Source organism: Dama dama, chromosome X (assembly GCF_033118175.1).
Source record: "Dama dama isolate Ldn47 chromosome X, ASM3311817v1, whole genome shotgun sequence".
In the NCBI taxonomy this organism is placed as follows: Eukaryota; Metazoa; Chordata; class Mammalia; order Artiodactyla; family Cervidae; genus Dama; species Dama dama.
The window spans coordinates 62,944,210-63,088,388 of record NC_083714.1 but is presented as its reverse complement, the minus strand read 5'-3'; the positions used below and the strand labels follow the sequence as shown (position 1 = coordinate 63,088,388).

The 144,179-nt window shown below is 36.8% G+C and overlaps 1 protein-coding gene across 1 annotated transcript; it reads left to right on the top strand.

Annotated features, from left to right (window-relative positions):
- The first annotated feature begins 39,919 nt into the window (after positions 1-39,919).
- On the top strand, positions 39,920-139,597 carry LOC133052694 (dynein light chain 1, cytoplasmic-like). The gene is made up of 2 exons (XM_061137587.1): positions 39,920-39,963; positions 139,192-139,597. Exons 1-2 carry the CDS (start codon positions 39,920-39,922, stop codon positions 139,595-139,597), a joined length of 450 nt encoding a protein of 149 aa, XP_060993570.1.
- The last annotated feature ends 4,582 nt before the right edge of the window (positions 139,598-144,179 follow it).

Sequence of the window (144,179 nt, the reverse complement as noted above, 5' to 3'; positions counted from 1 at the left end):
ATTTTTGTTTTTATTTTCCTTACTCTAGGAGGTGGGTCAAATAAGACCTTGCTGTGATTTATGTCAAAGAGTGTTCTTCCTATATTTTACTCTAAGAGTTTTATAGTGTCTTAGCCATGGCAAACAGAGAAGAAAAAGAAATCAAAGTAATAGAAATTGGAAAGGAAGTAAAACTGGCACTATTTGCAGATGACAAGGTAATATACATCACATTTTGTTTATCAAATGTTAATCAACATTTGAGTTGTTTGCAAATTTTAGCTGTTGTGAATAATGCTACTTTGAACATTCATGTATAAATAGCTGTTCCAGTCCTTGATTTCAATTATTTTTGTATATACCCATAAGCAGAATTGCTTTATCTTACCATAATTTTATTTTTAATTTTTTGAGTAACCACCACACTATACTAAGACTTCCAAAACTATGTTGAATAACAGTGGTGAAAGTGGATATGCTTGTCTTGCTCCTAATCTTAGAGGGAATGCTTTCAGTTTTTCACCATTGAGAATGATGTTTGCTGTGGGTTTATCCCATTTTACATTTCAATGGGAAACATGTTTCTAAAAACAGGACTAAACAGGACTTATCCTGTTAATAATAAAAAGAAATCTGGAGTTTGGTAAAGGTTATCAGGCTGTCTCAGTCATGTAAAATAGATGAAAAAGGATCAAAGGCAAAATTCTATTTTCCTACTTATTTCTTACCAATCTCAGTATATACAGCATATTTTTCACTCAAGTGGCCATTCAGCCTTCTATAATGTCTATTAGTTATCATTCAATTTCCTGAATGGTAGAATCATCAAGCAGTATGTGATTATAGATGAGTGCAATAGCCCTACAACCAGAACAAATGCTTGGGGAAATTGTAAGGTGTCGGGGCCTCATTCTCTCTCCTTAAGCATGAAGTACACACACATACACACACACACACACATACACATGCATACACACACACATGTTATCCAATACCATCATGTTTTCTTTCCATTGCCTACCCTAGACCTTCTCTGAAGAAGTAGTCCACCTATTCTTGTCCACGTTATTGTTCAGGATTGCAGCCAAGTAGCTGCAGTTACCTTAACTTCTCAATTAAATTTCTTGAGGACTAAGATTCTATCTTTTCTTTTTTAATTTGTCTTTCATCCCCACAGCAGCAAGCCATGTACTTTCCATATAGAAGACATTCCAACATTGTGTTAATTGATAAAATAAGAAGAAAGTTAATGTCTTATAATAGATTACTTTATCCATATAACATTTTCATTTGAAATGCTTCTTCAACACTTAAGCCAAAAGAATTGCTAAAGAAAGAAATCACATCATATATCTTGATAATGGGAACTATTTAGGCAGAGGAGTTTTTAATATCTGTAAATCACATCTGGCATACAGTTACCTTTATACTGGGTGAGTATTGCTAGCAATAAGAAATGATAAGTAAGTGAAGACAGGAACCTGAGGCACCATGTTTATGACTGAACCAGGTTGAATTAGACAGCAAGACCCAAGAGTGGATGAAGCAGGTCTTCAAAACAGAGTGATCTATTTAGGATTTTTTCTCATGTTTTGCAAAATGTCTGTACATAACAAGAGACAAACTCAGCTTGGTGATAGAAGAAAACAAACTATGTAGGAAATCATCACCATTTCATATGTAATCTTTCACTAAATCAATTTCCATTTTGGCAAGCACAACCCTGTGTTTGACAGTCAATAACGCACCTAAAATGAATCATTTAAGTAAGAACGGCATGGCCGTTGACACTTGTTCTTCTCTCAGTAGATTACTAAGAAATAATAAATTTATAAGACTGAAAGTTTATCTATTTTATTAAATACAATCAAATGAAAATACCATGGGTCTAGTGTCAAAAGGGCATTCTTGGATTACATTTTCAGTTCCCTGTATTTAACCAACTGGAATTTCCCCCCAGTTTTATGAATTTTAACCTTTTTTTTTAAGAAATATTTCCCTGAGAAATACATAATTCTTCATAAACCTGCAATCTAATTTTGTAATTCTCAAGACAAATAGGGAACTTTTAGTACAACGTACTTAATAAAGATCCAGATTTATATTAAATAATTTATATTAAGGATAATAGAATGGAGACATGCATGAAAACTGAAGAGATTGAAAGATTTTTTTTTCTTTTTAAATCTATTTTTATTGGAGTATAGTTGCCGTACAATGTTGTATTAGTTTCTACTGTACAGCAAAATGAATCAGCCATATATATCTACATCCTCTCCCTTTGGACTTCCTTCCCATGCATTAAGTAGAGTTTCCTGTGCTGTACAGTATATTCTCATTAGTTATCTATTTTATGCGTGCATGTGTGATAAGTCACTTCAATCATGTCTGACTCTGCGACCCTATGGACTGACTGTAGCCTGCCAGGCTCCTCTGTCGACAGAATTCTCCAGGCAAGAATAGTGGAGTGGGTTGTCATACTCTTCTCCAAGAGATCTTGCCAATTCAGGGATTAAATCCACATATTTTATGTCTCCGGCATTGGCAGGCAGGTTCTTTACTACTAGCGCCACCTGGGAAGCTCCTTATCTATTGTATACATAGTATCAATAGTGTATATGTGTCAATCCCAATTTGCCAATTCCTCCCACCTCCCTTTTCTTCTTGGTATCCATATATTTGTTCCCTATGTCTGTGTCTCCATTTCTGCTTTGCAAGTAGGATCATCTATATCATTTTCCTAGATTTTACCTATGTGTGTTAAAATACTATATTTGTTTTCTTCTTTCTTACTTCACTCTGCATGACATTCTCTGGGTCCATCCATGTCTCTAAAAATGACCCAATTTGTTACTTTTTTATGGTTGAGTAATATTGCATTGTGTATATATACCACATCTTCTTTATCCATTCCTCTGGCAAAGAACATTTAAGTTGCTTCTATGTGCTGGCTACTGTAAATAGCAATGAACATTTGGGTGCATTTATCTTTTGTAATTACGGTTTTCTGTGGGTATATGCCCAGGAGTGGGATTGCTGAGTTATATGGGAGTTCTATTTTTAGTTTTTTAAGGAACCTTCATGTTGTTTTCCATAGGGCCTTTACCAATTTTCACTCCCAGCAACAGTGTAGAAGGATTCCCTTTCCTCCACACCTCTCCAGGGTTTATTGCTTGTAGATTTTTTGACGGTGACCATTCTGATAGATGTGAGGTGATACATCATTTTAGTTTTGATTTTCATTTCTCTAATAATTAGTGATGTTGAGAATCTTTTCATATGCTTTTTGACCATCTGTAGATCTGATAGACACAGTGACTGATGAACTATGAATGGAGGTTTGTGACACTGTACAGGAGACAGGGATCAAGACCATCCCCAAGAGGAAGAAATGCCAAAAAGCAAAATGGCTATCTGAGGAGGCCTTACAAATAGCTGTGAAAACAAGGGAAGTGAAAAGAAAAGGAGAAACGGAAAGCTATACCCAGCTGAATGCAGACTTCCAAAGAATAGCAAGGAGAGATAAGAAAGCCTTCCTCAGCAATCAGTGCAAAGAAATAGAGGAAAACAATAGAAGAGGAAAGACTAGAGATCTCTTCAAGAAAACTAGAGATACCAAGGAACCATTTCATGCAAAGATGGGCTCAATAAAGGACAGAAATGGTATGGACCAAACAGAAGCAGAAGATATTAAGAAGAGGTGGCAAGAATACACAGAAGAACTATACAAAAGATATCTTCATGACCCAGATAATCATGATGGTGAGATCACTCACCTAGAGCCAGACATCCTGCAATGTGAAGTCAAGTGGGTCTTAGGAAGCATCACTAAGAACAAAGCTTGTGGAGGTGATAGAATTCCAGTTGATCTATTTCAAATCCTAAAAGATGATGCTGTGAAAGTGCTGCACTCAAAATGTCAGCAAATTAGGCAAGCTCAGCAGTGGCCACAGGACTGGAAAAGGTCAGTTTTGTTTCCAAACCCAAGGAAAGGCAAGGCCAAAGAATGCTCAAACTACTGCACAATTCTACTCATCTCACATGCTAGTAAATTAATGCTCAAAATTCTCCAAGCCAGGCTTCATCAATACGTGAACTGTGAACTTTCAGATGTTCAAGCTGCTTTTAGTAAAGGCAGAGGAACCAGAGATCAAATTGCCAACATCCTCTAGATCATTGAAAAAGCAAGAGAGTTCCAGAAAAACATATATTTCTGCTTTATTGACTTAGCCAAAGCCTTTGACTGTGTGGATCACAATAAACTATGGAAAATTCTGAAAAAGATAGGAATACCAGACCACCTGACCTGCCTCTTGAGAAATCTGTATGCAGGTCAGGAAGCAACAGTTAGAACTGGACATGAAACATCAGACTAGCTCCAAATAGGAAAAGGAGAACATCAAGGCTGTATATTGTCACCCTTCTTATTTAATTTATATGCAGAGTACATCATGAGAAATGCTGGGCTGGATGAAGCACAAGCTGGAATAAAGATTGTCAGGAGATCTTGCAAGAGGACAGTGAAAAAGCTGGCTTAAAGCTCAACATTCAGAAAACTAAGATCATGGCATCTGGTCCCATCACTTCATGGCAAATAGATGGGGAAACAGTGGAATCAGTGACTGACTTTACTTTGGAGGACTTCAAAATCACTGCAGATGGTGATTGAAGCCATGAAATTAAAACACTTACTCCTTGGAAGGAAAGTTATGACCAACCTAGATAGCATATTAAAAAGCAGAGACATTACTTTGTCCACAAAGGTTTGTCTAGTCAAGGCTATGGCTTTTCCAGTAGTCATGTATGGATGTGAGAGTTGAACTATAAAGAAAGCTGAGCGCCAAAGAATTAATGTTTTTGAACTGTGGTGTTGGAGAAGACTCGTGAGAGTCCTTTGACCTGCAAGGAGATCCAACCAGTCCATCCTAAAGGAGATCAGTCCTGGGTGTTCACTGGAAGGACTGATGCTGAAGCTGAAACTCCAATCCTTTGGCCACCTGATGCGAGGAGCTGACTCATTTGAAAAGACCCTGATGTTGGAAAAGATGGAAGGTAGGAGAAGAGGACGACAGAGGATGAGACTGTTAGACAGTATCACTGACTCAATGGGCATGAGTTTGTGTAAACTCTGGGAGTTGGTGATGGACAGGGAGGCCTGGCTTGCTGCGGTTCATGGGGTCCCAGTGAGTCAGACACGACTGAGTGACTGAACTGAAATGAACTGAACTGATGCCTTCTTTGGGGAAATGTCTGTCTATTTAGGTCTTCTGCCCAATTTTTGGTTGGGTTGTTTGTCATTTTGATATTGAATTGCATGAGCTGTTTGTATACTTTGGAGACTAGTCCTTTGTCAGTTGCTTCATTTGAAAATATTTTCTCCCATTCTTATGGTTGTCTTTTTGTGAAAGACACTTTTTAATTGAAGCAAAACTAATGACATATGATAAACTTCTTAGAAGTGATAACAGTTTTCCCCTCCTTTCTTCCAATTTCACAAAAACAGAAGAGGCCCAGAAAAAAAAAAATAAGCAGTTGTTTATCTTTGTCAATAAACAAAAGTTCAGCTACCAAGGACCACAGCAGCTAGCTTTCTCAAAAAACAAATAATAACTCAGACTTAGAAAGAACATATGTCTTGAATTCTTCAGGACTTTTTTTTTCATTTAAAGTAACCTAAGGAAGAAAATTCATCCAATGGGGAAAAAAAAAAAAAAAAACACAGGCTTTGGAACCAGATACATCTGGGTTTAAAATATGGCGCTACTAACTATTAATCATATGTACTTTGGAAAGTTCTAAAACCTCTAAAAACCCTCATTTTTATTATGTATAATGGGCATAATGATACTTTTCACATAGGCTACTGTGGGGATTATATGAAGTATTATTAGAAAAGCAGCTGTCATGTAATAGGCATACAATAAACAGCCACTATTATAATTTTTACCAAGCTATACCCTTCATTTTAGGTGTCAGAGATGTGGTAATTAACACAGGACATATCTCCAATTTACTAGTATTAAAAAAAAAGCATATTATACAACTTAGAGTAAACTGCTCACTGAACTTACAATTATAAATCAACATTGAACTGTTATGGACAGTATCAGTTGATTATTTACAAAGTCAGTTACTGGTATTGTTAAAGACACTGGTACATTTTCAGTTAGGATGACAATGCACATGACTCAAGAATCACTAATGTTTACTCAATAACATTAAGATAACATAAAAATTAAGAGAAAGTTAAAGAAAAAAACTAAGAAAATTTAATATTGATAACAAATGCCAAGTGTTGGAAAAATGATTCAGAGTGACAAGTCTTCTTAGATTAAACATTTTTCTTGTTGAAAATGCAATTTTTTTCATTAAGTATCAAATCCAGAAAGACAATTTAGTGAGTTTTCTGTTTTTAGGAAAAGACAACAAAACCCATCTCGTCAAATGTGTGTGCGGTAATCTTCATGAGTTTTTAATTTTTAGATAGAATGGGGATTATTTTGATATTGGCATTGTTAAAATTCTGTATTGCCTTTTTAAAACTCCAAAACCTGTACTTAATTGACATAACTCCTATGGAAAGTCCTATACAACTACTCACAGAAAAAATAAGGTGGTGGTTTATTGAGGCTACTGCTGATTTTGAACACTTTTACATTTATTCCCTGACTTTCAAAGAACCCAATGATGTAGACTCAAAAAATGGTTTCAAAAATAGGACAACAGTACATGTGGAATCAATAAAGCTGTGGGAAGCCCCAAGCTTTATTTTTTCAGAAGTAAATTGAAATAATCACATAAAGATACTGGTTTTCCTCAAAAAAAGTCTCCTTACTATAGCATATATATCTCCAGAGGAAAAAAAATGATTGTTAAAAATGTGATCACTGAGACATTTGCCTTAAAAATCAAAATATAAATGTCCAAAATATTATAATGCCAACAGAATTAAAACTCTCAGAGGCTGATTTCAAGGGCATTTTCATCATACTGCAGAGAATATCCACATATTCTAAATATCCACCATTCTTCAATGGAATTTGCATGATCCTGTTCCACTGTCAGCCTGATCTAACTTTGAGAAAACTTTGTGACACAATCAACAAACTAGGAACCAGTGCAGAAATTCAGAATGTCAAAGATGAACTGGGAAGTTTCCCTGAAATGGGACAAACTGATACAGCTTCTGTAATAGACAATTTAAAAATAACTAAAAGAAAATGGAAAATTCTTCAGTGGTATGGAAGAGCCAGAGATGAAAATAGATGAATATTCCTTTTATCTAACAATCATTGTACTACTAGATCTCTAGTACTACTACTTCAGAGAACTAAAGCAGAACACATGACAATGCTTAATTGATAGCCATAATGGCAGAACATTATACTAGAAAAGGCGTGGGTTTGAATTGAATAGGCATGAATTCAAATACCATATTTGCTGCTTTGTGATCATGGATATATCATGATATATCACTTACCCTCTCTGAGTTTATTCCACATCAGTAAGATAGAAAAAATAAGACAGAAATCAAAGGAGTGTTGTGAGTATTAAGTAAGAATGCAATTTGCCTGACTACATACCAGATATATTATTAAGTAATGGAACAGGGAAGAAACTCTAGGTCTGCCTAACCCCAAAATTTTCCTTTTCCACCCTTGTTATACTATCAGTTAGTCAAATGCATTATTTACATCAAAAGGAATTAAGTTTATATTATTATGAATGATATTTTTAGGTATTACTAACATTTCAAATTTTTAAGTATTTTGTAGCTATGTCATAGAAAAAGGCAAGGCAGTCAACTCTGAGCATCTGACAAGTAGGATTCTAGAACCTTAACAATGTTTATGTTGAATTTCCTCAAAACTTTGAGGTAAATAGGTGTTAATCTATTTTAATAGCTTAGAAAGCTAAGACTCAAATTAACTTGCCTAAATTCTTACAACCAGTAGGTGGTAGGTCTAGGATCTATCTTCAATCTGCTTCAAAAGTCTTGTGCCTCTGTTCAGTACTAACCATACTTCTTTGTCCATTCAAAATAAAATATAGTAAGATAATGTTTTCTTTAAATAAATAAAAACATTTTGTGTATTTTATAAATGAGTACACAAGCCTAAAAAATTAAAATGTATCTGAAAAGTATCTGAGAAATTGAGCCAGGTTGAAATTACAAAAGGTGATAAGATCTGAGTATAGATCTAGTCTTTGGATCAACTTGCTATATGACAGTTGTTTTCTTTTCAAAGTATATTCTTCCCATCTGCCCTCTCCTTTTCCTCCTAAGATTATAATCCAGAGAACTGATATTTATGATAACAATGTTTTGAAGGGTGAATGAAGTGTGTGTGTGTGTGTGTGTGTGCATATATATATATATTCATTTTTTTTAATTCTTAAGGCTTAAATTCAACATTTCACACTCCCTTTGGGTATCTACTCAAATCTTCCTTAATAACTCTGTATAAAATACTACCGCCAGTAACCACAGCAACATCAGTTTAGTTCAGTCATGCAGTTGTGTCTGACTTTCTGTGATTCCATGGACTGCAGCACGCCAGGTTTCCCTGTCCGTCAACAACCCCCGGAGCTTGCTCAAACTCATGTCCATCGAGTCGGTGATGCCATCTAACCATCTTATCCTCTGTTGTCTCCTTCTCCTCATGCCTTCAATCTGTCCCAGCATCAGGGTTTTTTCCATTGATTCAGTTCTTCACATCAGGTGACCAGAGTATTGGAGTTTCAGCTTCAGCATTAGTCCATCCAATGAATATTCAGGGTTTATTTCCTTTAGGATTGACTGGTGGGATCTCCTTGCAGTCCAAGAGACCCTCAAGAGTCTTCTCCAACACCACGGTTCAAAAGTATTGATTTTTTGGTGCCCAGCTATCTTTATAGTCCAACTCTCACATCCATACATGACTACTGGAAAAACCATAGCTTTGACTAGACAAACGTTTGTCGGCAAAGTAATGTCTCTGCTTTTTAATATACTGTCTAGGTTGGTCACAGCTTTTCTTCCAAGGAGCAAGCTCCTTTTAATTTCATGGCTGTGGTCACCATCTGCAGTGATTTTGGAGCCCCAAAAAAATAAAGTCTGTCAGAGTTTCCATTTTTTCCCCATCTATTTGCCATGAAGTGATGGGACTGGATGCCATGATCTTAGTACTTTGAATGTTGAGCTTTAAGCCAACTTTTTCACTCTCCTCTTTCACTTTCATCAAGAGGCTCTGTAGTATCATCTGCATATCTGAGGTTATTGATATTTTACCCAGAAATCTTGATTCCAGCTTGTGCTTCATCCAGCCTGGCATTTCGCATGAAGTACACTGCATATAAGTTAAATAAGCAGGGTGACAGTATACAGCCTTTACATACTCCTTTCCCAATTTGGAACCAGTTTCTTGTTCCATGTCCAGTTCTAACTGTTGTTTCTTGACCTGCATACAGATTTTCAAGAGGCAGATGAGGTAGTCTGGTATTCCAAACTCTTGAAGAATTTTCCACACTTTGTTGTGATCCACACAGTCAAAGGCTTTGACATAGTCAATAAAGCAGAAGTAGAAGAAGCTGTGGTACATATACACCATGGGATATTACTCAGCCATTAAAAATAATTCATTTGAACCAATCCTAATGAGATGGATGAAGCTGGAGCCCCTTATACAGAGTGAAGTAAGCCAGAAAGATAAAGAACATTACAGCATACTAACACATATATATGGAATTTAGAAAGGTGGTAACGATAACCCTATATGCAGAACAGAAAAAGAGACACTGAAATACAGAACAGACTTTTGAACTCTGTGGGAGAATGTGAGGGTGGGATATTTCAAAAGAACAGCATGTATACTATCTATGGTGAAACAGATCACCAGCCCAGGTGGGATGCATGAGACAAGTGCTCCAGCCTGGTGCACTGGGAGGACCCGGGGGAATCGGGTGGAGAGGGAGGTGGGAGCGGGGATCGGGATGGGGAATATGTGTAAATCCATGGCTGATTCATATCAATGTATGACAAAACCCACTGAAATGTTGTGAAGTGATTGGCCTCCAACTAATAAAAAAAAAAAAAAAAAACCTTTAAAGGCAAAGTTTTATAAAAATAATTTTGTTTAAAAAAAAAAAGCAGAAGTAGATGTTTTCTGGAACTCTCTTGCTTTTTTGATGATTCAACAGATGTTGGCAATTTAATCTCTGGTTTCTCTGCCTTTTCAAAATCCAGCTTGAAAATCTGGAAGTTCACAGTTCATGTACTGTTGAAGCCTCACTTGGAGAATTTTGAGCATTACTTTACTAGCATGTGAGATGAGTGCAATTGTGAGGTGGTTTGAACATTCTTTGGCTTGCTTTACTTTGGGATTGGAATCAAAACTGACCTTTTCCAGGCCTGTGGCCACTGCTGAGCTTGCCTAATTTGCTGACATTTTGAGTGCAGCACTTTCACAGCATCATCTTTTAGGCTTTGAAATAGCTCAACTGGAATTCCATCACCTTCACAAGCTTTGTTCTTAGTGATGCTTCCTAAGGCCCACTTGATTTCACATTGCAGGATGTCTGGCTCTATGTGAGTGATCACACCATCATGATTGTCTGGGTCATGAAGATTTTTTTTGTATAACTCTTCTGTGTTTTCTTGCCACCTCTTCTTATATCTTCTGCTTCTGTTTGGTCCATACCATTTCTGTCCTTTATTGAGCCCATCTTTGCATGAAACGTTCCCTTGGTGTCTCTAATTTTCTTTCCCATTCTATTTTTTTTTTCCTTTATTTCTTTGCATTCATCACTGAGAAAGGCTTTGTTATCTCTCCTTGCTATTCTTTGGAACTCAGCATTCAGATGGATATATCTTTTGTTTTCTCCTTTGTCTTTGTCACGGCTCCTCCTAAAACCTGTATCGAGCTTTAGTTTTCTCTATGGCACTTAAAACCTGGCAAAACATACATTAAATTATGTTTTTGTTTATTTACTGTCTCTCATTAGAATAAACCCTATGAAAGCATGCTCTGTACTAGTTTTCTTCACAGCTATACCCCCTGTGCCTAGAAGAGATGTAAACCATATATTTTATTAATTTGTTGAATGACTATAATAGGCAATCAGTACATATCATTTTCATTCTCTTTTTCTTTAATGGTGCATCAGAAATTGCATTAACGTTTAAGATCATTTGAAATTGACTGATCAAGGGATAATTCAGTTATCTTTGAACATTTGAATCACTAATCAGTTGTGAAATAACTGTTCCATTCATAAAATTCAATTTCATACTTCCATGCTTTTGCTCAAGATGTTTACAAATTCTACCCTGAATGATTTGATCATGCTGTGGATGAGTAATTTCTGTATAGTTCTCAATTTCTCCTTTTCTATATGAGAGTTTTTGTTGCAACTATTCTGTTTCTTCCCTACAATTGTATACTGGGTGGTGAGTGGGAGGGCCAGTATCTTGTCTCAGTTTATAGGTGACCAAATCACAATGAACTACTTCATAGGTGGTTCACCTACTTTATTTATACTTTATTGGTGGCCAGAATATAAAAACATATGTCACATCTCTTGAACTTTGAGATGTTCATAGTAACTAGATGGGACATTGGGTCTTCCCTCTTGGGATAGAATGAAATGCGTTCTATGTTTGGAAGGAAGGGTGAGCAATGTCATTTGGATAGTTGATGAAATACATTGCATCAGAGGCTACTACTTGTTTCTCTCTCCAGTGTCTGCTTTTATTCATAGTAGTAAACTTTTAGCTGAGCTAAATATTACACTTCCAACCTTCTTTATAGCTAAAATAGACATGAATCATAGTTATTTCCCATGCTACATAAGCAGAAAACCATGTGGCAGCTTCCAGGATTCTTTCTCCATTGACAATTTTGCCTTCTCTACTTGAAAGCCTCCTCTATCCTTGTGTCTAAAATACAGATGTCACAATATTGAAACCTATAGGTAAAAGCCACATACTCAATATGGCAGAGTGATAGATTGGAAGGAACTGGGGTCTCAAATGCATATCATGGACCAATGATGCCATGATAGTTTTGTGCTGTTTGTAACCTGAGCTTTTATGACAGAGCAATAACCTATCTCATAAAACCACTGTTATTTTGAGTTTTATGACCCTCGTAACTGAATCTAACCCTAACTGATAGATATTATGAATATTTAGTTATGGTTATTGCATTAGTTTGCTAGGGCTGCAATGACAAAATACTACAGACTTGATGGCTTAAACAACAGGAATTTGTTTTCTCACAGCTCTGCAATCTGAAAGTATAAAATCAAGGTGTCAGAAGGTTTGTTTGTTTGTTTGTTTGTTTGTTTGTTTGTTTTTTTTCTGAAGCCTCTCCTTAGCTTGAAGATGGTGGCCTTCTTGCTTGACTTTATAGGGTCATTTCTTTGTGCATCCACATCCTTGTTGTTCCTGTGTGTTCAAGTTTCCTCTTCCTTTAAGGACACCAGTAAGGTTGGATTAGGGTTCACTCTAATGGCATCATTTTAATGTAATCAATTTTTTGAAGATCCTACCTCCAAATACAGTCACATTCTGAAGTACTGGGGGGCTAGAACTTCACCATATGAAGTATGGGAAGACACTATAAATCCATAACAAGAACTTACTTGTTGGCAATATGATGAGCTCTGCAAAGGCAAGATCTACATCTTCCCTTTTATGTTGGCAAGTGGTTTTCACACTGCTCTACTGAGGAGAAGCAATCAGTGAATGACAACTGCTCTTGAAGATTGAATCCATTTTCCTGAATGTTTAGACTGAAGTGACTGGCAAATTAAGTTAAATAGCCACAATGATAAGTATAAAGATATCACCTTAAAATTTCATTCCTGAAACAGAATTGGGCAATTCAGAAAATCTAAACCAGGAAAAAAAAATAAGAGAAGGCAATGTTGAAAAAAGCCAAACCCTAGAAAGACAATTTGATAATTAAACATTTCCAGGGACTCAAAGTTTAGATTGTGTTACTAGAGATACTATGATGGAAATATTCAATATAAAGTATTGCTATCATAATAAAATTAGTTGAGTGCATCTCAGGTGTGCATCCTATGAAAGCATCCATCTCTGTCACAACCATTCCACATAAAACTACATAACCTACACCAGAAATCTTGTGAATTACAGCCACAGTGAATACTGTATCAGGGCTGGCTACCACCGTGTAAGAACTGATTGTTCTATTTTCAAAAAAATTTTTAAGCTGGTAATTAAATTGGTAGCTTTAAATTAGCTGGAATGGGTGTATTTCTACCACAGAAATCTGCAAGTGCTACAAGTCAGGGCTTTGGGGGATAGCAATGTTTAAAGATTTACTAGCACACAGTACTGGCCATAACCCAGATGAGCTTATTAAAAGCAAACCCTCACATGGCTAACAGTTGTAAAGTCTGTAGGAAAGAGGTAAATGGCAGTGGTAAGAAGAAAGATGATTCAGAAGAACGTGACTTCTGTATGTCTCACTCTCTCCCCTCCCATACTGTTTACAGCAAGCTGCCCTAGTTCAGCAGAGAGTGCTTAAGTTGATTTTCACTGAATCTTATTATACTGTTTTGAAACTGTTCTCCTTCAAATCTCTGTCACCAGATGTTCTATCTGATAGAATGACCCTGTTACTCTGAAAATATTCCTGGTCTATTTTCCTAGGTAGAAAAGTATACAATTGTTATGATTACTGTCAACTTTTATAGTATTATATGTCCGACTTTTATTGTTGAACAAGATAAAATATATTCTTAATTTTCTCATTAAACAGTTCTGTAACATGTTTATACTTGCAAAGTGTCCCCAAGCCACTATTTTGATTATATTTTATAAAAATTTGGAGGAAGAAATGTCATTATCTTGCTATTTCAGAAGATCAGCCTCCAGAAAGTCCAGTTTTCTCCAACTTATGCTCTAATCTTGAAGTTTATAGAGGATCATAGAATCTATAAATTGGACTGATTTTTCTAATTTTTAAAAAAATTTATATTAGAGTATGTTTGATTAACAGTGTTGTGTTAGTTTCAGGTATACAGCAAAATGATTCAGTTATATATGTATACATATATAGATTTTTAATTAAAAGATACTTGCTCTTCGAAAGGAATGCTATGACAAACCTAGATAGTGTCTTAGAAAGCAGAGACATCGCTTTCCTGGCAAAGGTCTGTATACTCAAAGCTATGATTTTTCTAGTAGTCATGTACAAATGTGAGAGCTGGACCACAATGAAGGCTAAACACCAAAGAATTGATGCTTTCGAATTGTGGTGCTGGAGAAGACTCTTGAGAATCCCATTAACTGACAGGAGATCAAACCAGTCAATCCTAAAGAAAATCAATCCTGAATATTCATTGTAAGCCCTGTTGCTGAAGCTGAAACTCCAATACTTTCGCCTCTTGAGGCAAAGAGTCGACTCTTTGGAAAAGATTGAAAGGAGAAGGGAGCAGCAGAGAATTAGATGGTTAGATAGCATCACTGACTCAATCGACATGAATCTGAGCAAACTCTGGGAGATAGTAAAGGATAGGAAAGCCTGGCATTCTGCAGCCCATGGGGTTGCAGAGTCGGACACGACTTTGTGACAAAACAACAACTGTATTCTTTTTCAAATTATTTTCCCATTTAGTATATTACAGAGTGTCGAGCAGAATTCCGTGCTGACGTACAATGGCTCCTTTTTCATTATCTATTTTAAATATAGCAGTGTGTACATGTCAGTCCTAAATTCCCAATCAATTCCTCCCCTCATCCTTCCCCCTGGTAGCATAATAAGTTCATTCTCTAAGTCTGTGAATCTGTTTCTGTTTTGAGAATAATTCATTTGCATCATTGTTTTTTTAGATTCTGTATGTAAGTGATATTATATGATATTTATATTTCTCTGTCTGACTTACTTCACTTAGTATCATAATCTCCAGTTTCATCCATGTTTCTGCAAATGGCATTATTTCATCCTTTTTGATGGTTAATATGGGCTTCCCTGGTAGCTCAGTCAGTGAAGAAACTGCCTGCAGTGCAGAAGACCAGGTTTCAATCCCTGGGTCAGGAAGATCCCATGGAGAAGGAAATGGCAACCCAGTCCAGTATTCTTGCCTGGAAAATCCTATAGACAGAGGAGCCTGGCATGCTACAGTCCATGGGATCACAAGAGTTGGACACGACTTAGTGATTAAACTACCGATGGCTAATATTCTATTGTATGAATGTACCACATCTTTATCCATTCATCTGTCAATGGACATTTAGGTCGCTTCCATGTCTTGGCTAGTGTACATAGCGTGGCAATGAATATTGGGGTGCACATACCATTCCAAACTGTTTATTTTTCTCTGGATATACATCCAGGAATTGGATTGCTGGATATGTGTCCACTCTATTTTTAGTTTTTTTAAGGACTATCTATACTGTTCTTCATAGTGGCTGTACCAATTTACATTCCCAACAACAGTGTAGGAGGGTTAAATTAGCCTTTGTAGACTATTAGTGTCCCTTTTATACTTCCTGTGTATCTCTCTGATGCAAGCTCCTATAAAGCAAGTTTTTATCCTCATTCTTACAAGCATGCACACATACACACACAGAGACTTTAAAGAGCTGAAGCTTGTTACTAGTCACACCAGCAGCACTTTCAGTGTACTAGTAACCTACTATGTCTTGAGGCACTCTTCAAGGTAATATCACAAGGTACTTTTTCCAGTGATCCAGTTATACCCATTTTTCAGAAGAAGAAACTGAAGCCCACAAAAGGTAAATAATTTACCAAAGTAAGTGGCAAAGCATAATTGGAAAATAATAAACAAATTAAATTTTAATTCTCTGAAATTAACTTTTATGGTTAACATAAAATGTAGCTACCCATGGAGCTGAATATACATGATCTCATTTAATACTCATATAGTCCATGAGACTATTACTATTCCCTTTTAAAAGTGGTGGAGACAAGATCCAAGAAATTAAGCCATTTACTTGCTGTTGCTGCTGCTGCTAAGTCGCTACAGTCATGTCTGACTCTGTGCGACCCCATAGACAGCAGCCCACCAGGCTCTTCTGTCCCTGGGATTCTCCAGGCAAGAACACTGGAGTGGGTTGCCATTGCCTTCTCCAAAGCCATTTACTTAAGGTTACACAATTAGTATGTAGCAGAGCTGGAATCAAGATTGCCGGGATAAATATCAATAACCTCAGATATGCAGATGATACCACCCTTATGGAAGAAAGTGAAGAGGAACTAAAAAGTCTCTTGATGAAAGTGAAAGAGGAGAATGAAAAAGCTGGATTAAAGCTCAACATTCAGAAAACTAAGATCATGGCATCTGGTCCCATCACTTGATGGCAAATAGATGGGGAAACAGTGGAATCAGTGGCTGAGTTTATTTTGAGGGGCTCCAAAATCACTGCAGATGGTGATTGCAGCCATGAAATTAAGAGACTTACTCCTTGGAAGGAAAGTTATGACCAACCTAGACAACATATTAAAAAGCAGAGGCATTACTTTGTCCACAAATGTCAGTCTAGTCAAGGCTATGGTTTTCCCAGTAGTCATGTATGGATGTGAGTGTTGGACTATAAAGAAAGCAGAGCACAGAAGAATTGATGCTTTTGAACTGTGATGTTGGAGAAGACTCTTGAGAGTCCTTTGACCTGCAAGGAGATCCAACCAATCCATCCTAAAGGAAATCAGTCCTGGGTGTTTGTTCTTTGGAAGGACTGATGCTGAAGCTGAAACGCCAATAATTTGGCCACCTGATACGAAGAGCTGACTCATTTGAAAAGACCCTGATGTTGGGAAAGATTGAAGGCAGGAGGAGAAGGGGACGACAGAGGATGAGATGGTTAGATGGTATCACCGACTCAATGGACATGAGTTTGAGCAAGCTCCAGGAGTTGGTGATGGACAGGGAGGCCTGGCTTGCTGCGGTTCATGGGGTCGCAAAGAGTCGAACTCGACTGAGCGACTGAACTGAACTGAACTGAACTGAGAGCTAGTTTGCAAACCAAGATCATCAGATTTTCAACTGGTGTCCTTCCCACTTTAACTCATAGAAACCAGGTAAACAACTAGCATTTTACCAGTGTCATTCCTCTCTACTACCCAGCTTATTTAATGACTCTATTTCTTTTCCCCTCCCCCTTTTTGCTTCACTCGTCCTTGCTCTGCTCCAGCATTAGGTATTCCTTTTGCTTTATTTCCATTAGCAGCATTTATTTACTGGTCACATATGGTACTTGGCTCCTCTGAAAATTACATATTAATGAACAAATTGAAAAATGGGCAACAAATGTTTCAGGGACTCAGAGGAATACTAAGAGTACATTATTAGAATTGGCACTCTGGAGAAAGAGATTCAGTCATTGTTTAGACAATAATAAGAAATGAATGAAATATCATCCTAATGAATAAGTTCAGTATTAAAATTACTGCACAGAGGAGATAGTTCTAACATACTTATGTCATGTTCAAAAATCTAGTAATCAACAAAACTGTACTGAATACCTACTATGGTGCTAAGTACACAGTTTATTATAAATAATTATAAAAATCTTCATTCATTCTGTGGAAATTAGGCTTCTACTATTCACCAAGCAAAGTTTCAGGTACTAGGAATATAAAAATGAACATGTCTGGCACAGGAGCTTATATTCTGGTGGGGGCAAAGGAAAGAACAAGTCAGGTAAACATAAATTAAAATTATTTAAAATTACAGTAAGTACTGAGAAATAAACAAACAGGCGTCCCATATAAAGAATGGCAGGAGGAATGGGACTCACTCTACTTAAAGAGTTAATGAAGAACTCTCTAAGGCATATTAAAGCACATATTTTATATTTAAGTGGCTTACATATTAATTGTTTGTAGAGCATACAATAAGAGAAAGAATGATATTTCCTTCAGAAGCTTAATGTAATGAAACCTGGAAATTATGTACAACAGACCACAAAAACAACCACATTTATCAAGAAGTAATAAACAGTGCATGTGTACATGCTAAGTTGCTTCAGTTGTGTCTGACTTTGTGACCCCATGAACTGTAGCCCAACAGGCTCCTCTGTCCATGGAATTCTCCAGGCAAGAATACTGGAGTGGATTGCTATTCCCTTCTCCAAGAGATCTTCCCAACCCAGGGATCAAACCTGCATCTCTTATGTCTCCTACATTGGCAGGTGGTTTCTTTACCACTCACACCACCTGGGAAGCTCATAATACAGTAATAATATTTAATAAGAATATATATGAAATCCATGGATATATGTGCATTTACACTACACACATATATTACTTTCTGAATAGAGAATAGCTAAGTCAACATGATCATTAATTAAGCCATGATGTCATATACTTTGGAAACATCACAATATCATAAATTTTGAGAAAACAATAATGCAATTATAATACAGTAGGCTTTTTTGTGGTGCTCATATGGAAACTGTGATTTTCAATTAATTTCAACAAAGTCCAGGTTAACACATTTTTCTTCTATATTACCCAGGAGCTACTCTCCAAATATAAGAAAATAGAAAGATGACTCTTATAAAATCCAACCAAATTTCAATTGATGTCTTTTAAGTGCTAAAACTTTATTTCTATAACTTTTTACCAAAAATATTGGAAAAGACAGAAATTATTCCTGCCTCTAAAAACAAAATTTTCTCAAATTGTGAGATGGTCATTTTCCAGCTGTTTGATTTTTAGAAGTGAAAATTGAACTATGAATTGCTCAGAGTACTCTTTTTTTTTTTTCCACTAGTGATATGTAGCTATGGGATTTACTATTAGAAATATCTTATTGGAATTGGGCTCAGAAAATAGTTTAAGTTAACCAGGAAACAGTATCAGGAAGGCTTTTTCCACTCTCCATTTTTCACCCATTTTGGTTGTTTCATAGAGATGTTTCAGTGAGAAGACTATGAAACAGTGCCTTCTTGGGCTGGGAGGCTAGGTCTGTCTTTAATGTTTCAAGGTTACTGTGCATGCGGGCTAAGTCGCTTCAGTCGTGTCTGACTCTTTGCAATCCTATGGACTGTAGCCCACCAGGCTCCTCTATCCATGGGATTCTCCAGACAATACTGGAGTGGTTTATTGTGCCCTCCTTCAGGGGATCTTCCCCACCCAGGGATCAAATTCATGTCTCTTAAAGTCTTCTGCATTTGCAGGTGAGTTCTTTACCACTAGCGCCACCTGGGAAGCCCAAGATTACTGTACCATACATATAAAAGCAGGAATGGAGTGATAATTGAACAACTAATAAGAACCATGATAAAATAATGTTTTAAAATAAAATATGCAATTAAAACTATTGACCCACAAAGAAGTGCAAAGAGACACAGGAAGTATGTATGCTCATTCCAGACAGTAACAAAACAATGCCATAAAAATTCCACAAAAATAATAATAAATGTGCCAGATAAAACAAAAAATAGATACCCACTAGGTATCTTAAGACCATAAATGCAGTCTGAGATCATTTTGTAATAAGACAGGAAAGTTCAGATATCTTTGGACATTTCTTACCCAAGGAATCCTCTACTGGTCTACTGGTTACTAATATATTTTTGTTGTGATGTCATTCACTACTGAATTATTCTACCTGAATTATACTCTTGATGATTATGGGACCAAATTGGTGGTTCATAGCCAAGGGTAAATATTCATAAGGAAACAGTACACAGCATTTCTTCTATGACCAATGAAGTGATATGATTTATTAAGGCCACTTAACAAGGGTAAAGTGTGGCAAAGATAAATGGAGAAGTAGTTGTCAGTGGTCCTCAAAATTTTGGCTAATGACAAAGAAGTGAATACATGTGCCCCATCTGCTCTCTGGGAAATGAACTCAGTCAGTTTTGTAAGTTCATTAGATCTCCATGCAGCCATTAGGCAATTTCAAAATATCAATTCCTGCATTTGAATATCCCCAGTAAGGGAAAAAAATATATGTATAAGGGTGAACATCAGGAATTCCCTGACTTAGCTGACGTTTTGCATGTTTCCTGGAAATGATGAGACTCAGAAGTCAATATTCTGAAGAAACTACTTAAACCACGTGTTTCTTTTTGTTGGTCCTTCAGCTAAAATTGGAAGGGTATGTGATAGGGCATGCCCAGGTATTTTCTGAAGGGAGTCTGAATCAAAACTAGGTAAAGACTATGTGGCCAGACAAGTGTTACTAGTGAAGCAAGCTTTTACTCCTGTTTTTGCATGGATAGCATCTGCTTTTGAAAGCATGACAAAGTGGACATCTCCTATTTACATGGTCTGTGAACAATGCTTTAACTTAAAGCTGTGTATGTCTTAACTATCGAAAGCTGCTTTTGCCATTGAGTAAAGTTCTTCAAGCTTGGTGGGCAACATTTTAAATAACACTAATAACATCAACATTAATAATAGTTATCTTTATTGAATACTGACTATGTATCTCTCATTGTGCTGAATGTTCTATGTATATTATTTCTTGAGTTAATCCATCAGAAGTTCTTAAACCAGTGCTACTCAAAATGAAGTCTTTGAACCAGTGCCAGTAAGTGAACTGTTTGTTATCAGTCCATGATGATATAAGCATAGAAACTGAGTTTAGAAACTTCTATAACCACAATGACATTGTCACAATATTGAAGAAAGTGCTTATCTCATTGAAGATAAGGGTATTGATAAACTTGGGGTTTTTGAACTCACATGGAGTTGCATTTGATGTAAGTTGTGTGGTAGTCATGCTCAGTAGGACCATGTGTGATAATTTAAGATCAGTTTATAAACTAAGACCCACATATGTATAAAATATGACATCCATTTCCTTCATCAAAAGATAATTTTACTATAATTTTGCAGGTTAAAATTTTAGAACTGGCTATGAATGAACACTTGAAGATAACCTATATGGGAAAATGATGTAAAAAAAGAGAGCAGATACATGTTTTAATATATGTATAATGGATTAGTTTTTCTATACACTTAAAACTATCACAATATTGTAAATCAACTAAACTCCAATAAAAGTGTTTTTTTTTTATTTGAAGTAACAGCATCATTTATTTCATTTGGAGTAAAAAGTAAAAATGAATAACTTGAGCTTTCTGAAATTTATCCCTTTCAACATGCTTATGTGAGATGCATTTCTCATTTTAAGTGTTATTGAAACAAAGTATAGAAAAATTTATACATATATCATTTCTTACAAGTAGCATTGTCAATCCAGTCTAGATTATGTAAATTAATTATCAAGAGGCATACTCATTTGTCTCATTAAAAACTTTACTTGTTGATATACGTGGTGTCTTCCAAAGTCTGCATACAGACATCAAATATGGGTAAGCCCTATTTCATTCATTTGACCATTAATTGTCTATACTTACTCTTTCATTGAATAACATAGTTTTATAATTATTTTTCTTATGATGTCTGTTATTATTTACTAGCATGTATTTCATGTTTGTTGAATCCAATAAAAATCTAAGTTTACAGTTTGTATTGAATTCATTTTTATTGTATTTTCTAAAAGTATTAGTCAATAATGAATTAAACTAATTTTTAAAATATCTGATCCTACATCAAAGAGAGTCTGACTAGTACTGTACTCCACTAAATCCAAAGCATAGTAGCAGATTCTCAGTAATAGGAAAAATGATGATGATGGTCATGACGTCATCTCTCATTTAACTAACAGTGAAAATGTAGTTATCATTATCCTCATATTCAGATAGGAAAACTCAGATTCTAGGAAGTTAAATAACTGGTTCAGTGTGACATTAGCTATTAACTGATAAAGCCAAAAATATGTCTGATTTTCAAAGCCTATTTTCTCAGTCACTATCACTATATTGCCTTCCCTTTATACACAGAGAGTAATGCCAAACTTACAGAAAATTTGTAATTATGGAAGTACAGGCCAAAGAAAAAAAGACTTTTTTTCTCCTAAACCACTGGAGAGTAAGTTGCCAACAAAATGCCCCAGCAACCATGAATATTTCATTGTGTATTTTCTAGTATATAAGACATTTTCCCGCATAACCACAATACAGCCATCAAAATCAGAAAATTTACACTGCTGCATCACTATCATCTATTTTTCAGACCACCAGACAAGTCTCCACAAGTGCCCCAACAATATTTTTTGTAAAAAAAAGAATCAAATTCACAACTGTACACTGCATTTGATTGTCATAACACTTTAATTTCCTTCACCAGCAGTTCCTCAAACTTTCTTTGGTTTTGACTTTTATAGTTTTAAAGATTATAGGCCAGTCATTTTGTAGGTTATACCTCAATTTGTTTTTTTCTGATGTGGTCTAATGAAAAATTCAGGTTATGCATCTTTGACAGGACTATCGCAGAAGTGAAGCTGTATTCTTCTCATTGCATCTTATCAGGTGGTACACAATTTCAATCTGTGTCATTACAGATGGTGTTCACATTGACCGTTCAATTAGGGTGGTGCCTACGGGGCTTCTCTGCTGCAAAGTTACCTTTTATTATCTTCTGTAATTAATAATTATTTTGTGGAGAGACACTTGGAATATATGTAAATATCAGGGTCTTCATCATACTTTCAATGTATTTATTTCATCAATATTTATTAGTATAGATTAATGGTTTCTTAGTTTATTCAATGGATTATAATCCATTATTATCATTATTTATTCTTTTTTTTTAATTCAGAACTGATTTCCTTTATTTTTTTTTCCAGTGGGTTTTGTCATACATTGATATGAATCATCTATAGATTTACACGTATTCCCCATCCCAATACCCCCTCCCACCTCCCTCTCCACCCGATTCCTCTGGGTCTTCCCAGTGCACCAGGCCAGAGCACTTGTCTCATGCATCCCACCTGGGCTGGTGATCTGTTTCACCATAGATAATATACATGCTGTTCTTTCAAAACATCCCACCCTCACCTTCTCCGACAGAGTTCAAAAGTCTGTTCTGTACTACTGTGTCTCTTTTTCTGGCTTGCATATAGGGTTATCATTACCATCTTTCTAAATTCCATATATATGTGTTAGTATGCTGTAATGTTCTTTATCTTTCTGGCTTACTTCACTCTGTATAATGGGCTCCAGCTTCATCCATCTCATTAGGACTGGTTCAAATGAATTCTTTTTAATGGCTGAGTAATATTCCATGGTGTATATGTACCACAGCTTCCTTATCCATTCATCTGCTGATGGGCATCTAGGTTGCTTCCATGTCCTGGCTATTATAAACAGTGCTGCGATGAACATTGGGGTGCACGTGTCTCTTTCAGATCTGGTTTCCTCAATGTGTATGCCCAGAAGTGGGATTGCTGGGTCAAATGGCAGTTCCATTTCCAGTTTTTTAAGAAATCTCCACACTGTTTTCCATAGTGGCTGTACTAGTTTGCATTCCCACCAACAGTGTAAGAGGGTTCCCTTTTCTCCACACCCTCTCCAGCATTTATTGCTTGTAGACTTTTGGATAGCAGCCATCCTGACTGGCATGTAATGGTACCTCATTGTGGTTTTGATTTGCATTTCTCTGATAATGAGTGATGTTGAGCATCTTTTCATGTGTTTGTTAGCCATCTGTATGTCTTCATTGGAGAAATGTCTGTTTAGTTCTTTGGCCCAGTTTTTGATTGGGTCATTTATATTTCTGGAATTGAACTTCAGGAGTTGCTTGTATATTTTTGAGATTAATCCTTTGTCTGTTTCTTCATTTGCTATTATTTTCTCCCAATCTGAGGGCTGTCTTTTCACCTTAATTATAGTTTCCTTTGTAGTGCAAAAGCTTTTAAGTTTCATTAGGTCCCATTTGTTTAGTTTTGCTTTTATTTCCAATATTCTGGGAGGTGGGTCATAGACAATCTTGCTGTGATTTATGTCGGAGAGTGTTTTGCCTATATTCTCCTCTAGGAGTTTTATAGTTTCTGGTCTTACATTTAGATCTTTAATCCATTTTGAGTTTATTTTTGTGTATGGTGTTAGAAAGTGTTCTAGTTTCATTCTTTTACAAGTGGTTGACCAGTTTCCACAACACCACTTGTTAAAGAGGTTGTCTTTTTTCTATTGTATATCCTTGCCTCCTTTGTCAAAGATAAGGTGTCCATAGGTTCGTGGATTTATCTCTGGGCTTTCTATTCTGTTCCATTGATCTATATTTCTGTCTTTGTGCCAGTACCATACTGTCTTGATGACTGTGGCTTTGTAGTAGAGTCTGAAGTCAGGCAGGTTGATTCCTCCAGTTCCATTCTTCTTTCTCAAGATTACTTTGGCTATTCGAGGTTTTTTATATTTCCATACAAATTGTGAAATTATTTGTTCTAGTTCTATGAAAACTACCGTTGATAGCTTGATAGGGATTGCATTGAATCTATAGATTGCTTTGGGTAGAATAGCCATTTTGACAGTATTGATTCTTCCAATCCATGAGCATGGTATGTTTCTCCATCTGTTTGTGTCCTCTTTGATTTCTTTCATCAGTGTTTTATAGTTTTCTATGTATAGGTCTTTTGTTTCTTTAGGTAGATATACTCCTAAGTATTTTATTCTTTTTGTTGCAATGGTGAATGGTATTGTTTCCTTAATTTCTCTTTCTGTTTTTTCATTGTTAGTGTATAGGAATGCAAGGGATTTCTGTGTGTTAATTTTATATCCTGCAACTTTTCTATATTCATTGATTAGCTCTAGTAATTTTCTGGAAGAGTCTTTAGGTTTTCTATGTAGAGGATCATGTCATCTGCAAACAGTGAGAGTTTCACTTCTTCTTTTCCTATCTGGATTCCTTTTACTTCTTTGTCTGCTCTGATTGCTGTGGCCAATACTTCCAACCCTATGTTGAATAGTAGTGGTTAGAGTGGGCACCCTTGTCTTGTTCCTGATTTCAGGGGAAATGCTTTCAATTTTTCACCAATGAGGGTGATGCTTGCTGTGGGTTTGTCATATATAGCTTTTATAATGTTGAGGTATGTTCCTTCTATTCCTGCTTTCTGGAGAGTTTTAATCATAAATGGGTGTTGAATTTTGTAAAAGGCTTTCTCTCCATCTATTGAGATAATCATATGGTTTTTATCTTTCAATTTGTTAATGTGGTGTATTACATTGATTGATTTGTGGATATTAAAGAATGCTTGCATTTCTAAGATAAAGCCCACTTGGTCATGGTGTATGATTTTTTAAATATGTTGTTGGATTCTGTTTGCTAGAATTTTGTTAAGGATTTTTGCATCTATGTTCATCAGTGATATTGGCCTGTAGTTTTCTTTTTTTGTGGCATCTTTGTCTGGTTTTGGAATTAGGGTGATGGTGGCCTCATAGAATGAGTTTGGAAGTTTACCTTCATCTGCAATTTTCTGGAAGAGTTTGAGTAAGATAGGTGTTAGCTCTTCTCTAAATTTTTGGTAGAATTCAGCTGTGAAGCCGTCTGGTCCTGGGCTTTGGTTTGCTGGAAGATTTTTGATGACAGTTTCGATTTCCTTGCTTGTGATGGGTCTGTTAAGATCTTCTATTTCTTCCTGGTTCAGTTTTGGGAAGTTATACTTTTCTAAGAATTTGTCCATTTCATCCAAGTTGTCCATTTTATTGGCATAGAGCTGCTGGTAGTAGTCTCTTATAATCCTTTGTATTTCAGTGTTGTCTGTTATGATCTCTCCATTTTCATTTCTAATTTTGTTACTTTGGTTCTTCTCCCTTTGTTTCTTAATGAGTCTTGCTAATGGTTTGTCAATTTTGTTTATTTTTTCAAAAAACCAGCTTTTAGCTTTGTTGATTTTTGCTATGGTCTCTTTAGTTTCTTTTGCATTTATTTCTGCCCTAATTTTTGAGATTTCTTTCCTTCTGCTAACTCTGGGGTTCTTCATTTCTTCCTTCTCTTATTGCTTTAAGTGTAGAGTTAGGTTATTTATTTGGCTTTTTTCTTGTTTTTTAATGTAAGCCTGCAATGCTATGAACCTTCCCCTTAGCACTGCTTTTACAGTGTCCCATAGGTTTGGGGTTGTTGTGTTTGCATTTTCATTCATTTCTATGCATATTTTGATTTCTTTTTTGATTTCTTCTATGATTTGTTGGTTATTCAGAAGCGTGTTATTTAGCCTCCATATGTTTGAATTTTTAACAATTTTTTCCTGTAATTGAGATCTAATCTTACTGCACTGTGGTCAGAGAAGATGACTGGAAGGATTTCAATATTTTTGAATTTTCCATGACCAGGTTTATGGCCCAGGATGTGATCTATTCTGGAGAGGGTTCCGTGTGCACTTGAGAAAAAGGTGAAGTTGATTGATTTGGGGTGAAATGTCGTATAGATATCAATTAGGTCTAGCTGGCCCATTGTGTCATTTAAGGTTTGTGTTTCCTTGTTAATTTTCTGTTTAGTTGATCTATCCATAGTTGTGAGTGGGGTATTAAAGTCTCCCACTATTATTGTGTTACTATTAATTTCCTCTTGCATACTCGTTAGCACTTACCTTACATATTGTGGTGCTCCTATGTTGGGTGCATATATATTTATAATTGTTATATCTTCTTCTTGGATTGATCCTTTGATCATTATATAGTGTCCTTCTTTGTCTCTTTTCACATCCTTTATTTGAAAGTCTATTTTATCTGATATGAGTATTGTGACTTCTGCTTTCTTTTGGTCTCCGTTTGTGTGAAATATTTTTTTCCAGCCCTTCACTTTTAGTCTGTATGTGTCTCTTGTTTTGAGGTGGGTCTCTTGTAGACAGCATATATAGGGGTCTTGTTTTTGTATCCATTCAGCCAGTCTTTGTCTTTTGGTTGGGGCATCAACCCATTTACATTTAAGGTAATTATTGATAGGTATGGTCTCGTTGCCATTTACTTTGTTGTTTTGGGTTCACGTTTATACAACCTTTCTGCATTTCCTGTCTAGAGAAGATCCTTTAGCCTTTGTTGAAGAACTGGTTTGGTGGTGCTGAATTCTCTCAGCTTTTGCTTGTCTGTAAAGCTTTTGAATTCTCCTTCATATCTGAATGAGATCCTTGCTGGGTACAGTAATCTAGGTTGTAGGTTATTCTCTTTCATTACTTTCAGTATGTCCTGCCATTCCCTTCTGGCCTGGAGGGTTTCTATTGATAAATCAGCTGTTATCCTTATGGGAATCCCTTTGTGTGTTATTTGTTGTTTCTCCCTTGCTGCTTTTAGTATTTGTTCTTTGTGTTTGATCTTTGTTAATTTGATTAATATGTGTCTTGCGGTGTTTCGCCTTGGGTTTATCCTGTTTGGGACTCTCTGGGTTTCTTGAACTTGGGTGACTATTTCCTTCCCCATTTTAGGGAAGTTTTCAGCTATTATCTCCTCGAGTATCTTCTCATGGCATTTCTTTTTGTCTTCTTCTTCTGGGACTCCTATGATTCGAATGTTGAGGTGTTTCACATTGTCCCAGAGGTCCCTGAGGTTGTCCTCATTTCTTTTAATCCTTTTTTCTTTTTTCCTCTCTGCTTCATTTATTTCCACCATTTTATCTTCTACCTCACTTATCCTATCTTCTGTCTCCGTTATTCTACTCTTGGTTCCCTCCAGAGTGTTTTTGATCTCATTTATTGCATTATTCATTTTAATTGACTCTTTTTTATTTCTTCTAGGTCTTTATTAAACATTTCTTGCATCTTTTCAATCTTTGTCTCCAGGCTATTTACCTGTAACTCCATTTTGTTTTCAAGATTTTGGATCGTTTTTATTATCATTATTCTAAATTCTTTTTCAGGTAGTTTCCCTATCTCCTCCTCTTTTGTTTGACTTGGTGGGCATTTTTCATGTTCCTTTACCTGTTGGGTATTTCTGTGCCCTTTCATCTTGTTTAGATTGCTGTATCTGGAGTGGGCTTTCTGTATTCTGGAGGTCTGTGGTTCCTTTTTATTGTGGAGGTTTTACCCAGTGGGTGGGGTTAGACGATTGGCTTGTCAAGGTTTCCTGGTTAGGGAAGCTTGCATCGGTGTTCTGGTGCATGGAACTTGATTTTTTCTCTTTGGAGAGCAATGGAGTGCCCAGTAATGAGTTTTGAGATGGGTCTATGTGTTAGGTGTGACCTTGGGCAGCCTGTATGTTGATGCTCAGGGCTATGTTCCTGCATTGCTGGAGAATTTGCGTGGTATGTCTTGCTCTAAAACTTATTGGCTCTTGGGTGGTGGTTGGTTTAAGTGTAGGTATGGAGGCTTTTGGACAGTCACTTATTACTTAAAGTTCCATGTAGTCAGGAGTGTTCTGGTGTTCTCAGGTTTTGGGCTTAAGTCTCCTGCCTCTGGATTTCAGTTTTATTCTTCCTGTAGTCTCAGGACTTCTCCAACTATACAGCCCTCCTTTCGAAGACAATGGGCTGCTTTTCTGGGCGCCTGATGACCTCAGCTAGTGATCAGAAGTTGTTTTGTGAAGTTTGCTCTGAGTTCAGTAATTCTTTTGATGAATTTGTAGGAGAGAAAGTGGTCTCCCCGTCCTACTCCTCTGCCATCTTGGCTCCTCTTCATTATTTATTCTTATACTGAAATTTTCCCTAATTTAACCAGTGAGAGTACTCCTGAATCCATTTCCAGTATCCTTTTGACATGTCCTCATTATGCCCCATCATTATCTGATTTTTTTTTTTCTTTCTGATGAACAAACTGTTACAGCTTTATCTTATACTTTCTTTGCCCCAGTCCTGGAATCAGCCATTTCCCCCAAAAGTTCTTACTTCTTTTAAGAAAGAATTTTATTTAGAAGAAGTGATGTTTTGGGCAATAGTTGTACTCATTACAGCCCAGACTGTTGTCACTGCTCCCAGACCCTTCAGTGGACAGAACATAAACACATGCACACACACACACACACACACACACACACACACACACACACACACACATATGTAAGCATCAAAACACACAAACACATATCTGCATTTCACATCTATCTGTGTATATTAAAACCATGGATTTACACTGAGAACTCTAATTCCAATTATGCAATGTTCATCCTAGCTTTCTCCCTTTCTATATTTGTAACTCCTTTTTCCAAGACGAAAAACCTGATTCCCATTATCCTTAACACAATAACTTATTTGTTCAGTATCCCTGTATGTGACCAATCCCCATTACCATTACTACACCTTTCCATATTCAGCTGCTCTCCACACCCCAGAAGAATTCCAATATCACCCCATTTGAACTCTGTGTTGGGCTGCCACTGCTATTCCATATATGGGCAATTTCCTCATTCCAGCCATGCTTTGACACTATGTGCTAAGCCAACAATCATGTGTGGACTTCAATTTTACTCCAGTCAGCCTATGCTATCCCACTGTGTTGTCCCTCTGAGTGGATACTCTTCTCAGCCCAACATACCAAAACGCCCCACATAAACACACTTTCATTTTCATTAGAATCATTAATACAAAAGTTAAGATTTCTATATAGATCACCAAAAAGTCTGACAACAAAAGCAATGTGCTGAATGGTTTATTGCTTATCTCTAAATCTGTCCTTGGAAAATGGAACAATAAAATGGTTGAGTTATATAAAAAAAAGAAGCACATTACATGTGTTAGAATGTATTCTTCTCTTCAGTCCAAGGTGTTGAAATGGCTTTAATAAGAAATAAGTTTTTTCCTATGGCTTCAAATCCACTGGTGATAATCACTGCAGAGTGATGCATATTGATACACCAAGTCTAGAAACAATTTGATCTTCATTGTCTCCAGCAAGGAGAAATGGCCAGCTGATAGCTGACAGTGAATGGTGTCGGATTCGTGATCTCTGAAGTAGAGAATTTTGCTTTGGAACCAAAGACACAGCTTCAGCCACACAGAGCTTCATGTGGTAAAAGTTTTATTAAAGTGGAAAGGGATAGAGAAAGTTTCTGACATAGACATCAGAAGGGAGGAGAAAATGCCACACTCACTAGTTTGGGTGGGGCTTTATATACTTTTTCAATTGGTTATTAACAATAGATTAAAAGAATATCTCAAGTTTTTACAGGTCTTACCAGACCCATATGTCTTAAGATAACCAGATTAGTCAGAAGGTTCCTATTAAGAGGAAGAAACGTGTCCTTGAGCAAGATACATTGTTGTTATATAATCATTAGTATAGAGTTTAAGGAAAAACATATCCTTGATCAAGATGAGTTGTTTTGTTGTGTAATCATTAGCTCTGGGCTTAAAAAATAATGTCTCATGTGATTAAGATGAAGGAGGTAGGAAAAAAAAATTGTCCTTTTCTCCTCCTCAAGGACCCTGGACTCCTTTCTCCTCCTCAAGGGGTTGAACTGCTTATCAACCTATCTAAGAATTAACTCTCTCACAGCTATAGGAGGTAGTTACAGTGCAATCATCAGCTGCATCAGCAATAGGATATATTTCAAACATATTCATCTTTACTCTGACCCATAAAATCTAATGTCATATAGAATTTTCCACCATTTGTTTCTTCTGCCTCAGATTCTTTCATAACTGTCCCGCCTATCTCCAAGCCCAGGTTCTTCTTCTGATCTCAAACTCTTCATGCCAATAGGTATAAACTATAAACATAAGATACGGATCTGGAGTGAGCCACCATCATGTACTGAGGTTGTGGAATCTGGACCCAGATCTGGTTCTGCCACTTACTAGCTTTCTGACCTGAAAACCATGACCTCTCTGTCTTCTTAGAGAAGGGTGAAAGAAAAGGAAGACAAATGACTCTCTAATGTTTACCTCAGTTTTCCAGTTTTAAGACTTTTGAAAACACCATACAGTCATCATGATGAAGAAGAAAGACCACTTGTCAGAAACCACCTTTTTAAGATCTAATTTTCTGATCATGTCCTTTGACCCTTAATATATTCATCTCCCTTACTCTTCATATCCAATTCACTAAGACTGTCTAAGACTTGGCAGTTTTACTACCTAAATATCTTTCAAAGATGTGCACTACCTTTATTCTAGACTGGTCCAAACAACCATTATTTTTCATCTAAACAAATACATCTGCTTCCTCTTTATTGCACATTAATCTACCTTCATCCCATACCTTCAGTACTACAGTCAGGGTTACCTTTTTGAAATTCAATTGTAACCATGTTGTCTCAAGCCATTTGTGCTTATAATTCTCCATTTGTTTTACGTTTTCATTAGGATACAAACTAATTCATTGATGTAGCCTGTTTATTAACCCTTGATAGGCCAGCCTGGAACAACTACTTCATTCTAAGACCTCTTATTATACTTATTGTAGACTTATTGGTCCTCTTATTCTAGGACCATCTTCTCTCCATCAGTGCATCCAGTGTTCCTTTGTAACACTCTATACTCTAGCCACACTGATATTATTTGAGTTTTTCATACTCACCAGTCTCCCTCCCACCTTAATATCTTTGCACATATTATTGTGTTCATGGACCATCTGTCCCTTCTCTCAAATCCAATTAATGTTGACTCAAACTATGAATTCATCTTAAACATCACTTGCTCAAGGAAGCCTCCTCTAAACACTTAAATAATTCAAATTTTCATATTATAGAAACTAACTGACTTTATGCCTCTCCTTCATAACACTTTTCTCATTTGTAATTTCAGATCTACTTCTTAGGGCATTTGATAAGTGTATGTCTTCCACACTACTCAAAAAGAATAGGTCACTACTGCCTTCCCACACATAAACATAGTGTGTGGCACATAATGAGTTCTTGAGTCAAGTGGCCTGGATCATAGTTCTAGGTATCTATTTTGCTATGTGATCTTTGATTTTTCAAGGAGTATTATCTCTTTATTATTCAATCTTCTTATCTTTAAAAGCAGTAATCTCTGTATCACAGAATTGTTTCTATTGGCCAAGTAAGACATAATCATTGAGAAGATGCAATGATTTATTTTTTGAAATTTCAATATATAGCTTAGATCTGTGAAGTGAATGAATGAAACTCATGAAACTAGTATACTGTTTATGTTATTGTTACAGTACCACCAAAAAAAGTGTAGACATACTTACTGGAGACAATGAATATCAATAAAGATCAAATTGTTTCTAGACCTGGTGTATCAATGTGCACTACTCTGCATCACCAATGGATTTGAAGCCAATAAGAAAAAAACTTATTTCTTGTCAAAACCATTCAGCACTTTGAGCTGCAGAGAAGAATGCATTCTGACACATGTACTGTGCCTATCTTTGGTTGAATACCCTGTTTCCTAAGAGTTTGTGACTGTATTTTCCAATGGAAAGGAATGAGCCTCTGTCAATGATCTTAAAATCATTTTTCTTATATATTATATATCTCTACCCACATCCTTCTTTCTACTTGTGCCTATGAAATAATTGTCACATTCTAGTAGGAATTTTCAGTGTTTATGAATTAGCTTTGAGAATTGATAACTTCAGAGATGGTTCCAACCAGAGATGCCCTTTGATTGGCTCCTACTGTTATAGGAGAAAGTAAGAGGCACCTGGACCATATTGTTAGAGAGCTAGAGTGAGAGGAAGAGAGAAGAGATTGTAAGTTTATTTTTTTTTCTTTTTTAATTTTTATTATTATTATTTTTTTTTTCCCAGTGGGTTTTGTCATACATTGATATGAATCAGCCATGGATTTACATGTATTCCCAATCCCGATCCCCCCTCCCACCTCCCTCTCCACCCGATTCCTCTGGGTCTTCCCAGTGCACCAGGCCGGAGCACTTGTCTCGTGCATCCCACCTGGGCTGGTGATCTGTTTCACCATAGATAGTATACATGCTGTTCTTTTGAAATATCCCACCCTCACATTCTCCCACAAAGTTCAAAAGTCTGTTCTGTATTTCTGTGTCTCTTTTTCTGTTCTGCATATAGGGTTATCGTTATCACCTTTCTAAATTCCATATACATGTGTCAGTATGCTGTAATGTTCTTTATCTTTCTGGCTTACTTCACTCTGTATAAGGGGCTCCAGCTTCATCCATCGCATTAGGACTGGTTCAAATGAATTCTTTTTAATGGCTGAGTAATATTCCATGGTGTATATGTACCACAGCTTCCTTATCCATTCATCTGCTGATGGACATCTAGGTTGTTTCCATGTCCTGGCTATTATAAACAGTGCTGCGATGAACATTGGGGTGCACGTGTCTCTTTCAGATCTGGTTTCCTCAGTGTGTATGCCCAGAAGTGGGATTGCTGGGTCATATGGCAGTTCTATGTCCAGTTTTTTAAGAAATCTCCACACTGTTTTCCATAGCGGCTGTACTAGTTTGCATTCCCACCAACAGTGTAAGAGGGTTCCCTTTTCTCCACACCCTCTCCAGCATTTATTGCTTGTAGACTTTTGGATAGCAGCCATCCTGACTGGCGTGTAATGGTACCTCATTGTGGTTTTGATTTGCATTTCTCTAATAATGAGTGATGTTGAGCATCTTTTCATGTGTTTGTTAGCCATCTGTATGTCTTCCTTGGAGAAATGTCTGTTTAGTTCTTTGGCCCATTTTTTGATTGGGTCATTTATTTTTCTGGAATTGAGCTGCAGGAGTTGCTTGTATATTTTTGAGATTAGTCCTTTGTCTGTTTCTTCATTTGCTATTATTTTCTCCCAATCTGAGGGCTGTCTTTTCACCTTACTTATAGTTTCCTTTGTAGTGCAAAAGCTTTTAAGTTTCATTAGGTCCCATTTGTTTAGTTTTGCTTTTATTTCCAATATTCTGGGAGGTGGGTCATAGAGGATCTTGCTTTGATTTATGTCGGAGAGTGTTTTGCCTATGTTCTCCTCTAGGAGTTTTATAGTTTCTGGTCTTACATTTAGATCTTTAATCCATTTTGAGTTTATTTTTGTGTATGGTGTTAGAAAGTGTTCTAGTTTCATTCTTTTACAAGTGGTTGACCAGTTTTCCCAGCACCACTTGTTAAAGAGGTTGTCTTTTTTCCATTGTATATCCTTGCCTCCTTTGTCAAAGATAAGGTGTCCATAGGTTCGTGGATTTATCTCTGGGCTTTCTATTCTGTTCCATTGATCTATATTTCTGTCTTTGTGCCAGTACCATACTGTCTTGATGACTGTGGCTTTGTAGTAGAGTCTGAAGTCAGGCAGGTTGATTCCTCCAGTTCCATTCTTCTTTCTCAAGATTACTTTGGCTATTCGAGGTTTTTTGTATTTCCATACAAATTGTGAAATTCTTTGGTCTAGTTCTGTGAAAAATACCGTTGGTAGCTTGATAGGGATTGCATTGAATCTATAGACTGCTTTGGGTAGAATAGCCATTTTGACAATATTAATTCTTCCAATCCATGAACACGGTATGTTTCTCCATCTGTTTGTGTCCTCTTTGATTTCTTTCATCAGTGTTTTATAGTTTTCTATGTATAGGTCCTTTGTTTCTTTAGGTAGATATACTCCTAAGTATTTTATTCTTTTTGTTGCAATGGTGAATGGTATTGTTTCCTTAATTTCTCTGTCTGTTTTTTCATTGTTAGTATATAGGAATGCAAGGGATTTCTGTGTGTTAATTTTATATCCTGCAACTTTACTATATTCATTGATTAGCTCTAGTAATTTTCTGGTAGAATCTTTAGGGTTTTCTATGTAGAGGGTCATGTCATCTGCAAACAGTGAGAGTTTTACTTCTTCTTTTCCTATCTGGATTCCTTTTACTTCTTTTTCTGCTCTGATTGCTGTGGCCAGAAGTTCCAACACTGTGTTGAATAGTAGTGGTGAGAGTGAGACTGGGTCCGCGGAAGAGATTTTAAGTTTAAAACTTTCCACTTGTTTCTTTTATAAGAGATTTAGCTTCTACCATGAAAAAAGATATTGACAGTAACTAAGACTTATACCAATAAGCTATTGTGTCAGGAAGAAAGGAGAAGAAAGGCAGTAGCTATATATATCTTGCTGACCACTGGATTCTTGGTATCTAATGCAATGCCTAGCACAGTGGGCCCTCAGTAACTATTTGTTGTAGGAATGAATGACATGAATAAATGAAAAAATAAATGATTAAATGGAAAAACATTGGCAAATGAAATTAGAATCACTGAACAAAAACTTCACTTGTCATCACTTATTCCAACAAAGAGGGTTAGCTCTTGCTTTCAGCCTCCATTTAATCTTTTACAATGTGCTCAAGGCATAAAGGTAGTTTAACATCAGTTATCTCCAGATTTTCCTGTGCATGAGGTCAAAATGTCACTTACCTTAATAGATATAGTTGAGGCCAATTAATTTCAATAAAAATTAATGCCCAATTCCAAATTAGTGCCTTCAAAATCCATTTCATATTTGTACTTGCTTCTTTTTTGACCCCACGACTGTCAACCACCCCTCAGTGAGCCACATCTATTAAACAGTTCCTGACTCTTTTTTTGTGACTTAGCACATGCAAACTGAGGTAGAAATAAACCTGGAAGATTCCAATAGGATCTTTAACTTGTTTTGATGAATCCAGAAGAGAAGGAATTGAGAAATACACCCATAATCTGTGTAGTTGGAGAGGTCAGAAATTTAATTTTAACCTCATAGAGCTGACTGCAAGTGAAACCATTATTACTCAGTGTTTTTTTCATTACACAAAAAATGAAGATCCAAAGTATTTTTATATGTGTCGCCATATATTACAGTATGTGCTGCCATCAGATATCAATACAATTTCAAGTAATTTGTACACAAACACACATATACATTATTTACATGATATACATAAGTATACGTATCATGTCAATATATGATCAATGCCACTCTTTTACTTGAAAAGAAATGGAAATATAGTGCTAAGTAAATAATAATCATAGTTGACATGCTTGTTTGATATCTTATTTTGGTTTTGTTTGATTTAAAACTCTTAACTAGCTTCCTTTAGGTACAGACCTCATTAAATATGGAGTTTGGTTCTTCACACAGAAAGATTAAGTTCTGAAAATCTAACTTCCATGTGTTTTGAAAGTAAATGACGAAAATGGGGGAAAGGTTTGTCAAACAGGACAGCCAAACACAACTACACAGTCTGAGCTTCAAACAGTTCCTACTTAAAAAGAGTATAGAAACAGAACTACTGAGAGTATATAAGGATAGAGAATCCATGTTCCTTTTTCATATAGCACCATGAAGGGCAACATTCAGCTCTGTTTTAAATGCCAAGCAGTCAATCTATAAAAAGGAACATGATTTTAGAATCCTTGAAATGACTTATAAAAAGACCTTTCAAAAGATTAAGATGTTGGTGGTGCTATGCAAATGTCTCACTTGAAATTGAAATTTTAAAAATAAATGTTTACTTTGCTTTCCATTTAGAGAAAAAAATACAGTGTCTCCCCCACATCCAGAGTGCTATCTGTTTAACTATTTGCTGAGTGGATAAAATTATTTACCTTTCCATCTTTTTATCCTAGACTGTATGAAGGGTATAAATATAACTTAACAATGGAATCATTTGACTCTATTTCCTTATTGATAGTACTCTTGATTTTTTTGTCTTCCTCCTATTCCCTCCTTCACTTCATTAACTCAACCTGAGGATCTGTGTCACCTTTACTATGTATATTATATAGCTATCTTAATTTGTTACAATCTTATATATGCTATATTTTATGTTTCTGGCAATTTGCTGGGCTATATGTGCAGAGAAATGCTTCTAGGACAGAACACTGTATTTGTCTAGCATATTTCAAACATATAATCTACATATTTCTGGCAATAGAGTGGATTAGATGAGCAGAAAAATACCTCTTCATACAGAATACCTCAAAGTGCTACATAAAGTATCTTTAGATATCCTTTTTAAAACATTGTCACAAAATAAGAGGATCAATGAAGGAGCTAGAAGTGACAAGAAAATAACAAATAACATAGGGAGCCTTTGGCAATTATGTTTGCATCATGTGCCACTGCTCTCCCTGCACTGGGTTACTGCTATTTGGCAAGGAGAAGACACGAGCCAAGCTGAACTGATCTTTTTTATTTTATTTTTTTTTTTCCTTCTGGAAATTTAAATCTAGGATTCAGAAATTGCAATTCAGTATTTGAATATGGTTCTAAATTTGAGAGTTTTAAGACAACCATATACTTTCATAAGGGCATAGAAGCAAGAAAAGTTAGTCTTCAGTATAAGAGAAAAATGAAATGGAAAAAGAGAATGAACCAGTAGACAGTACCCCCCAGGTTTATGATAGCTTTCTATTTCCTGATTTTAGTCCCTTTTTGAAGTCCAGATGTGTTTACACATACATTAGTCTGATATGGCCATTATAACAAAGTACGATAGGAACAAAATGTCTTTAGGAACAAAAATGTGTTTCATTAGAGTTCTGGAGGCTAGAATTCTGAGATTAAAGTGTCAATAGATTGGTTTCTATTGAGGCTCTGTCATTGGCTTGTAGGTAGTCATTTCCCCACTGCGTCTTCAGATGATATCCCCTCTGTGTGTGTCCAAATTTCCTCTTCTTATAATGACACCAGTCATACTGTATTAGGGCCAACATTTATTACCCCATTTAATCTTAATTAACTTTTTAAAACCTCTATCTGCAAATGTGGTCACATTCTGATATACTGAGTATTGTAACTTCAACATATGAATCTTGTCAAGGACACAGTGCAGCCCACCCCACTGCCCTTGGCTTCTATGAGACAAATTCATATCTTTGCATAACCCATATAAAGCTTACCCACCATGTGAATCAATTTCTATTGTGTCGCACATAAAGAATTTAAAAATTATCATGCAAAACATAATTCAAAACTATTAAAATATTTACTGAGGAATCAGTAAATGCCAAAGTTTTTACACTACAAAATTCCTTTAAAATCTTTCTCATCCACTTATCTCTTCAAAATCCCAGTCTTATCACATCCCAATATCTTTCCCTTTTCTCTTGAAATATAAATACATGTGTTTGTGTGTCTTTTCTCTTTCTGTTACCACAGTGAAATAATGTTGACTACTATGCAATGTAAGGAAAATCATTGTTCCACTCTATTACCTCCCTAAGAAGTATTTGTTTCTTCTTCCCTGTGTTTCTTCTATCTGATATTAAGCCTACTGTATTACTCAAATTTTGAAGAAAAGATTATGTATAAACCTTTCTTTTTTCTAGGGTGGGCTTCCCTGATAACTCATTTGGTAATGAATCTGCCTGCAATGTAGGAGACCCCAGTTTGATTCCTGGGTCAGGAAGATCTGTTGGAGAAGGGGTAGACTACCCACACCAGTAGTCTTGGGCTTCCATTGTGTGGCTCAGCTGGTAAATAATCCACCTGCAGTGCAGGAGATCTGGGCTCAATCACTGGGTTGGGAAGATTCCCTGGAGAAAGGAAAGGCTACCCACTCCAGTATTCTGGCCTGGAGAATTCTTGCCTGAGAATGGCCCAAGAATTCTAGCCTGAGAATGGGTCACAAAGAGTCAGCCATGACTGAGCAACTTTCACTCTCAAGGGTAGGAATGGGTTGGTGGCAGTGTACAGCTGTGACACAGCCACCATTCTCCAGAGAACAAGCAAGATTTTTCTCACTGTTCTATCATCCTAGTCAAATATTATTTACATATAGTTACAGCCGCCCTAATTGCAAATAGTATGTAAAGTCATCAGAAATCTTCAAGGTATTAAAAACCTCCTCTTCTACTTCACCCCACCAAAAAGATCTCTACTGATTCTAGTACAATTTCAACTCTCTCTCTTTTTCTCGGATTAAGTAACTGAAAGGCCAAATCAAATGTTAATGTATGGTCTGGAGAAGATAATCAATTAGTCTACTTAGTAAAGATAATGACCTTAAGTTAGTATGGCAGTGGATAGCTAAGTTTTCGTGGGTGTAAGGGGTTGGAGCAGGCAAGAAAGTTTTAGAGTTTGGAAGGCTACTCAGGATGTTCAAGGTAACTAAAGAGTAAAATAAGGGCAGTTAATTGAGTGGGAAAGGTATTGTGGGAAACCAAGAATTAAAAAAGTGTTGAATACAAACTTTCCTCACATATCTGCAATTTCAATTTTTATATGAACACTATAGCTCAAAGACATCATCTCTGTAAAATTATGAGTCTTGGGCATGGAAGAATGACATGTGCTCTACTCTTTACCTCAAATGCCAAAAGATTAGTTCATAAATAAAACTTTCAAACATTCACTGTGACTAAAACCACTTGACCCTCTTTATTTTATCTCACATCCACTACAAATCTTCCACATATCATCTATTAATCATCCTAATAGTCAAATAGAGATCCCTGAAGCTACCACACTTAGCCTGTATTTGGCACATTATGCTTAGAAATAATGCAAACTTGTATTTCCTTTTGTTTTCAAAATATACCCAATAACAAAACTCTCTTGGTTCCTCCTGAACTACAATTCAATTTTGTGTGTGTGTGTCTCAAAATGGTTGTTTGCTTGGCTATTGGTTGAATCCCCTGACATTTCTCTTTGACTTTGTACTAAGCTTTTTAGAACTCTAAATTTTGTTTGCTCCTCTCCAAAGAGATTTCTTGAATTTGTATATATGATAAACATTGCATTATACTTGACTGGGGAAACAAAGTCTTGAGGCGTCTTTGGAGATTTGTTGCAAGCAATTAGCATGATTTATTTATTACCTGTATATTTTCATTCTCTGTGATGTCTTTCATCCAAGGTGCTCAGAGAATTTTTCAAAATATAAACTATCCCTCACAGCCCCCCTGGAAGTATAAAGAGGAAACAAGGGATAGGAGGAAAAATCCATCTATAGAGTATTCAAAAAAATTCCCCTGTACAATGCCGTAGAGAAAGATCAGTCTTGGAACTATTCAGCTTAAAGAAACAACCCTTGAAAATGCAATCTGGAAAAAACATCTCCACTCAAACTGTAAACAAGAATGGGCACTCAGAAGTTATAAATGAATCATTTTGCATTTCTCTCTCATAGAAAATCTCTAGAGAGAAGAACTATAGCAGATAGCTTCTCAGAGGTGACAAGGTTTTCAATGCTCAGATGTGACTGTCAGTGGCAACTTTTCCCTGGACAGTGGAAGATAGAGAAAGTGACCTTGAAGAGGAATTTTCTTCAGAATTCCTCTTGAAGAAAGGAAGATGGCGATGGATCAGTTTCTACAATTGGCAGTGTCTCCCATAAGGTATAGGATAATAGTGTCAGGAATGTGCGTATCTGCGTGGGTCAGTGCAGAACAGGCAAGATTGAGGGAGATATATTTAGAACAAATCAAAAGGATGGGACCAAATATATCAATTAATAGTACCAGCTCTTGCTTCCTCTTAAACATTCAGGTCCAGGAGAGTGGGAAACAGTGATGTAGAAGTATAGGCTACCTCTTTCCAAACATATTAAAGCTCTTCCTTTACATCCTATCTCTGCGGAAAGAATGAGAGACAGAGAGAGAGCTGCCTGGTTTACAATGGGGATATTAAAATTATAAGTAATGCAAATACCATGTTTATAAATAACACTTATTGAGTGATGACAATGTACCAAGCACTGAAAAACTTTTACATACATAATCTCATTTAATTCTCACAGTAACTTTACAAGGTAGGTACATAACATAACATAACATTCTCATATAACAATAGGTGAAATGCTGATTCTGAAACCTTAAATAACTTTTCAATATTACGAAGATAGTAAGCTGCAGAGCCAAGATACTAACCTAGGCCTATCTGATTCCAAAACCTTTACTTTCAATCCATGTTATATTGCACCTTTCTCTATAAAACACTAAACAGGGCTTTGGATGCTCTATTATATAACTGTAAATGCATTCCAATGTGACTGCAGACTTGGGAATGGATGGCAGTGTAGTTGTAGTGGGAGTTCTGAGAGGAAGATGAAAACCAAACAAAACATAGCAGAAGATTAACTAAATAATCCTTTCCTTTGCCTCCTTAGCCAATTTTACCAAAGGGGGGGGACAGGTTAATTGTAGAAATAAACTAAGTTAGGTAACACTGAACAGTGTTACTGATCTGTGTAAATAGTCAATGAGAACTCCTAAGCAGCCCCAGAAAATATCTGATTATATACAAAACTGTTAACCAGGAGGAATTTCTTTCCTTTGATGTACTTCTTTCTGTATTAAAAATTACTTACATCTGTAGCATAACCATGATCTATAAAACTGCTTAGAAAGTGGAAACTTGTTTGTTATGACTCTCCAATCCCCACCTATCGTAACTCACCCCCTTTGGGGATGCATAAATATATGTGGTGTCTCTTCTACTGCCTCAGGCCCTGCACTGTCATGTCCCACCTTTTTGTTTTTTCTGTCAATAATACCTTCTCTAATTTTTTCCTCTTTGTTTTGAAACTTATTTATATTTTGTTACATTTCCTTAGAGACTAGAAATTAAAAGGACAAACTAATTTTGTGATAAAATATCAGTAATAATTTAAGAGCTTAACACTTTGAGATCACATTGGCATTAGAACCTCAATAAGTGGTTACTGGTAAAATTACAAGCTCCAGATAGAGCTAGTGAAGTAGATACTCTAATTAAAGATCATTGCTAGCAAGCCATTTGAATCACATCATCTAAGAAACTGGAAACTTTGATGAAATTATATGTAAAGCCAGACTGGTGCTACAGGGAGGCAAAGATGCCAGTTCACTATAACAGCTGTCTTATCAGCCTCAGCTGGAGCATGGAAGAAGCTAACCCCTAGGAAACGTTGATTAGCACTTTACTCCTTGGCATAAAGGGAAAATTTCTGGCTAGACTTTCATCCAGATTGAAGAAAATCTGTCTATAATACCTCCATTTTCACGGGTAATATCTGTCTTAAATCTTTTTTCCTTTATTGGAAAAGAATAGGTTGAATACACCAGATACCTTCCTTTGCTTTGTATCAACTCTAGCTCCTTTGGAAATAAAAAGTTAAAATAAATGAAAATGAATGAAGGTTAAAAAGACAGTGGAGATTTAAACCATAAAAAATCACTCTATGTGGATTTTATCCTCTCTATACCAATAATGCAAGCCAACACACTTTTTGTTATTTGAGATAAAATTTAAAAATATAGACAAACATATCTAATGTCTCCTGTTTTCTCTGCAATGAATAAAATCAGTAATTAAGTATGTACTTACCTTCCCTTTTTGTGACAATCTGAACATGATTGGAATGTTGGGTCTGACCAACTTAGACATGGAAAGTGGGGAAAAAAAACAACTCTGCTATAAAATTTGGAGGCCACAGCAAAGTGATTCTTTAAAATAAAGAACTTCTTGACACTTCTGTATGTTTTTACTTATAGTCCATTTACTCAACTCATTCCATATTCTGTTCTGTCACTTTACGCCACTGCTCAAAACCTTTCAGGGGTTTTCCACAGACCTCAAGAAAAATTGAAATTCCTTAATATGATGTCTTAGTCCATTTGAGTTGCTACTACAAAGTACCATAGACTTGATGACTTATAAACATAATATACGTTTATTTCTGGCAGTTCTTGAGGTGGGAAGTCCTAGATCAAGGACCTGCAAATTTGGTGTCTGGGGAGGGCCCTCTTCCTTGTTCATATATGAATGTCTTTTTGCTATGTCCCCACATGGTAGAGGCTTCAACAGTATATGAACTGAGAACATCCAGATGTTCAAGCTGGATTTAGGGAAGACAGAGAAACCATAGATCAAATTGCCAAATTGATCAAATTGGATCATAGAAAAAGCAACAGAATTCTAGAAAAACATGTACTTCCACTTCATTGACTCTGCTAAAGTCTTTGACTGTGTGGATCACAGCACTGTGGAAAATTCTGAAAGAGGTGGGAATACCAGACCATCTTACTTGTCTCTTGAGAAACCGGTATGCAGGTCAAGAAGCAACAGTTAAAACTGGACATGGAACAACAGACTGGTTCACAATTGGGAATGGAGTACGTCAAGGCTGAATATTTTCACCCTACTTATTTAACTTATATGCAGAGTACATCATGAGAAATGCTGGGCTGGATGAAGTACCAGCTGATATCGAGATTGCTGGGAGAAATGTTAATTACCTCAGATATGCAGATGACACCAACTTTATGGCAGAAAGTGAAGAGGAACTAAAGAGCTTCTTGATGAAGGTGAAAGAGGAGAGTGAAAAAGTTGCCTTAAAACTTAACATTCAAAAAACTAAGATCATGGCATCTGGTCCCATCACTTTATGGCAAATAGATGGGGAAACAATGGAAACAGTGACAGACTGTATTTTGGGGGGCTCCAAGATCACTGCAGATGGGGACTGCAGCCATTAAAATTAAAAGACACTTGCTCCTTGGAAGAAAATCTACGACAAACTTAGCATATTAAAAAGCAGAAACATTACTTTGCTGACAAAGGTCAGACTTGTCAAAGCTATGGTTTTTCCAATAGTCATGTATGGATATGAGAGTTGGACTATAAAGAAAGCTGAGAGCCAAAGAATTGATGCTTTTGAACTGTGGTGTTGTAGAAGACTTTTGAGAGTCCCTTGTACTGCAAAAAGAGCAAACCAGTCAATCCTAAAGGAAATCAATCTTGAATATTCATTCAAAGGACTGTTGTTGAAGCTGAAGCTCCAATACTTTGGCCACCTGATGGGATGAGTCGACTCATTGGGAAAGACTCTGATGCTGGGAAAGATTGAAGGCAGGGGAAAAGCAGACAACAGAAGAAGAGATGGTTGGATGGCATGCACATATGATCTTGTAACTAAGTAATTCTCTGTTCTCTAAGCACAACTTACTTGGCACTCAACTATCAAACTCTACTGAATTTCTTTAAGTTCCCCCAAATTGCTATAGTCCTTATCCTGACTTCTCAGATGCATCTGCTTCTCTCTAGTAAATAGCTTAAACCCACCTCATCTCTGCCTGGATTTGTTCAATTCAGTTCAATTTAGTTCAGTCGCTCAGTCGTGTCCGACTCTTTGCGACCCCATGAATCACAGCACGCCAGGCCTCCCTGTCCATCACAAACTCCCAGAGTTTACTCAAACTCATGCCCATTGAGTTGGTGATGCCATCCAGCCATCTCATCCTCTGTCATCCCCTTCTCATTCTGCCCCCAATCCCTCCCAGCATCAGGGTCTTTTCCAATGAGTCAACTCTTCGCATGAGGTGGCCTGAGGTGGAGTTTCAGCTTCAGCATCAGCCCATCCAATGAACACCCAGGACTGATCTCCTTTAGGATGGACTGGTTGGATCTCTTTGCAGTCCAAGGGACTCTCAAGAGTCTTCTCCAACACCACAGTTCAAAAGTATCAATTTTTCGGCACTCAGCTTTCTTCACAGTACAACTCTCACATCCATACATAACCACTGGAAAAACCATAGCCTTGACTAGATGGACCTTTGTTGGCAAAGTAATGTCTCTGCTTTTTAATATGCTATCTAGGTTGGTCATAACTTTCCTTCTAAGGAGTAAGCGTCTTTTCATTTCATGGCTTCAGTCACCATCTGCAGTGATTTTGGAGCCCCAAAAAATAAAGTCTGATACTTTCCACTGTCTCCCCATCTATTTCAATGAACCTCCAATTAATCTTTACCTCTCTATTTTTTCCCATATCATTTCATTCTCCAGACTGCAGCCATAGTTACCCCCACCCTAACTCACTTATTGTTATGCCTCTTAAGACATTCTCTAAAACACACATATTTCATTATGTCATATTATTAAATTTCTTTAGGAGCTCACCACTTATTTTCAGGATAAAAATTTAAACTTCTTAGCATTAAATAGGCCATCCTTGATAAAAGGTCCTACCTAACTTTCCAGCTACACAATTCCCCATTTCTTCATCTGCAACCCATGTGAGAACAACATAGTTGTGCCTACAGATCTCTATAAATATTTCAGGCCCTTTCAAAAATCTCATTCATAGGAAAATTAGATATCCAATACCGACCTACGATTTTAGAAGTCCAGAAAGACTCTACTTCAAAATATCTTACACCATGCCCCCTTCATTACTTATATATATGTACCTGAATCTCCAGCAATGTAACTTTTATTAAATATTTTGCTTAAATGTAATAAACAGATTATGAATGTAAATAGTTGTGGGGTTTTTTTTGTTTGTTTGTTTTTTTAAGTTAGGGGAAGATTTTGTTGTTGTTGTTCATGATTAGCTCTCTGAAAGTGAGTGAAGTCACTCAATCATGTCCGAATCTTTGTGACCCCATGGACTGTAGCTCCTCAGGCTTCTCCATTCATGGGATCTTCTAGGCAAGAATACTGGAGTGGGTTGTCATTTCCTTCTCGAGGAGGTCTTCCCGACCCAGGGTTCAAACTTGGGCCTCCCACATTGCAGGTAGACTCTTTACCATTTGAGCCTCCAGGGAATATCTATATTAAAGCTTCAGCGCTTCCATTTATGAAATATCTACCATATGAAATATCAAGAATTAAATGAGATAATACATAGTTCATTATATATCATATATACTGCCTTGGTAATTCACATGCAACTTATATGGTCACTTCAGCTATGATTAGTTGTTGTATCTTTGTGTATTTTTATTTATCTGCTTGCTTTCCTTTCTGAAAGCTATCTTTAACTAATATATTGAAAAGTGAGGATTTTGATTAGTATTAATAAGAAATCAATTATATTTGGTAGAATATAATGGTATATAATGAACTTTGTATTATCTTATGCAATTCTTTATATTTCATGTTGTAGATATTTCATAAATGGAAGAGCTGAAACTTTAATATAGGTACTCCCTGGTGGCTCAAATGGTAAAGAGTCTAACGGCAATGTGGGAGACCCAAGCTCAAACCCTGGGTCGGGAAGATCTCACGAATGGAGGAGCTTGGGGGGTTTATAGTCCATGGGGTCACAAAGAATCAGACATGATTGAGCGACTTCACGCACTTTCAGAGAGCTAGTCATTAACAATAACAGCAAAATCTTCCCCAAACTTAAAAAAAAATTCATATTCATAATGTATATGTTTATTACTTTTAGGTAAAATGTTTAATGAAAGTTACATCCTCTGGGAGTCCTTTAATTTGTATCTCTCTCTACCCAACTTTTATGGATCTATTTGAAAACCTCTTTGTGTTGCATTCAGCTCAGCAGTGGTTATGCCTTTTCTGAATAACATTTTATTTGTTGAACAAGGAAAGATCTACATTTGGGGGTAGTAGTTGAAGAATTTTATATTTTATTCTTGAAACTAAGCTGTGGCAAGTGAATCTATGACTTGTCACTTATCTCAATTTTCATCACTGAGCACACAATAAATGCATAAAAAGGTGTGATATCATAGGTATAATTGTATTTCTGATATCTCCCTTCAGCAATTTGAGTTCCAGGTAAGTAGTTTTTTTTCCTAAGAAAAAAATTTTGCCTTATTAACATCTTCAAAATACCAGATTAACCAGAAGAATCAGAAAATCAGTTGATAGATGCTTCATTTAAAATTTTTCAATCATATCATACACAAAGATAAACTCAAATTGGATTAAAGATCTAAATGTAAGACCAGAAACTATAAAACTCTCAGAGGAAAACATAAGCAGCAAGATCCCCTATGGCCACCTTCTAGAGTATCAAAAGTAGAAACAAAAATAAACAAGTGGGACCTAACTAAACTTAAGAGTTTTTGCACAGGAAAGGAAACGATAAACAAGGTTCAAAGATAACCCTCAGAATAGGAGAAAATGATAACAAATGAAACAACTGATAAAGGATTAATTTCCAAAATATACAAGCAGTTCATGCAACTCAATATCAAAAGGTAGGCAGAATAATTAAACAAACATTTCTCCAAAGAAGACATACAGTTGACTAATAAATACATGAAAAGATGCTCAACATCACTCATTATTACAGAATACAAATGAAAACTACAATGAGATATCACTTCATATCGGTCAGAATGGCCATCATCAAAAAAAATCTACAAACAATAAATGCTGGAGAGGGTGTGGAGAAAAGGGAACCACAGAAGAATTTCTGATACTTCAGTTATTCTAGTATTCTTGAACTGTTGTTGGGAATATAAATTGCTACAAGCACTATGGGGGACAGTATGGAGATTCCCTAAAATGCTAGGACTTAAACTACCACAAGACCCAACAATACCACTGCTGGGCATGCACCCTGAGAAAACTGTAACTGAAAAAGACACATGTACCCCAATGATCATTGTAGCACTATTTATAATAATTAGGACATGGAAGCAACTTAGATGTCCATCAACAGATGGATGTATAAAGAAGCTGTGGTATGTATACAAGATGGGATATTACTCAGCCATAAAAAGGACTGAATTTGAGTCGATTATAATGAGGTAGATGGACCTAGAGACTATTATACAGAGGGAAGTAAGTCAGAAAGAGAAAAACAGATATATGTTAATGCATATATATGGAATCTAGGAAGATGGTACTGATGAAGCTATTTGCAAGGCAGAATGAAGATACAGACATAGATAACAGATTTTTGGACAGACACGGGGGGAAGGAAAGTGTGGAATGAATGGAAGAGTAGCGTGGAAACATATATGCTACAATGTGCAAAATAGAATAACCATTGGGAATTTGCTACATGACTAAGGGAGCTCAAACTGGTGCTCTGTGACAATCTAAAGGAGTGGGATGAGGTGGGAGGTAGGAGGAAAGTTCAAGAGGGAGGGGACATATGTATACTTATGGCTGATTCATGTTGATGTATGGCAGAAACCAACACAATATTGTAAAGCAATTATCCTTCAATTAAAAATAAATTAATTTTTAAAATTTCAATCAAAGAGAAGTTTATAGTATCCAAATATTTAGTGTAATTGATAGATAATCAATAAAAAAGTCAACAAAGGAGAAACTCACTGGTTCTAAAGAAAATTTGAAGTGGAGATCCTTTGGAGATCTTTCATCTCTTTTAGTACAGTTCTCCCTCATGATTGTTATTATTCTTGTTCAGTCACAAGTTTTGTCTGACTCTTTGAGACACAGTGGACTTCAGCATGCCAGACTCCTCTGTCCACCACTACCTCTTGCAGATTGCTTAAGTTCATGTCCCTTGAGTCAGTGATATTATTTAACCATCTCATCCTCCATTTCCACCTTCTCCTCCTGCCCTCAATCTTTCCTAGCATCAGGGTCTTTTCCAGTGAGTCACTTCCTCACATCAGGTGGCCAAAGCATTGTAGTTTCAGCTTCAGCAACAGTGCTTTCAATGAATACTCAAGGTTGATTTCCTTTAGGATTGACTGATTTGATCTTGAGTTCAAGGGACTCTCAAGAGTCTTCTCCAGCACCACAGTTCTAAAGCATCAATTCTTGAGCATTCAGCCTTCTTTATGGTCCAACTCTCACATAACACATGACTACTGGAAAAAAGATGGCTTTGACTATATGGACATTTGCTGACAAAGTGATGTCTCTGCTTTTCAATATGCTGCCGAGGTTTGTCATAGCTTTCTTTCCAACAAGCGTTTTTCAGTTTCATGGCTGAAGTCACCATCTGCAGTGATTTTGAAGCCCAAGAAATAAAGTCTGTCTCCATTTCCACTTTTTCCCCTTCTATTTGATATGAAGTGATGTGACTGGATACCATGATTTTAGTTTTTTGAATGTTGAGCTTCAAGCTAGCTTTTTCACTTTCCTCTTTCACACTCATGAAGAGGTTCTTTAGTTCCTCTTTGCTTTCTGCCATTAGAGAGGTTTCATCTGAATATCTGAGGTTGTTGATATTTCCCCCAGTTTGTGATTCCTCCAGGTAGATATTTCACATGATCTACTCTGCATGTAAGTTAAATAAGAAGAGTGACAATATATATCCTTGTCTTACTCTGTGCCCAGTTTTGAACCAGTCATTTGTTCCATGTCCAGTACTAACTGGTGCTTCTTGATATGCATACAGGTTTCTCAGGAGACAGGTAAGCTGGTCTGACACTCCATCTCTTTAAGAATTTTCCACAGTTTGTTGTGATCCACACAAAGGCTTTAGTATAGTCAATCACAGACGTTTTTCTGGGTATTTAGGTCCCAAGATGGCAGAGGAATAGGACTGGGAGACCATTTTCTCCCCCACAAATTTATCAAAAGATCACCTGAGTGCTGAGCAATTTCCACAAAACAACTTCTGAACCCTGATGGAGGACACCACACATCCAGAAAGCCAGCCCATTCTCTTCAAAAGGAGGTAGAACAAAATATAAAAGACAAAAAGAGAGACAAAGGAGTTAGGGACAGAGACCCATTCTGGGGAGGGAGTGGGGAAGGAGGAGAAGTTTCCAAACAGCAGGAAACCCTCTCACTGGCAGGTCTGTGGGGAGTTTTGGAATCTCAAAGGGCAACATAACTGGGAGAAAAAAAAAAAAAGCAATACCCCAGAGAAAATGCACCTAACCACAACTCCCAGAGAAGAAGTAGCCCAGACACTCTTGTCTGCCACCAGTGAGCAGGGTATGGACCAGGGTAAGGACCAGGCCTGAATGCCCTGAGGACAATCTGAGGGCGCTAATGTGAGATAGTAACCCAAACTGTGGGATAGCCAGAGAGAAAAAAAAAAAGTGAGAGAGAACTTTCTTGTGAAAGGCTCTAACCTAACTCACAGTCTGGCCTGCCCACAGAACAAAGGATTGAGTGAATACCAAAGGAGAGCTAGCCGGCTACATATAGGCCCCTCCCCTGCTGCCAGAGGCAGGGAAGCAGGTGTGTAACAGCCAGAGCCAGAAGGTAAGGGGAAATTTCAGCCCAGAGACTGGCATCCTCCACCAAACTATGAGCAGGCTCCCAGTTGCTAACCAAGTCTTCCTGGAATCCTGGATGGTTGACATCTGCCAGGAGGGTTGAAACCTGAGATCAGTTCCCCAGAGGAGATACACAGCACACCAGAGACGGTGCTTTTGTGGTGCACCCGGGAAACCGAGCAGCCAGGACCAGAGACTTGATTGCAGGGCCCACCTGGAACTGTGTGCTCACACAGAACCTGGTCGCCTGATCTGGTTGTACCTGGGAAGGGGACAAAATGCACATCCGAGTCTGTGCCCTTATGGAGTACCCAAGAACCTGATCCTAAGGAGCTTAGACCTGGGAAATGCACAAAACCCTGGGCCCACTTCAGACAGTACCCCTGCAGAGCAACCTGGAGCCTGAGCAGTGTAGACCCGGAAAGCAAATGCTGCCATGAGCTTGGGCAAACCCAGTATGGACCATACACTGTGAGCACTCTCCACACATGCCAGTGATATTTGTTTGCAGGGCCCCTCCCTCCCCACAACGCAACTGAACAAGTGAGTCTAAATAAGTGACCACCTAAATAAGTGACCTTGTGTCAGGGCAGAAATTACACACTGAAAAGGCTTGCAAACAGAGGAAGCCAAAACAAAGAAGAGGGAACCACTCCACAAGTGACAGGTGCAACAGATTAAAACCCTGTCCTTAACGTTGACTAAGCATGGGAAGGGGCTTATAGACCTTGAAAAGAAGTCAAGCTGCACCAAGGAACTATCTGAAACTGAACTGACCCCACACTGCCCACAACAAACAGCTCCAGAGAAATTCCTAGATATATTTTTACTATAATCATTTTTAAATTTTTAAGTTCTTTATTACTCCTTTAATTTTCATTTTTATAACCTACTATTACATTGCAAAAAAGACCCTATTTTAAAGCAAATTTCATATATATATTTTTTTTTATAATTTTTGTGATTGATTTTGTTTTGTATTTTTAATATTGTATTTTTGAGAGTCTAACCTCTACTCTAGATTTTTAGTCTTTGCTTTTTTGTATTTCTTCTCAATTTTGTAACTTTAAGAATCTAATCTTCAGTATCCATTTTCACTTAGGGGTGTGATTACCAACTTGATTGCTCTATCCCCTTTTGACACTCCCGTTTCTGTGCCAGGCCACCTCTATCTCCTCCTTCCCCCTTATTTTCTCTACTTAACTCTTTGAATCTGTTTCTACTCTTTTAACACCCCCTCTTCTCCTCCTCTATCTCCCTCCTCCCTCTTCTCATCTCTGTGTAACTCTGTGAACCTCTATGGGTGTACCTCACTGTGGAGAATATTTTCACCATTAACAAAGATGTTTTGTCATCTGTGCTGTATGGATGGAGAAGTCTTGAGGCTATTGTAAGAATAAGACTGAAAGACAGAAGCAGCAGGCTTAAATCCAAAACTTGAGAACACCAGAAAACTCCTGATTACAGGGAACATTGATCAACAAGAGCTCATCCAAAAGCCTCCACAACTACATTGAAACCAAGCACCACCCAAGAGACAACAAGTTCCAGAGCAAGACATACCATGCTAATTCTCCAGCAACAATGGAACACAGCACTGAGCATTAAAATACAGGCTGCCCAAAGCCATGCCAAACCCATAGACACCCAAAAACTCACTACTGGACACTTCATTGCACTCCAGAGAGAAGAGATCCAGCTCCACCCACAGAACACAGACACTAGCTTCCCTAACCAGGAAACCTTGACAAGACACTAGTCCAACCCCACCCAAAGGGAACAAGTCCCACAATAGAGGAACCACAAACTTCCAGTCTACAGAAAGGCCATCCCAAACAAGGAAATCTAAACAAGGTGAAAAGTCAGAGAAATATTCAATAAGTAAAGAAACATAATAAATGCCCACAACCCCCCCCCCGCAAAAAAAAGGAGATAAGGAGTTTATATGGAAAAAAAATTGAGAATTGATAATAAAAATGATTCAAAATCTTGAAAACAAAATGGAGACACAGATAAATAGGCTAGAGACAAGGATTCAGAAGATGCAAGAAATGTTTAACAAGGACCAAGAAGAAATTAATAAAAGAGTCAATCAATAAAAAATAATGTAACAACTGAGATCAAAAGCACTCTGGAGGCAACCAACAGTAGAATAACTGAGGCAGAAGATAGGATTAGTGAGGTGGAAGATAGAATGGTGTAAATAAATGAAGCAGAGAGGAAAAACGAATTAAAAAACATGAGGACAACCTCAGACACCTATGGGACAATGTTAAATGCTCCAACATTCGAAACATAGGAGTCCCAGAAGAAGAAGACAAAAAGAAAGGGCATGAGAAAATACTTGAGGAGATAATAATTGAAAACTTGCCTAAAATGGGGAAGGAAAGAGCCACCCAAGTCCAAGAAACCCAGAGAGTCCCAAACAGGATAAACCCAAGGCAAAACATCCCAAGACAGATATTAATCAAATTAACAAAGATCAAACACAAAGAGCAAATATTAAAAGTAGCAAGGGAAAAGTAACAAATAACACACAAGGGGATCCCCATGAGGATAACAGCTGATCTTTCAATAAAAACTCTTCAGGCCAGAGGGAAATGCCAGGACATATTTAAAGTTGTGAAAGAGATAATCCTACAACCCAGATTACTACAGCCAGTGAGGATCTCATTAAAAAATGAAGGAGAAATCAAAAGCTTTACAGACAAGCAAAAGCTGAGAGGATTTAGCACCACCAAACCAGCTCTTCAACAAATGCTAAAGGATCTTCTCTAGACCAGAAACACAGAAAAGGTGTATAAACTCGAACCCAAAACAACAAAGTAAATGGCAATCGGATGAAACTTATCAATAATTACCTTAAATGTAAATGGGTTGAATGCCCCAACCAAAAGACAAAGACTGGCTGAATGGATACAAAAATGAGACGCCTATATATGCTGTCTACAAGAGACCCACACATAGAGATGGAAAGTGAAGCGCTGGAAAATGATATTTCATGCAAATGGAGACCAAAAGAAAGAAGGAGTAGCAATACTCATATCAGATAAAATAGACTTTGAAATAAAGGCCATGAAAAGAGACAAAGAAATAAACTACATAATGATCAAAGGATCAATCCAAGAAGAAGATATAACAATTATAAATATATTTCAGGGGAGGAGCTAAGATGGCAGAGGAATAGGATGGGGAGACCACTTTCTCCCCTACAAATTCATTGAAAGAACATTTGAACGCTGAGCAAACTACACAAAACAACTTCTGACCGCTAGCAGAAGACATCAGGCGCCCAGAAAAGCAGTCCATAATCTTCAAAAGGAGGTAGGACAAAATATAAAAGATAAAAAGAGAGACAAAAGAGCTAGGGACAGAGACCCTTTTGGGGAAGGGAGTCGTAATAGAGGAAGTTTCCAAACACCAGGAAACACTCACACTGGCGAGTCTGGGGGAAGTTTTCGAATCTCGGAGGGTAACCTAACTGGGAGAAAAAATAAATAAAACCCACAGATTACATGCCTAAAAGCAATTCCCAGCAGAAAAGGACCCCAGATGCCCACATCTGCCACCAGCAAGTGGAGGGAGGATGGAGAGGAGCAGGCGGCATTGCTTAGGGTAAGGACCAGGCTCGAATGCCCTGAGAGCAATCAGAGGGAGCTAACATGAGATAGCAACTTCAACTGTGGGATAGAAAGAGAGAGAGAGAAAATTAACCAGCCCAAACACACTGCCGGCCATTCGCAGAAGAAAGGGACCGAGCAATCCCAGAGAAGAGCTACTCGGCGGCAGACCAGCCCATCCCCTGCTGCAGGTGGGAGGCATTCGGTAGGGGAAACGGGTAAACTTGGCCCCAGAGATGGCACACCCTACCAAACTGCAAAAAGGCTCCCAGTTTCCAACCAAAGACTTCCTGATATTCTGGATGGTCGACATCCGCTGGGAGGGTCGCGGCTAGAGGCCAGCTCCTGAGAACAGACACAAGGCGCACGCACCCGACTGGTGCAGGCAGACACTGAGGCTGGGACCGCGGAGGGGATAAGGCGCACCGCACCCAGGGAGAGTGTGCCCGTCAAGCTCCTGGCTGCCTGAGCTGCTTGGGCCGGGGAAGGCACAAAACGCAGGCTCAGCCAAGTCTGCGCTTTTGTGGAATACCCGAAAACTGGAACCGCACGCAACGCAGGGCCCGCTCCATATAGAGCAGCCAGGAGCCTGAGCAGTGTAGACGGGGAAAGCACACACCCATGAGCGAGGGAAAACCCATTGTGGCTGGAACACTGCAAGTGCTCCCCACAAAGGCCTGTGACATTTGTCTGCAGAGCCCCTCCCTCCCCGCAGCACGACTGACCAAGCAAATGTGAACAAGAGACTACCTCCGCCCGCCTGTGTCAGGGCGGAAATTAGACACTGAAGAGACCGGCAAACAGAAGCCAAATACACAAAGGGAATCGCTTTAGAAGTGACAGGTGCAACAGATTAAAATCCCTGTAGGTAACACAGACTACACTGGAAGGAGCCTATAGATATCAAGAAGTGTAAGCTGGAACGAGGAGCTATCTGAAACTAGAAGGAAACCACACTGACCGCAACAGCTCCAGAGAAATTCTTAGATATATTTTTACTTTCTATTTTAATAATTTTTTTCTTTTCTTTTTTAATTTTTTCTCTTGTATTTTCTTTTAAAATTCCCTATTACTCCTCCATTACCCCTTAACTTTCATTTTCATTTTCATATATTTTTGCTATTTTTTAATTAGATTTTTTCTTTTTTTTATTTTTCTCTTATTTTCTTTTGAAGTCCTCTATTACTCCTCTATTACTCCTTAATTTTCATTTTCATTTCACTATAACATTGCAAAAAAAAAAGAGGCCCTATTTTTAAACCAAACTTCATATATATTTCTAAAATTTTTTGTGTTTTTGTTTTTAATATTGTATTTTTAAGAGTCTAACTTCTACTCTAGATTTTTAGTCTTTGTTTTTCAGTATTTGATATCAATACTGGACATTTAAGAATCAAAGCTTCAGTACCCATTTTTACTCAGGAGTGTGTTGATTATTCTCTCCCAATTTTGACTCTCATTTTTCTCCCCCAGATCACCTCTATATCCTCCCTACCCCTTCTCTCCCTAATCCAATTCTGTGAATCTGTGTGGTTGTCTGGGCTATGGAGAACACTTTGGGAATAGAGAATAGTGAAGATCTGTCTCTCTCCTCTTGAGTCCCCCTTTTTCTCCTCCTGCTCATCTCTATCTCCCTCCTCCCTCTCCTCTTCTTCATGTAACTCTGTGAACCTCTCTTGGTGTCCCTCATGGTGGAGAATCTTTTCACTATTAACCTAGAAGTTTTATTATCAGTGCTGTATAGTTGGAGAAGTCTTGAGACTACTGGAAGAATAAAACTGAAATCCAGAGGCAGGAGACTTAAGCCCAAAAACTGAGAACACCAGAAAACTCTTGACTACAAGGAACATTAAGTAATAAGAGACCATCCAAAAGCCTCCATACCTACACTGAAACAAACCAGCACCCAAGAGTCAATAAGTTCCAGAGCAAGACATACCATGCAAATTCTCCAGCAATGCAGGAACATAGCCCTGAGCGTCAACTTACAGGCTGCCCAAAGTCACACCTAACACATAGATCCATTTCAAAACTCACTACCAGACACTCCATTGCATTCTAGAGAGAAGAAATCCAGTTCCACGCACCAGAACACCGACGCAAGCTTCCCTAACCAGGAAACTTTGACAAGCCAATTGTCCAACCCCACCCACTGGGTAAAACTTCCACAAAAAAAGGAAGCACAGACCACCAGAATACAGAAATCCCACTCCAGACACAGCAATCTAAACAAGATGAAGAGACAGAGAAATACCCAGCAGGTAAAGGGACATGAAAAATGCCCAACAAGTCAAACAAAAGAGGAGGAGATAGGGAATCTACCTGAAAAAGAATTTAGAATAATGATAATAAAAATGATCCAAAATCTTGAAAACAAAATGGAGTTACAGATGAATAGCCTGGAGTCAAGGATTGAGAAGATGCAAGAAATGTTTAATAAGAACCTAGAAGAAATAAAAAAGAGTCAGTTAAAAATGAATAATGCAATAAATGAGATCAAAAACACTCTGGAGGGAACCAACAGTAGAATAACAGAGACAGAAGATAGAATAAGTGAGGTAGAAGAAAAATGGTGGAAATGAATGAAGCAAAAGGAAAAAACCTGGAGACAAAGATTGAGAGGATGCAAGAAATGTTTAATAAGGACCTAGAAGAAATAAAAAAGAGTCAATTAAAATGAATAATGCAATAAATGAGATCAAAAACACTCTGGAGGGAACCAACAGTAGAATAACAGAGACAGAATATAAGATATATAAGGTAGAAGATAAAATGGTGGAAATAAATGAGGCAGAGAGGGAAAAAAAAGAATCAAAAGAAATGAGGACAACCTCAGGGACCTCTGGGACAATGTGAAATGCCCCAACATTCGAATCATAGGAGTTCCAGAAGAAGACAAAAAGAAAGGCCATGAGAAAATACTCAAGGAGACAATAGCTGAAAACATCCCCAAAATGGGGAAGGAAACAGTAACGCAAGTCCAAGAAACCCAGAGAGTCACAATCAGGATAAACCCAAGGAGAAACACCCCAAGACACATATTAATCAAATTAACAAAGATCAAACAAAAGAAGAAATATTAAAGGCAGCAAGGGAGAAACAACAAATAACACACAAAAGGGATTCCCATAAGGATAACAGCTGATCTATCAATAGAAACCCTTCAGGCCAGAAGGGAATGGCAGGACATACTTAAAGTAATGAAAGAGAATAACCTTACAACCTAGATTACTGTACCCAGCAAGGATCTCATTCAGATATGAAGGAGAATTCAAAATCTTAACAGACAAGCAAAAGCTGAGAGAATTCAGCACCACCAAACCAGCTCTTCAACAAATTCTAAAGGATCTTCTCTAGACAGGAAACACAGAAAAGATGTATAAACGTGAAACTAAAACAACAAAGTAAATGGCAACGGGACCATACCTATCAATAATTACTTTAAATGTAAATGGGTTGAATGCCCCAACCAAAACACAAAGACTGGCTAAATGGATACAAAAACAAGACTCCTATATATGCTGTCTACAAGAGACTCACCTCAAAACAAGGGACCGATACAGACTAAAAGTGAAGGGCTGGAAAAAATATTTCACACAAACGGAGACCAAAAGAAAGCAGGAGTTGCAATACTTATATCAGATAAAATAGACTTTAAAATAAAGGCTGTGAAAAGAGACAAAGAAGGACACTACATAATGATCAAAGGATAAATCCAAGAGGAAGATATAACAATTATAAATATATATGCACCCAACATAGGAGCACCACAATATGTAAGGTAAACGCTAATGAGTATGAAAGAGGAAATTAATAGTAACACAATAATAGTGGGAAACTTTAATACCCCACTAACATCTATGGATAGATCAACCAAACATAAAATTAACAAGGAAACACAAACTTTAAATGACACAGTGGACCAGCTAGAACTAACTGATATCTATAGGACATTTCACCCCCAAACAATCAATTTCACCTTTTTTCTCAAGCGCAAACGGAACCTTCTCCAGAATAGATCACATCATGGGCCATAAATCTAGCCTTGGTAAATTCAAAAAAACTGAAATCCTTCCAGTCATCTTTTCTGATAACAGTGCAGTAGGATTAGATCTCAATTACAGGGAAAAAAAAATACTAAAATTTCAAACATATGGAGGCTAAGTAATACGCTTCTGAATAACCAACAAATCATAGAAGAAACCAAAAAGGAAATCAAAATACACATAGAAATGAATGAAAATGAAAACACAACAACCCAAAACCTACAGGACACTGTAAAAGCAGTGCTAAGGGGAAGCTTCATAGCATTACAGGCTTACCTCAAGAAACAGGGAAAAAGTTAAATAAATTACCTAACTCTACACCTAAAGCAACTAGAGAAGGAAGAAATGAAGAACCCCAGGGTTAGTAGAAGGAAAACAATCTTAAAAATTAGGGCAGAAATAAATGCAAAAGAAACTAAAGAGACCATAGCAAAAATTAACAAAGCTAAAAGATGTTTTTTTGAAAAAATAAATAAAATTGACAAACCGTTAGCAAGACTCATTAAGAAACAAAGGGAGAAGAACCAAAGTAACAAAATTAGAAATGAAAATGGAGAGATCACAACAGACAACACTGAAATACAAAAGATAATAAGAGACTACTACCAACAACTCTATGCCAATAAAATGGACAACTTAGAAGAAATGGACAAATTCTTAGAAAAGTATAACTTTCCAAAACTGAACCAGGAAGAAATAGAAGATCTTAACAGACCCATCACAAGCAAGGAAATCGAAACTGTAACAAGAAGTCTTCCAGCAAACCAAAGCCCAGGACCAGATGGCTTCACAGCTGAATTCTACTAAAAATTTAGAGAAGAGCTAACACCTATCTTACTCAAACTCTTCCAGAAACTTGCAGAAGGGAAAATTCCAAACTCATTCTATGAGGCCAGCATCACCCTAAATCCAAAACCAGACAAAGATGCCACAAAAAAAAAAAAAAGAAAGAAAACTACAGGCCAATATCACTGATGAACATAGATGCAAAAATCTTTAACAAAATTCTAGCAAACAGAATCCAACAACATACTAAAAAGATCATACATCATTACCAAGTGGGCTTTATCCCAGGAATGCAAGGATTCCTTAATATCCACAAATCAATCAATGTAGTACAACACATTAACAAATTTAAAGATGAAAACCATATGATTGCCACAGTCATCAAGACAGTATGGTACTGGCACAAAGACAGAAATATAGATCAATGGAACAGAATAGAAAGCCCAGAGATAAATCCACGAACCTATGGACACCTTATCTTTGACAAAGGAGGCAAGGATATACAATGGAAAAAAGACAACCTCTTTAACAAGTGGTGCTGGGAAAACTGGTCAACCACTTGTAAAAGAATGAAACTAGAACACTTTCTAACACCATACACAAAAATAAACTCAAAATGGATTAAAGATCTAAATGTAAGACCAGAAACTATAAAACTCCTAGAGGAGAACATAGGCAAAACACTCTCTGACATAAATCAAAGCAAGATCCTCTATGACCCACCTCCCAGAATATTGGAAATAAAAGCAAAACTAAACAAATGGGACCTAATGAAACTTAAAAGCTTTTGCACTACAAAGGAAACTATAAGTAAGGTGAAAAGACAGCCCTCAGATTGGGAGAAAATAATAGCAAATGAAGAAACAGACAAAGGACTAATCTCAAAAATATACAAGCAACTCCTGCAGCTCAATTCCAGAAAAATAAATGACCCAATCAAAAAATGGGCCAAAGAACTAAACAGACATTTCTCCAAAGAAGACATACAGATGGCTAACAAACACATGAAAAGATGCTCAACATCACTCATTATTAGAGAAATGCAAATCAAAACCACAATGAGGTACCATTACACGCCAGTCAGGATGGCTGCTATCCAAAAGTCTACAAGCAATAAATGCTGGAGAGGGTGTGGAGAAAAGGGAACCCTCTTACACTGTTGGTGGGAATGCAAACTAGTACAGCCACTATGGAAAACAGTGTGGAGATTTCTTAAAAAACTGGAAATAGAACTGCCATATGACCCAGCAATCCCACTTCTGGGCATACACACTGAGGAAACCAGATCTGAAAGAGACACGTGCACCCCAATGTTCATCACAGCACTGTTTATAATAGCCAGGACATGGAAGCAACCTAGATGCCCATCAGCAGATGAATGGATAAGGAAGCTGTGGTACATATACACCATGGAATATTACTCAGCCATTAAAAAGAATTCATTTGAACCAGTCCTAATGAGATGGATGAATCTGGAGCCCATTATACTGAGTGAAGTAAGCCAGAAAGATAAAGAACATTACAGCATACTGACACATGTATATGGAATTTAGAAAGGTGATAACGATAACCCTATATGCAGAACAGAAAAAGAGACACAGAAATACAGAACAGACTTTTGAACTTTGTGGGAGAATGTGAGGGTGGGATATTTCAAAAGAACAGCATGTATGCTATCTATGGTGAAACAGATCACCAGCCCAGGTGGGATGCACGAGACAAGTGCTCAGGCCTGGTGTACTGGGAAGACCCAGAGGAATCGGGTGGAGAGGGAGGTGGGAGGGGGGATCGGGATTGGGAATACATGTAAATCCATGGCTGATTCATATCAATGTATGACAAAACCCACTGGAAAAAAAAAAAACATATGATTATCTCAATAGATGCAGAAAAAGCCTTTGACAAAATTCAACATCCATTTATGATTAAAACTCTCCACAAAATACAAATAAAAGGAACATACCTCAACATAATAAAAGCTATATATGACAAACCCACAACAAGCATCACCCTTAATGGTGAAAAATTGAAAGCATTTCCCCTAAAATCAGGAAAAAGACAAGGGTGTCCATGCTCACCACTACTATTCAACATAGTTTTGGAAGTTTGGGGCACAGCAATCAGAGCAGAAAAAGAAGTAAAATGAATCCAGATAGGAAAAGAAGAATTGAAACTATCTCTGTTTGCAGATGACATGATTTTCTACATAGAAAACCCTAAAGACTCTACCAGAAAAATACTAGAGCTAATCAACGAATATAGTAAAGTTGCAAGATACAAAACTAACACACAGAAATCCCTTGCATTCCTATACACTAACAATGAAAAAACAGAAAGAGAAATTAAGGAAACAATACCATTCACCATTGCAACAAAAAGAATAAAATACTTAGGAGTATATCTACCTAAAGAAACAAAAGACCTATACATAGAAAACTATAAAACACTGATGAAAGAAATCAAAGAGGACACAAACAGATGGAGAAACATACCATGCTCATGGATTGGAAGAATCAATACTGTCAAAATGGCTATTCTACCCAAAGAAATCTATAGATTCAATGCAATCCCTATCAAGTTACCAACGGTATTCTTCACAGAACTAGAACAGATAATTTCACAATTTGTATGGAAATACAAAAAACCTCAAATAGCCAAAGTAATCTTGAGAAAGAAGAATGGAACTGGAGGAATCAACCTGCCTGACTTCAGACTATACTACAAAGCCACAGTCATCAAGACAGTATGGTACTGGCACAAAGACAGAAATATAGATCAGTGGAACAAAATAGAAAGCCCAGAGATAAATCGCTGAACCTATGGAAACCTTATCTTTGATAAAGGTGGCAAGAATATACAATGGAAAAAAGACAACCTCTTTAACAAGTGGTGCTGGGAAAACTGGTCAACCACTTGTAAAAGAATGAAACTAGAATACCTTCTAACACCATACACAAAAATAAACTCAAAATGGACTAAAGATCTAAATGTAAGACCAGAAACTATAAAACTCCTAGAGGAGAACATAGGCAAAACACTCTCTGATATAAATCACAGCAAGATCCTCTATGACTCACCTCCCAGAATATTCTAAATAAAAGCAAAAATAAACAACTGGGTCCTAATTTAATTTAAAAACTTTTGCACAACAAATGAAACTATAAGTAAGGTGAAAAGACAGCCCTCAGATTGGGAGAATATAACAGCAAATGAAGAAACAGACAAAGGATTAATCTCAAAAATATACAAGCAACTCCTGCAGCTCAATTCCAGAAAAATAAATGACCCAATCAAAAAATTGGCCAAAGAACTGAACAGACATTTCTCAAAAGAAGACATACAGATGGCTAACAAACACATGAAAAGATGCTCAACATCACTCATTATCAGAGAAATGCAAATCAAAACCACAATGAGGTACCATTACACGCCAGTCAGGATGGCTGCTATCCAAAAGTCTACAAGCAATAAATGTTGGAGAGGGTGTGGAGAAAAGGGAACCCTCTTACACTGTTGGTGGGAATGCAAACTAGTACAGCCACTATGGAGAACACTGTGGAGATTTTTTAAAAACTGGAAATAGAACTGCCATTTGACCAAGCAATCCCACTTCTGGGCATACACACCGAAGAAACCAGATCTGAAAGGGACACGTGCACCCCAATGTTCATCACAGCACTGTTTATAATAGCCAGGACATGGAAGCAACCTAGATGCCCATCAGCAAACGAATGAATAAGGAAGCTGTGGTACATATACACTATGGAATATTACTCAGCCATTATAAAAAATTCATTTGAATCAGTTCTAATGAGATGGATGAAACTGGAGCCCATTATACAGAGTGAGGTAAGCCAGAAAGTTAAAGACCAATACAGTATACTAACACATATATATGGAATTTAGAAAGATGGTAATGATAACCCTATATGCAAAACAGAAAAAGAGACACAGATGTACAGAACAGACTTTTGGACTCTGTGGGAGAAGGCGAGGTTGGATGTTTAGAGAGAACAGCATCAAAACATGTATATTATCAAGGGTGAATCAGATCACCAGCCCAGGTTGGATGCATGAGACAAGTGCTCGTGGCAGGTGCACTGGTAAGACCCAGAGGGATCGGGTGGAGAGGGAGGCGGGAGGGGGGATTGGGATGGGGAATACGTGTAAATCTATTGCTGATTCATGTCAATGTATGACAAAACCCACTGAAAAAATTAATTAATTAATTAAAAATAAATAAATAAATAAATGAGTAGTATGCTGTTGTATAAAATATATTAATGTTACATTAAAACTGTAACTGAAACAAAGCATAGAAATAAGACCCATAAATATAAACAGTTAGATTGGATACACCTAGAAAACAAAATCCCATAAGAATCTGTTCTGAAAGGATAACATCTGTCCTAGCATAAGTTGATAGTTATGAAAGATTTAAACAAAAACTAAGTGCTTTCAATTCAGTTCACAGATATCTAATACCAACTTTCCCACCATTAGCTTATTCATTAAAAAAAATATAAGTTCTTCAGACTTATGGACACGGGAAGGAGGAAGGGGTGGGACGAATGGAGAGAGTACTGTGATAACAAATGCACTACCATATGCAAAATAGATATCCAATGGGAATTTGCTGTATGACTCAGGGAACTTAGACCAGTGTTCTGTGACAACCTAGAAGGGTGGGATGGGTTAAGATGTGGGAAGGAGATTCAAGAGGTAGAGGACATATGTATACCTATGGCTGACTCATGTTGGTGTATGGCTGAAACCAACACGATATCATGAAGGAATTATCATAATTAAATAAATTAAATTTTTAAAAATTAAGTTCTTATTATTACTCCAGTATATTTCTACATCATAGCTCACAAAGGTGAGTAAAATACAGTCTCTATTTGCAAAAAAACTCATAATTTAATAAGACAAATGACAGTTACATCAATAATCATGTCACAAAATGGAAAGAGAAATAATACAGTCTATTACAGAGAGAAAATAGGATGGGCAGCTTTATAGGAAGTCTCATGAAAGACTGAGTCTACTAATAAAAGTTGCAAAGAAAAGATACTTGGAAATGTTCCAAACTCATTGCAATGCTAGGTCCAAATTAGATGATCAAATAAACCCTTGCTGCCCTGAACAGTACTAAATTAAAAGGAGTTGCATACAGTAAATATTTGGTGGTGAAGTTGGGTAGGGTTAGAGGTTTAGATTGCAAGTAATTGTAGATGAAATACTCACCTGTCACCTGCTTCACCTCTTTCATTGTCTTGCTACATGTAGCCTTACTGTCTTAATACCTATAGCCAAGAAATGCTAACAAAACTGATAATCTAACAACTTTCAAGAACCTTTGGTTCTAAGAGAAACAAAACATATTAAAAGAAAGATAGTAAACACATATTTCTGCTTATTTTTTTTTAATGCCTCTTAGTTTGGTCACTTAATTTGCTTTATCAGTGTTAGTAAAACTTCTATAAGTCCTAACAAAGATGAATTGTATATTTAGACTAGATTTATGGCTTACCTCCAAACTAATTTCTCTCTGGGAATTTGAACCTGAACCTTTAAACATAAACAAGTGAGGTCGATGATAAAAATTAAGGAAATGAAGAATTTCAGAACTGAATATAATCACTACTGTATTCTTTTGATCCAAAAGAAGTTAAGCCAGAAAAATATATTGATACATTAAAAACAATTATTTTGAAAATACAAGAAAAGAGGAACTCAAAAAATCTTGGTACTGAATGGTAACATATAACAAGCATGATTTTCACTAGGTTTTTTTTTTCATTTATTTTTATTAGTTGGAGGCTAATTACTTTACCATATTGTAGTGGTTTTTGTCATACATTGACATGAATTAGCCATGGATTTACATGTATTACCCATCCCGATCCCCCCTCCCACCTCCCTCTCTACCCGATCCCTCTGGGTCTTCCCAGTGCACCAGGTCCGAGCACTTGTCTCATGCATCCAACCTGGGCTGGTGATCTGTTTCACCCTAGATAATATACATGTTTTGATGCTGTTCTCTCTAAACATTCCACTTATTAATCTCAGGTAAAGAATGTTTCTTTCTACCACAGCCCATCCCACAATTATTGGTGTACATAGCAACACAAACACATCCAGTGGTATTTTTCCCTGTAAAATCTCACTTGATCATTTTACCTGTACCGAGTGGAATATCAGAGACTCAGAAGACCAAGTTTATAGTGCCAGATCTACATCTTACAAACTGCGTCACCTTATATTAATTATTTACCCTTTCTAAACCTCAGTATTTCAATTATTCAAAGTTAATAGTCTTTCCTACATAAAAATTTGTGGACAGCATTAAATCAGTATGAATGCACTTTGAAAACCCAGAGATATTATGCAGAAGAGAGTAATGGCTTATTTTCATTAAGGCTCTTGACTGTAGTCTCTCAGAGGCTTGACTGTGCCCTACAGAGTCAGATAATATGAAATAGAATATGTTGTACATGTACAACATACTTAAAGAAAGAAACAAATATACATACACAAATATAGTATCACTGTGAATTCATGACAATAAGTGATAAACTGCTTTCTTCCTACTGGAGAATTCTCTGCTGGTAATAACTTAAAGATACATTAGCTGTTCAGAGATGAAAATATTTAATTTAATATATGATTGTAATAGTAATGGCACCTACTAACTCATTAGTGCTCACTTAGTGTATGCTAATGATAATGCATTAAATAATATCACCATTATGGCAGTGCATTTAAACTTCCCCCACCCTCAGATGTGCCATATCTCTTCTAGAGCTAGAGATTCAAAGAACTGAAGATTTAAGTCCATTAAACAATGATAAGATTGCACATGATACTTTTAAATAATCTCAAGGCAAGTAAGCTTTCAGACACTAACTCTCACAAGAATATTCACCCAGTGTCAAGGGGTATGTCTTCCAAATAATGTTTTCATTTTCACAGTGTCTCTATGCCATACCATTGTTGCTGAGGCCTGAGAAGTAATTCTCATGTGATAGAATTCGGGTTTGTAGTAAAAAAAAAAAAAAAAGTAAGCAGCTGTTTAACTCCAGGAAACTTTACTTAAGTACCTCTCGGATAACATCATCTGGTAATTGGGTACTGTGCATTCACATTTAGACCCGGTCATAAGTTGAGTTTATTCTCTTTACTAGAGATTATCAATATGTGCAATGGTTATTAGCTCTGCAAATAAAAATTGAGACTGACTACCCAGAATCAAAAATCAGGATCCAGAGTTAGAGAGATGGCCAGCTTGACTAGAAACATCTGCTCTTGAAAAATTCACCCTATCTTATTTGGTTTATGCTCTATTTAGCCAAGTTGTATTAAAAGCCACTAAAAGATCTGAGAATAATATTATTTGGTGCCTAGGGTTGGGGAAGTACTGATATAATCACTGAGAATTATTTGAGCAATCAGGTAACACAGCATGTGCTCCATTGTACCATAACAGCATGCAAAGCATCAAAGCCCAAAGCCTACAAATTAGCCTACAGTGTTTATATACCCTCAGAGCTCTGTTCAAGTCATACATGGATCAGAATCAAGAGTTTTAGAAACAACTTCCAAATATGGATCCTATCATATTTGTGTCATCCTCTGTGCCTACAGCCTTCAGTATTATCCAACTAAAGTAGCAATTATTGCTGATCTACCTGCTATTTTCTCATCATTAGAGTAGCACAAAGGGACAGAGGTGAGGTTCCCATGGGAACCATATGCTGGTATTTCTTGCCTTTCATAAAGGAAAACACAATCAGAGTTGCATCATCAGCTCATCTATGCAAGTGTAGGTGGACACCTATAAAATGTGAAAATGACAAAACTGACCCACTAGCAGCTGGACATGAACTCTGGGTTGTTTTTTTTTTTTTTTTTTTTCTTTTCTTTTCTTTTTCTGAGTTATAGTAAAGAAGTAAATTGAGTCATATCTACTGCCTCTTTCAGGCTACTTCGTTACCAAACAATCTATCAATTTTATAAAGAGACTGTCCAGGATAAGGCAAGAAACTGCCTGAGTCTTCCAAACATTTTATTACCTAAATCGTTCCTTGAAAAACACCAAATGGAACTTTCAAATTAGGGTAATTCTGTATTAACAGTCCTGAACTGAAAAAAGACAGATGTCAATACAAATGAAATTAAAAAGGAAATTCTAAAGCTTAGGGAGGTTTTGATTCAAAAAACAAACAAATGAAAAGCCCTTCAAGCATAAACTGCTGATTGATACAATAATAAGTAAAATATTTAGAAAAGTTGCACTATTTATGCTAATCCAAAAGGTGAAGCTTTTACCTCTGCCACAAATCTCCTGCTTTATGTAGCCAAACTAACTGATGGCTCCAGTCTTTGGCCCTCTGAATCCACTGTTGTGTTTACATGGAAGTAACTCTTCTCATGAGCTAGTACCAACCAATGAAAGCATGACAGGGGTATAAATAGAGATCTGTTACTAAGAGATGCAGGACTCTTCCACTGGGCAACTTTAACTCAAGGACTCTGCTGCAGTCTTTCTACCCAATCTCTTTCTTTACGTCTCTCCTTCATGAGTTCCTGATCTACATCAAGATCTGAAAAGTCTCATTTTTTTATCCAGATTTTTCCCCTTGACACCTCAAAGGCATTTCTCTCAATAAAACTATTGTATATCTAATTCCATCTTGGTGTCTTCTCAGAGGACCCTAACACATGTAGATCCAAGAGAGGTCTAATAAATTAGGCAATAATATGGGGTTTAGAGACTGGCTTACTCAAAACCCAGTGGGAAAAGAGAATGCTAACTCGAGTGCTATATGGGATAAAAATACTCCCCTGGCACAAGCCAAACTGATAAATTTCACTGGCGATGACATGGCAAAATGTTCCAGTGAAGGGGAATATTTCTTCAGGAACAACGATTCAGGCACTTCTAAAGACATGCAAAGAATATGTTTACAAGAACAATATAGTAGACTTGCTATTTAGTAAGCTGTATGAATGATCTGGAAAGGGTTAATGAGAAACTTGAACATTGTTAACAAAGAATTAAAAGCTAAGGGTTAAAATCACAGAACCTCTGGTACATTAATAGAGGTGTTTATCTTCTGAAGTGGAAGAGCAAACAGTGCTGAGAAGCAGACACAGGATGTTACAGTCACAGAGATCCAGAGACATTTAAAAGCTCAGCCAAGGTATATCTTTTATATTTAGGTTAGGACCCCAGGTATAGAAACCTAGGAAATTAAAATGCAGAGGGATATCTATTTGAATTCCCTTGAAAATGTTTACTGTCCAGATTCCCAAATCCCCCAAACTTGTACCCTTTTCTATATACCCCACTCTATTCTAGAAGGGCTAGCACTTCTACTGAGTTAGAAAATGTTATAGAGACCTCTCTCCTGCAAGATTACAGCCTCCATCCTCCCATCCTTCAGGAGTTGTTCCCGTCTCCTCTTCTGGCTGTGAGGTATATAAGTGAAGTCACTCAGTCGTGTCCAACTCTTTGCGACCCCATGGACTGTAGCCTACCAGGCTCCTCTGTCCATGAGATTTTCCAGGCAAGAGTACTGTAGTGGGTTGCCATTTCCTTCCCCAGGGGATTTTCCTGACCCAGGGATCGAACTCAGGTCTCTTACATTGTAGGCAGATGCTTTACCCTCTGAGCCACCAGGGAAGTGAGGTATATAACTAGGGCTAAATTTCAAGATAACCTGTGTAGGTATGTGCTGGGCCAGATAAGAGAGAGAGAGGGAAAAAAAAAAAAAAACAGTTTATACTCTGAAGGAACTGTAAGAATTAGCTAGCTTATACCATCAGGAATCAGGGTAATACTCCTAGGATTGGATTTTGAAGGTGCCTAGTTTACCAGAATATAAAATGAGATAATCAAGAACTCATTGACTTAGTGGTTCTTTCTGGGGACATAGATTTAACATTCTTGCAAGAACCCCAAAGGATGGGGCAAACTCATGGCTAGTGTGGTTCTTAGAAACCTGGAGAAAGCAAAGACTTATTATAGAGAAAGAAATACAAAGTCTCAGAGAGGTAGGCAGGCTGGAAATACTATATTATTAGACGTCAGAAGACTTAGTCAAGGATAATGCTTTCCAGGAATGCACTGGTAACAAGGATACTAGCATCACTAGTAATTTCAGTTTCAGCTGTCCTCTGAAGACCAGAGATGGTGGTAGGAGAGACAGTCACATAGTTGTGTTTATTAATATCCATGAGGATAACAGGGCCCTGAAGTAACAGAGGGCAAGGGACACAACTTAATTGCCAGAAGCCAGGAGAGCACAGTTAAAATAGCTACCACTAATACAGAGGGGTAGTCAACTGGGGTTTACCTACAGGACTTGTAGTGATGGTTTATGGAACATGGCATCCCTAGTAGCAATAGACAAATAGCCAACAAAGGTATTGATCAACATTTATAAGCTGAAAGACAGAGCAAGTGAACATGAGGCTAAGGGAGGTTGTCCCAGTAACAAGTCAAGAAATTTTGAGTCATTTCCAGATATATTTTCGGAACTTTGCTGGAGTGTAAAGCTATTCTTACTTAATTTTCCTTTCTTTCTTCTCTCTTTCATAGATGTCAGGTATGCAACATGGTCTAAAAGTTTACCATGTCATCTCTGGCTCCCTCTCCTCTATCCTCAGGCATTTCCTACAATAAATATTTGCATAACTTACCCTGTCTTGGTGTCTGTTTTTGAAGGACCTGAGCTAACTTACTTCTCACACACTGACAAGAACTGGCTTATGGCTAAATAGTGGCTGCAAAATAACAAAAATGTCACAGTTCTTTGAAGTTCCTCCCACCAACAGATGGAATCTATTTTGCTACCACTTGAGTCTGATGTAGCCTTGTGACTTTCTTTGGCCAAATGAGTGCAGCATAAATAATATTTTGACAACTATGAGCTTTACAAGTTTCTTCTTCTATTCTGGTTACCCAAACACTGCTATCATACAAAGAAGCCTGAGGCCAGAGATATCTTTCCTTGTGGAACCTCTTGATGAAGAATGGTCTGAGGAAACACACTGTGGGAAATGTAAAACTCAATTATATCACATCATTAGAAACAGAAGGTGGGGGCGATCCTAAGATGGCAGAGGAATATGATGGGGAGACCACTTCCCCCCCCACCCCCACACAAATTCATCGAAAGATCATTTGAATGCTGAGCAAATACCACAAAACAACTTCTGAATACTGGCAGAGAACACCAGGCACCCAGAAAGGAAGCCCATTGTCTTCAAAAGGAAGTAGGACAAAATATAAAAGATAAAAAGAGAGGCAAAAGAGGGACGGAGATCCATCCCAGAAAGGGAGTCATAATGAGGAGAAGTTTCCAATAACGAGGAAACCCTCTCACCAGCAGGTCTGTGGGGAGTTTTGCAGTCTCAGAGGACAAAATAACCGGGACAAATAAATAAATAAATAAAACCCACAGATTACATGTCTAACTGCAATAACAGGTGGAAAAGTAGCCCAGGGCTCGCGTCCACCACCAGCAAGTGGGGACTGAACAAGGAGCTGCAGGCTTCATTGCTTAGGGTAAGGACCTGACCTGAATGCCCCGAGGGCAATCTGAGGGAGCTAGAGTGAGATAGCAACCCAAACCTTGGGACAGCCTCAGAGAGAAAAAAAAAAAAAGAGGAAAGAGAGAGAGAGAACTTTCCCACAAAATTCTCTAACATAAGGCACTGCCAAGAGAAAAAAAAAACAAACAAACAAAACAAAACAGCTATCTGAGGAGGCTTTACAAACAGCTGTGAAAAGAACAGAAGCAAAGGAGAAAAGGAAATATACACCCATTTGAATACAGAGTTCCAAAGAATAGTAAGAAGATATAAGAAAAACTTCCTCAGTGATCAATGGAAAGAAATAGAGGAAAACAACAGAATGGGAAAGACTAGAGATCACCTCAAGAAAATTAGAGATACTAAAAGAATATTACATGCAAATATGGTCTCAACAAAGGACAGAAATGGTATGGACCTAACAGAAGTAGAAGATATTAAGAAGAGATGGCAAGAATACACAGAAGAACTACGCAAAAAAGATCTTCACGACCCAGATAATCATGATGGTGTGATCACTCACACTTAGCCAGACATCCTGGAACATGAAGTCAAATAAGCCTTAGGAAGCATCACTATGAAGAAAGCTAGTGGAGGCGATAGAATTCCAGTTGAGCTATTTCAAATCCTAAAAGATAATGCTGTGAAAGTACTACACTCAAAATGTCAGAAAATTTGGAAAACTAAGCAGTGGCCACAGGACTGGAAAAGGACAGTTTTCATTCCAATTCCAAAGAAAGGCAATGCCAAAGAATGCTCAGACTACAGCACAATTGCACTCATCTCACACACTAGTAAAGTAATGCTCAAAATTCTCCAAGCCAGGCTTCAGCAATATGTGAACCATGAAATTCTAGCTGTTCAAGCTGGTTTTAGAAAAGTCAGAGGAACCAGAGATCAAATTGCTGGATCATCGAAAAAGCAAGAGCATTTCAGAAAAACATCTTTTTCTGCTTTATTGACTATGCCAAAGCCTTTGACTGTGTGGATCACAATAAATGGTGGAAAATTCTGAAAGAGATGGGAATACCAGACCACCTGACCTGCCTCTTGAGAAACCTGTATGCAGGTCAGGAAGCAACAGTTAGAAATGGACATGTAAAAACAGACTAGCTCCAAATAGGAAAAGGAGAATGTCGAGGCTGTATATTGTCACCCTGCTTATTTAATTTATATGCAGAATACACCATGAGAAATGCTGGGCTGGATGAAGCACAAGCTGGAATCAAGATTGACAAGAGAAATATCAATAACTTCAGATATGCAGATAACACCACCCTTATGGCAGAAAGTGAAGAAGAACTAAAGAGCCTCTTGATTAAAGTGAAAGAGAAGAGTGAAAAAGTTGGCTTAAAGCTCAACATTCAGAAAACTAAGATCATGGCATCCAGTCCCATCACTCTATGGCAAATAGATGGGGAAACAGTGGAAACAGTGGCTGATTTTATTTTGGGGGACTCCAAAATCACTGCAGATGGTGATTGCAGCCATGAAATTAAAAGACATTTAGTCCTTGGAAGGAAAGTTATGACCAACCTAGACAGCATATTAAAAAGCAGAGACATTACTTTGTCCACAAAGGTCCATCTAGTCAAGGCTATGGTTTTTCAAGTAGTCATGTATGGATATGAGAGTTAGACTATAAAGAAAGCTGGGTGCCGAAGAATTGATGTTTTTGAACTGTGGTGTTGGAGAAGACTTTTGAGAGTCCCTTGGACTGCAAGGAGATCCATCCAGTCCATCCTAAAGGAGATCAGTCTTGGGTGTTCATTGGAAGGACTGATGTTGAAGCTGAAACTCCAATACTTTGGCAACCTGATGCAAAGAACTGACTCATTTGAAAAGACCCTGATGCTGTGAAAGATTGAGGGCAGGAGGAGAAGGGGATGACAGAGGATGAGATGGTTGGATGGCATCACCGACTCAATGGACATGGGTTTGGGTAGACTCCAGCAGTTAGTGATGGACAGGGAGGCCTTGCGTTCTGCAGTTCTTGGGGTGCCAAAGAGTCAGACACAACTGAGCAACTGAACTGAACTGAAATGCAGAGCAACCTGGAGCCTGAGCAGTGTAGACCGGGAAAGCACACATGCTTGGGCAAACCCAGTGTGGCCCAGACACTGCAAGCACTCCCCACACACACTAGTGATGTTTTCTTGTAGTGTTCCTCCCACCCCGCGCTAGTGGGAACTAGTGAGCCTAAATAAATGACCACCTTCGCCCCCTTATGTCAGGGTGGAAGTTAGATACTGAAGAGACTTGCAAACAGATGAAGCCAACATAAAAAAAGAGGGAACCACTTTGGAAGTGAGAGGTGCAAAAGATTAAAACCGTGTAGTTAGCATTGGCTACATTAGAAGGGACCTATAGATCTTGAAAAGTATAAGGTGGGACCAGGAACTATCTGAAACTGAACTGACCCCACACTGCCCTCAACATCTTCAGAGAAATTACTAGATATATTTTACTATTATCATTTTTTAATTTTCTTTTAAGTTTTTTTCTTACTCCTTTAATTTTCATTTTTAAAACCTATTACCTTGCAAAAAAAAAAAGACCCTATTTTTAAAGCAAATTTCATATATATTTGCGATTTACATACATTTGCAATTTTCTGTTTTTTTTTTTTTTTTTTTTTTAAGTATTGTAGTTGTGAGAGTCAACCTCTACTCTAGATTTTTAATCTTTGCTTTTTGGTATTTGTTATCAATTCTATGACGAAAACCACTACAATATTGTAAAGTAATTAGCCTCCAACTAATAAAAATAAATGGGGGGAAAAAAAAGAATCCAATCTTTAGTACCCATTTTTACTTAGAAGTGTGAATACTGGCTTGATTGCTGTCTCCCCTTTTGACTCTCCGCTTTCTCCCCCAGGTCACCTCTATCTCCTCTCTCCCCATTCTCTTCTCTACTTAACTTTGTGAATCTCTTTGGATGTTCTGGGCTGTGGAGAACACTTAGGGAACTGATCACAGGCTAGATTGGTCTCTCACCTTTTGATTTCCCATCCTCTCCTCCTGGTGACCTCTATCTCAGTCCTCCCTCTTCTCTTCTGTATGTAACTCCGTGAACCTCCCTGAGTGTTCCAGACTGTGGCGAGCACATAAGGAATTGATTACTGGCAGGATTGCTCTCTCCCCTTTTGATTCCCCCCTCTTCTCCTCCCGGTCACCTCTATCTCCCTCCTCCCTCTTCTTTTCTCCATGTAACTCTGTGAACTTCTCTGGGTGTCCCCCGCTGTGGACAATCTTTACACCATTAACCTAGATGTTTTATCATCAGTGCTGTATGGATGGAGAAGTCTTGAGGCTACTGGAAGAATAAGACTGAAAGCCAGAGGCAGGAGGCTTAAATCCAAAACTTGAGAACATCAGAAAACTCCTGACTCCAAGGAACATTAAGTGACAGGAGCTCATCCCAAAGCCTCCATACCTACACTGAAACCAAGCTCCACCCAAGAGCCAACAAGTTTCAGAGCAAGACATACCAAGCTAACTCTCCAACAACACAAGAACATAACCCTGAGCACAAAACTACAGGCCGTCAAAAGTCACACCAAACCCATAGACACCTCAAAACTTGCTACTGGACACTTCATTGCACTCCAGAGAGAAGAGATACAGTTCCACCCACCCACCAGAACACTGACACAAGCTTCCCTAACCGGGAACCTTGACAAGCCACTCATCCAACCCACCCATAGAAAGGAACCTCCACAATAAAGAGGAACCACAAACTTCCAGCTTTCTTTCAACTAAGAAAGATGAAAAGGCAGAGAAATATTCAGCAGGTAAAGGAACATGATAAAAGCCCACCAATCTAAACCAAAGAGGAGGAGATAGGAAGTCTACCTGAAAAAGAATTCAGAATAATGATAATAAAAATGATCCAAAATCTGGAAAACAAAATAGAGTTACAAATAAATAGTCTGGAGACAAGTACTGAGAAGATGCAAGAAAAGTTTAACAAGGACCAAGAAGAAATAAAAAACAGTCAATCAATAATGAAAAACCAATACCTGAGATCAAAAGCACTCTGGATGCAACTAACAGTAGAATAACTGAGGCAGAAAACAAGATTAGTGAGGTGGAAGATAGAATGGTGGAAATAAATGAAGCAGAGACGACAAAATAAAAAGTAATTAAAAGAAATGAGGACAACCTCAGAGACCTCTGAGAAACGGTTAAACATCCCAACATTCCGATCATAGGAGTCCCAGAAGAAGAAGACAAAAAGAAAGACAGTGAGAAAATCAATAAAGAGATAATAGTTGAAAACTTCCCTAAAATGGGGAAGGAAATAGCCACCCAAGTCCAAGAAACCCAGAGAGTCCCAAACATGATAAACCCAAGGCGAAACACCCCAAGACACATATTAATCAAATTAATGAAGATCAAACACAAGGAACAAATATTAAAAGCAACAAGGGAAAAACAACAAACAACCCACAAGGGAATTCCCATAAGGAAAGCAGCTGATCTTTCAAAAGAAACGCTTCAAGCCAGAAGGGAATGACAGGACATACTTAAAGTGATGAAAGAGAAAAACCTACAACCCAGATTAGTGTACCCAGCAAGGATCTCATTCAAATATGAAGGAGAAATCAAAAGGTTTACAGATAAGCAAAAGCTCAGAGAATTCAGCACCACCAAACCAGCTCTTCAACAAATGCTAAAGGAATTTCTCTAGACAGGAAACAAAGAAAAGGTTTATAAACTCAAACCCTAAACAACAAAGTAAATGGCAATGGGATCATACTTTTCTATAATTACCTTAAATGTAAATGGGTTGAATGCCCCAACCAAAAGACAATGACTGGCTGAATGGATACAAAAACAAGACCCCTATAAATGCTGTCTACAAGAGACCCACCTCAAACTTAGGGACACATACAGACTGAAAGTGAAGGTCTAGAAAAGGATATTTCATGTATATGGATACCAAAAGAAAGCAGGAGTAGCAATACTCATATCAGATAAAACAGACTTTGAAATAAAGACCATGAAAAGAGACAAAGAAGGACACTGCACAATGATCAAAGGATCAATCCAAGAAGATATAACAATTATAAATATTATAACATATATTATAAGATATAACAATTACAAATATACACACACACGACATAGGAGCACCACAATATGTAAGGCAAATGCTAACAAGTATGAAAGCAGAAATTAACAGTAACACAACAATAGTGGGAGACTTTAATAACCCACTCACATCTATGGATAGCTCAACCAAACAGAAAATTAGCAAGGAAGCACAAATTTTAGATGATAAAATGGAACAGTTAGACTTAATTGATGTCTATAGGACATCTAACCACAAAACAATGAATTTCACCTTTTTCTCAAGTGCACATGGAACATTCTCCAGGATAGAACATGCCCTGGTCCATAAATCTAGCCTTGGTAAATTAAAAAAATTGAAACCATCTCAAACATCTCTTCTGATAACAATGTGGTAAGATTAGATGTCAACTACAGTAAAAAAATTTTTTTAAAAATAAATAAATACAAATATAGGGAGGCTAAACAACACACTTCTGAATAAACAACAAATCATGTAATAAATTTAAAAAAAGAAGGAAATCAAAATATTCACAGAAACGAATGAAAATGAAAACACAACAAACCAAAACCTATGCGATTCAGTAAAAGCAGTGATAAGGGGAAGGTTCATAGTAATATAAGCCTACCTCAAGAAACAAGAGAGAAATCTAATAATTAGCCTAACTGAACACATAAAGCAACTAGAACAAGAAGAAATGAAGCACCCCAGGGTTAGTAGAAGGAAAGAAATCTTACAAATTAGGGCAGAAGTAAATGCAAAAGAAACAAAGGAGGCCATAGCCAAAATCAACAAAGCTAAAAGCTGGTTCTTTGTGAAGATAAATGAAATAGACAAACCATTAGCCACACACATCAAGAAAAAAAAGGGAGAAGAATCAAATCAACAAAATTAGAAATGAAAATGGAGAAATCACAACAGAAACACAGAAATACAAAGTATCATAAGAGACTACTATCAGCAACTCTATGCCAATAAAATGGACAAATTGGAAAGAATGGACAAATTCTTAGAAAAGTATAATTTTCCAAAATCGAATCAGGAAGAAATAGAAAATCTTAATAGACCCATCACAAGAACAGAAATTGAAACTGTAATCAGAAATCTTCCAGCAAACAAAAGCCCAGGACCAGACTGCTTCATCAGCTGAATTCTATCAAAAAATTTAGAGAAGAGCTAACACCTATGCTACTTAAACTCTTCCAGAAAATTGCAGAAGGTAAACTGCCAAACTCATGCTATGAGGCCACCATCACTGTAATACCAAAACCAGACAAAGATGCCACACACAAAAAAGAAAAGAAAGAAAAATACAGGCCTATATCACTGATGAACATAGATACAAAAATCCTTAACAAAATTCTAGCAAACAGAACCCAACAACATATTAAAAAGATCATACATCATGACCAAATGGGCTTTATCCTAGGGATGCAAGGATTCTTCAGTATTTGTAAATCAGTCAATGTGATTCAGTTCAGTTCAGTTCAGTCGCTCAGTCGTGTCTGACTCTTTTTGACCCCATGAATCACAGCACGCCAGGCCTCCCTGTCCATCACAAGCTCCCGGAGTTTACTCAAACTCATGCCCATCAAATCGGTGATGCCATCCAGCCATCTCATCCTCTGCCATCCCTTTCTCCTCCTGCTCCCAATCCCTCCCAGCATCAGGGTCTTTTCCAATGAATCAACTCTTCGCATGAGGTGGCCAAAGTATCAGAGTTTCAGCTTCAGCATCAGTCCTTCCAATGAATACCCAGGACTGATCTCCTTTAGGTTGGACTGGTTACCACATTAACAAATTGAAAGAAAGAAAACATATGATTATCTCAATAAGTGCAGAGAAAAACTTTGACAAAATTCAATATCCATTTATGATAAAAAAAAAAAACCTCCAGAAAGCAAGAATAAAAGGAACATATCTCAACATAATAAAAGCCATATATGATAAACCCACAGCAAACATTATCCTCAATGGTGAAAAATTGAAAGCATTTCCCCTAAAGTCATGAACATGACAACGGTGCCCACTCTTACCATTGCTATTCAACATAGTTTTGGAAGTTTTTGCCACAGCAATCAGAAGAAATATAAATAAAAGGAATCCAGATTGGAAAAGAAGAAGTAAAGTGCTCACTGTTTGCAGATGACATGATCCCTTACATAGAAACCATAAAGATTCCACCAGAAAATTACTAGAGCCAATGAATGAATCAATCAATCAATGAAAAGTTGCAGGATATAAAATTAACACTCAGAAATTCCTTGCATTCCTGTACACTAACAATGAGAAAACAGAAAGAGAAATTCCATTCACCATTGCAACGAAAAGAATAAAATACTTATTTTAGGAATAAATCTACCTAAAGAAACAAAAGACCTCTATATAGAAAACTGTAAAACACTGGTGAAAGAAATCAAAGATGACACAAATAGATGGAGAAAATATACCATGTTCATGGATTGGAAGAATCAATATAGTGAAAATGAGGATACTACCCAAAACAATCTATAGATTTAATGCTATCAAGCTACCAATGGTACTTTTCACAGAACTAGAACAAATAATTTCACAAATTGCATGGAAACTTCGAATAGCCAAAGTAATCTTGAGAAAGAAGAATGGAATTGGAGGAATCAACCTGCCTGACTTCAGGCCTTACTACAAAGCTACAGTCATCAAGACAGTATGGTACTGGCACAAAGACAGAAATACAGATCAGTGGAACAAAATAGAAAGCCCAGAGATAAATCCACGCACCTATGGACACATTATCTTTGACAAAGGAGGCAAGAATATACAGTGGAGAAATGGCAATCTCCTTAACAAGTGGTGCTGGGAAAACTGGTCAACCACTTGTAAAAAAATGAGACTAGAACACTTTCTAACACCATACAAGAAAATAAACTCAAAATGGTTTAAAGGTCTAAATGTTAGACCAGAAACTATAAAACTCCTAGAGGAAAAAATAGGCAAAACACTCTCTGACATAAATCACAGCAGGATCTTCTATGTCCCACCTCCCAGAATAATGGAAATAAAAGCAAAAATAAACAAATAGGACCTAATGAAACTTAAAAGCTTTGGCACCATGAAGGAAACTATAAATAGGTGAAAAGATAGCCTTCAGAATGGGGAAAAATAATAGCAAATGAAGCAACTGACAAAAAATTAATCTCAAAAATATACCAACAGCTCCTGCAGCTCAATTCCAGAAAAATAAGTGGCCCAATCAAAAAATGGGCCAAAGAACTAAACAGACATTTCTCCAAAGAAGACATACAGATGGCTAACAAACACATGAAAAGGTGATCAACATCACTCATTATCAGAGAAATGCAAATCAAAACTACAATGAGGTACCATCTCACACTGGTCAGAATGGCTGCTATCAAAATGCTTACAAACAAAAAATGCTGGAGAGCGTGACGAGAAAAAGGAACCCTCTTACACTGTTTGTGTGAATGCAAACTAGTATAGCCACTATGGAGAACAGTGTGGAGATTCCTGAAAAAACTGGAAATAGAACTGCCATATGACCCAGCAATCCCACTGCTGGGCATACACACTCAGGAAACCAGAATTGAAAGAGACATGTGTACCCCAATGTTCATTGCAGCACTGTTTATAACAGCCAGAACGTGGAAGCAACCTAGATATACATTGGCATATGAATGGATAAGAAAGCTGTGGTATATTTACACAATGGAATATTACTCAGCTAGTTAAAAAATGCATTTGAATCAGTTTTAATGAGGTGGATGAAAGGAGCATATTTTACAGAGTGAAGTAAGTCAGAAAGAAAAACACCAATACAGTATATTATCACATATATATGGAATTTAGAAAGATGGAAATGATGACCCTATATGTGAGACATCAAAAGAGATACAGACGTAAAGAACAGACTTTTGGACTGTGGGAGAAAGCAAGGGTGGGATGATTTGAGAGAATATCATTGAAACATGTATATTAACATATGTGAAATAGATCGCCAGTCCAGGTTCGATGCACGAGACAGGTTGCTCAGGGCTGGTACATTGCAATGACCTGAGGGATAGGATGGGGAGGGAGATGGGAGGGAGAGTCAGGATGGGGAACACATGTACACCCATGGAGGATTCATGTGAATGTATGATAAAAACCACCACTGTATTGTAAAGTAATTAGCCTCCAATTAAAATAAATAAATAAATAAGTGGGGGGTGGGGAGAAACACAATTTATAAGGCCTTAACCTGATCAATGTATCCAACAGGAGAGATTTTAGTCATCACAGCAATGTTATGATACCTCTGTCACAGAGAACATATATTAAGGCAATAAAATTTTGGGAATCCTTCAGTTTGTTGCATGAAGTTGGCTACCTGCTCAAAATGCACATGGAGTCATCCATTATGCCAGAAAAAATTTAAATTAAATTAATAGTAATAATAGTAGCAATAATAACAGTATGATTCTATTTCCAGCCATGAATTTCAGGAGAAACATTTTGTCAAACAACACATTTACCAAGAAAAACAATAAACTGTAAAAAAGGATAAAATACCAAAACAGAAATTGTTTTATGGCATAGGTTGCTGCTAGTCAGCCAGGAACTAAAGACTAAAATCCCAGAGAGAAAACTCATCCAGATAAGACCAATTATTTGTACACTGCTTTCTATATAAAGGCACTAGTCACTTTTTCATAACCTATGACAGAGTAAGAAACTGAGTAAATGGCAATGGCTAAAAGTCAAAGATGTCATGATCTCATGAGCTGGGTAGACAAAAACTAGAATCTGGATTTTCCAGAGCAAGTTTTATATCATGTTACTGGAGGCCCCGATTGAAAAGAAGAATCAGACAAAAGTAACATATGGATGAAATTTTCTAGAGCTGAGAAATAAACCACAGATTTAAGAAGCTTATTGAACCTCAAGTAGTAAAAATACAAAGAAACCACACCTAGTCATATCATAATAAAACTACCAAGAAACAATGACAAGTTGAAAGTAGTAAAATCAGCCAGAGGTTATGAGAGGGAGGAGAAACATATTCACGAGAACAGATATTGCTCCTAACAGCTGACTTCTCAACAAACACACTAAATACCTAAATTCAAAACTTGTTCCTGAGACAAGAAAAGGCTTGGAGCATGCCAAGTACCAAAATAGGGCTAGAGTCACTGTGACCTAAGAGAGAGTAACTGAAAAGAGAGGAGCAATGTAGCTGGAAAACCAGACTGGAACTATATCATGCAAAAGCACGGTTATATTGTATCATATGGTATCATACAGTATTGTATTCTAAATACGCTGCCAGAGATTGGATGGAGGGTGTGGCAGTGGGTAGAGAATGCAGAAAATAAAGTAGGCAGGCCAGTAGAGCAGAGTCGTGAGTCGCTAAGTCATATCCAACTCTTTGCAACCCCATGGACTGTAGCCTACTAGACTTCTCCATCTATGGGATTTTCCAGGCAAGAGTTTTTGAGTGGGTTGCCATTTCCTTCTCCAGGGGATCTTCCCAACCCAGGGATCGAACCCAGGTCTCCCGCATTGTAGGCAGATGCTTTACTGTCTGAGCCACCAGTGAAGCCCCAAGTAGAGCAGAAAGCCTTGCTAAAAATAAAACTGGTTTTCTTGTTTTCTGTCTTCCTCACCTTTAAGGTCACTTAAATTGATGCTTTTGAACTATGGTGTTGGAGAAGACTCTTGAGAGTCCCTTGGACTGCAAGGAGATCCAACCAGTCCATCCTGAAGGAGATAAGTCCTGGGTGTTCATTGGAAGGACTGATGCTGAAGCTGAAACTCCAATACTTTGGTCACCTCGTGCAAAGAGTTGACTCATTGGAAAAAACCCTGATGTTGGGAGGGATTGGGGGCAGGAGGAGAAGGGGACAACAGAGGATGAGATGGCTGGATGGCATCACCGACTCGATGGGCATGAGTTTGAGTAAACTCCAGGAGTTTGTGATGGACAGGGAGGCCTGGCGTGCTGCAATTCATGGGGTCGCAAAGAGTCGGACATGACTGAGCGACTGAACTGAAGTGATAGCGAGATTTTAATCTGGATCTTTATCTAAACACAATAAGAAGCCTTTTCAGAGTTTTAACAGGGTAGGTGATTTTGTTATGCCCAACAGTTCTTCTCAGGTCTGATTTTCAAACCCATCCTCTTTGTCTGAATACATCTTGATTGATCAATACTCTACATAAAATGTGATAACCAGGGAGAAAGGGGGGGAGGGATAAATTGGGAATTTTGGATTTATATATACACACTACTATGTACAAAACAGGTAACTAGTAAGACCCTACTATATAGTACAGGAAACGCAATACTCTGTAATGATCTATATGGGAAAATAATCTAAAGAAAGAGTGGATTGTGTGTGTGTATATATATATATATATATATATATATATATATATATATAATGTATATGTACATGTATATACCTAATATATATGTGTGTATATATATGCATAATAGAATCATTTTCCTGTATACCTGAAACTAACACAACATGTAAATCAACAATAATGCAGTACAAATTATTTCAAAAATATGATATCTAGAACATGTGTACATGCTAAGTCACTTCAGTCACGTCTGACTCTTTGTGACCCTATGGACTGTAGCCTTCCAGGCTCCTCTGTCCATGGGATTCTCCAGGCAAGAATACTGGAGTGGTTTGTCATGCCCTCCTCCAGGGGATCTACCCAGGGATCAAACTGCATCTCATGTCTCCTGCATTGGCAAGCAGGCTCTTTACCACTAGGGCCACCTGGGAAGGCCCCAAAGCATGTTACTATGCTAAAAATATAACCTAACCAACTACAGAATAGAGTGGGACCATGGATTTTCTTAAAACAGATATTTTATATCTACCAATAAGATTAAAGTTTTTATTTGTTTTATTCAGCAGCCTCTCAAAACATTTTTCTCTAATTTTCAATAGTTTGATCTGAATTTTTAAAAAGTACCAAGCAAGATAGACAAACCAATAATTTATCAACCCCACATATCACACAGATTTTTCACTAGTCTCTTAAATGTCATCCCTCTGGTATTCTCTACTCCCACCCTCTACCCAAGCCCCTGCTGCTTTCCTAAGGTTGAGATTTTGAATTTAGACTTTAGTTAGAGAAACTCCAACAGGCTGACCTTGATTCATATGCAGATTCTGTTCCAAGGTTAGAACTCTGTAAGCAAGATGGTTGCAAAACCCTGTCTGGAATAAGATTTTTAGGCATGTTTAATTTAAAACACTAAATATTTCATCTATAAAATGTTGATGAAACAGTTTATATCTGAACTTTTATCTTCTTTTTCCTTTCTTAATATTTAAGAGCTGCAAATTTTAAGACCTTCAAGAAGCTGGAAGAGGACATGGCATGGGAAACTGTGGTGTTGATCCCCCTCCCTTGAAACTGAAGACTAGTAAGTAAATGCATATTCCAAAGATGCATAAGAAGAACTCTACTGTTCATCCCTCTGCCACAGAGCCTAGACAAAAGGAAACACTGAGTATATCATTCAAACATCTTTATAAAATTCAGCTTGATGCATAATAGTTGACTATGTAGTATGCATTAAGCACTGTGCTTAGTTCTAGAAAAACAATGAAAAATGAAGCAGTTAATAAGACACTGTCCTAGCCCTTGGTGATCCCTTATATGGTCAATTCTCATCTTTTTTTAAATATATTTTTTCATTGAAACTTTCTCTCTCACACAAACAAACATACAGGTTTGTTTTGTTTTTCTCAACACCCATAACCTCACTCAAAACCTTGTCAAAAATGCCTTATCATCTTGGTTTGAACAGGAAGTTCCATTTGTATATGCCCCCACAATACTTCAGTCCTAACAGCACCTTAACACACTGGTGTGATCAACCACATTTGTCCTCTAATAATAACATTTTAGCAGTGACAGTTTTAGGGCATATAGGTAGGGCACCATGATGGATTATTAGAAACTACTACCCATCACCACTGCTTACAGTGTTTTAATTGATTAGTAGAGACTTTGCTTTCATTTCTCAAATATATATATATGTATTTCTCATATACATATATGTATATGAGAGAGAGAGAGAGAGAGAGACTTCCCTGGTGGCTCAGATGGTAAAGTATCTGTCTGTAATGTGGGAGACCTGGATTTGATCCCTGGGTCAGGAAGACCCCCTGGAGAAGGAAATGGCAACCCACTCCAGTACTCTTGCCTGGAAAATTCCATGGACAGAAGAGCCTGGTAGGCTACAGTCCAGCCTGGTAGGCTGCAGTCTGACTCTGCAAAGAGTCAGACACGACTGAACAACTTCACTTTCATATATATATATATATATCTTTTCTTTCTGAGCCACAGTTTTGCAAGCAATAAAGCAAAATGCTTCAAGGGTTTGAAATTAACAATGAATGAAAAACATGACTGAGTTGACATGCTCAACTTATAGTCACACCGTCCTATAAAACTCACTTATTTTATACTACACTGTTTCTGGAATTTTTAACCCTGTTTATCACAGGACAGCCAAGTTTACAATAGCCATCTGTTTATTGTAAATTTTAACCAGGTAACTGAGCTCCTCAAAGTGTGTTCAAAGTACCTGAAGTTGGTCCCTGGATTTCTGTTCCTCATTGCTTTGTGTTGGTAGGCCCAGGAGGTAGATGTCTGTCTTACTAAGGAAGCAGTGTACCCCTTTCATGATATGCACATTGGTGCAGATCTATATCAACTCTGTATGCTGAACACCTTAGACTTTTCTAGTTCTCCAAGCATAAAAATTGCCTGCTTTCATCTTTCATGTGATAGAGCTAATACTAAATATTTTGTCTGAGGTCAGTTTGAATGTATAATAATAATAATGCCCACTAATTAGTGAGTACCTATTATTTGCTAGGCACCATCTAGGTTCTTTATAGAAAATTCCTGTGTTAATCGCCTAAAGAGCTCAATGAGGTAAGTAGGCTCAAGTAGATTTATGCTTCTTTTCTAAGATATTGGCTGCCAGTGTGAGGGGTGGGGGAAATACAGAGGGTTTGATTTTAAAAAGGCGAAAACTTTCAGCTATAAGGTGAGTAAGTTCTGAGGATATACTGTAAAACATAGTGACTATAGTTGATAACCCTGTATTATACAGTTGAAATTTGCCAGTAAAGTAGAACTAAAATGTTCACACACACACACATACAAGAAAAATATGTAAGGAGCAGGAAAAAATATTACAGTCATCAATTGCAAAGGTGATGTTCACATCTGCAGTCACTACCCGTAGCCCCTATGTAGAAACTAGCCTATTTTCAGAAAGTCCTGCTGAAATATGGAAAATTATTAACCCAATAGCAACTTAAATGTCAACATTTATTAAAATGGCCTACTAATGATCCAAAGTTGAAGTTATCAGGAATGGTGAACATAGAATGAAACACATAAAATGGTACCTGAGATAACTAACATTTGAGAATTCTCCCAAGTTAGAGAAGCCAAGAACAGCAGATGATTTTCTCTTAAGTAAGAGCTTGTTTGGCCTTCTTATCTGAAATTAGAACCAACTGTGCTGAAAGCTTTAAACAGTCTTTGATTTTCCCTTATATTAGGATAAGACCCCTGGCTTCACTTGCAGATAAAACATACCGGTCTTCAAGTAGGCCAGTTTCTGAATATAGACAATAACAGCTATGCATATGTGTTCATATGTACCTAAGGCCAGCAATAGAAGAATAGTTACTTAGAGTGAACCAAAGAGATTACATTTAACATTGTGCATGAGTGATTGTTGAATCTTATGGTAAAGTTTTCAGAACGAAAAATATCCACTTTTTTTTGTTACCACTATTACCTTCAGGGAGCTCATTAATACCTTAAGACATCAAGGTCATATATCAGCTCTGAGGGTGTGTTGATTTTTAGGGGAAATTACCATCTAATAGCCATTCATTCATATAAAATCAACAACTTCATTCAAAATACCTATTATTTTCCAGAACAGTAAACCCACAGTATCTGAGAATGCAGACTCTTCAGATATGAAGTGCTGACTGTACTTCTCCATTTAATATATGTGACCTGTGTGTCTTGGATTTGGGTATCCAGAGGAGGGAGGATGTGTCCTGGAACCAATCCCACATGGATATTCCATAGATGACTCTACTTGATTGTGGCTTGTGGGAATACTTGTGACACAGTTTATAAGGAGTGGGAAGATTGCTACCTTGATAAATATGTTGATATCAGCCAAATGTCATTGCTTCAATATGAAATAATGACAAGTATATCTCCTTTTAAAATGAAATAATAATAGTCTTATTTTTTATCCCTAGATATCATGGTTCACAAAGTTATCTAATTAAAGGAAAAATCCTTTTGTGAGAAGGAGGAGAAAGAATACTATTTTCAAAGTTCTATCAGCTCCCATCTTAACAAAACATATTACCCATGTACATCTCAGGGCTTATAGGGTACATGTAAGTTTTTCACTAGTGAAAATTAGGTAAAATGGTCAAGCCACCTGATTTTGAAATAGAAATCATTATGAAATTGGCTTCAACATACCAAGAGTAAAAACATGACAAGTACTGAACCTCTAATCAAACCTGAGTGGGTCTGTTATTGAACTAGATGACATAGGCTTACTTATTTTAAAGTAGATAACACAAGGAACTCAAGCTGGCATTCTGTGACAACCTAGAGGGGTGGAATGGTGTGGGGTGGAAGGGAGGCTCAAAAGAGAGGGTCTATATGTATATATGTATACTTATGGCTGATTCATGCTGTTGTATGACAGAAACCAATGCAACGGTGTAAAGCAATTACCCTCCAATTAAAAATAAATAAACAGAGTTTTTACTGGTCTCAATGCTGATATACATTGTCTTTGACTTTCTTAAAAGGAGAGGAGACAAGAATTCACAATTTCTAAGTGTGCTCTTTTTTCCCTTTCCACACTTCCCACAGATAACAGAGAAGAAAAAGATTTTCTTTCAAAGTAAAATAACTAGTATAATCTAATATTGATTGACTTGTAATTGTATGCCAGATGTAAATTTAATCTTCACAACAACCCCATAGGCAAGTACTATTATTATCCAAGTTTTATAGATAAGAAAATGTAGATAATGAAAATAAATAAGAAAATAGAGGTTCAATGATGGACTCAAGATCACACAGCTAATAGCTATCATAACTGAATTTAAACTCAAATCCAAACATCTCAAAATAAAGAAAAGAAAGGAATAAATATGTTTAGGATGAGGAGAGAACCTGAGTTTAGCCTTCTAGGTCAATTTAAAATGGTAAAAAATATATTGAGACTGATTGATTTTTGCTTGGAGGCTAAGTTGCCCAGGGGACTTCTATTAACCTGGACTGTTAAGTTGATTTGTATACCCCGTATCTATTCTAGTGACTGGAACATAACAGGTGCTCAAAAAACATTTGTTAAAAGAATGCCTGATTGCATGAATATGTTAATAAATGTCATAGTGATTTTTAAACACTGATATCTAGTTTTTTTACAGGGACATAGTTCAAACATTCACAGATTTGAGCAGAATAATTGAAATGGAAACATTAACAAGGATTTAGAGGAATCTATAGGTACGCTATGCAAGTTCTGAAGACCCTTAGTCAAGATGTGGAGGATAACATAAAAAACTGACTATTGAATTCTTGCATGTGGGATGCAGACCTGGAGCTGCAAGATAAGCTTTCAGCATTCTTTGCTATACTTTATTTCTGTGGTGGACAGCCGATTCCAGCTTTAGTTTAGAGATGATCTGACCTTCCTAACTCTAATTATTGATTAAGATATTAAGGACAAACCCTTATGTTCAGCTGAGGATAGCATCATTATTTCATAAAGCTTCCTTTTTTTTTCTTTTTGATGTGAGGAAAAAGCAGCATAAACTGAACATTTACTGCAAGGAGGTTTTCTCCTCATTATTTAAAGATAAAATGTGATAAGGATGACGGGGTTAACTATTCTTTAGCAACACAAAGCAATTTCTTTAAATAGATCAAAATAGACAGAAGGTATTATGCAGCCTTTGCTAGGCACATAATCACACCCCTAGCTAAAGTCAGATTGTTTGAATATGTGTAGTAATACCACAACTCCCATTTCCTTTTGATCTATCCATAGGGGACACAGACACTTCAGCAAGGTAAAAATAAGTCTGTTTTCAATCCCATACATTATTGGTCCCAAATTGACTGCCCTGGCTACAAACCTACGGGAAAAACATACTTCTTTGCAAACCAGCTGTCCCTGAATGCCTGCTTCCTTTCTGGAGTTACTGAGTGTCTCTATCCTGGAAAAATAAATCACTCCACTGCTGCCCCAAACCAGCTGAAATAAAAAAGAGATAAATTTACTTGGACATGAACTGTTGGAAAAAAATTATCAGAAAGCCTTTGTGAAATTAACACAAGAGCTAGAGATTTGAAGGCCAAAGCTGAGCAAAAACATTAAACATGCTGAAGGTGTGAGACACTTTTATTAAATACATTGCCACACACACATACAGGGCCAGTCAGGTATGACCTTCCTGAGCAAAATCATTTCATGTTCTGCTTGCTTTGTCTAATTTTTTGATTGCCTATAAAAGAAAAATCAGGCAAATTGAGTTTGATTTGGATATCTGGTTTATTGTTAAAGCCCAAAATATCACACTAAGGCTATTATTGTCTAAAGAAATTCACATGAGCCATCTTCTTAACAACAGAACACTTCCTAACACTTAGGAATAGTATCTAGGCTTCTAGATTCTAAGAAATGCACTACATTTCCTAAGTGAATCCATGGAAGTACAACGTTCAAATTCATCTATCAGGTTGCACAGCCATTGTCCAATAAGCACAAATAAAACACCACTTAAAGATTTGTCCCTTTTCACTTTATTTTTCTAACTCTGGTGGACACACTGTCATTGCAGTTCCCCTTACCCTAGTCTGCACATTGAGCTTGTTAGTATCTTAAGTTCCTAAATTCCTTTTCAGATACAGATTGTTCCTAGTGTGGAGAAATAGGCTGATACAAAAAGGCAATGTTTTCTTCTTGTTAGAGGATGGCATATAGAAGGATCCCCCAATTATGAATTAGAGAGTTTCCATAATAACTCTGCTGAAGTGAAGTCGTGGTGATCCATGAGATCACTATGTTATAATTACCCAACCCAACCAAACACACAGACACACACACATATATGTAGTTTACACATATGAACACAGATGTGAACATATGCAATAAATCACCATGATCTCTTTGTGCAATGAAAGTTCAAACATCCCTTTAGCAGAGCCCAATCTTTGGATACACTACAAATATTAATTCTTCTCAGGGTGAGGGAATGGGATGAATTAGCAGATTGGGATTGACATATATACACTGTGTATGAAATGGGGCACCCCAGGTGGCACAAGTGAATAAGAACCTGCCTGCCAATGCAGGAGATGTAGAGATGCAGATTCGATCCCTGGGTCAGGGTGATCCCCTGGAAGAGGGCATGGAAACCCACTCTAGTATCCTTGCCTGGAGAATCCCTTGAACAGAAGAGCCTTGTGGGCTATACTTCATAGACTTCAAAGAGTCAGACACAACTGAAGCAATTTAGCAAATACACATGCATGCATGTATAAAATAGATAATTAATGAGATCCTACTGTATAGCACAAGGAGCTCTACTCAGAGCACTGTGGTGACCTAAATGGGAAGGAAATCCAAGGAAGAAGGGATATATGAATACATATATCTTCTTCACTTTGCTGTACAGCAGAAACTAACATCATATTATAAAACAACTATACTTCAATAAAAACTAATTTTAAAAGAAGAAGCAAAAAACCCAATCCAAAACTGGACAGAAGACCTAAATAGACATTTCTTCAAAGAATATATATAGATGGTTAAAAAGCACATGAAAAGATGTTCAACATCACTTATTATTAGAGAAATGTAAATTGAAACTACAATGAGCTATCATCTCATATCACTCAGAATAGCCATCTTCAAAATGTCTACAAGCAATAAATGATGGAGAGGCTGTGGAACCCTCCTACACTATTGATGGGGATGTAAATTGTTACAGCCACTGTGGAGAATAGAAAGGAGGTTCCTTAAGAAAAAAAAAAAAAAAAAAATAGAGCTACAATATGATCCAGCAATCCCACAGGGGCATAATATCCAGAGAAAAACAGGATTTGAAATGAAACATGCATCCCAATGCTAATTACAGTGCCATTTACAATATCCAAGATGTGGAAGAAACCTAAATGTCCATCAACAGATGAAATAATAAAGATGTGGCATATATATAGGTGTCCCTGGTAGCGAATCCCTACCCCTGGTAGAGAATCCGCCTGCAATGCAAGAAACCCCGGTTTGATTCCTGGGTTGGGAAGATCCCCTGGAGAAGGGATAGGCTACACACTTCAGTATTCTTGGGTTTCCTTGGTGAGTCACACGGTAAAGAATCCACCTGCAATGTGGAAGATCTGGGTTCGATCCCTGGGTTGGGAAGATCCCCTAGAGGAGGGCATAGCAACCCATTCCAGTATTCCTGCCTGGAGAATCCCCATGGACAGAGGAGCCTGGTGGGCTACAGTCCATGGGTTCACAAAGAGTTGGACATGACTGAGCAACAAAGCTCAGCACAGTGCATACAAAATGGACACAGTGCATACTTAGCTATTAAAAATGAAGTAATGCCATTTGCAGTAACATGAATGGACTGGAGATTATCATAATAAGTTAGACAGAGAAAGACAAATATCATATGATATCACTTATATGTAGAATCTAAAAAAAAAATGATACAAACAAACATATCTACAAAACAGAGACTCATAGGCTTAGAGAAGAAACTAATGTTTACCAAGGAGGAAGGGTGGGAAGGAAATATAGATTGGGAATTCAGGATTGATATGTACACACTGCTATATTTAAAATAAATAACCAACAAGGACCTACTGTGTAGCACAGGGAATGCTTCTCAGTATTCTGTAATAACCTAAATAGGAAAAGGTTTGAAACAGAATAGATACATGTATAATTGTATCACTTTGCTGTACATCTGAAACTAACAGAACATTGTTAATCTACTATATGTGCATGCATGCTGAGTCGCTTCAGTTGTGTCTGACTCTTTGATCCTATGGACTGTAGCCTGCCAGGCTACTCTGTCCATGGGATTCTCCAAGCAAGAATACTGGAGTGGGTTGCCATGCCCTCCTCCAGGGGATCTTCCAGACCCAGGGATTGAATCCATGTCTCTTATATCTACCTAAATTGGCAGGTGAATTCTTCAACCCTAGCACCACCTGAGAAGCCTGTTAATCAACTCTAATATAAAATAAAAATTTTTAAAAATATAATAATAATATAGAAAAGATGGACTTATTTGGCATTATAAGAAATTCTGAGGGCAGAAATAAGGGAAAGATTATGCACAGAAGAACACTAACATTATTGTCTATCATGTTTACAAGTGATGTTTTATGATAATAGTTAAGATCTAATAATATGGAAGATAGAAATGATAATTAATTTAGATAGATGCTGATAAAAGTATTTGTGAAATTAGGCCTGTGAAATCACAGCTGATAAGGAAAAAATAGGGACAAATACATATCCAGAAAAAATACCCCAAAATATTAGCAAAGATCATTTCTGGTTGGTGAAATTATCTGATTTTTTTTTCTTGAGCTCTTTTCCCCAAATTATCCTTCACTGATTGTATGCTAATTTGTAGTTAGAAGCAAAACTATGACAAAAACAATAACAATAAGAAAGAGGGGATATATGTATACTTATGTTTGATTCATGTTAATGTATGGTGGAAACCAACACAATATTGTAAAGCAATTATCCTTCAATTAAAACAAACATAATAATGGGAATATAAATTGATAAAAAATTGTGAAAGTTAAGCATATGGTGTTAAAAGCCTTAAAACTGTTTGGATCCTTTGCCCTACTAATTTTATTCTTAGAAACATTATTAGAAAAAATCAGAAACAAAGATTTATAACAAAATGTCTTTAATACATTATTTATAGCAGAGAGAAACTGGAGACAATTAAACATCTAATTAAATAAACAATGGCATATCTATTTAAAGGATTATTATCCAGTGATTAATATATATTATTTTTAAAGGATTGCTAGTGAAATATGTTTTTATATGATGTTAAAGAAAATAATCAAGATACAATTATAAATGCAGTGTGATACTGAGTTTGATATATGTTTGTGCATGTTTAAGACTAGATGTAAATATGTACATTAAAATATTAACAGTAATTGTCTGTGTATGGCAAGTTAACTCTGTAAGGTACTTTTTTAAAAATTAATTTTTTTTATTTTACTTGAAGGCTAATTACAATATTTTGGTGTTTTTTACCATTCATAGACATGAATCAGCCATGGGTGTACATGTGTCCCACCATCTTGAACCCCCTCCCACCTCCCTCTCCATCCCAGCCCTCTGGGCTGTCCCAGAGCACCAGCTTTGAGTGCCCTGCTTCATGCATCAAACTCGCACTGGTCATCTATTTTACATATGGTAATATACATATTTCAATGTCATTCTCTTATATCATCCCACCCTCACTTTTTCCCACATAGTTCAAAAGTCTATTCTTTACATCTGTGTCTCTCTTGCTGCCTTGCATATAGGGTCATCATTCTAAATTCCATATATATACATTAATATATTGTATTGGTATTTCTCTTTCTGGCTTACTTCATGCAAGGTACTTTTCTACAATTTCTTTTACATTTTGGAAACTCTCTACAGAAAACTTTATTTTTATAACAAAAAAATTTAGGTGGCATTGAACTCAAACATACCTGGATTGGATTTGTATCCTAGATTTGTCCCTTCCTAGCCGTGTGATATTGGTAGATTATTTAAACCCTCCAAACTTCAAGGATTTTTTCAATCTGTAACATACAATTAATATCATCTATTTCCCACAACTAGCTTGCAGAAAAATGAGATAACATTAGTAATCTGTATTATCCATAGTTACTTTCCTTCTGTCTCTTCTTCTTCTATATTATCACCACAATACCTAGGGCATTCAAGCAATGGTCTTTGAATAATAGAAATAACTCTACAATGGCAAATTTTAAAAGCTGTACAAAAATTAAATTTCATTCACTATGGACAGAATGACTATATAGATGTTACAAGTTTAAAGGATTTAGGTAGCAAAATTTCCACAGACACCACCCCTAACAGACACCTACTTTGATGTGACTTTTTGTTTGCCAACATTTGCAAATCAAAGAGTACACAGGAGAATCTATATTTCTAACTTCTTGAAAATAAGAAAATCTAGCAACATTGGATGCAAATTCCCACTTAGGGATAACTGGGGAAGAACAACAGTGACTCTCTTTAGATAGACATATATTTTGAAGCTTTCTGTAGTTTCCAGCATTCTATTGTTTCCCTAACACCAGGTCTACTATACTTATGTTCATTATCTACTTGTTCTCTAATTATGTTTATATTTCCCAGTTTCATTCATCAAGTCAAAAAGAACCAAGGAAAAAAAAATCTTTTCCTCTAAATTCAGATATTGAAGTGAAATTTTAGGCTTAGCACTACTATTTTTTGTATTTATGTTTTAGTTTCCTTCCAAATACTTCAATAGAAATATATTTAAAAGTTTAAAAATTATTTAAAAGCCAATAAAACATCAAAAAGCTAACTGAATTATCTACCCCATCTGAAAGCAGTAATGTCCTTTTAACAACTAAAAAAATCTGTTAAAATTGAAATCATGATTTTACTGACAAAAAACTTGTTTATTTTCCCTCTTCTACAGGGTCTCTACATTACTTAATATCAGAATTCAGTACCATCCAGTATCTACCATTTGGTGTATGAGAAGAAATAAGCCAGTGTTGGCCATGGTAAGACTGGCTAGCTCTAAGAGTCGAATCTCACTGAAGAGAGAAAGAGAAAGGAAAGAAAGAAGGAAGGAAGGAAGGGGAGAGGAAGGAAAAACAAAGGAAGGAGGGAGGGAAGGAGGAAGAGAGAGGAAAAGCAAAAATCCTGGACATAGGAGGAAGGCAAGAGAGGACAGGGGACATAAAATACTGGGGAGTTAATGGCTGACATAGATAAGGCTTATCCAACCCTATTTAGTGATTAAAGTGTTGATATAGATGCTGTTTACATAGAAATGTATCTACTCTGCAACATTATAATGAGTGGAAAAAAGAATGTTACAACAAAATATTTAGCATGATATCATTTAAGTAAAAGTATCTATTAATATCTATGTATGTATCTGCATAGTAAGATGTTTATAAGGTGTTTGTAACTGGAGTTGAGATTTGTGGTTATTCTGGGCTTTCTTATTTGTACTACATGATTTGAACATTATAATAAGCATTTTACAAATCAATCCATTTACTTTTTAAAGGCAGCAGGGCAATTGTCCACTTGTCTTGTTGGTACAAACCCTGGATCACTGTGTCAGACAGTAAAGGCAGAGAAAAAATGTCTTCCTGCTTTTATTTGTGTAACTAAGACTGTTGGTTCAGGAATTTTCAGCCTGCAAACTAGCTTCACTCTTCTTAAACTTACTAGAATTTTTCTTTATTTCCAGCAACCATTTTTCAGTCTTAGTTTTCCAAAATTTCTTGAGCTCTTATTAGTTTCATTTTAGTAGGAATTGGAAGCATCATCTTAAGTTCTGCTTATGTGCATGCTAAGTCACTTCAGTTGTGTCAAACTCTTTGCGAGCCTACGGACTGCAGCCTGCCAGACTCCTCTGTCCATGGGATTCACCAAGCAAGAACATTGGAGCGGGTTGCTGTGCCATCCTTCAGGGGATCTTCACGACCCAGGGATCTAACACATGTCTCTTATGTCTCCTGCATTGGCAAGTGGGTTCTTTACCACTAGCTCCACCTGGAAAGCTCGCGTTCTGCTTAGCCAGATGCATTTTAAACTCAAAGTCTCCATGACAATTACTAGAATCCTCTTTCTCTGTGAGACAGATGGCACAGAATAATTATGGATATGCTGATAAAAAGATAAGTATATAATTACTTTAAAAAAATAGGCTGATAGGGCAAGGATGTACCACTGCAATTACATTGCCATTTACCAAACTAGGAAGCATTTACCATTATTATCTGCTTGATTCATTCAAATAGCAGTTCTGGGTCTGCTTTGGGAGGAAAAAAGGCAAAGACAACACCCCAGTCTTCATAGTCAATGCCCCTATCTCCAGAGTCTAGGAGACTGGTCTCTTAAAAGTTTATTACAAAAGCAGATTGATCTTTGTAGATCACTTAGCAAAGCACTTAGAGCATATAATTTAACTCCAAGAAATAGGGAAATAATCAGAAAAGGATACAGTTTACTGTAGTTCTAGCTTGGAATGTAACAGTCAACTCACTCCCAGTCCTCCAACTTGGCTTATTACAACACTCTAACATAATACACTTCAATATAATTATGCCAGATTGAAATGAAATCAATTAGGACAAGGGAAAAGCTATTAAAAATATGGGGAAATCATTCTAAGGACATTGTCACTCATTTTCAAATCAATGATGAGAAATATAGGGATTGAAAGACAGTGTATGTGTGTGTGAGACAGAGGGAGAGAGTGAGAAAGAATAAAAATTCTTTGGACCAGCAAAAACTGCCAGGTGAAAGATTTTCTAAAATGATTTCTAATATTGGTTCATTATAGGACTAACACTCAAAAAAGATGTCCTTTTCATTATAGGGGACTGGAATGCAAAAGTAGGAAGTCAAGAAACACCTGGAGTAACAGGGAAATTTGGCCTTGGATTACGGAATGAAGCAGGGCAAAAGCTAATAGAGTTTTGCCAAGAGAACGCACTGGTCATAGCAAACACCCTCTTCCAACAAAATAAGAGAAGACTTTACACATGGACATCACCAGATGGTCAACATTGAAATCAGATTGATTATATTCTTTGCAGCTAAAGATGGAGAAGCTCTATACAGTCAGCAAAAAAAAAAAAAAAAAGACCAGGAGCTGACTGTGGCTCAGATCATGAACTCCTTATTGCCGAATTCAGACTGAAACTGAAGAAAGTGGGGAAAACCACTAGACCATTCAGGTATGACCTAAATAAAATCCCTTATGACTATACAGTGGAAGTGAGAAATAGATTTAAGGGATTAGATCTGATAGACAGAGAGCCTGATGAACTATGGACGGAGGTTCGTGACATTGTATAGGAGACAGGGATCAAGACCATCACCATGGAAAAGAAATGCAAAAAGGCAAAATGGTTGTCTGAGGAGGCCTTACAAATAGCTGCGAAAAGAAGAGAAGCAAAAAGCAAAGGAGAAAAGGAAAGATATTCCCATTTGAATGCAGAGTTCCAAAGAATAGCAAGGAGAGATAAGAAAGCCTTCCTCAGCCATCACTGTAAAGAAATAGAGGAAAACAACAGAATGGGAAAGACTAGAGATCTCTTCAAGAAAATTAGAGATATCAAGGGAACATTTCAGGCAAATATGGGTTCAATAAAGGACAGAAATGGTATGGACCTAACAGAAGCAGAAGATATTAAGAGGTGGCAAGAATACACAGAAGAACTGTACAAAAAAGATCTTCATGACCCAGATAATCACAATGGTGTGATCACTCACCTAGAGCCAGACATCCTGGAATGTGAAGTCAAGTGGGCCTTAGAAAGCATCACTACGCACAAAGCTAGTGGAGGTGATGGAATTCCAGTTGAGCTATTTCAAAGCCTAAAAGATGATGCTGTGAAAGTGCTGCACTCAATATGCCAGCAAATTTGGAACACTCAGCAGTGGCCACAGGACTGGAAAAGGTCAGTTTTTCATTCCAATCCCTAAGATAGGCAGTCCCAAAGAATGCTCAAACTACCGCACAACTGCACTCATCTCACACGCTAGTAAAGTAATGCTCAAAATTCTCCAAGCCAGCCTTCAGCAATACGTGAACCGAGAATTTCCAGATGTTCAAGCTGGTTTTAGAAAAGGCAGAGGAACCAGAGATCAAATTGCCAATATCCGCTGGATCATCGAAAAAGCAAGAGAGTTTCAGGAAAACATCTATTTCTGCTTTATTGACTATGCCAAAGCCTTCAACTGTGTAGATCACAAATAAACTGTGGAAAATTCTGAAAGAGATAGGAGTACCAGACCATCTGACCTGCCTCTTGAGAAACCTGTATGCAGGTCAGGAAGCAGCAGTTAGAACTGGGTATGGAACAACAGACTGGTTCCAAGTAGGAAAAGGGGAACGTCAAGGCTGTATATTGTCACCCTGCTTATTTAACTTCTATGCAGAGTACATTATGAGAAACGCTGGGCTGGAAGAAGCACAAGCTGGAATCAAGATTGCCAGAAGAAATATCAATAATCTCAGATATGCAGATGACACCACCCTTATGGCAGAAAGTGAAGAGGAACTAAAAAGCCTCTTGATGAAAGTGAAAGAAGAGAGTGAAAAAGTTGGCTTAAAGCTTAACATTCAGAAAACTAAGATCATGGCATCTGGTCTCATCACTTCATGGGAAATAGATGGGGAGACAGTGGAAACAGTGTCAGACTTCATTTATTTGGGCTCCAAAATCACTGCAGATGCTGACTGCAGCCATGAAATGAAAAGACACTTACTCCTTGGAAGGAAAGTTATGACCAACCTAGATAGCATATTAAAAAGCAGAGACACTACTTTGCCAACAAAGGTCTGTCTGGTCAAGGCTGTGGTTTTTCCAGTGGTCATGTATGGATGCGAGAGTTGGACTGTGAAGAAAGCTGAGTGCCGAAAAATTGATGCTTTTGAACTGTGGTTTTGGAGAAGACTGTTGAGAGTCACTTGGACTGCAAGGAGATACAACCAGGAGATCAGTTCTGGGTATTCATTGGAAGGACTGGTGCTGAAGCTGAAACTCCAGTACTTTGGCCACCTCATGTGAAGAGTTGACTCATTGGAAAAGACCCTGATGCTGGGAGGGATTGGGGCAGGAGGAGAAGGGGACGACAGAGGATGAGATGGCTGGATGGCATCACCGACTTGAGGGGCATGAGTTTGAGTAAACTTCGGGAGCTGGTGATGGACAGGGAGGCCTAGCGTTCTGCGATTCATGGGGCCACAAAGAGTTGGACACGACTGAGCGACTGAACTGAATTGAACTGATACATGTATAGTTTACTAATGAAACTCACTAGCACTCACTAATTTTATTTTTCATTAGAATTGAGACCACATTAATGTAATTTTGAAATATATGTGACAGCACGAATTCATCAATATAAAATAGTTACTCATCACAAATATAAAAACAATCAGGTTTTAACCTGTACCAGGCACCCTGTATCCTGTATTTCTCAAAGTGTAGCTATTTAGTTGCATGTTGTTTGAAGAAGTGAAGGAATAAATTTTTTTGGCTTAACCAAAATATTTTATAAGACTATTATGTTAAATGTTGTTGACATTTCACAATAATATTAAACTATTATGCAAGACATGGTTCAACTTACTTGGGGAAAAAGAATCAAAACTAAATTTCAGGAAAACAGCCAAGCCTTTCAAACATAATTAAAGCCACCATGATTATTTTGGAGCAGGGTGCCCTTTGGGACTGTAACAAAACTCTAAGAACCCCAGTGAATTTCCTGAAGGAATAGGATGCTGTAGAAAAATTGGCCTGGCTCTAAGACCATTCAGATAAAGATCCTTATCCAGGGCTTTTGCCACAGCAGAATCCTTGTGGATAATCTGTTTAGTTTTTTGAAAATGAATTTCATCTATGTTTTCTGAGCAATCTCCTGACACATCACTTTTAAGTGAAGTTCACAAAAAGAGTGTCACCCCTGTTGAAGTTTAATGAAATAATTGGCAAACCCTGCAGACCCAATCTACTGCAAATCAAGAAAAGAGTCAAAGTCAACTTTGCCTTATTCATAGTAACAGGAGACAGGAAAAATTAATTTCAAATGTTTCTTCTACTAATCTGCTAACAAGCCAGTGAGTTATCTGAGTTGATTTTAGCCCTTCTGGGATAAATATTAATGGTAATCAAAATAACAAAAATGCATAATAAATTCTGATCATGTAAACCACACACATTCACTAGGGGGACAGTGTGTGTGTGTGTGTGTGTGTGTGTGTGTGTGTGTATAAACAATGATATTAAACAATGTCTTGTAAGTGATCTCAAATGGTCATTTCTCAGCAAGCAATGTGAGAGGCTGTAGGCCAGTATTTGCTCATGTATGCTCCTCAATACCCTCATAATACCAGATCTGTACTCTAAACACCAAACCCATTTGGATTTATATTTGTAAACTGGAAGTGTATACTGTGGTATGCCAAAGTTTGAGGGATAACAAGCAGGGGCACTATTATTATTCTTCCTTACAACTTCATCCCCAGTAATAGTCTTAATTCACTGTATCTTACATCAGTTTGATGCTCTTAATGACTCACAGTCCATGAAGTACTTTCTTTCTTTTAGTACTGTCTGTCATCAAACATGGAATACAACAAACTTGTCCATGCAAGATACAATTTATCTACTAACAGTTCACACTTCATTAGCTTGTCCCCCTCTCAAGAAAGAAATTGATTCTGAGGCTAATGGTATTTACCATTTAAATCTATGATTTGTGCAATAGAAGAGAATACACAGCAGAAAGAGTTGTGCTTTCTGTTCACCCAAATCTGTACACATAAAATATACCTACCTCTTTTGAACTAGAAATGACTTCAAGCATCTTGATACTGGATCAGAGACTTGGAAAAAAAAACTCACTATGGATAAGTTCTCAGAGTGGCATACCAAAAGAAGAAAAATGAACTGCCCAGAACACCCTTCTTCCCTTTCTCCTAATCATCCATTATCCTTCAGGTTTTCTATTCCTATTTGCTTTCCTACTTTCCCCATTTTCAATTTTACTTTAGATGTGTAATATTTGATGGGCCTTAAGCTTTCAGGGGAGAAAGCACTATATAAATCTAACAATAAATAAATACTAAATAAGAGAAATAACTGACTATGTGTCAGTGGGGCTAAAAAAGATCTATGGGGCATGGTTATAAATAGAAGCTGAAAATAAGTCAACAATGTAGTATCACTGTTAGTAAAGCAAACCCAAAGCTGGGGCACATATGAAAATGGAGTTTTGCATTGATAAGGTAACGACTAAGTCCTAAAGCCACCTTGAAATTGAGTTTGAAGGTAAAAGATAACAAACAGCTAACGGGGTGGTATCCACTGGTTAAACATCCTATTACCATTATTACAACTTTTGTATCAAATAAATTAGGCAACTCCAATGTGATGTATATCAGTTTACTGGGATTGGAATTACTGGGTTTGCAGTTAAGCAGAAAGGCAAGTGACAAATGTCACATGCACTTAATATCTTCTAAGTACCAGATTAATAACCATTGTTTCATTTAATTCTTGCAACAATCCTATGATATAGATATTATCATCCTCATTGAATAAACAAGAAAAATGAGATGCCAGGAGGATAAGTCACTTGCCTAAGATCACACAGTAAGCAGGTAATTGAGCTAGGATTCAACCTACTGCATGTCTGATTTCAAAGCCTGTAATTTTTTGCCACCATGACACCTTAAAAACTTTATCTGAATTCTAGAAACAGGAGGTGCCCTTCCTGAAGAAGCAATTTTGTGATGGTGAGGAAAAAATCCCTGGAAATATGCAAAAACACCTGAACACTGGCAAAAATGTCAACTTACTCAGAACAATAGAAATTAACTAAAATTTTGCAAAAATCTGAATATTTAGTCAAGAAAAGTTGCTGAATGTGAATTTTATGTTATTTCAACCTGCTCAGTTCTCATGTTCTTCAGCTCTGAAGTAACCTTGAAAACTGACAGCCTCACAATGACCAAAGTTATGGAAACTCACAGCCTAACAGATACTGGAGGGGGAAAAGTTGGTTTGGAGCTCCTAAAAGCCCTATCCCTTTAATAATTTTCTTAATATGACCTGTCTGGGGACTGCCTGAAAAGCTTCATCATCAAGGCTTATCTCTACATGCTCAGACTCAGAGCTCACTCTGTGTTTGTCAAAAACAATCAGCAGCAATTAATTGAATATTGCAGCTGTCTGAAGTAGCAATATATTAAGTTGGAGGTAACAAAAGTATGACCCTTCAAAAAAAAAAAAGCCTAAGAAAGGAAAAACTGGAAATGAAGCATTACTGGGGGCTTTAATAAGTCACTAATATGTCTACGAATCTAGAAAGTCATGTGCATGCACAAGATTATGTGTGGAAAGACATGGAAAGGTCCTATTCTCTCTGACATTGATGTTCTATGCAAGAAGAAGCATGCCTCAAAACACATCCAGAGTCCCTTGACAAAGAAGTCTCTACATGTTAATATGACAAAGAATGCTGATTTTGGATAATTAATTTAAAAAGAAATTAAACTAACTGACCAACAACAACAACAAATAAAAACAACAGAAATTATGGTGTGGGGGTGAAATTCCCAGAGTTACCACATTATATATTTTTAAATGCCTAGTTTCCAACAAAATGTTATGAGGCATGCAAAGAAATGGGAAAGTATGGTGCATACACAGATTTTAAAAGCAAGTAATAAAGTTGGTGCTCTGGGACAACCCAGATGGATGGGATGGGGAAGGAGGTGGGAGGGGGGGTTCAGGATGGGGGGCACATGTGCACTCATGGCTGATACATGTCGATGTATGCCAAACGCTACCACAATATTGCAAAGCAATTACCCTCCAATTAAAATAAATATTTTTTTAAAGCAGATAATAGAACTGTCCCTGGGACACTAAGACATTGAACTTACTAGACAAAGTCTTTAAATCAATAGTCTTAAATATGTTCAAAGAATTAATGGAAACCATGAACAAAGAATAAGAGTGATGTCTCACAAGTGCTCAGGGCTGGTGCACTGGGAAGACCCAGAGGGATGGGATGGGGAGGGAGGCAGGAGGGGGGATCGGGATGGGGAACACATGTAAATCCATGGCTGATTCATGTCAATGTATGACAAAAACCACTACAATATTGTAAAGTAATTAGCCTCCAATTAATAAAATAAATGAAAAAATAAATAAATAAACATATCCCCCTTATCCTGCTTGGGCTTTGATACTCTGCAATGGGATGCTCCCCTGTTCAGATACTTACCTTGTTCCACTCAGCCTTTAACTGCCCACACAGGGCTGCCCACTTCCATGCATGTATGCCCTCCTCCCCTTGCAAAAAATAAAAGAGTGATGTCTCACCAAATAAAAATATCAATAAGAGATATAAAATGGTCAAATAGAAATTTTAGAATTGAAAAGCATTATAAATAAAATTTTAAATTTACTTAGCTCAGCAGCAGATTTTATGTCAATAGAACATTCCACCCAACAAAGAAGAGTGCACATTCTTCTCAAATGTACTTGTAACATTCTTCAGGATAAAACATGTATAAGGCAATAAAGCAGTTTAGTAAATTTAACAGAACTGAAATAACTTTTAAAAGTATGTTCTTAAACTACAATGGAGTGAAATAGTAAAGCAACAGAAGAAAATTTGGAAATTTTTAAATTTTGTGAGAATTAAGCAACATACTCCTAAATAGACATTAGGTCCTAGAAGAAATCAATTAATTTAGAAAACACTTTTAGATGAACAAAAACACAATATATTCAAACTTATAGTGTGCAGTGAATCATTGCTTAGAGGAAACTTATACCTGTAAATGCCTATATTTAAAAATACATAATAAAAACAACATTAAATTTTCACATTAACATTGGAAAATAAGATACAACTGCACTCAAAGCTGACAGAAAGAAGTAAATAACAAAGTTAAAAGAGAAAATAAGTGAAATGGAAAATAGCAAAATATTAGAGAAAATTAATGAAGTGAAAGTTGTTTCTTTACAAAGAACAACGAACTTGAAAAACCTTTAGCTAGACTGACAAAAAAAAAGGAAGAAGAGACTTGAATTATGAGAATCAGGAATATAAAAGGAGATCTCACTACTGACTTTAAGGGTTATAAGGGATTACTATGATGAGCAGCTGTATGCCCATAAACTAGATAGCCTTAACAAAATAGATAAATTCCTACAAAGGTAAAAGTTACTAAAACTTACTCAAGAATAAATAGAATATCAAGTAAACTTATAACAAGTAAGGGAAAGTTGCTCAATCATGCGACCCCATGGACTGTAACCTGCCAGACTCCTCTGTCCATGAATTCTGCAGGCCAGATAATACTGGAATGGGTAGCCTTTCCCTTCTCCGGGGAAACTCCCTAACCCAGGGATCGAACCCAGGTCTCTTACATTGCAGGCAGATTCTTTACCAGCTGAGCCACCAGGGAAGCTATAACAAGTAAAGTGGTTGTGTTAATAATAATAATAACTTTCCCACAAAGGAAAGCCCAGACCCAAATTTCTTCATTGATGAATTTAACCAAATATTAGGAACAGTTAACACCAGCACTTTACAAACATTTCCAGAACATAGAAGAGGAGAGGCTAATTCCCAACTCATTCTATGAAACCAATATTACCCTGCTACCAATAACAAATCAAAGACATCACAAGAATAATAACAAAACACTATATAGCAACATATCTCAGGTGTGTAGACACACACACAAAAAAATCCTCAGCAAAATATTAGCAAACCAAGTTCAACAACATATAACAAAAGTATACACAATAACCATGTGGGATTTATCCCAGGAATGCAACACTAGTTCAATGCATGAAAATCCATCAGTGTAATACACCATACTAATAGAATAAGGGACAAAAACCACATGATCACCTTAAAAATGAAGAAAAGTCAAATAATTTGGCAAAATCCAAAACACTTTTATGATAAAAATACTCAAAGAAGAATGCAAGATAATCTTCTCAATCTGATAAACATATAATCCACACACACACACAAAAAAAAAACCTCACAACTAACATCATGTTTAGCAATGAAAGGCTGAATGCACTACCCCTAATACTAGGAACAGGACAAAAATATTTACTCTTCCCATTTTTGTTCAGCATTGTAGTGGGCAACACAAGAAAAAGGAATAAAAATTTTTCCATATTAGAAAGGAAAAGTAAAATGATCTCTATTTGAGGATGACCTAATCTTATATTTAGAAATCTCAAGGGATCCATAGGCTTCCATGGTAGCTCAGCAGTAAAAAAATTTGCCTGCAGTGCAGGAGTTGCAGGAAACACAATTTCAATCCCTGGGTCAAGAAGATCCCCTGGAGTAGAGCATGGCAACCCACTCCATTAGCCACCAGAGAAATGCAAATCAAAACCAAAATAAGATGTAAAATCACAACCCAGAGCATAGCTATAATGAAATACACAGGCAATAACACATATTGGAAAGGATGTGGAAAAACTGAAACTACTATACACTGCTGCTTGAAATGTAAAAATGTGCATCTACCTTGGAAAATAATTCAGCAGTTCTTAAGAAATTTAGACATAGAATTACCATGTGACCCAGGAATTCCACCACCAGGTACATACCCAAAAGAATAGAAACCATATGTCCACGCAAAATGTGCTCATGAATGTTCATAGCAGCATTACTTATAATAGCCACAAGATATAAATAACCAAAATGTCCATCAACTGATGAATGAAAAAACAAAATTTAGTGTAGTCAAACAATGAAATATTATTTGGTTACTAAAAGAAACACCCAAAATTTCAGAGCTTAAAGGATCAACAAGAGGATTTGTTACTCCAAATCCAATTCTACTAACAAGGATCAGTGAAATGGAAATGAATCTTTGAAGGGAAAAGTGACATATCATTTCTAAGGTTTTGTGATGGCCAAAGAAGTGGGCATATTTAACAAATTGTGTATGATTCCATGATCAGAGATTCTAAGGGGGAATGTGGCACAGTGTGTGAGAGGATACCTGAAATAAAATCAAAGTGAAACCATTTCCCTCAAATTGGGACTTGAACCATGTGCTGGGACTCAAACCCAGAGAAAATCCAGTTTGGGACTTGAACCCACATGGCAAAGACTCAAACCCGGCCAAAACCCATTTTCTTTCAACTGATATCACAGACCTGGTTTCAGGACCTAATGAAGCTCAGGTTCTTGATGTCTAATCACAGTGAGAGACAAAGTGATAGGTAAGAAGTGGATTTATTCAGAGTGAAACACACACCACAGATAGAGTGTGGGCCATTGCAGAGGGCAAGTGTGGCAGCCTGGAAATGTGGTTAGCTGTTATGGTTTGGGTAATTCCATAGGCTAATGAGTGGGAGGATTATTCCAACTATTTTGGGAAAGAGGGAGAGATTTCCAGGAATTGGGCTACTGCCCACCTTTTGGTCTTTTGATGATGCCTTGGAACTGTCATGGACCCTGTGAGTCTGTCATTTAGTTTGTTGATTAAGAATCAACTTCTAGTTGAAGTTGACTTGTCTACCTTTTTTCAGTGTCATATCTTTTTGCCTTTTCATACTGTTAATGGGGTTCTCAAGGCAAAAATACTGAAGTGATTTGCAATTCCCTTCTTCAGTGAACCACATTTTGTCAGAACTCTCCACCAGGACCTGTCTGTCTTGGGTGGCCCTACATGGCTCATAGTTTCATTGAGTTAGACAAGGCTGTGATCCATGTGACCAGTTTGGTTAGTTTTCTCTGATTGTGGTTTTCATTCTCTCTGCCCTCTGATGGATAAATATAAAAGGCTTGTGGAAGCTTCCTGATTGGAGAGACTGACTGTTGGGGAATCTGGATCAGCAGTGGCCACAGGACTGGAAAAGGTCAGTTTTCATTATGATCCCAAAGAAAGGCAATGCCAAAGAACGTTCAAACTACTGCACAATTGCACTCATCTCACACACTAGTAAAGCAATGCTCAAAATTCTCCAAGTGAGGGTTCAACAGTACCTGAATTGAGAAATTCATGATGCTCAACCTTAATTTAGAAAAGGCAGAGGAACCAGTGATCAAATTGCCAGCATCCACTGGATCATAGAAAAAGCAAGAGAGTTCTAGAAAAACATCTACTTACGCTTTATTGACTACACCCTTTGACTGTGGGGATCACAACAAACTGTAGAAAATTCCTCAAGAGTTGGGAATACCAGACCACCTGACCTGCCTCCTGAGAAATCTATATGCAAGTCAAGAAGCAACAGTTAGAATAGGACATGAAACAATGAATGGATTCCAAATTGGGAAAGGAGTATGTCAAGGATATATATTGTCACTCTGCTTATTTAAATTATATGCAGAGTACATCACGCAAAATGCCAAGCTAGATGAAGCACAAGTTGGAATCAAGATTGCCAGGAGAAGTATCAATAACCTCAGATATGCAGATGATAGCACCCTTATGGCAGAAAGCAGAGAGGAACTAAAGAGCTTCTTGATGAAGGTGAAAGAGGAGAGAGAAAAAGTTGGCTTAAAACTCAACATTCAGAAAACTAAGACCACGGCATCTGGTCCCATCAGTTTATGGCAAATAGATGGGGAAACAATGGAAACAGTGACAGACTTTATTTTCCTGGGCTCCAAAATCACTGCAGATGGTGACTGCAGCCATGAAATGAAAAGACGCTTGCTCCTTGGAAGAAAAGCTATGACCAACCTAGACAGCATATTAAAAAGCAGAGACATTGCCGACAAAAGTCCATCTCATCAAAGCTATAATTTTCACAGTAGTCATGTATTGATGTGAGAGTTGAACCATAAAGCTGAGTGCCGAAGAATTGATGTTTTTGAACTGTGGTGTTGGAAAAGACTCTTGTGAGTCCCTTGGACTGCAAGGAGGTCAAACCAGTCAATTCAAAGGAAATCAGTCCTGAATATTCATTGGAAGGACTGATGCTGAAGCTCCAATACTTTGGCCACCTGATGTGTAGAAATGACTCATTGGAAAAGACCGTGATGCTGGGAAAGATTGAAGGCAGTAGGAGAAGGGGACGACAGAGAATGAGATGGTTGGATGGCATCACCGACTCGATGGACATGAGTTTGAGCAAGCCCTGGGAGTTGGTGATGGACAGGGAAGTCTGGTGTGCTACAGTCCATGGGGTCACAAAGAATCAGACAGGACTGAGCCACTGAACTGAACTGTGTATCTTCTTGGGCCCATTTGATTATAATTTGTTTTTGTAGTGTCCTCAGGCTATGTCATTTTTTTTTTTCAAAAGTTGTGCCCTGCCCCCTTCCCTCCTATTTCAAAAGTACAATCAAGAAAGAACAAGACACATGGAAATATGTTAATTGCCTGAATAATATGGTGTGACTTATTAGATTTTAAATGAAGAATGCAAAAATAAAAGGGAAAAGAGCCAGCCAAGAACAATGTTTTATGTGTGTAAAGCATTTTATACTTGGTACTGAAAGTGAAAGTGTTAGTCACTCAGTTGTGTCCAACTCTTTTCAACGCCATGTACTATAACCCACCAGACTCCTCTGTCCATGGAATTCTCCAGGCAAGAATACTGGAGCAGGTTGCCATTCCCTTCCCCAGGTGATCTTCCCAACCCAAGGACTGAATCCCAGTCTCCTGCATTACAGGTGGTTTCTTTACTGATTGAGCCACCAAGCCATTGCCACTCATTAGTTGATTCATTGATGGACTTATTCATTTAGCAAACATTGGTAGATAAGAAGCATTCAGCCAGAGTTACAAAAATGAATACAATTTGTCTCAAGGAACTCAAAGCCTAGGCTAGATGTTGGGATTTGAAAAGGTTGAGAGATATTGAAAGAAACAATTATAACACAATGAAATAATGTTGTCATTTATAAGTTTTAGCTATATAATTAATCAAAGTATGTACTAAGTAATAGAGTACAGAGGAAAAGTAATAACTGATCCTTGAAAGAAGTTAGGGGACAAGACACCCGCAAATGATTAGGAGAGTTTCAAAGAGATGGCACTTCTTGAAAATTAGGGAACAACAAAGCTAACAAGAGGCAGCAATCAGCAAAATATTTGCAAATCATTTCAAGAAGAGGATACTGCATGTGCGCTAAAACAAGGTTTACAAAGCACTTCCCATCTATTGTTCCATTTGATCATCATAAGCCTGAAAAAAACAGTAAGGCAATTATTATGATAAACATTTTACAGTCAAAGAAAACCAAGACTCAGGTTAAGAGAGAGATCAACTTGCTTACAAATGGCAAAATCTAGTTTCAGCTCAAGTCTTCTTTCTATTTCTTTAATAGGAGAAAGAAAGGAAAGTTATATGAACCCATGAGAGAGGAGTCAGGAAAGTAAAGATGACAATAAATGTTGACCAGGAAGAGGAATTTTTGGTTCTTTTTGTGTTTATTGGAACAAGATGAAGAAATAAGATAGACCCTCTATTTGGATCAGATTAGAAAGAACTGTGCCACTCCTGCTTTGCCCATCAAGGATTATGACTTTGCAACAGAAACAAGTAGAATAAAACCCTTTAAGAGAAAACTGAAGTCCATAATAAATGAGAAGAAAACACCAAGTTGCTCTAAAGGGATTTAAGTCTCCTGGCCAGGATACTTACATCTGAGGGACCTGAGGGACCATGTAAAATGAAAGTGAAGTCGCTCAGTCATGCCCATCTCTTTGCAACCCCATGGACTGTAGCCTACCACGCTCCTCCGTCCATGGGATTTTCCAGGCAAGAGTACTGGAGTGAGTTGCTGTTTCCTTCTCCAGAGGATCTTCCCAACCCAGGGACTGGACCTGGGTCTCCTGCATTGTAGACAGATGCTTTACTGTCTGAGCCACCAGGGAAGTCATGAGTGACCATGCAACTTCCATAAAAAAAAAAAATTAGCATTGTTAATTTTGAGAAATCATGGAGGTCCAATATATTCTGGAAGGCAGAAGACAGACAGCAATTTTCACTTTCAGGATGTTCAAGAAGGCATATGTCTAATATGACAAGCTATAAGTTTAATGTTTATTCCTGGCAAGGCTCTAAAATTGATTATTGAATGAACAGTTTGTGTGCACTTACAAAAGGAAGCTGTACTTATTCAGAGTGAACATGGACTCACCAAACATAGGTCATACTAATTCTACACAATCTAATTTCCTCTTTACAAACATTTTTCTGATAATAAAAATGTTTATTTTGGTAAATACTAAAACAATAGATAGGGACAATAAAATAGTTAAAATTTACCCTTAATACTAACTAGAAATAGTCACTTGTTAATATTTTGATGTACATAAGACTCTTTAATTACATTTTTATGCAGTTGATATAAATGTACAATTCAGTATCATGCTTTTTATTTAACCTTTATTTCCCTCAGTATTTTTCTAATAAATAGGTATTTATTTCTTATTATGTGCCAGGTAATATGTTCACTCTGAGCACAAAATTTTCAGTTATACACTATTCTTCCATTTATTAGATTTATCCAAAATTATAAATTAATAATTGAATGATAGTCTATTATGTACATGTGTAATTATTCATTCAATCCTTCCCTTACTGATTTATTAAATCATTTCTATTTATTTGCTATCATAAGCAATTTTATAATAAATATCCTGGTAATAAGGCCCTTTCTGATTTTGAACATATCATTGGGATAGTTTATAAATATAATTATAAAGTTAAGAAATACTCTAAGGTTAACAATAAAGCAAGGATGCCCATTCCTGCCACTTCTATTTAGCATAGTCCTAGAAGTCCAGAGCAATTAGCTAAGAAAAAACAAGTAGAAGACATCCAAACTGGGGGTTGAGGGGAAAGGATTAAAACTGTCTCTCTTTGTCGATGAAATGATCCTATATGTATAAAACACTAAAGACTCCACCAAAAACTATTAGGACTAAAAAATGAAACTTAGCAAAGTTTCAGAGTACAAAATTAGCATACAATAACCAGTAGCATTTATACTTCAAAAATAAGCTATACAAGAAAGAAATTAAGAAAATAATTTGCATCAGCATTAAAAAGAACAAAATACATGTAATGGGGAATACATGTAAATCCATGGCTGATTCATGTCAATGCATGACAAAAAACACTGCAATATTGTAGAGTAATTAGCCTCCAACTAATAAAAATAAATGAAAAAAAAAGAACAAAATACTTAGGAATAAACTTAACAAAGGAGGCAAGTTGTCTGTACACTGAAAATTACAAAACATCAGTTAAAACAATTGGAAACAGAAACAAATGGAAACATTCTGTGTTCATGAAGTGGAAGAATTAATATTGTTAAAATGTTCACACTATCTGAAGCAATTCACAGATTCAATGCTATCTGCAACAGAATTCCAATGGCACTTTTTACCAAAAAAAAAAAAAAAAAAGAATTGTAAAACTCTAATGGAACTAGAATAACTGAAGTGATCTGCAGAAAAAAGAACAAAGAGGCATCATACTTTCAGATTTCAAAATATATTAAATTTCTAGTAATTAAAACAGGATGGTACTGGCATAAATTCAGGCATATAAAACAATGGGATACAGAGATAAGAAATAAATCAACACAATAAGTCAAGTAATCTTTAACAAGGATTCCAAGAATATCAAAAGGCAAAGGATAGTCTCTTTAAAAAGTAGTACTGGGGAAAACGAATATCTACATGCAAAAAAAAAAAAAAATTGGATCCTTATCTTACACCCTACACATAATCAACTCAAAATGGACTATATACTTAAGATCTGAGACTCTAAAACTCCTAGAAACACTTCTTGACATTGGCCTTGGCAATGATTTATATAATATAGCACCAAAAGACCAGGCAACAAAATCAAAAATAAACAAGTGGAACTACAGGCAAGCCTCAGAGATATTGTAGGTCCAGGTCCAGACAACTGCAATAAAGTGAATATTGCAAAAAGTGAGTCACACGAATTTTTGGTATCTCACTGCATATAAAAATGATGTTTACACTATAAATTAGGCTTTCCAGATGGCTCTAGTGGTAAAGAACCCACCTGCCAACTCAGGAGACAAAAGAGACCCGGTTTTGGTCCCTGGGTTGGAAATTTCCCCTGGAGGAGGGCATGGCAACCCACTCCAGCATTCTTGCCTGGAGAATCCCATGGACAGAGGAGCCTGGTGGGCCACGGTCCATGGGGTCACAAAGAGTCAGACACGACAGAATTGGTTTAGCATGCATGCACATAGTCTATTAAGTGTGCAATAATATGTACATAATTCATTAAAAAAATACTTAATTGCTAAAAATAATACTATCACCTGAACTTTCAGTGAGTTATAGTAATAACATCAAAGATCACTGATTACAGAAGACCATAACAAATATAATAAAAATGAAAGTGTTTGAAATATTACAAGAATTACAAAAATATGACACAGAGACACAAAGTGAGCAAATGCTGTTGGAAAATGTTGCTGATAGACTTGCTGGATGCCATTAACCTTCAACTTGTGAAAAACACTGTATCTGCAAAGTATAATAAAGCAAAGGAAAATAAATGAGGTATGCCTATACATCAAACTAAAAAGTGTCTGCAAAGGAAACAATAAACAGAATGAGAAGGCAAAATGTTTCTAAACTATATATCATAAAAGGTTAATATTCAATATATATAAGCAATTTCTACAATTCAATAGCAAAAAAAAAAAAAAAAAAACAAATCCCCTACAAAAACAAATAACCTGAATGAAAAATGGGCAACAGACTTTTATCCAAAAAAGACATACAAATGACTAATGGGCAAATAAAAAGATGCTCAAAGTCATTACTTATGATGGAAATGCAAATCAAAACCTCAGCGAGGTATCATCTCCAACTTGTTAGAATAGATATTTTAAAAAACAAACAAATACAGAAGTGTTAGCAAGGATATGGAAGAATTAGAACTATGCATATTGTGGGGTTTTGGGGGGTTGTTTTTTGAAGTTCCTCTCTTTTATTTTGTTTTCTATTTTTTTTTCTAAATTTTTATTGGCATATAGTTGATTTACATTGTTGTGCTAGTTTCTGCTATACAGCAAGATGAATCAATTATACATATATATATATCCACTTGTCTTGGATTCTTTCCCCTTATAGGTCATTACAGAGGATTGAGAAGAGTTCCCTGTGCTATATAGTAGGATCATACTAGTATCTATTTTATAAATGTGTTCAGTCACTGAGTTGTGTTTGACTATGGCTCCATGGACTGTAGCCTGCCAGGCTGCTCTGTCCAGGGACTTTTCCAGGGAAGAATACTGGAGCGGGTTGCCATTTTCTACAGCAGAGGATCTTCCTAAACCAGGGATCAAACCTACATCTCCTGCATTGGCAGGTGGTTTCTTTACCACAAGCCCCAACTGGGAAGTCCAATATTTGTAATAAATAGCAGTGTGTATATGATGGGACCATGTACATTGTTGATGGGAATGTTAAATGTTTCATCAGCTATGGAAAAGAGTATCAGAGTTCTTCAAAAAATTGATTAGAACTACTATATAATTCAGCAATCCCACCTCTGGGTATATATCCAAAATAATTGAAATCAGAATCTCGAACTACCTACCTGCACTCCCATGTTCATTGCAGCATTATTCACAAAAGCCAAGATATGGAAACAGGTCACATGTTCTTCAATACATGAATGGATAAAGAAAATGTGATATTTTCTATGTAGAATAATTAAATAGTATTTAGCCTTTAAAAAGAAGGAAACTCTTGCACTTAAGACAACTTTAATGGACTGTGGACAAATGCTAGGTGAAATAAGCCAGTTGCAGAATGACAAATAATGCCTTATTTCACTTATTGTTTTTCAGGCACTAAGTCGTGTTAAGTGTCTGTCTACAATGTGGGAGACCTGGGTTCAATCCCTGGGTGGGGAAGATTCCCTGGAGAAGGAAATGGCAAACCACTCCAGTACTCTTGCCTAGAAAATCCCATGGACGGAGGAGCTTGGGGGCCATGGAGTCACAAAGAGCCAGACACAACTGAGCGACTTCACTTTCACTTTCAAGTCTTGTTTAACCCTTTGCAACCCCATTAGCTGCAGGATACCAGGCTTCCCCATTCTTCACTATCTCACAGAGTTTGCTCAAATACATGTCCATTGAGTCAGTGATGCCATCCAAGCATCTCATGCTCTGTTGCCCCTTTCTTCTCCTGCCCTCAATTTTTCCCAACATCAGGGTCTTTTCCAATGAGTTTGCTCTTTGCAACTGTCCTTCCAATGAATATAAAGGGTTGATTCCCTTTAGGATTGGCTGGTTTAATCTCTTTTCGGTCCAAGGGACTCTCAGGAGTCTTCTCCAGCACCACAGTTAGATAGCATCAGTTATTCGGCACTCAGCCTCTTTATGTTCCAACTCTTACAACTGCACGTGACTAATGAGAAAACCATAGCTTTGACTATACACACCTTTGTCAGCAAAGTGATGTCTCTGCTTTTTAATACACTGTCTAGGTTCCATCCAAGGAGCAAGCATCTTTTAATTTCATGGCTGCAGTCACCATCTGTAGTAATTTTTGGAGCCCAAGAAAATAAAATCTATCACTGTTTCCACTTTTCCCCCATCTATTTGCCATGAAGTGATGGTACTGGATGCCATAATCTTAGTTTTTTGAATGCTGAATTTTAAGTCAGGTTTTTCAGTTTCCTCTTTCACCCTCATCAAGAGGCTCTTTAGTTTCTTTTCATTTTCTGCCATTATAGCGGTATCATATGTATATCTGAGATGATTGATATTTCTCCTGGCAATTTTGATTTTAGTTTGTGATTCATCCAACCTAGCATTTTGCATGCTGTTCTCTACATATAAGTTAAACAAGCAGGGTGACAATATACAACCTTGATAAACTTTCTCTATTTTGAACCAGCCCATTGTCCCACATCTGGTTCTAACTGTTGCTTCTTGACATGCACACAGGTTTCTCAAGAGACAGGTAAGGTGGTCTAGTATTCCCACCTCTTTAAGAATTTTCTAAAGTTTTCACTTATATGAGATATTTAAACAATCAAGCCCATAAAAGCAGTGAATACAATTGTGGTTGCTAGGGAGTAGGGGATGGAGAAACAGGCAGCTTTTCTTCAATGAATATAAAGTTTCAGTTATGCTAGTTAAATAAGTTCTAGAGATCTGCAGTTCAAAATGGTGCCTATAGTTATCAAAATAATATTGTGCACTTCAAAATTTAACACAGTAGATCTCATGTGAAATGTTCCTACCATATAAAAGGAAGACAAGAGGAAACTTTAAATATGCCAATGATTTTAATTGTGATGATGCTATCACAGGTGTTTGCATATGTCCAAATTCATTAAATTGTACACATTAAACAAGTACAAACTTTGTATGTCAATTACACCTCAATAATACTTTTAAATAATAAAGTCAAGGGATAAGATAATTGTTTTCTAATATCCTTTATAAAATTTCCAAATTGCTTCCCGTAAATGTACTACCAATTTCTATCATTGTTAAGTGGTTGTCCAATAAATCCTTGCCAATATTGAGGGTTTATTTCTTAAACAAGTTGATGGGTTAAAACAAATAATATATCCATTTCAAAATTTGCTATTGCTTGAATATTTGTGAGATTGTACATCATTTTTTATATTTAATCATTCCATGTAATTATTTCTTTGATCTGCCTGATCATATTTTTGAACATTTTTATTTGGTCTTGATATTTTCTTATTGATTCGTGTAAGTTCAAAAAATAAAAATGAAAAAAGTATTTTTCCAGTCACATTTGTTGTAAATATTTCCTCAATCTTTTTATTGTGTTTCTATATTTTGGGCATAGAGAAGCTTTAAAAATTTGTGATCAAATTATTGATTTTTTCATTTATTTCTTTTCCTTTGCCTTTATGCTTTAAAATTTCTTATTCAAAGATTAAGAAAAAAACCTTTATGTTTGTCTTCTTTAAATTTTATTCTTTATATTTATTTCCTTTTTAAGTAGAGTGTTACTAGGCTGGTAGCTCACAGATGTGCTTTAGACACAGTATATCAGGATTTCCAAAAGGCATCTGTGAAAGTCCTCAATATCTGCCACCTCACTGGCTTCTTTTCCTGTGCCTACAATTAAGCTCAATTTGTCACTGTTATGAAAACAAAAACTTCTTTTAGAAAAGACTTTCTTAAAATGATCTCCTTCTTTGAATTCCATGGCAACATCTTCTCTGTATTATCCTCTTTCTTCTCTTAGCCACGCTTTTTCTGTTAGTATTTGACTCATCTTTTTGGCTGATTAAATGCAAGTGTTCTCCTAACCTCTGTCCTTTGTTGTCTACACAACCTTTCATGAAGGATTCCATCAAATACCATATCTTGAACTAATATCTACGTGTCACTGATGCTCAAACTGATGCCAAAGTTCAAATTTCTCCCATGAACTCTACATCTTTACCTACTAGTGTCTTTTGAACATATCCATCTGATTGTCCAACTTGGGAACCTAGATGAATGACCTCTCACAAACAGCCATCAGCTTTTCCTTCTATAATTGTCACTTTTTATTTGTGACTCAGTCTACCTCAAGAATTTATACACTTTACATCTTTCTCACATTTTACTATCAACATTTTCTGGGTATACCTGGTCTGTCCTTAACACCATACTTTGGATGAATAGTCCTCTTGCCTAGGACATCCTACTTTTCATAAACCCCTACTCATGTTCAAGATCCACCTCTAATGCCAGTTTTTCAATTATGTCTTCTCCACTTCTGTCAGTCATGGTTATTTTAGTCTCTATATTCCCAGAGTACTCTGCTCTTATTTGTCACTACATTGTTTTTTAGTTTATCTGATTAAATTTCTGTCTTCTATTTCTGAATGAGGGATTCCCAAGACTAAAGTATATATTATTTTCATCCTTACAGTCCCAGTGCCTAGAACCTTAAGTATATAATGTGGTTCAATACCTGCTTATTGAATGAATTGTATATGTGTAGACAAAGTAATGAAAGGCAAGCTGAATAATGTTATTAGGTAAATGATTGGTTCTCAACCTTGAATACTGAAAATCATGTATCAAAATTAAAAGAGATGCTTTGGCCACATTACCCAGATATTCTTATTCAATACATTCAGTTTAGAGATTAGATATTTGCATGTTTTAAAATGTCATATATCATTCTGATGCACCACCAGGATTGAATGCCTCTGACATGGTCATGAATATACTCACAGATTTTCTTCAATAATTGATGTCAACGCAGAGAACATTGTTTTTAGGGAATACTGAAGGGATTTCATCTTGATCCTATCCCATTCAACATTTTCTTCAGGGATTTGGATGAGATCATACACCAATATATTAATCCAACTTGCAGATAATCAAAATGGGAGCTGGGATGATAGTGAACTTTTAATGAGAAATCATTTTATGCAGGGTATTGAGTTATATAAATTATCAATTATATTTCAACCCTTATTTTCAGGTGAGGGAACTGAGACTCAGAAAAGATATGTCATTTATTTGCTTATGGCACCCATTAAGTATTAATAATAGAGGAAAAGAAAAGTCAAATCCATATACCAAAGCCTTACATACCCAAAACAGAGGTCAAAGTCAAGATCAAAGACCACTTCAAGAGAAGAGAGAATCAAATGATATGAATCAAAAGAAATGTGAAGCAGTCTTAAGTTCAAAAAATCAGCCACACAAAATTTAAAAAAAATAAAAATTAAAAGATGAAAATCTAATACTAGAATAGTAAATATGTCTGCTGCTGCTGCTACTAAGTTGCTTCAGTTGTGTCTGGCTCTGTGCGACCCCATAGATGGCAGCTCACCAGGCTCCCCTGTCCCTGGGATTCTCTAGGCAAGAACACTGGAGTGGGTTGCCATTTTCTTCTCCAAGTAAATATGTCTACATGTTGCTAATAGTATCATCAATTAATAACATTGTTTTTTGTAGGCAATATATTATTTAAAAACTAAGATATTCATATATAGACACTAACATTTAGAATATCTCATTTTTAGTTTAAAAACTAAAACTTGTATATATGTATGTATCTTTACATGTGTGAATGTGTATTTGTATTGAAAAGGATGTACATTATATGTTTAGTGATTTTAGTGTGTTATTGGTCCAGAAGTGAGGTAAACAGAATTTTTTAAATTAATGTACAATAAAAAAGAAAGAAGGTTATAATTATAGGTTATATTTACTTCTGTGTGTGTACTTTGTATCTTTCAATTTCCTAAATATTTTACAATGTCTGTACTGTATGACCTAGTAATTCAATCCCTCAAACTGTATCTTAATGAGATAATTCAAAAGTAGAAAAAGCTAAAATACAAAGATACCCATAATAATGCTATTTTTAAAAGCAAAATTTTATGGACAACTTAAAAGTCCAATAATGTAATGGTGAGATGAATTAGGGCATATCAACATGATAGACTATTTTTCATGTATTAAAACCAAAATGTAGCATCATAAAAATTACTCACAAAATAATACTAATTATGCAAAAAATAAATTTCACTTATGTACTCTGATTAAGAGTGCATAGAATACAAATATACTTGGATGAAACTTAGAGGGGATCAATTACAGTAAGTAAGACTATGAGTTCTTGAGTCAAATATCCTGGTTTTCAAACTCACCATTACCAGTTGTATAACTTTAGACAAGTCACTTAACTTCTTTGTGATCAGTTTATTAATCTATAAAATGAGGATTATACTTAGCAAATGAGATAAATTTAAGAATTTAATGAGAAGCTGCATGTAAACGATTTAGAACAATGTTTGGCACTTAATATTCACAGTGTACCTATTGTCAGTTAGGCCTGTTCTATGCTGCTGCTGCTGCTAAGTCACTTCAGTCATGTCCTACTCTGTGTGACCCCATAGACGCAGCCCACCAGGCTCCCCCGTCCCTGGGATTCTCCAGGCAAGAACACTGGAGTGGGTTGCCATTTCCTTCAATGCATGAAAGTGAAAAGTGAAAGTGAAGTCGCTCAGTCGTGTCCGACTTTTAGCGACTCCATGGACTGCAACCTACCAGGCTCCTCCGTTCATGGGATTTTCCAGGCAAGAGTATTGGAGTGGGTGGCCATTGCCTTCTCTGCATGTTCTATGGGTTGGGTTTTACATATTTTAACATGTTTATGACTTAAAACAACTCAGACAATGGCAACCCATTCCAGTACTCTTGCCTGGAAAATCCCATGGATGGAGGAGCCTGGTAGGCTGCAGTCCATAGAGTCGCGAAGAATTGGACAGGACTGAGCGAGTTCACTTTCACTGTTCATTTTCATGCATTGGAGAAGGAAATGGCAACCCACTCCAGTGTTCTTGCCTGGATAATCCCAGGGATGGCGGAGCCTTGTGGGCTGTCTTCAATGGGGTCACACAGAGTCGGACAGGACTGAAGCTACTTAGCAGCAGCAGCAGCAGTAGCAGCTAGATACTATTTTTATCTTCATCTTAAATATAAGGAAACTGAGGAACAGATACATTAAACAGCTTGCTGGAATCAAATAACCAGTGAATAGTACAGGGAGAAATCAGATCCCAGCAAGCCTGACTCAAGAATCCATACTATTAACTGTTACGCTATACTATGATATACACAAATGAGTGCTTGAAAATGATGTTACTTTTTTTTATATATTGGAGTATAGTTGATTAACAATATTGTGTTAGTTTCAGGTGAATAGCAGTTATTCAGTTATATATAAATATTTATCTATTTTTTTTCAAATTATTTTCCTATTTAGATTATTCCAGAATATTAAGTAGAGTTCTCTGTGCTATACAGTGAATCCTTTCTGGTTATCTATTTTAAGTATAGCAACAGTATGAACATGTCAATCCCAAATTCCCAATCCTCTCCCTCCCCCCACTACCATTTCCCCACTGATAACCCTAAGTTCTCCTCTAAGTCTTTGAGTCTGTTTCTGTATTGTAAGTTCATTTGTTGAAAATGATATTATTTTTTAACACAGCAAAATGAAAACAAGAGAGATGTAAATATTCTTACAATATTGTTTAAATGATTTTAAAATTAAAGAAAACAAACTTTAAAAAACAAAGATATAGCTTGAAATTAAAAAGCAAAACTAGATATAAAACTGGAAAATACAGTTTAATCCTAGCTTAGGTAAAGATAAGAAAAATACTAAAATTGGTCCCAATCTTTTAAAAAGCAACCTCCAATTCTTTTCTATATTATATTTTCTGGATAGTTTTATCTGTGTTTTGTCCAAACTGAAGAAGCAATTATTCTTGTCCTTGGTTTCCTTACTCATGTTTTAAAGATATCCCAAAAGTTGATAAACACATTTGGCCTAACTTTCCCACCTTGTTTAGATTTGTCATGTCCCTTCTTAGGTTTTGCCATTTTATAATATTTTATAAAACTTTGTGACAACGTGCTTGTATTCTTGCACCGTTTGATTTTAGATGCTCAATTTACTGAACGAAACTCTCCACACTGTCTTCTTACTACTGATGATACAACTTTCAAATTTAACTTTCCGTGTCCTGTTTAATCAATCATTTCAGCACTCTCTTGTAATGTTCTAGAGTTCACTATATAATTATTTTATTAATTTTGAAATACTGTTAGCTTTAACTTTTACCTATAGATCAATCATCCTATTGAATTCTAGCTAGTAGGAACCATTAGATCACTTCACTATTAAAATCACATTCCTCAAAGTTGATAGATGATATCTACTCTTCCAATTAAGAAGAAGAGAAAAAGTCATCACAAAGTCCACTGCCAAGCATACTACTGGTCTTCACACCTATGTACCAGTGTTCAATTTCTTCCACTTTCCCTTTATATTGAAAATATGAGGCAGGTGAATTTTTTTTTTCTTTTCTCTGATTATTCTTTTTAAATATAAGTAACAAGTTGTCTAGATATCTGCTACTTGCTTCCTGGCCTTCAATTCTACTGAACCTGCATCATAACATACAACTACCATCTTGTCTCTACCCTTCCAACTTGACCCCACCTTCTTCCTCAAAACTCTAATGACTCTCAGAGGCAGATCCAAGGACACTGAAGGACGGCATGGCACCCCACTCCAGTATTCTTGCCTGAAGAATCTCGGGGACAGAGGAGCCTGGCAGGCTATAGTCCATGGGGTTGCAAAGAGTCGGATGCAGCTGAAGCAACTTAGCACACATGCACTCACAGGGACATTATGGAGCTTAATGAGAATCTAGTGGACCTATGCTCTTCTGTCAGGTCTCAGCTCAAGTATTCCTTCCTCAGTGAAGCTTTTCCTTCCCTCCGAAAAGTCATGTACCACTATCATATGCTCTCAGCATACCTAACATTTACAACATTATCATTTTTCTGATTGATAGTTAATTCTTCCACTAAATTAAAAGTTTTATGATGAAAAGTCTTTTGTGTGTTTTTATTTGCTATTGAATATTATCACCTAACATAGTGCCTAGAATATAGTATATGATTAATGATTATTTGTTGATAATAATGAATAAATCAATGAATAAATAACCCTACACACACACACACACATGATATATATATAGAAATTCAGAGATACAGAATACTACCTCTATATAAAAACTCTACATCTCCAGAATGGCACCTGAAGACAGCAGCAACTTACCTAAAAATTGGCTGAGACTGGAAGCCAAGCTCAAACCATGAGGTAGCCATATAATTGAAGCCAGCATACAGACTACAGTCCATGGGATCACAAAGAGTTGGACAGGACTTAGCAACTATGCAATAAGAGATACACTGAGCACAGTGACATATACATAGTTTGGAATTTAAAAATCCTTCTTGAATCATTGACTTGGCAGAGAAGAGTTATTTGAATATTGTACAAAATGGGATAATTTTTTTTTAAATATGCAGAACAAATTCTCTGTTGAAGGAGTTTTTAAAAAAATGGAAATGGGAAAAAAATTGGCCTAAATACAGACTTGGTATTGAGGAAGACTGAAGCAAGAGGTGGTATTGACAGAAACTTTTTTTTTCCTCCATATGATTGGATATCAGCAGTTTGTAGTTATTGTTCAGTCACTAAGTCGTGTATGACTCCACGAACTTTAGCACACCAGACTTCCCTGTCTTTCACTATCTCCTGGAGTTTGCTCAAACTCATATCCATTGTGTGGTTGATGCCAATCAACCATCTCATCCTCTGTCACCCACTTCTCCTCTTGTCCTCAGTCTTTCCCAGTATCAAAGTGTTTTCCAGTCAGTCTGCTCTTTGCATCAGGTGGCCAAAGTTTTGGAGCTTCAGCTTCAGCATCAGTTCATCCAGTGAATATTCAGGGTTGATTTTCTTTAGGATTGGTTTGATTTCCTTCCTGTCCAAGGGATTCTCAAGAGTTATCTCCAGCACTGCAGTTTGAAAGCATCAATTCTTTGGTACTCAGCCTTCTTTATGGTCCAATTCTCATATCCTTACATGACTACTGGGAAAACCATAGTTTTGACTAGATGGATGTTTGTCAGCAAAGTGATGTCTCTACTTTGTAATACAGTGCCTAAGTTTGTCATAGATTTTCTTCCAAGGAGCAAGCATCTTTTAATTTCATGGCTGCAGTCACCATCTGCAGTGATTTTGGAGCCCAAGAAAATAAAACTTGCCACTGCTTTCACTTTTCCTCCATGTATTTGCCATGAAGTGATGGGACTGGATGCTATGGTCTTAATTCTTAGAATGATGAGTTTTAAGCTAGCTCTTTTACTCTCCTCTTTCACCCTCTCTAAGAGGTTCTTTAGTTCCTTCTTGCTTTCTGCCATTAGGGTGATATCATCACCATATCTGAGGTTGTTGATATTTCTTCCAGTAATCTTGATTCCAGCTCAGCAGTTTGGTGTTGGTCTAAGTGGAAAAATGTTTTGGGGAAATGAAATTTTGAAGTGTGATTCATTTCCACCCATACATTAATCTCAAGGTACCCTGTCCAATGTTGAAACACACATTGCTAACATCTGAAAATAACTTGAGTAGCATCTGGAAAAGAAAGAAAACTGTGACTAAAATGTATTTAAATAAGTTCTAAAGAGGAAATGAAACTCTTTAGCCCAGAGAAAAGAGCATCAAGAGTGCTTTCATATTTTTTTTCAGGATCATTGTTTTGTTTTACCCTGAAAAGTCACAATTCCCCATATCTACAATGGGAGATTGAAAGGAACCAATTTTGCGAGAAGCTTGACAAGCCTGTTCAACCTAAAAAATTCCCTGACAGTAAAAATTGTCAGTTACATAAATGAATGATTTATAGGAGTTAAGCATCTCTTTTAACAAAGATCTTTAAGAAAACAGATCAGCTTCTCAGAAGTTGGAAATTTTGTGGTGCTATTTAAAATCAGAAACTATAAAACTCCTAGAGGAGAATATAGGCAAAACACTCTCTGACATAAATAACAGCAGGATCCTCTGTGACCCACTTCCCAGAATATTGGAAATAAAAGCAAAAATAAACAAATGGGACCTAATTAAACTTAAAAGCTTTTGCACAACTAAGGAAACTATAAGCAAGGTGAAAAGACAGCCCTCAGAATGGGAGAAAATAATAGCAAATGAAGAAACAGACAAAGGATTAATCTCAAAAATATACAAGCAACTCCTGCAGCTCAATTCCAAAAAAATAAATGACCCAATCAAAAAATGGGCCAAAGAACTAAACAGACATTTCTCCAATGAAGACATACAGATGGCTAACAAACACATGAAAAGATGCTCAACATCACTCATTATCAGAGAAATGCAAATCAAAACCACAATGAGGTACCATTACATGCCAGTCAGGATGGCTGCTATCCAAAAGTCTACAAGCAATAAATGCTGGAGAGGGTGTGGAGAAAAGGGAACCCTCTTACACTGTTGGTGGGAATGCAAACTAGTACAGCCACCATGGAAAACAGTGTGGAGATTTCTTTAAAAACTGGAAATAGAACTGCCATATGACCCAGCAATACCACTTCTGGGCATACACACTGAGGAAACCAGATCTGAAAGAGACACGTGCACCCCAATGTTCATTGCAGCACTGTTTATAACAGCCAGGACATGAAAGCAACCTAGATGCCCATCAGCAGATGAATGGATAAGGAAGCTGTGGTACATATACACCATGGAATATTACTCAGCCGTTAAAAAGAATTCATTTGAATCAGTCCTAATGAGATGGATGAAACTGGAGCCCATTATACAGAGTGAAGTAAGCCAGAAAGATAAAGACCATTACAGCATACTATCACATATATATGGAATTTAGAAAGATCGTAATGATAACCCTATATGCAAAACAGAAAAAGAGACACAGATGTACAGAACAGACTTTTGGACTCTGTGGGAGAAGGCGAGGGTGGGATGTTTTGAGAGAACAACATGTATATTATCTATAGGGAAACAGATCACCAGCCCAGGTTGGATGCATAAGACAAGTGCTCTGGCCTGGTACACTGGGAAGACCCAGAGGGATTGGGTAGAGAGGGAGTTGGGAGCAGGGATCAGGTTGGGGAATACATGTAAATCCATGGCTGATTCATGTCAATGTATGGCAAATACCACTACAATATTGTAAAGTAATTAGCCTCCAACTAATAAAAATAAATGAAAAAAAAATTTTTTTAATAAATAAAGTCAGGTAGAGGACTGACATGGCTGTTGTGTGGACTACATGCCCTCTCAAGTTCTTCCGAGGCCTGCATATCTGTAAATAATGACAAGTTAATCAATGAATGCAGCTCTCCAGAGAAAACCATCATGCTGGTTTTCTGAAATACCTGGATTTTACCTCTCAGCAGCAATCAGTAGAAGAAAATAGTTTTTTTGCATCCTGATAAAGGGTAAAAGTCACACAATTACAGATTGCTAGAAAGTGTAGAGGTATTGTAGTCAAACATTAAAGAATGCCATTGAACAGTTTGAGCCTAAGCTTTGTGGGCCTTTTCCGCAATCTAGTCTTGGTGCAAATATGAAAGAGTATATCTAACATATGTCTGCTAAATATATAACTCAGCAAGATGAGATAACTATACTGATAACCCTTGAGAAGACAAAGTAAATAACCCATAGGACTACTGAGTAACACTGAGTTTCAACAGAGACTCAAAGACTGCCTGACCAAAGAAAAGAAAAAAATTCCAAACGGTTTCTCTAATGTAGCATTGATGGATTTTACATGTAGCCCTCAATTCACAGGTATAATCTGTTTTAGCACACATTGAGGTCCTGCCCATGTGGACTGTACATAGCATATAGTATTTAGTATTCACAGTAGAGATGTCACATTCTATTAACTACACTATATTAAAACCTGCAGTTCTCGGTTAAACTGTAACACAGAAAGGATATGTGTGTATACTTATATGTATGTATGTATGTGCAGCAAACTCATTAACAATTTTTGTACTTTTATACACAATAAATGAACCATTTGCATAATCTAGCAAAGACAAAGATTGAATGAAACAATGCTAAGGGATTCATGGAAGGTTGGCAAAATAAAAGCATCAGCTTGTGGAAAACAGTACAGCTACTTAACTTTCATTTTTTGACATTTCCCCACACAAACATTTATTTGAAGAGTCACATTAAAATCTTTGTAATCCTGTATTTGGAAATTTTCCATTTGCTTACCTTGGTCATATGACTTTGAAACATCAGAAGTTAAACAGATAAGTTAAACAGATAAGATAGAGAGTGAAAATGAAAGTGTTTAAACACTCTAAATCTTAAGTTCTATTGGTGGTTCACCAGATACATCTGTAGTACAAAATTCCCTCCAAAAGACAATAATCCTAACATGCAGAGGACTTGGGTTTGATCCCAGGCCAGGGAACAAAGATCCCACATGCCATGAGGCAACTAAGTCCTCGTGCTGCAACTACTGAGCCTGCCTGCCTTAACTGGAGATCCTGTGTGCTGCAACGAAAAATCCCACATGATGCAATGACGGTCTGATGCAGTCAAATAAACAAATATATTTTAAAAGACAATAATCCTCAGAAACATGTAGGCATATCTTATTGGCTCATTACTTCTAGATAGTTGGTGTCTAAAAGAATTTTCAATGAGGGTGGTCTGTGGATGAAAATTATATGAGGAACTTAGAGTTTAAGGGTAAATTTTCTAGATATCAGATTTGCTTTAACTCTGACAGAAACACCCAGTCTTCCATAACCCAATTTTTTTAAAAAATAATTAACTTATTTATTTTCAAAAGTTTAGTGAACTTTAGTTGGTTTACAATGTCATGTTAATGTCAGGTGTATAACACACAGATTTAGTTTTATATATGTGTGTGTATATATATAACATAATATGTATACATACATATTATATATACATACATATACACATATATACATACATTATATGTGTGTGTGTGTGTGTGTGTGTGTGTGTGTGTGTGTGTGTGTGTATATATATATATATATAAAATAAGGAGAAGGAAATGGCAACCCACTCAAGTATTCTTGCCTGTAGAATTCCATGGACAGAGGAGCCTTGAGAGCTACAGTTCATGAGATCACAAAGAGCTGGAAACAAGTGAGTGACTAAAACACACATACACATATAAATATAGATATTATTTTTCAGGTTCCTTTCCCCTATAGGTTATTATAAAATAAAATTGAGTATAGTCCCCTGTGCTATGCAGTAGGTCTTTGTTGCTTATCTATGTTATATATAGTAGTGTGTATATATTAATCCCAACTTCCTAATTTATCCCTTCCTTCACCTTTCCCCTTTGGTCTGGCGATTTACCACTTAACAAGGACTTCTGCAACTTCATTAAGAATTTGTATCTGAGGTTCCAATAACATGGACAACTTCATAAGCCTCTGGAGAAGGGAATGGCAACCCACTCCCGTATTCTCGCCTGGAGAATCCCATGGACAGAGGAGCCTGGCAGGCTACAGTCCATGGGGTCACAAGAGTCAGACATGATTTAGCAACTAAAACACCATAAGCTCTATCTGTAGCCAATTAGGCCAAGTCAAAGAACCACCAAACAGTGGAAGTAAATCTGTGACTACTGCTCACTGGAACAATCCTAAGACAGGTCTGTGGTAACCTAAAACTCCGGAGCCTTCTTTAGGGATAAGAAGCAGCCCTGTGAAGCTATTAGTATATATAGTCCTTTGATAGTGCAAAGAAATTATTGCAATTTCCGTCATCATTTATCCTCTACACATAGAGTGATTAATACACTAAGAGAAATCAGTAGTAACATGAAAGCAAGCAATGTAAATCTGTGGAACTGCCTTATATACTTTTGGAGAGGCATTTTAAACAAAGAGAGTAACACAAAGACTGGTTTAATTTAGATGCTGCAGCAATCAGTCTTTACTATCGTTTGTTAGTAGGTGTGTGTGCTAAGTCACTTAAGTCATGTCTGACTCTTGAGACCCTATGGACTGTAGCCCACCAGGCTTCTCTGTCCGTGGGAGTTCTCCAGGCAAGAATACTGGAGTGGATGCCCTCCTCCAAGGGATCTTCCCAACCCAAGAATCAAAACTATGTCTCCTGAAGGTCCTGCATTGCAGGTGGATTCTTTACCACTGAGCCACCAAGGAAGTCTGTTAGCAGGAGAGAAACCCAAATGAAAACCATTTTATCCAAGATTTCCCCCACCTCATAGAATACACATGCACACAATTCTTACAAAGACAAATCTGGCTTACCATATTCTGAAACTGCATCTCAGCATATCAAAGACAAATTGCCCTAGTAAGCTCAATATTATAGATTAAAATATATGAAAGAGAAGGAAACAGTAGAGAGGATCCTAGGTTACTAAATTCATAAATGTATAACTCACTGAGATTTTTCCAATTCTCACTACACGTTCCAAGTTAGTACTGAATGGACCTGGAGGCTCAAATTGCCTTTGCACAGATTGTGTTCCAGCTGTCTTCTGATATTTGAACACTCAGGTCTTTGTTCCATGCAATGCAAACAATCAGCCTTTCATGTATTCTGTATACCAGGAGTAATTTATGAATCTGTCTATAGAAGCAGTCACAATGTATGCAAGAAAGGGTTACATAAAGCTCTAATATTGAATGAAGTAGCTCCAGTAAACTCAGTACAAGTTCCAAACATCACTATTATGCTTGAACTGATTTACAAACCCCACAGATCTTTGTTTGGTAATCTATATCCTTTATGAAGCTGGAAGAGGGAACAAAAGCCTTGATGACACAGTCTCTACATAAATCTCAAGCTGTTGCAATTCCTTTACCTTTTTGCCTCATATTCATTAAATAGCTTTGCAGTTTGGGAATCTGAGACAAGCAGTAATGAAAGATGTGCGCTGTGAGATTCAGCCAGCATCAACCAGGTGCATAAGAAGAAACATCCAAAATGTCTTTGCCATTTTGTACATCTGAAAGACTTCCCTCAAAATTGGCCCTAAAGGTATATGCAAGCAAAAATGGTTGCAATTTTAACAAGAATCATTCCTGAAATTGCTCATACTGTCCTTTGAGGATTGTGACCAGCCTTTCCTTACATTTCAGTGCCATCTTCATCCTCCTGCCATCTATGGGAACTTGGCTCTTTCTTCCTATGTGTGATCCTGCTTTTTACAAGGAAAGATTCTACCTTGAATTCCTACAACTCATTTGCCTCTGTTTTCATCTTTTTTTCCCCTCTCCTTTTGTCTTCCATTTCTACTTTAATCTCTTTCAACAATGCCTACTTATCAGTCTCTTCTTAAAGCACTTCCTTCTTCTGATTCATATTCTAAATATTCAATACACTCTATTAAGGTTCCTATGTTTGCTCTGATTTTACAGTTTGCAAGACCAGTACTCTAAGAACATGAGTTGACTGCTGTCAATTCGGACATGCTGTCACCAACTGCAGTATCTTGAAGAGGAATTTGATCTGAGCAGTGTCTATGCATGAGGGGAAAAAAAAGAGGCTATAATAAGCTTTGTTACTTAATCATTCTTCTTCAAAAGAAAAGTAAAACTTTCAATGGAAGCATCTTAGCATAATATATATTAATTGATTTTAAGTGAAAGAAAGTGAAAGCTGCTCAGTCGTGTCTGACTCTTTGTGACCCCCTGGACCATACAGTCCATGGAATTCTCCAGGCCAGAATACTGGAGTGGGTAGCCTTTCCCTTCTCCAGGGGATCTTCCTAACCCAGGGATCAAACCCAGGTCTCCCATGTTGCAGATAGATTCTTTACCAGCTGAGCCACAAAACTGCTTTGAAACTACTCTTTAAAAGATGATAGACAATTCACAATTATCCTCAATAATTGCTGAAAAGTATCACAACAAATGTGTGGACTTGGAGTTGGTTCTACTCTTGTTACATGCAGTTTCACAAGCAGTAATGCTTGTCATTGGGCTCCCCTTGTAGCTCAGTCGGTAAAGCATCTGCCTGCATTGTAGGAGACCCGGGTTCAATCCCTGGGTTGGGAAGATTCTCTGGAGAAGGAAATGGCAACCCACTCCAGTATCCTTGCCTGGAAAATCTCATGGACAGCAAAGCCTGGTGGGCTGTAGTCCATGGGGTCGCAAAGAGTCGGACACGACTGAGCGACTAACATACACACAATGCTTGTCATTAGTCAATGAAGCATCAAAAGTTGAGGCAGATTGTTTTCATCTTACTTTAGATAAAATATTGTTTCAGCAGACATTATTCTACTACTTTTGGTATACTTTCTAATACTATTAGAAAAATTTGTGTTTTTTTAGGCTATTTATTTTTCTGGCAAAGGTAATACAAGCGTTACCCCCACATTCTGCTGCTGCTTCCTGTATCTGAAAGCTGGCTATAAGGAATGATTGTTATTCTTTTGAATTATGCAAAAACATGCAATACTGTCCATTATTTTCATAACTCCAACTCCCAGGAAGAAGTCTGGCCTCCCCTGATCTTTGATCTCTCTTTTACTTTTACTCCTTAATTCAAATGCTCTGCCAATATATTTCAGTATCTTCTCAATCACAGTTTCCTAATGTCACTACTATACTGTTAAAGTCAGTATATCTATTCAGAGAGTTTACCAAAATGACGATTCAACAATTTCGACTCTCTTTCTTAAATCACAACAGATCTAAATTTGTTGCAGTTGCAGACCTGGTATCCAGATGATCACACATACCTCAGGATCATTCCCAAGATGTCAATCATTTCAACTCTTGATTAAAAAAAAAGGAAACGTTGACCTAAATGTCTCAATAATACTGTTGAGATATGCACCACTATCTCAATAATATCCATTAACTAGGAATTTCATCATCCTCTCTAGGTATTTGTTTAATAACATTTACTATAACCAAGTTTCTTTTACATATAAACAAACTGGAGTATAGCTCAAAGTGACAATTATGACGTGAAAAATTTATATCTATGGTTTATTCCTTTTGGAAGTCTTCCTTACCATTTACTTTTTAAAATGAATTTTGGTGGGAATAGTTCTAGATTTACAGAAAAATGTCAGAGATAGTACAGAGAATCCCCATTTACTCTTCACTCATTTTCTCCTGTTGATTGCATCTTATATAATGATGCTTCATGTCACAACTAAGGAACGAACTTTGATACATTATTATTAACCAAATTTGAGACTTAATTCAGATTTCATTTTTTCCTTACTGTCCTTTTTCCACTCAAGGATTCCACATCAGATTTAATAATCATATCTCTTTTAATTTTTATTGGTCTGTGACAGTTTCTCCATTTATGCTTGCATTTCTTCATAACCGTGACAATTTTGAGGAATACTTGTCTGGTGTTTTACAGTATGTCCAGCAATTTGGGTCTGTCTGATGTTTTTTGCAAGGTTAGACTGAGGTTATGTGTTTGAAAGAGGAAGAACACAGAGGAGAATTGCTATTTTCATCCTATCACATTAAGGATACATGTTATCACCATGTCTTTTCACTGATGATGTTAGCCTTGATTACCTGATAGGTACTGTGTGTCAGATTTCTCCATATAAACTTATTTCCCTCAGCCATTTTCTATATACTACTCTTTGGAAGTGAGTCACTAAATCAAACCTTCATTCAAAGTGGAAGAATTAAGCTCCACCTCCTAGAAAGGAAGTTATTATATAATTTATTCATGACAGATTTGTTTATTCCCCTTTATTTAACAATTTATATTTTTTGGACTCACATATATTTGTTTTATACCTAGGGTTATAATCCAATACTATGTTATTTATTTTGTTGAGCAAATTATTCCAGCTTCGGTCATTGAGAGAACTTTCAGGTTGGCACCATGCTTTTTGACATATGCCCCAGTATTTTGGGTTTTTGAGCACTTCCTTTATTTATGACACTATAAGATGTATCAGGCTTATCTTACATATCCCATGCCCCCATATAGGATTAGCTATTTCTTCAAAGAGCTCTACCTACTTTTACTATAGTATTGAAAACCTAGATCTTGCCTGCCATTACTTTGCCTCTTCAGATAATGTCTATCTTATGAGGCTTATCCAACTTCTCAAAAGCCCAGTACTTTCATTTTGCTTCCACCTTAGATTCATCTCACTCAACTCTGTTGGAAAATGTACCATTCCCACTCTTAGACTTAATACTCATATTATCAAAGGAGCACTACTTTGCCTAAAAGGAGTAACAAAAGACATTGAAGAGAAAATTTAAAACAAAAAAGTAACACACTCTTGGGTGAAAGCGCAATCTGTAAACAAAGAAAAGGATCAGAGGTAAATTAAACAAGCATCTTTTATGCAAGAATTTTTATTTCTTCACCTCTAACAATATATATACAATAGAAATAAATTAAGTCTGAGGAGTCAACACAGACTCATATTAGTCAAAGTATTCATATGATATAGATATGAAAACTGATAGCAGAAACTTTTTAGATTTTCACACTTTGGGAGAAATATTTTCAGAATATCCTTGCCAAACCACTTTTTTAGCCTTCTAAGATATGAATATTTTTAAAGACCAGATGGTCAGTAAATTGTGGTTTAAAATAATGCGTAATTTAGGTGTCACTGCTACAGATACTAAGCTTGAATTCATGGTTATCCTGAACTCTTTCAAGAGGTGTATCTAATTGAATAAGCCTATAAAGCATGATCACTACAGATTTAATAGAAGAAAACCAAGTATTTTTATTATTAAAAATAGCTTTCTTAAAAAATAGTATTCAGTTGTGAAAGTTACATCCTTTTACAGAAAACTCAAGCTTTCTCTGTGCAACTCAACATCTTTTTTTTTTAATTTATTTATTTTAATTGGAGGCTAATTACTTTACAATATTGTAGTGGTTATGCCATATATTCATGTGAATCAGCCATGGGTGTACATGTGTTCCCCATCCTGAATCCCCTTCCCACCTCCCTCCCCATCCCATCCCTTCTGGATCATCCCAGTGCACCCAGAGCACCCTGTCTCATGCATTGAACCTGGACTGGCGATCTACTTCACATATGATAATATACATGTTTCAATGCTATTCTCTCAAATCATCCCACCCTCACCTTCTTGCACAGAGTTCAAAAGTCTGTTCTATACATCTGTGTCTCTTTTGCTATCTTGCATATAGGGTTATCATTACCATCTGTCTAAATTCCATATATATGCGTTAATATACTGTATTGATGTTTTTCTTTCTGGCTTACTTCACGCTGTCTAATAGGCTCCAGTTTCATCCACCTCATTAGAACTGATTCAAATGTATTCTTTTAAATGGCTGAGTAATAGTCCATTGTGTATACATACCACAACTTTCTTATCCATTCGTCTGACAATGGACATCTAGGTTGCTTCTGTGTCCTGGCTATTATAAACAGTGCTGTGATGAACATTGGGGTTCATGTGTCTCTTTCAATTCTGGTTTCCTTGGTGTGTATGCCCAGCAGTGAGATTGCTGGGTCATATGGAAGTTCTATTTCCAGTTTTTTAGGGAATCTCCACACTGTTCTCCATAGTGGCTGTAATAGTCTGCATTCCCACCAACAGTGCAAGACGGTTCCCTTTTCTCCACACTCTCTCCAGCATTTATTGTTTGTAGACTTTGGATAGCAGCAATTCTGACTGGCATGAGGTGGTAACTCATTGCAGTTTTGATTTGCATTTCTCTGATAATGAGTGATGTTGAGCATCTTTTCATGTGTTTGTTAGCCATCTGTATGTCTTCTTTGGAAAAATGTCTGTTTAGATCTTTGGCCCATTTTTTGATTGGGTCATTTATATTTCTGGAAATGAGCTGTATGAGCTGCTTGTATATTTTTAGCTTAATTTTTTGTCAGTTGCTTCATTTGCTATCATTTTCTCCCATTCTGAAGGCTATCTTTTCACCTTGCTTATAATTTCCTTCATTGTGCAAAAGCTTTTAAGTTTAATTAGGTCCCACTTGTTTATTTTTGCTTTTATTTCCATTACTCTGGGAGGTGGGGCATAGAGGATCCTGCTGTGATTTATGTCAGAGAGTGTTTTGCCTATGTTTTCCTCTAGGAGTTTTATAGTTTCTGGTCTTACATTTAGATCTTTAATCCATTTGGTGTTTATTTTTGTGCATGGTGTAAGAAAGTGTTCTAGTTTCATTCTTCTACAAGTGGTTGACCAGTTTTCCAAGCACCATTTGTTAGATAGATTGTTTTTTCTCCATTGTACATTCTTGACTCCTTTGTCAAAGATAATGTGTCCATAGGTGCATGGATTTATCTCTGGGCTTTCTATTTTGTTCCATCAATCTATATTTCTGTCTTTGTGCCAGTACCATACTGTCTTGATGACTGTAGCTTTGCAATGTAGCCTGAAGTCAGGCAGGTTGATTCTTCCAGTTCCATTCTTCTTTCTCAATATTGCTTTGGCTATTCAAGAATTTTTTTATTTCTATAAAAATTGTAAAACTGTTTTTTCTAGTTCTCTGAAAAATACCGTTGGTAGCTTGATAGGAATTGCATTGAATCTTGAATCCATAGATTGCTTTGGGTAGTATACTCATTTTCACTATATTGATTCTTCAAATCCATGAACATGGTATATTTCTCCAACTATCAGTGACCTCTTTGATTTATTTCATCAGCAATTTATACTTTTCTATATAGGTCATTTGTTTCTTTAGGTAGATATATACCTAATTATTTTATTATTTTCATTGCAATGGTGAATGGAATTGTTTCCTTAATTTCTCTTTTTGTTGTCTCATTGTTAGTGTATAGGAATGCAAGGAATTTCTGTGTGCTAATTTTATATCCTGCAACTTTGCTCTATTCATTGATTAGCTCTAGTAGGAACCCTTGTCTTGTTCCTGACTTTAGGGGAAATGCTTTCAATTTTCCACCATGTGGATAATGTTTGCTGAGGGTTTGTCATATATACTTATTATTATGTTGAGGTATGTTCCTTCTGTTCCTGCTTTCTGGAGGGTTTTTATCATAAATGGATGTTGAATTTTGTCAAAGGATTTCTCTGCACCTATTAAGATAATCATATAGTTTCTTTCTTTCAATTTGTTAATGTGGTGTATCACATTGATTGATTTGCAAATACTGAAGAATCCTTGCATCCCTGGGATAAAGCCCACTTGGTCATGATGTATGATCTTTTAGTATGTTGTTGGATTCTGTTTGCTAAAATTTTGTTAAAGATTTTTGCATCTATGTTCATCAGTGATATTGCCCTGTAGTTTTCTTTCTTTCTTTCTTTTTTCTTTTTTTTTTTTTTTTTGTGGCATCTTTGTCTGGTTTTGGTATTAGGGTGATGGTGGCCTCATAGAATGAGTTTGGAAGGTTATTTCCACTGCAATTTTCTGGAAGAGTTTGAGTAGGATAGGTGCTAGTTCTTCTCTAAATTTTTGGTAGAATTCAGCTGATGAAGCCGTCTGGTCCTGGGCTTTTGTTTGCTGGAAGATTTCTGATTACAGTTTCGATTTCTGTGCTTGTGATGAGTCTGTTAAGATTTTCTATTTCCTCCTGGTTCAGTTGTTGCAAGTAATACTTTTCTAAGAATTTGCCCGTTTCTTCCAACTTGTCCATTTTATTGGCATATAGTTGCTGATAGTAGTCTCTTATGATCTTTGTACTTCTGTGTTGTCTGTTGTGATTTCTCCATTTTCATTTCTAATTTTGTTGATTTAATTCTTCTCCCCCCCCTTTTTTTTTCTTGATGAGTGTGGCTAGTGGTTTGTCTTTTTTATTTATCTTCTCAAAGAACCAGCTCTTAACTTTGTTGATTTTTGCTATGGTCTCCTTTGTTTCTTTTGCATTTATTTCTGCCCTAATTTGTATGATTTCTTTCCTTCTACTCACCCTGGGGTGTTTCATTTCTTTTTCTAGTTCCTTTAGGTGTATAGTTAAGTTATTTGATTTCTCTCCTGTTTCTTGAGGTGGGCTTGTATTATTATGAAGCCCCCTTAGCACTGCTTTTACTGAATCCTATAGGTTTTGGGTTGATGTGTTTTCATTTTAATTCATTTCTATGCATAGTTTTATTTCTTTTATGATTTCTTCTGTGATTTGTTGGTTATTCAGAAGTGTATTGTTTAGCTTCCATATATTTGTATTTTTAATACTTTTTCCCTGTGGTTGACATCTAATCTTACTGCACTGTGATCAGAAAAGATGCTTGAGATGATTTTTTTTTTAATTTACCAAGGCTAGATTTATGGCCCAGGATGTGATCTATCCTGGAGAAGGTTCTGTGTGCACTTGAGAAAAAGGTGAAATTCATTCTTTTGTGATGATATGTCCTATAGCTATCAATTAGGTCTGATATCAACTGGCCCATTGTATCATTTAAAGTTTGTGCTTCCTTGCTTATTTTCTGCTTAGTTGATCTATCCATAGGTGTGACTGGGGTATTAAAGTCTCTCACTATTATTGTGTTATTGTTAATTTCTCCTTTCATACTTGTTAGAATTTGCCTTACATATTGTGATGCTCCTACGTTGGATACATATATATATTTATAATTATTATATCTTCTTCTTTGATTAATCCTTTGATCATTATGTAGTGTCCTTTGTCTCTTTTCACAGCCTTTATTTTAAAGTCTATTTTATCTGATATGAGTACTGCTACTCCTGCTTTCTTTTGGTCTCCATATGCATGAAATATTCTTTTCTAGCCCTTCATCTTCAGACATATGTGTCCCCTGTTTTGAGGGGGGTCTCTTGTAGACAGCATATATAGGGGTCTTGTTTTCATATCCATTCAGCCAGTTCTTTCTTTTGGTTGGGGTGTTCAACCCATTTACATTTAAGGTAATTATTAACAAGTATGATCCCATTGCCATTTACTTTGTTGTTTTGGGTTTGAGTTTATTCACCCTTTCTGTGTTTCCTGTCTAGAGAAGATCCTTTAGCATTTGTTGAAGAGCTGGTTTGGTGGTCCTGAATTCTCTAAGCTTTTGCTTATCTGTAAAGATTTTAATTTATCCTTCATATTTGAATGAGATCCTTGCTGGTTATAGTAATCTGGGTTGTAGGTTTTTTTCCATTTCATCACTTTAAGTATGCCCTGCCATCTCTTTCTGGCCTGAAGATTTTCTATTGAAAGATCAGCTGTTATCCTTATGGGAATCCTCTTGTGTGTTGTTTTGTTGTTTTTCCCTTGCTGCTTTTAATATTTGTTCTTTGTGTTTTATCTTTGTTAATTTGATTAATATGTGTCTTGGGGTGTTTCATCTTGGGTTTATCCTGTTTGGGACTCTGGGTTTCTTGGACTTGGGTGACTATTTCCTTCCCCATTTTAAGGAAGTTTTCAACTAGTATCTCCTCATGTATTTTCTCATGGCCTTTCGTTTTTCTTCTTCTTGGACTCTTATGATTCAAATGTTGGGGCGTTTCACATTGTCCCAGAGGTCCCTGAGTTTGTCCTCATTTCTTTTAATCCTTTTTTTTTTTTTTCCTTTTTTCCATGCTGCCTCATTTATTTCTACCATTTTATCTTCTACCTCACTTATCCTATCTTCTGCTTCCATTATTTTACTGTTGGTTCCCTCCAGAGTTCTTTTTCTCTCATTTATTGCATTATTGATTGACTCTTTTTTATTTCTTCTAGGTCCTAGTTAAATATTTCTTGCATCTTCTCAATCCTTGTCTCCAGGCTATTTATCTGTAACTCCATTTTGTTTTCAAGATTTTGGATCATTTTTACTATCATTATTCCAAATTCTTTTTCAGATAGATTCCCTATCTTCTCCTCTTTGGTTTGTTTGGTGGGCATTTGTCATGTTCCTTTACCTACTGAATATTTCTCTGCCTTTTCATCTTGTTTAGATTGCTGTGTTTGGGGTGGCCTTTCTGTATTCTGCCAGTTGGTAGTTCCACTTTATTGTGGTGGTTCCTTGCTGTAGGTGGGGATGGATGGGTGTCTTGTCAAGGTTTCCTGATTAGGGAAGCTTGTGTCGGTGTTCTGATGGTTGGAGTTGGATTTCTTCTCTCTGGAGTGCAATGAAGTGTCCAGTAGTGAGTTTTGAGATGTCTATGGGTTTGGTGTGACTTTGAGCAGCCTGTTTATTGAAGCTCAGGGTTTGTTCCTGTGTTGCTGGAGAATTTGCATGGTATGTCTTGCTCTGGAATTTGTTGGCTCTTGGGTGGAGCTTGGTTTCAGTGTAGATATGGAGGCTTTTGGATGAGCTCTTATTGATTTAATATCCCCTGGAGTCAGGAGTATTCTGGTGTTCTCACGTTTTGGACTTAAGCCTCCTGCCTCTGGTTTTCAGTCTTATTCTTACAGTGTTAGTATACTGTAATGGTCTTTATCTTTCTGGCTTACTTCACTCGGTATAAGGGGCTCCAGTTTCATCCATCTCATTAGGACTGGTTCAAATGAATTCTTTTTAATATTCCATGGTGTATATGTACCACAGCTTCCTTATCCATTCATCTGCTGATGGGCATCTAGGTTGCTTCCATGTCCTGGCTATTATAAACAGTGCTGCAATGAACATTGGGGTGCACGTGTCTCTTTCAGATCTGGTTTCCTCAGTGTGTGTGCCCAGAAGTGGGATTGCTGGGTCATGGATTGGAAGAATCAATATTGTCAAAATGGCTATTCTACTCAAAGGAATCTATAGATTCAATGCAATCCCTATCAAGCTACCAACGGTATTTTTCACAGAACTAGACCAAAGAATTTCACAATTTGTATGGAAATACAAAAAACCTCAAATAGCCAAAGTAATCTTGAGAAAGAAGAATGGAACTGGAGGAATCAACCTGCCTGACTTCAGACTCTACTACAAAGCCACAGTCATCAAGACAGTATGGTACTGGCACAAAGAAAGAAATATAGATCAATGGAACAGAATAGAAAGCCCAGAGATAAATCCACGAACCTATGGACACCTTATCTTTGACAAAGGAGGCAAGGATATACAATGGAAAAAAGACAACCTCTTTAACAAGTGGTGCTGGGAAAACTGGTCAACCACTTGTAAAAGAATGAAACTAGAACACTTTCTAACACCATACACAAAAATAAACTCAAAATGGATTAAAGATCTAAATGTAAGACCAGAAACTATAAAACTCCTAGAGGAGAACATAGGCAAAACACTCTCCGTCATAAATCACAGCAAGATCCTCTGTGACCCACCTCCCAGAATATTGGAAATAAAAGCAAAACTAAACAAATGGGACCTAATGAAACTTAAAAGCTTTTGCACTACAAAGGAAACTATAAGTAAGGTGAAAAGACAGCCCTCAGATTGGGAGAAAATAATAGCAAATGAAGAAACAAAGGATTAATCTCAAAAATATACAAGCAACTCCTGCAGCTCAATTCCAGAAAAATAAATGACCCAATCAAAAACTGGGCCAAAGAACTATACAGACATTTCTCCAAAGAAGACATACAGATGGCTAACACACACATGAAAAGATGCTCAACATCACGCATTATTAGAGAAATGCAAATCAAAACCACAATGAGGTACCATTACATGCCAGTCAGGATGGCTGCTATCCAAAAGTCTACAAGCAATAAATGCTGGAGAGGGTGTGGAGAAAAGGGAACCCTCTTACACTGTGGGTGGGAATGCAAACTAGTACAGCCACTATGGAAAACAGTGTGGAGATTTCTTAAAAAACTGGAAATAGAACAGTCAATACTCTATGATGACCTATATGGGAAAAGAATCTGAAAAGAGTGGATATATTAATTTTTATAACAGATTCACTTCTCTGTACATTTGAAACTAACACAACATTGTAAATCAATTATACCACAAAATTAAAAAAATAAAATAAAAATAAGCCTTAGAGGCAAAATAATAAGTGTAGACAGAACTTGCCACTTCCCTAGAATTAACATACACCAAGTTTAGATAATATAAGTCCTTCTAATAGGAATAGAAAAGCCGTCAGTTAAATAAGCCACTATACTAAGGAAATGTCAGCCTGGGCAATACTTATTCATTTCAGGAAAACCTACACAAATATTTTAGTTTAGTTTTATTTTTTGTTTTTTCTATTGCTTTTCTCAACCTCCTCCTTTATACCACAAGTGTTTGAAAATTCATTTTCTTCTATGTTGAATCCAAAGATACTTTCTCTAAATACTGATTTTGAATAATCAGCTCATATTATATCCAGTTGCAAAGATTCATTAGTAGACACACAACTCATCTGAAGATAGTTTGAACAAATCTAAATTCCTTATAATTCTGTAGAATTACTTATCTATAGTGGTAAGTTTAATTTTTTAAAAGTATTTTGACAAAAAATGTTAAAGTGTTTAAATTGGGTGAATGCATGTATAATCAGAGCTTCTCAAATGCTCCATGATGTTTATAAACTTATCCATGTGATGATTACATGTAAATATGTACTAATATTACAGCCAATATCCAATGGTTGATTAATGGCTAATGCTAGTTAAATAGATTGGATAATATTCAGTTATCCACACAAAAATCCACACAATCTGAAACTCAAACAATAAGTGTTTACCATTGATGCAAAAATCAGTTCAATTGGACCAATCATGAAAAGTATAACCATAAAAATACACCAGAGAGGTTTTTTTCTGTTGATTCAGTTTTGGTTAATGTAGGAGAATTACCCAGCTATTTTTAGAATCTAACTTTGACTAACTATTACATATGATGTTTTCTGTATAAAATAGTGTATTTGTAATGTATATCCGCATGCCTCTTGCTACACACACACACACACACACACATACATAAAAGTAGGGTGTTATAATAAAAAATACATTCAAAAGGAAAAATACTTTCTTTTTCTAGTTCCTTGAGGTATAAGTTTGAATTGTTTATTTGAGGTATTTCTTTTTTATTAATATAGTTATTTATTGCTATAAAATTCTCTCTTAGAAGTGCTTTAAATGAATCCTATAAATTTTGGTAGAGTGTGTTTCCATTTGCATTTGTCTCAAGATGCTGTTTTTTTTTTTTTTTTTGAACTATTTTCTGTTCAGGAGAGGGTTATTAAATTTCCACACACTTATGAACTTTTCAATTTTTCTCCTGTTATTGATACCTAGTTTCATTCCATTGTGATTGCAAAAGATATTCAATATGATTCCAATTTTGTTTGGTGACCTAATATGTGATCTATCCTGTAGAATATCCCTTATGCACTTGAGAAGATTGCATATTCTGCTTCTGTTGTGTAGAATGTTCTGTGTATATTTCCTCTGTTTATTTGGTTTGCATTGTTGTTCAACTGTTTTTTTTTTTTTTTTTTTACATATTACTCATCTGTCTGGATAATCTGCTAACTGATAAATGTGGTTTATTAAAGTCCCCAATTATTATTGCATTGCTATTTTTCCATTCATCTCTGTTAATATTTGTTTTATATATTTATGTTTTATGACATTGTGCATATATATGTACAAGTGCTATATCCTTTTGACATATTGACCTCTTTACCGTTGTATGTGACCTTCTTTGTCTCTTGTGACAACTTTTGATGCAATGATTATTTTGTCTGATTTAAGTATAGTTACCCCCTGATCATGGCAGCTTCTCTGGTTGCTCACATGGTAAAGAATCTGCCTGAAAGGCAGGAGACCTGGGTTCGATCCCTGGATTGGGAAGATTCCCTGGAGAAGGAAATGGCTACCCATTCCAGTATTCTTGCCTAGAGAATTTCATGGACAGAGGAACCTGGCGGGCTACAGTTCATGGAATCGCTAAGAGTCAGACACAACTGACGTGACTAAGCACCTATTAGCACCCATGATCTATTTTAATTATTATTGCAAAGATTATCTTTTGCCATCCCTTTATTTTCAGCCTATATGCATCCTTAATGCTAATGTGAGTCTCTTGTAGGCAGCATTTTAGTTGGATCATGCATTGTATCCATCCAGTCACTTTGTCATTTCACTGGAAATTTAATCCATTTACATTTAAGGTAATTACTGAGAAGTAAGGATTTACCATTACCATTTTGGTAATTGTTTTCTGTCTGTTTTATAATTCCTTTTTTGCCTTCCTCTCTAGGTGTCTTCATTTCTGATTTAACGACTTTTTAGCAGTGTGTGTTAGTCGCTCAGTTGAGTCAGACTCTTTGCAACCCCACGGACTGTAGCCTGTCAGGTTCCTCTGTCCATGGAATTTTCCAGGATATAATACTGGGAGTGGGTTGCCATATTTAGCAGTAGGCTTTGATTTATTTCTCTTTTAGCTTTTCTACCACAAGTGTTTCTCTTTGCAGTTACCATGAAGCTTACATAAAACTTCTTATAGATGCGCCCCGGCTTTGGCAGCAACTGCCTCTCTACGCAGGTGTGAGCCTTGCTAGCCCTTCCGCCAGGAGACTGTTGCAGTCGGCCAGCCCCTGCTCCTTGGTAACTGTGTATGACCGAAAGGCCGTGATCAAGAATGCTGATATGTCGGAGGAGATGCAACAGGACTCTGTGGAGTGTGCTACACAGGCATTGGAGAAATATAATATAGAGAAGGACATTGCAGCCCGTATCAAGGAGTTTGACAAGAAGTACAACCCCACTTGGCACTGCACTGTGGGGAGGAACTTCAGTAGTTATGTGACACATGAATCCAAACACTTCATCTACTTCTACCTGGACCAAGTGGCCATTCTCCTGTTCAAATCTGGTTAAAAGCATGGACTGTGCTACACACCCAGTGATCCATCCAGAAAAAAAAGACTGCAGCCTAAATTCCAAATACCAGAGACTGAAGTCTTCAGCCTTGCCTAAGGGAACACCTCCATCTTTGAACCTTTATTGTGTTTTGTATAGGGCATTCTCTGTACTAGTTTGTTTTTATAAAGTAGTTAGCAAAACATCTTACATTAGTATCTATTTTCTATTCCATACCTCTCTGCCCCATGTTTTTTCTCTTCAAATTCCATTCCTTTAAAAAAATAAATCTGTTGGAGAAATGTGAAAAAAATTTCTTATAGTTATAACTCTTATTTATAAAGTGAGGAGGCTCAATTTTAGTTGAGTTCACTAAAATTCCTTTTTGCTTTAATATTTCTGTTTTTTCTAATGCATATGTGATTATTAATAGCTAATTTTCAGTTCATTAGGTGAGTAGTTTAATAAAAGACTCCAGTTAAAAAACTGATGCAGGAAGTTTTGGGATAGTGGGGGAAAATTACCTATGTTTCAGAGGTACCTCAATACAACATACCCAAAATGGAATTCACTATTTTCTCCCTGTCCATGATTACCTCTCTCCAGTTTATTCCTCCACATAATTTTTAGAGTTTCTTTGTAAAATATAAGATTAATCATATCACTCCCCTTGAATGTTTAAATATAAATGTCTCACCATATCTGTCAGGATAAATTCTAAACAAATTAGCAGAGAATAGAAAGTCTTAGATTTTCTAGTTCCAGCTGTAACATGACTCCTATCATTTTCTTATGGCTTCTGTCAAAATATCTTTTTAAATTAACCTTATAAACACACTCCCCTCTCTCTCTCTTGCTCAATATCACTCACCCTTTCTGTCTTTTCCATGCTTTTGTGTAACTTGTAGCAGATTCATAATGAAGTAAGCCTCAATGAGGCAGAATCCTGTAAGGGAGACTACTTCTCTGATTTTGCCTAATCTAAGCAATCAAGTCTAAATAGTCAAGTAAGTTTTGTCCAGTGTAGATGTATTGATTTGAAAGTATATAAAAGGTATTTCAATGTAGAACTTAAACATTTTTTAATACTTTGGGATAACAAAAATACTTACTGAAAATATTAATTCACTATCTATATTGAAAAGTAAAAGCATTTGCATTGAATGGTAAATATCAACATCCATAAAGGATTTACCAGCCTTCATTTTTCTTCACTAAGGAAGAGCTAATAATCTATAATGGTTTAAAGTGTTTGTTAGACTATTTTAGTCTAGTCTGGTTTCTCTTTTGGGTGTGCAACATTCATCTCATCCCATGTAGTTTGTTCTCTGGAATACCTCCTTCTTGTAGCAATTTAAATTTCTTGTTATTTGCTTAAAGTCTTTGAATACTAAATATGTATCTATCAATTTCACCTAAAGTCTTTGACTTCTTCCAATATGACCTGCAAATTTGCAGTTTATTTCAGCAGCTCTCTTGCTCTTTGACCTAAAGGTTTTGCATTGCCTTCTCATGAGCAACTGGAGTCAGTCTGACATCTCACACATATGGAGACAGGAAGGGCATTTTAAATTTCCTTTACAATCTGAACTGAACCTTGAAGAATAGGTTAAGACTAAAGCAGATATGAAGAAAAGAAAGGACATTCTAAGAAGGAGAAGTGTTATAAAAATTCATGTAGACATAGGTATCCCTGACAGATCAGTAAGACAATAAGAAGGCAAGTCTGAATGGATAGAGGGTACATATTCAGGAAATGTGGCATGAAAGCTCCCTCTGCCAAGAATGCTCTATCCTTGCCTTTTATCTAAACTCTTACTAGCTGGTACTTTTTATTTGAATCTTTTTCTCACCCAGCAAACCAAGTTAAGTGCCTTCTAATCCACTGTCTTGACACTCTTTACTTCCCTAAAAAATAGTCTATCATATATGGTAACATTTTCGACTATCCATCACATGTATCAGAATCATCTAGAGCTGGGGTCAACAAATGATTGTTCAAGGACCAAATCCAGCCCAACTCCCTGTTCTATAAATAAAGCTTTATTGGAGCACAGTCATAGTCATCTTTTTATATACTGTCTATGGTTGCTTTAGTGCACTAATGACAGAGCTAAGTTTTTGCGACAGGGACCTATGGTTCACAAACCTAAATTATGTACAATATGACCTTTAATAGGAAAAGCTTGCAGATCACTGACCTATAGGGGTTGTTAAAACTCAGATTGCTGGGCCTCACACCTAGAGTTTTTGATTTAGTAAGATAAGAGTGTGGCCCAATGATGTGCATTTCTAACAAGTTCCTAGGTAATACTGGTGTTGATGCTGTTGGTTTGGGATCATAGGCTGACAACTGCTGCCCTATACCTACAGATCTCATCCTTGGTTAAATATTAGAATCATCTGCAGAGCTTTTAAAAATTAATATTAAATCAGAATCTCTAATAGTGAAACTCAGACTTAAGTACATTTTTAAGTGATTCCAATATGTGGCTTAGAGTAAAACTCCTGTCCTGGGAAGCTCTGGGAAGGTATGCTCTCTGCCTTAGACTTAGGCAAGTGCCTGGCATGCTGGAAGTGCTAAAGTAAATAATACGTAGATGAACTAACATTATTTTTTCAGTTAAAATTAAGAATAGAATAGATTTGATGGGGCAATCCACTATTCCATTGAATTGGGAAACTCAGTACTTTGTAGCATCAAGAATCTCTAAATATCATGAATCAACTTCCTGTACTTTCACTCTCCTCAGGAACAAAGTCATACTTAGAGAAAAATGTAACAGGCAGACCACCAGGCTGCCGCACAGCTCGGCAGATTTAACAAGAAGTGAGGAAGAACACAGCTAACTCAGTCGTTTTTAGGTAGCAAATTGGAATTTGGCCCGTTCCCCAAGATACTAATTCCAACAAAAGAGTACATTTTTCATTCATGATGGGCATACCATTTCTCTCAAAGCCAAAAATTAGAAGACTATTGTGAATGTGGATCCTTTACATGAAGTGAATAGCAGGGGGTAGAAAGAGGAGGTCAGATGATCATAAAAAGCAACTGCTACATGGAGAAGGGGGGAATGAAGTCTCTAATTGGTCTATCTGTTTCCATGGTAAGAAGCAAAAATGTTAATAATCTGTTCTAAATTGTTTTCAGAAGAAAAATGCATAGGCTAGGTTTTCCCCAGTATAGGAAAACTAATAGCAAATAGGACATTCCTTTCAAAAAAGATGGGAGAACAGTAACACCATTTCCCTACCCTTCACACAATCCACTATCTCTGAATAAAATGGCTCTGCCTTTGAAAACACTACTGCCATAACCAGTTCAGGTGGACAACAAGCAGAGTAAGAAGGCAGAGGGAAAGGAATGGAGGGTAGAAGTCAAGCCACATGCGGCCCATTCTCTGAAGTTTGAGAGAGAAGATGAAAAAAAAAAGCAACAACAATGAGTGTAAAGGGAAAATAATGAAACAAATATCAGACAAATAGAAAAACAAGACTGAAAATGAAAGAAATTGTGAATAGAGAAAAAAGATACCAGTAAGTGACAAAGAATAGATGAGGGTAAGATCAAGGTAAGAAAAAAGGATGGGAATAACAAAAGCAAAAGAATGCTGGAGAGAGAGAGAATATAATCAATAAACACACATACACATACATGTATACACAGAGATATTTACATAGATAAACATTTGTATCTTTTATTTTCCTCAGAGTAATGTCAGAAAGAAAAGCAGGCTTCTTTCAATGAGGCAACATCCAAAACCCCTAGAAATATTTGCCCCGGGCTCTGAATCAGAGATTTAGAAGCCAGATAAATTAGCTAGCCAGCTATGAGCCTCAAACCTCTGACTGCTATATATATAACTCAGGTTTCAAAACTTGAGTGAAATGCTCCACTATTGAGAAAACCTCCAAGCATAAAGTAAATGAAGGCAAGCTTTCAAGTATTTTGCAACATTTTATAATGGACCTATATAATCATATTATTCTAGACAGTGAGGTAATTTTGGAGATACTACTTCTGACAGTGTTGCATGAAATAGTGACTCGATGTTTACAGTGAGCTTGCTTATTTAGGTTTAAAAAGCACACAACTAGGAACTCTATGTTGTGCTCTTATCTCAAAATACTAAATTTCCACTGCCAGGAAGAAATCTTCCAGAAGCTGAAATCATACTAGCTAGTGGCAAAATTTAGTGTTTAAGGTCTCATACAGGATCTAGAAATCAACAAAAAAAGTTCAAAATGCAGTACTTGAGTGCAACCTCAAAAATGATAGAATGATCTTGGTTCATTTCCAAAGCAAACCATTCAACATCACAGTAACCCAAGTCTATGCCCCAATGATTAATGCTGAAGAAGCTGAATTTGACTGGATCTACAAAGACTTAAAAGACCTTCTAGAACTAATGCCAAAAAAGAGGTCCTTTGCATCATGAGGGACTGGAATGCAAAAGTAGGAAGTCAAGAGAAACCTGGAATAACAGGCAAGTTTTGACTTGTAGTACAAAGTGAAGCAGGGCAAAGACTAACAGAGTTTTTTCAAGAGAACATACTCATCATAGTAAACACTCTTTTCCAACAACTTAAGAGACAACTC

Coding starts and splice junctions, on each gene's coding strand:
- LOC133052694 (XM_061137587.1), top strand. CDS start 39,920: ATGGCGATGGATCAGTTTCTACAATTGGCAGTGTCTCCCATAAG. Junction 39,964..139,191: donor TTGGCAGTGTCTCCCATAAG/GTATAGGATAAT, acceptor TTCTCTTTGCAG/TTACCATGAAGCTTACATAA.